Raw genomic sequence first — 144,179 nt, forward strand, 5'->3', positions numbered from 1 at the left:
AGGGTGGGTGGAGTGGCGTGTGAGAAGACTGGAAGGCTGGGAATGACAGTCCATGCGGGGCTTTGAACATCGAACAGGAATTCTTACTGGTTCTGGGGGCAATGGGGAGCCATGGGAGTGTTTGAGTAGGGGAGTGACAGCATTGGACCCATGTTTTAGGGAAGTGTCTACTATGTAAATGCCTTATATGGACAGTGTAAAAATGAAATGACGGGGTATAATGGAAAGGGGGCTGGATTTGAAGTCAGAAAGTCTGGATTCTGATTCTGGTTCTTCCGCATAGTACCTATGCAGTGACTTCAGGCTGTGCCTTCACTGCTGGCTTCATCCTCCCCATTTTTAGATACATTCAAGGCCCTGAGGTCTCTTGTAGAGCTGAATCTCTGATTCCCTGATGGCCTTGTTCTTCAGGAGGTGATGTAGCCAAAAATACCAGTTAGAATGTGGTAAATGCACAGGAGAGATGCTTCCACCACCACCACCCCAAGTTGCCCCTGAACCCTTACCTCCTCCTTGGGGGCTTAGTGTAGCCCTGAGCCCTCAACCCTCTCCCCTCTTAGGCCCTCCCGCTCACTTTGGCTCCCCTTGGTGCTGTTTCAGTGATTACTTAGCCACCCTCCGCCTGCTAACTATCGGGTTGCTCTCTCCTTCTGTTCCCAGGCTGCCCAGTGTTGGCGCTGGGAAGGGCTGACCCCTGGCTGATTTTGCCCACTGCACATCGGGGGTTCCTAAAGCAGCTGGCCCTGTCTGCTGCTCAGCTGTTCCAGCCCGCCCCTTCCCCACTGCAGCTGTTCTAAACCTGTTCCTCTGTCCCTAGGTCCCCCCTTCAAAGAGGAGGCCTTCCTCCCTGAGAAGTTTGAGCTTATCAGGCAGGAGCTCTCCCAGGCTCTTCCCCTGGCTCAGCAGCCAGCAGATCCCCTTCCCAGAGGAGGAGATTCTCCTGCCTGGAGCCCACCGCTCCCCATCTTTCCCTAGTCTGTCTGTATTAATGAAACTCTGAGCCATCTCATGTCTCCCCTGCCCTTTAGTGAAACTTACAGAGAAAAAGCATGTATGGCTGCTTCTGGTCTCCCTGCCCAGCCCCCAGCTCTTTTCAGACCCTTGCCATTTACCCCTCTTCCTGAAGCCCCTCTCCTCCTTGTCGCTCTGCTTTGAGCTTTGACCTTGCTAATGATACCTGCCCCATCACCCTCAGACTGTGAAAGAGAGGTCTTTGTGAACCTTGAAAAGATGGGGAGAGGACGTGGACCTGTGCTTTCCCTGGCATTGGGACTTCCAGGGGATGGAGATGCCCTCTCCTGGCTCAGGTTGGCACCTCCTCTGTGCCTTCTCATCTTAGAGTGTGGGTGCTGAGGTTAAGGCTTGCCCAGGGTCCCACAGCCAGGCTAGATCATGTTGGGAGTGCTTTTGCCTGGCATAGAGGCCTGACTCAGTAGCCCACTTCAACCTTAGCCCATTTCTTTCACTCTGAATTATGTACCCTGTGCTCTCTATGCTCCATCCAGCCCAGGGCAGGGAGGGATTGTGCCCTGACATCCCAGCTCCTGGCTTTTGCCCCTGCTGGCCCCTTCTCTGTTGAATGCCTGCTCATACTTTGAGGTCCTGCTCAGAGGCTACTACCCGTAGCCTCTGGCTTCAGTAAAGCCAACAAACTTGAGTGGAATAGAAGCAGGAGGACCTAGAAACAGTCCTGATAGTTCAAGCTTCTCTCTCTCCAGTGCTTCCTAACAAACCCAGGGTAGGGAATGTGAAGAGTATCATTCCCATTATACACATGAGGAAACTGAGACCCACAGAGGCCACGTAATGAGCAAGTGCATGTCCATAGAGGTTCTGACAAATGACATGCTTGATGGTGGGTCCACTAGGGGGCTCAGGACTAGGGATCAGAAGACCAAGGTTGCTGTATGACCCTGAGCTGTCCCATCCTCCCCAGTTGATAATGACATATGTTTGTTATTAAGGACCTGACTTGGTGCTTCCCTGACAGACTTTGATATCTTTTGTTGTAATTCCTCATGTTTGCATCTCATCCTGAGCTCCATGAAGAGTTGCTCAGCTCAGCATTTAGTATATTTAGAAACTCAGTAAATATTTGTTAGGGGCACCTTGGTGGGGAAGTGGACAGAGCACCAGGCCTAAAGTCAGGAGGACCCATCTTCCTGAGTTTAAATCCGGCCTCAGACACCTACTAGCTGTGTGATCCTGGACAAGCTACCTGGACAAAGGCCCCCTTTGTCTCAGTTTCCTCATCAGTAAAATGAGCTGGAAGAAGAAATAGCAAAGTACTTCAGTATCTTTGCCAAGAAAACCCCAAACAGGGTCACCAAGAGTCAGACCGGACTGAACAGCAACAACAATAACAGACTTATTTGTTGTGTTGAATTTAGATGGCATGGGCTTTGTCCTTGAGAAATCATATTTTAGAGATGAAAGCTTGGGGACTTCAGGCATCAGTGATGGAATGGGGACAGCACAAAGGAGAGGCTGATGTCCATTTTGGCTGGCCCAGAGAGTCGTTGGAGGGAAGCAGGGTGAAATTAGATCCATCCTGAAGGGGCAGTCTGGATTGTGGATGACTCTGAATAGCAAACTAAGCATTAAGCCTCCTAGAAAGGCATTCACCGAAGGGCTTTGAACAAGAATGGCAATTGTTGGTTCAAGGCCTATTACTAGAAGTCTGCTTGTCTAAGGGAAAGAGAAGCCCCTAATAAGATGGTGTCTGCAGGGCTTCCCAGGGTTGACCACTGAACTACTCTCCTAGCTCCTGGATGGGCAGTATGAACAGATGTCCTGAAAGCAGGCCTCCCCCTACCACAGAGGCTTCAGGACAGGTTTGCCCTTTATACTTTTCCTGCCACTCCCAGTCTAGAGGCGATGGCTTCTGCAAAGGCTTTGCCTTGAGACGTAGCCCTTCCCCTCCTTCTTCAGTAACATCTTTTCTGCAAAACTTGTAATCATTTGAGTGATCACAGGGTGCAGTGTGGGGACCCCATGTCCATAGCCCATCTGAAGTGAGAGGAAATTACAGACTTCCTGACTTCAGTAAAGCCAACAAACTTGAGTGGAATAGAAGCAGGAGAACCTAGAAACAGTCCTGATAGTTCAAGCTTCTCTCTCTCCAGTGCTTCCTAACAAACCCAGGGTAGGGAATGTGAAGAGGATCATTCCCATTATACACATGAGGAAACTGAGACTCACAGAGGTCACCTAATGAGCAAGTGTGCATGTCCACAGAGGTTCTGACAAATGACATGCTTATGGAGGACCTTGATGGTGGGTCCACTGGGGGGTTCAGGACTAGGGGTCAGAAGACCAAGGTTGCTGTATGACCCTGGGCAAGTAACTGAGCTCCTCCCCTCCTTTCTAAGTTAAGATATTGACCTAGCCGCCATGGCTCTGAGGAACGAACATATGCCTCATAGACCACAGAGGGACAGAAATGTCAATTATTGTGATCAATGCTATTTAAAAAAAGGAAAAAGAACCAAGTGACTCATGAGGGCTAAGAGGGAAGGGTCAGCTGTGGGTGTAGAGAGAAGCTTTCTATCCAAGGCCAGGACTGTAGGCTCCATGGACATGGCACAGCTGCAGACATTCATCATGGCTCTAGCCTGATAACAATCATCCCGCCTAACTCAGCTGGGGCAGCACCCCTTGGGCCCCTGGCTTGCAATTAGTTAATATTCCTGGGATGCCCATCAAGTTTGCACTTCCATTCCAGGGGTAAAGTTTCTCACCCACCATCACCTACTCAGCTGCGCTGTCTTTTGCCGGCTCATAATCTATCTGCTCCCACTTTTCAAATTTCAAACTTTCCTAATGACTTCACCCTATATGGCTTTTGTCTTCCTATCTCTGAATTTCCTTTCTTTTCTGTGCCCTCCCTTCTTGTTTTCCTACCACTGAGCTTGGGGTAGCTAGGCGACGCTTCCTTGCTCCTTTGTCTTCTCCATTCAGATGCTAATTTTTCTGAAATTCTCCTTGATGCTATGATGATTTCCCTCTCCCTCCTTGCCCTCCCCTTCTCCTTTCTCTCCTCCCCCCCTCCCCCCCCCCCCCCTCCTACCCCCAGTCCCCAATCCCTATGACCTTTGGGAATGAAGTTTTCCCAGAGCCTGTGTCCTGAGATATGGTTGTGCTGAGTGGAGATCTCCTGGCTCTGGCTCCCTGAGAAGAGGCTAAGGTGCTAAGGAGGTCTAGCATTTCATGGTGGCTGATATTCTCAGTGTCTTTCCTTTCACCAGCATTGCTACTAGGGCTTAGAGAACTGCCGCTGGAAAAGGTGGGAAACAGTTAGAGTGTCCTGGCCTCTGTGTGGCCAATGTGGTTATAGAGGTGGGAGCTGACCTCCTTTTTTGTCCATCTCTCCAAACAGCATGGCCATGATTGTGCAGATACTCCTGAAGTTGGACAGATTGGACCTAGCTCGGTAAGATCACGTGCCAGAGACCTCTCCAATGGAGGGATCATTCGGCCTCCACTTGTATATCTCCAGTGAGCGCTCTGCCTCCTCCCTCTGCCCACCAAAAGGAAGCTTTTCTGGACAGCTTTAATTGTTAGTAGCTTTATCCTTCATTCTGAAGATAAAGGGATTTTCCTTTATCTTCTGCCCAGTTGTTCCTAGTTCTTGCTTCTATGGACCAGCAGAACAAATCTAATTCATCTTCCAGGGGACAGACTTCAAGATGCTTGAAGAGAGATAATGTGTATTCCCCAAATCTGTTCTTCAAGCTAAACCTTCCCAGTTCCTTCAGCTAATCCTTGCATAACTTGCTTTGGAGTTCTTTTCTACTGCCTTCCTTTGGGCATACTCTGCCGCACCGTGACCCTCCTGATGTGGAGCTCCCCGATCTGAGCACTGTACTTCTCTGGAGTCTGACCAGGTTAGCGTACCCAGCCAGCGTACTGACTCCTTCCTCCTTCTGGACATTAGACTTATGCTCTTGGCTCCTGTTGGCTGTAAAATTACTGTAAATCAGTAAGAGCCTCAAGCCTTGTCCCCACAAAATATCTAGGCTTGCACAGTTTTCTTTGATGGATTTAAATATAGGATTTGACTCTTATCTCTGTGTCCTCTGATCTCTGCTCTTCCTTTCTGAGCTAGAGCACCCTGGAGGTGGACAAATCAGGGTATAGGTTCCAAAATCAGAGCAAGAAAACACTAGAGATCCTCAAGTCAAGTCCCATTGTTGTAGAGGTGAGGGACTGTCACCCAGGTACTTGCACACATCTCTGGTCCACTACCTTGGAGTTTATCTCAAATCCTTCCTTCATTATGTCTTTGACCTTTTCTCTTCCCAGGGCAGTTACATAGTGAGCTCCTAAAGGGATCCCGCATAGGACTAGGCAAATGTTAACTTCATGAGTAGAGCCTCCGTGTACTTCCCAGCCCCTGGACCTCCAGGTCTGCTGGCTGGTTTCCTGGGTTTCCTCCAAGGTCCTGCTTCAGGAAGCCTTTGGGGAGTTCACTGAGGATGTGTGGGCAACAACTGAGAACCTTTTCATTGGAATTTCACACAAGGAGATCCCACTGTGAGAGATGTCCCCCCCCTTTCTTCTGACCAGGCTTCTCCTTGGTAAAATGTGGGTTGGTGGCATTGTGCTACCTGCCTCCCAAAAACTGAGGAACCCCTTGTACAAACCCTAACACATCATGTCAGGGAGAACCAGTCCTGGCAAACCAAGTCAAGTCAACAAGCATTTATTAAGTGCCTACTGTGTCCACCACTGAACTAAGTTCTAGGGATGCAAAGAAAGGCAAAAACATGGTCCCTTCCTGTATTCAAGGACAGGATAAGGGGCAGGTGACATGCCAGCAACCATGAACAAATGAGAGAGAGGCAGAGAGAGACATTGGGAAGAAACAGAGGGAAGCACTGAGGCTGAGGAAGACTGAGAGGTATTTCTTGGCCTTTAAAGGCCTTGTTTGAGGAAGAGCAAGGAGGGAGGGTCTCTGGATTACAGGATGTGTCGAGAGAGCAGTGGAGTTTAAGAAGACTGCAAAGGTGATGGAGGTTTTAAAAGGCAAGCAGATTCTGTAGGGAACAAAGCTCCTCTGCAGTTGATTGAATAAGAGGTAATATGGTCAGACCTGCACTTTAGGAAGATCACTTTGACAGCTGAGAGAAGCTAACCAGCAGCTAGTGTAGAAGCACTGGCGTGATGGTAGAGGAGAGAATGGGTCCTATGCAAGAATGTGGCAAAGGCAGAATCAATAGGATTTGACTGCTGATTGGTGGGGTTGGGGATGGTGGGAAATAGTGAGGAATCACCTAAGGATGATTGAGTAACTGGAAGGGTGATGGGGAAGTTAGGAAGAGGAAGGGAAGAAAGATGATGAGGTTAGTGATGCAGATAGCTTTTATTTTTACTTCCATCTTCATTTTCAAAATACATTCTTCTAACTCCCATCCCAGGGCTCCAAGCTCCATCCTTTTTATAAAGAATTGAAAACAAAGATAGAAAAGCAGCTCAGTAAACTTAACAAACACATTAACCAATCTGACAGTATATGCCATGTTCCACACGATTGTTTTCCTTCCCCACTCCAAAAAGGAGAGGATGGGCCATTTTTTCAGAGCCAACAACGGTCATTTTAATTACACGGTGTCTAGTTTCACTCTTTTTTTTCTTTTAAATTGTTGTAGTTGCTATGTACATTGTGTTCTTGGAACAACTCTCTAAAAATAAACAACTTGAAAGACTTAACTCTGATCAACACAGTAATCATTCATGATCACAGAGGACCATACTCCCATGAAGCTGCTATCCACTTCAGTATTCACTCATTGGGCACAAAGAGGCAGTTTTTGGTATACAGCCAATTCATAAATTTGTTTTCTTTGACTATGAATATTTATTACAGTGGTTTTTCCTTTCATTTGGGATAGAGGGGAAAGAATGAAGACAAAATATATTTTTGTTCATGAAAACATATCTTTTTAATTTTTTAAAAGGAAAAATTTCAGTAAAATTAACTGATATATTAACGTATTCAGAATTTCAAACCTATGATCTCTCACTTCTGTGAACAAGGAGAAGAATTATTTTCTCATATCTCTTAGGAGTCAAGCTCAATCATTACAATCTAATTTTCATTGTTTTATTTCTCCATCTACATTCTCTGGTTCTGTTTACTTCACTTTCCTTCTTCATATACATCTTTCTGTGCTTCACTGTAGTCATCATACTCATAGTTTCTTATATCATCCTGCAGTAATATTCCATCACATTTAGAAAGCACAACTTGCTTATCCATTCCCTAATCAATAAATACCCACCTCATTTTCAGTTCTTTGCTACTGCAAAAAAAGCTGTCATAAATATTTTGCTATATATGGAACCCTTTTTTAAAAATTGAGTTTTATTTTGAGGTCTGTATTTTCTCTTTCCTTTGCCTCTCCCAATAAGAAAACAAGGTGTGTATGGGGAGGAGGGGGGGAGGGGAGGATTACAAGCATATATAGTCAAGCAAAGCAAATAACTGCTTTGGCCACATTGAAAAAAAATGCCTTGATCTGCACTGAATTCATCAGCTCTCTCTATCTAGAGGTGGACAGTGTTTCGTTATAAGTCCTTTGGAACTGTGAAGTTGTTTTGTCTTTACAGTACTGTTGTTATTATAGAAATTATTTTCCTAGTTCTGCTCATGTCACTTATTATCAGTTCATATACATCTGTCCGGGTTTTTCTGAAATTATCATCTTCATTTCTTACAGCACAATATTATTCCATCAGAGTCATAATAATAAAAAGCACTTACATAGCTTACAAATATTATTTAACTTCACAACAACTCTGAGAAGTCAGTACTGTTATTATCTTGATTTTACAGCTAAGAAAGCTGAGATAGATTTTCTCCAGTTGAAAAGTAATCAAAGGATATGGACAGGGGCAGCGAGGTGATGCCATGGATAGAGCACCAGCCCTGAAGTCAGGAGGACTTGAGTTCAAATCTGGCCTCAGACACCTAATACTTTCTAGCTGTGTGTGATCATGGGCAAGTCACTTAACTCCAATTGCCTGAAAGGGGAAAAAAAAAGTTATGGACAGCGAGTTTTCAGAAGAAGGTATCGAAACTATCACCAATCACATGAAAAATACTCCAAATCACTACTGATTACGGAAATGCAAATTAAAACAAAACTGGGAAACTACCTCATACCTGTCAGATTGGCTTAACATGACACAAAAGGAAAATGGAAGGGATTTGGAAAAATCTAGTTCACTGTTGGTAGAGTTGTGAACTGATCCAGTTATTCAGCAGAACAATTTGGAAGGAAGCTCAAAGAACTATAAAACTGCATACCCTTTGATCTAGCAATATCACTACTGGGCCTATATTCCAAAAACATCAAAGAAAAAGGAAAAGAACATGTTTATACAAAAATGTTTATAATAATCCTTTTTTTGTGGTGGCAGAGAGTTGGAAGTGGAGGAAAACCCATCAGTGAGGAATGGCTAAATAAGTTATGATGTATGCTTGTGGTATAATATTATTGTGCTATAAGAACTGAAAGTCAGTGATGAAGAGAGCCATCTATACCCAGAGAGAATACTGTGGGAACTGAGTGTGGATCAAAACAGAACATTTTCACTCTTTTTGCTGTTGTTAGCTTGCATTTTGTTTTCTTTCTCATTTTTTCCCTTTTTGATTTGATTTTTCTGGTAGGACAAGATTATTGTATAAATTTGTACACATATATTGGATTTAACATGTATTTTAACCTGCTTAACATATATTGGATTACTTGCCATCTAGGGCAGGAGGTAGGAGAAAAGAGGAGAAAATTTGGAGCATAAGGTTTTACAAGGGTCAATGTTGAAAAATTATCCATTTTGAAAATGCTTTAATTAAAAAAAGAATAGAAATGACAGGGTGATTTCAGAAAAACCTGGGAAGACGTATGAATGAATACAGAATAAAGTGAGGAGAATATTGTACACAGTCTATGTGGGGCTAAACCAGGTTGAGGGAAAATGATGGGCCTCAAACCACTGGTGAATTAAGGGAGTGTTTATGCCAAACAGTCAAGACTTCTTCCTAGGAAATGGGCAGATGAGAATAGTTCGTTTTAATGGTCATAAAGGTGCTTGAAGCAGGTACCGTGGAATGCCTAGAGGGCCATCACCAGTCTTCTTGATTCTTGTTCTGTCACTTTGGTAACTGTGGAAGAGAGTGTAGAGCTGATGACTTTGTGCAGCTCTGCCTCACCTCACTCAAATCCGGTTCACACACATGTTAAGACATCATTCCATGATGTCTTTGGTCCTCTGAAAATGAAGGACAAACAACAAAATAGCAGCTCACTAATTTTTTTAAAATTTTGATAGTATTTTATTTTTCCAAATATATGCAAAGATAGTTTTCAACATTCACCTTTGCAAAACCTTGTATTCTAAAATTTCCTCTTTCTCCTCTCCTCTGCCCTTTCCTCAAAACAACAAGCAATCCAATATAGGTTAAACATATATATATTTCCATATTTATCATGAACAGCAGTACTAGTATCAGGGTGATCAATTCTGAAAGACTTGCCCACTCTAATCCAATTATTGTTCTATAAGAAACGATCATCAGAATGATTTCAGGAAAGCCTGGAGAGACCTACATGAACTGATGGTGAGTGAAGTGAGTAGAACCAAGAGAACACTGTATACAGCAACAAGATTAAACGATGATGATATATGTGGCTCTTCTCAACAATGAGGTGATTCAGGTTGAGAGAGCCATCTGCATTCAGGGAAGGACTATGGGGACTTAATGTGTATCACAATATAGCATTTTCATCTTTTTTTTTGTTTGTTTGGTTTTTTTTTCTCCTTTTTCCTTTTTGATTTGATTTTTGTTATGTAGCACGATAAATGTGGAAATATGTTTAGAAGAATTGCACATGTTTAATCTATATTGAATTACTTGTTGCCTAAGAGAGGGAGGGAGAAAAATATAGAACACAAGGTTTGGCAAGAATGACTGTTGAAAATTATCTTTGCATGTATTATGAAAAATAAAAATCTGTTATTGAAAAAAAAGACTGATACAAGACAATTCCATAGTCCCCATGATGAAAAATGCTTTCTACCTCTAGAGAGAGAACTGATGAACTCTGAATGCAGAGCAAAGCATATTTTTTTCTACTTTATTTTTACTGTTTTATTTTATGTTTTCTTTCTCAATGTAGCTAATATGGAAATATGTTTTGTGTGACTTCCCACATATAATCATTATCAAATTGTTTGCTTTCTGAAAGAGGTATAAGGGACATGAGAGAGAGCTAATATTTGCAACTCTACATTTAATTGGAAAGTATTTAGTGAAATAAATTTTTTTTTATAAAACTGAGGCGGAGGTGAAGTGACTTGTCCAGGTTACACACTAGTATGTCTGAGGCAGGATTTGAATTCAGATCTTCCTAACTCCAGAGCCCATCTACTTTCAATTGTGTCACCTCTTTTATTTGTGTTGCCTCTTTTGTGTACCATATGCCACACATATCTTCAGTCATTTCCCACTTAATTGGCACCTCCTCAATTTGTAATTCTTTGCTTCCATTGATATTTTTACATGTATGGAGCTTTTTCCTTTTTATTTGGTCTCTTTGGGGTACAGATCTAGTAGTGGTATCACTGGATCAGAGCATAAGCTCAGTTTTATAGCTCTTTTGGTAGAGTTCCAAATTGCTTTCCAGAATGACTGGACCATATCACAGTTCTACCAACAGTGCATTAATGTGCATCTTTTCCCACGGCTCACCTTCCCTTTTTATCAACTTTTTCCAATCCAGGACTTAGCACAGTGCCTGGCACATGAGTGTTTATAAATGTCCCTTGACTGATGATTGCGAGATGGTACTTCAGATTTGTTTTAATTTTTACTTCTCTAGTTATTAGTGATCATTTTTTTTTTAAGATGGCTATTTATAGCTTGCCTTTCTTCCTCTGAAAACTGCCTCTTCATATCCTTTGCCTGTTTATCAAATGGGGAATAATTCTTACTCTTATAAATTCGATTTGGTTCTTTAAATAGCTTAGAAATAAGACCTTTATCAGAGAAATTTGCTGCAAAGATTTTTCTCAGTTTCCTGCTTCTCTTATAATTTTGCATATGTACAAATGAATTATCCATCTTGCTGTGAACTGTTCTAATCTCTTGTTTTGTCATGAACTGTATAGGAATTTTAACTTCCTTGGAATGTTTCTAGCAGTGTGATCTTGGGGTTAAAGGGTACAGACTTTAAAAAATATATATTTTAAGTTGCTTTCAAGTATAGCTGGGTTCACTCAGAGCTCCACCTTCATTGTTTTATTGTGCCAAATTTCCAAAGTTTCTTTTTTCAGCCCTACTTTTCCTTTCTTTCCTTTGCTACAGCAAAGAGCTAAAAAAGATGCAGGAGCAGGATGAGGACGCCACTCTGACGCAGCTGGCCACTGCCTGGGTCAATCTGGCCATGGTGAGTCCCTGAGCTCTGAGCCGTCAGCTGTGACTCTGCAGAGAGATGCTGCAGAGACAGAGGGGGGAGGCCGGGCCCGCTTTCCAGAGCAGGGGGTCAGCAAGCGGTTTCCTGCACTGAGTGAACCTCTGGGAGTGTGACCTGCAGTTGTAGCCATGCCCTGGGAATGGAAAAACGTTTCCTCCCTTCAGTCCCTCACTGTGCAGTAATCTCCTGAAGGGAAGTGGACTCTTCATTTCCAGGAACCTTGCATCTCTTGCTACAGGAAAAGGTATAAATACCAATATCAGGAAAGTGACTCTAAGCCATTATCTAAATATCCAATCAGTTTCTAATTCTCCTCTGGACTATTCCCAAGAGGTAGAATGTCTTTGGTGATGGGGGCTGGATCGACATTGCAGGGAATGTAACCCATTAGTGGACAGATCGCTAAATACTTCTTCCCCTTCCTGAGCAGAAATCTGCCTCCCTGTTAATATTCTCCATTAAGGGCACTTCTCCTGTCTGGGGAGCATAGTTAGTGCCTCTTACCCATGATGGACCTTCTGATATTTGAGGCCATCAGCTCCCATCTCTCCCACTCTTTCTTCTCCAAGCCAAATATCCCCACTTGTTTCATCCAGAGTATAAAGATGGTCTCTTTATCATCTCCCTCTCTCAGGCTCCAAGCACGGGGCCGTACAGACCATGGATGCTCACTCGCAGATGGTGAAATGAATGGTTCCAGAGCTTGTTCCACTAAAGAATATTTGGGGACTGCTTTCTGTGGTGATGCTTGACTGGACATACAGTGTGTCCATAGCAAGGGGCTCCGTGTCCATGAGAGGGCCTGAAGCCATAGGTCCCATCCTAGAGGTGCTTCATGAGCACGCCGCCCTATGACTGCTGTCTGCCAGTGTCCCTCGGTCAAAGATGGGAGATTTGACTTTCAGCATCCGTTTTGAGTTGTGGTTATCAGTCGCCTCCTCTTTTCTCCCAGGCCACTTGTGAGGATAATGTGGGCCCACTTGCTGTGGGCTTCTCTGGCTTGCCTTAGGGTTCAGGGTTGGCCCTTCTTGCCATCAAGGAAAAGCAGACTGCAGACTAGCTTCCTCTCACATCATGTATCCTCTCTTGGGGGTCCATTAGGTCCATCTCTTTCTGTTTTGATCCATTTTTAGAATGATGAAGCCAGGCCCTTCGATTCTTCCTACCCTTCTCTCTTGGCAGTCTGGCTGTCTCTGGCTAGGCTTTCCAGGTTTCTGACAAGCTTTTTTGTTGGACAGCTTATGACTGTTTTTAGAAGGCTCTTTTAGGAACACACAAGGCATTCATAGTCATTCACCTGGGCCAGGTCAAATGCCAGTGCCGTGGAGCCCAAAAGATTTGTTTCCTCAAGCTTTGGACCTTTTCCCTGGCTTGACTTTCCACTTGAGGAGTGTTGGGCTTGTCTTTTCTCAGTAAGGAGCTAGAATTGCCTTACTAGCCCATTTCCATTACCTGAATGAATTCCAGCGCTCAGGCTGGGTACTTCGATTCTTGGCTTTTCAGAGACTTGTGGGTCAGAGCCATTAAGGCCTCTGAGGGATACAGACTAACAACTGAGAGGCCAGAGTCTGTTCCTGGCTCTGTCTCTGACTTTGTTCATATTCCTTCCCTTCTCTGGACCTGAGTTTTTCCAAACATAAAATGGGGGATGAGGGGTAAGCCGAGCATAGTAAATGCAATGGGAAGTCAATACATTCCCTATGTTAAAATGCCTCCTCCTGTTCCCATTGAGATTCTTTGAGACTGCAGTAAATTAGCAGGGTCAGTGATCTTCCTGAAGACCACTTGGTTGTCCATTTCCATCGGTGGAGGGCATTTCTTCTCTACTGGGAATTCCCTACCCAAGGGAAGTCCCAGGTCTGAGCAAGAAAAAGAGGGGAGAAAGATGGAGTAGATGATCTCAGGATTCCTGACTTTGATTGTTCCTATTCTGTGTCTTCTCTGATATTCTGTTTTCCAGAAAGCCATGTGGTTCTGACATTGAGTGTTCTAGGAGGCTTTCCAGATCTTGAGCTTGTTTGTGTCTTTGGAAAATTAGTGGAGTTGCCTCACAAGGATGTGGGGGTGGGGGAAAGGAAAACCCATTATTACAGGATTTTTAGGTGATTAGAAAGGTGATAGAAAGATGTGAAACCCAAGAGTGTCCTGGGTGGTGGCAGGGTGAGGCTCCAAACTATAACAATTGTATCTTCTTGTAGGGTGGTGAGAAGCTTCAGGATGCCTATTACATCTTCCAAGAGATGGCAGATAAGTGCTCCTCTACCCTGCTCCTGCTCAATGGCCAAGCCGCCTGCTATATGGCCCAGGGCAAATGGGAGGATGCCGAAGGAGTTCTCCAAGAGGCACTCGACAAGGTTAGGTTCCAGGCCCAGCAGCAGGTAGTCAGGGCCCTGGCAGGGCCGGTTTCATGCTCAGAGGGTCATCTCTCCACCAGACATAGCAGTCAGTGGAAGTGACAGCCCTGCTGCCCCATCTCTGCTAAAAGAGTTGAATGTGGCCTCCCACCTCTGGTTTGAAGCTGCCTTCTGAGTCACCTGGAGCCATGTAGCTCCTGGTACTTGAGGCTCCTGGAGCCTGAGGAGTGCTGGAGAAGGGGCCATGCCAGAGGATGTTACTCATGGACAGGACAAAGTCCAAGGCAACACGAGCTCACTGAATCTGGAGGGCAGATTGGGAAGGGAAACAGACAAGGCTTCTGTCTTTATCCTGGTCCTTCTCTCCTTGTTGCTTCCAGGACAGCAGCCACCCAGAGACCCTCATTAACTTCATTGTCTTATCCCAACACCTGGGGAAGCCTATTGAGGTAAAGACCCTCCTCCTCCTCTTCCCCCACCCCTTGCTTTTTTCCCACTGCCTTCCTCATGCTCAGGTGGGAGGACACAGGAGAAAGCTGGAGTTGTCCAAAAATATCTCTGCTGCATGGTCCTGGCACTTGAGGTGACTAGTGTCTCAGGGCTGGGGAAGCCCGGTTCAGGGCAGTTTCTTTCAAGAAGGGGTCCCAGGGGGTGGGCTTGGGGAAGAGCAAAAAAGACATAGTACTAGGGATGGCAAGATATCCTGTAGGATGAGGGAGCTTTCTTCTCCCCTAGGTCACCAACAGATACTTGTCACAACTGAAAGATGCCCACCGGTCCCATCCATTCATCAAAGAGTACCAGAGCAAGGTAAGCCCGGCCCAGAGCCCTTCCCAATTTGTGCAGACCCTTCTCTGTGGGCTGAGCATCCTGGGGGGATCCCACCTCAATCGTGGGACTCATTCTGCTTCCTGAATGTTACGGGGCACACAAAAACCATTCAGGCCACCCCAGTCCTTTTAGTATATAAGGAAACTGAGCCCTTGAGAGGGTAAGCTCCAAGGGAGTGACCAAACTGACGCCATCCCCTGGCTTGTTCTCTACCATGGAGAGCTCCCCTGGGAAGAATGATTAAGACTTGTGCAGCCTGTCCCCAGAGGGCAGATCCAGGAACATATCTTCGGGAAACAGATTTCTGCTCTTTATGAATTCAGGAGCTCTCCATGGTGGGAGGACTTCCGGCTGTGATGAGCTCTTGTCTAGGCCATATAGGAGGGAGCTTCCCTCTTCAGGCAGGGGCGCTTCCTTCTCAGAACCTTTGTGGTAAGCTTGAGACTGAGGGGCTTCCTCTGCCTTTTGTTTTCTGTTGAAGGAGAATGACTTTGACCGGCTGGCTCTGCAGTACACTCCAAGTGCGTGAGAAGGGCTCAGGGCTTTGTGGAAGCCCTGGACACCTCCCCCAGAAATGAAGAAAAACCCTCACTGGCTGGTTGGCCCCACCTCCCAAAACAAAGGACCAGGATTTTTGGAGTCCCCGGCCTCTCCTTGGAGGCTTTTTGGCCTCAGCTCCTCCTAAGCTATGCTAGACCCAGGAGCCAGAGCTGGAGGAGGCCCCCCTGCAACACCTTTTTCAATAAAGGCTCTTCTGCAGTCAAGGACCCTAGCACGTATCTGGGGGGGGGGAGGCAAGGGTCTGGCGTGGGGCTGAGAAGAATGAAGAAAGATCCAAGACCTACCTGTGGGAGCTTGGGCAAGGCTCTTACTCACTTCTGCTTGCTTGTCTAATGGGGGATGATACAGCTGGCCTGAGCTGCACATCCTGAAACCTCTCCTCTGAAAATGAAAGGGCTAGATAATTAGGGCATCAGGGCTCATTGCCAGGAAGTGCAGCTGGGCTGGGGGTGGTGATCCCCAGATTGGCTCCCTGAGCCACACCCTGCTCCCTCTCCCTGGGGCTTCTGCCAGCTCTTGGGGGCCAGAGGAAGGTCCAGGGCTTGTGACATCTCCCAAGGAGCTTGTCCTCCTGGGCAGGATGGAAATATTACCTATTCTACATGTGTGAAGTACTTGACATTTGTTCACATCTGCAATCTCACTGGATTCGGTCTGCCACGTAACTGTTAGGAAGATGGCAGCACCCTGACAGAGTGGGCCACGTGGGAAGCCCAGGGGCTGGGGAAAGTCGTGTGCCAGGAACTGAAAGGAGTCAGTTTGACTGTGCTGGAGCCCAGAAGGAAGGGAGACTAGAGAGAGGTTTTAACAGGCTTAGATAGTAATATTTATATAGTGCTTTAAGACTTGTAAATCATTTTATTATATGTTACCTCATTTACTTCTCACACAGTCCTGGAAGGCAAATGTTATTGTTATACTCATTTTGCAAATGAGGAAACTTGGGTAAACAAGTGAAGTGAAGTGACTTCCAGAATCATCCTGCCACAGGCACAGCTTAGTTCCCAAGGAAGCATTTGAGCTTACCATGTAACTGCCTTTTAAAAGCCAAACATGAGAGGTGACATCCCTTAGGCACCAGGGAGCCATTGGAGTTTATTGAGAAGGGCAGTGATGATGTGGGTCACATGGTACTTATTAGCTGCTCTGATCCCACGATTTGCCACGATCGCAGAGCTAGGAAGTGGTGGGCTGGGGGTCTGAGTCCAGCTTTCTTTCTCTACTGTTTGACATGGCACGTGCATCCCGTCCCTTCTAGATGGAGGGCTCAGTGTCCTACCCTATGTGTGTAACAATGAAACATCCAAGTGCTTAGCTTAGAAGGCATTCGCACTGATCAGCCTGTGGCCACTAAGGAAAATGTCTAACGTGAAAAACGGGGTGAGGGGACCTCTGGGTGCATCGTAGCTGGGGCCGTCCTGAAACCAATGGAAGCTCCTGACAGGATAAGGGTGGGTGGGCCTGGGATATTGGGGCTCCATGGTTATCGGCAGTAGAATGTGGAGGGGCAAATCCCCATCCCATGGGTGGGGAATAGTGTGGATTGACATTGGGGAGTGGTTAGAACTGGTTCCAGAAAGAAAATCTCTCTACACGAAGTTTTGTTTCCTTAAGGTATTCCTATTGGAACTGAAATAGAGGCTGAGTAACTTTGTCAAATGAGAGAAGGTAGAGAGTAGACCTGGGGTCAGGAAGAACTGAATTCAAAATGGCTTCAATTATTTACTAGTGGTCCGTTCTACTGAAATATGCCTCAGTTTCTTCACCCATAAAATGGAGATGAGAATATAAATTTTAACACTGTCGGGACGGTAAGGAGTGAGGAGAATTCATTCCTTGGAGGAGTTTGGAGGAAATGTATGAGGTCCCTTCCAAATCCAAGATGCTAGCATTCTACTCTCTGAGTAAGCTGTCCTGGCCACCCACCCTCCCATTCAACCCCTTCCCCTCAGTTGTCCCTGAGCAGACAGCCCCAGCTTCAACACCCTACCGCCTGCAGGCCTGGCCCCCACATGCTTGAGGTCAAACAGCTGTTGGGATGAATGTTGGTCTTTGTGAGAGACACTCGTGAGAAATGTGAAAGAGGTTTGTGTTGGACCCACTGAGTTTCCGACTGCCCGTCGGGATAGGGAAGGATACCAGGGCTACAAACATCCGGGGCCATGCAGCCCCCACCACTGCCAAGCTCTGCTGCTAAATGATCCAGGGATGGCGAAACCCAGCCTTGCACCCCAGCCCATCCTGTTTCTCTGGTAGCCCCCACCCTGAGCTGAACCTAACTGTCAGACTGGATGGTGAGCGTGCAACATGCACGGGTTTTGCAAGAAAGTCGAGAAATGAGTTACAGTCATTTCCCTGGTGCCTTCCCACAGGCCCACCGACGGCCCCTCCCTAGGACTGCCCAGTCTTTGCTGAAGAGAAATTTGAGGAGATCCTCTCTTCTTACTGAGCAACAAGCCAATCAGATAGGGGACCCGAGGAGCTTGGAGCGGCCCCGGGGTGAGCTGGAGGCAGGGAGGGCCAGGCTAGGGGAAACACTCCCTTCAACTCTGAAAAACACTCCAGAAGAAAAGAACTGGAAAGACTAGGAAGAGGCCACTGGTGAATGCCATTCAGCAGGTTGGGCCACGGCCAGGTCTCCTGCTGAGATGAGACGGGGCGTGGGGGGAGGAAGGGGGGAGGCTTCTCAGGGTTCAGTTTCTGCATCCTGGCCAGAGTCGGAGCCAGGCTGGACATTAAAGACAGCAGCCCCATTCATTTCACAGTCCCAATGTGCTAGGCACGGTGCTAGGCCCTTTGAAACAAGCTAGTAATACTCCTTCCCCCAATAAACCCACCTTCTCTTTGGCGAGGGATACCATCACAAATATTTTGTTGTTGTTCAGTCATTTCAGTTTTCCGTCCAACTGAGACCCCTTTTGGGGTTTTCTCAGTAAAGATATTGGAGCCTTTTGCCATTTCCTTTCCAGCTCATCCATTCCATGAGGAAACTGAGGCAGGCAGAGCAAAGTGACATGTCCAGGGTCACACAGGTACTAAGTCTCCGAGGCCAGATTGGAACTTGTCTTCCTCACTCCAGGCTGGGACTCTTATTGACTGAGCCACCTAGCTGCCCACCACAGGTACAAATCAGCGTTCTAGAGGTGGAACGGAGGGTCCCTGAGAGCAAAGATAAAGGGTCCACAGTGTGCTGTGCTCTGTACTAAGTAAGCATTGGGGATACAAAGAAGAAAACGAACATGAAAGATTAGTCCACAAAGAGCTTACAAACTAATGGGGGAAGACTACACACTAAGGAAGCTGAAAAGGCCACTGAGGGGCCATTGTGGAGAATTCCAAAAATGGGTAGTGGGGGATAGGGAGAAGAACTGTGCTGATCCCCCTCTTTAAAGAGGCCCTGCAGCCCATGGCCCTGCTCTTCCAGGCAAAGGGTGTGATCAGAAGGTTCTGATGAGACATGAGAACCAGACAAATTCAATCTTGTTGAATAATGAGATTTTCCAAAGTTTCCTGAGGAAGGAGGGTGTGATAGAGTTTGAAAAACTTTTGTATCAGCAATTTCTAGCCCAGTGCCTGGTACATGGCAAACATTAAGAAATTCACATTAAATTAATTGCTGGGATAGAGGCAAATAGGAGATGCTCTGAGAAAAACTGGGGAGGGGGGAGAGAACATTTGCTCTTACGTGTGTGTTCTCTTATTTCCCTGGCCTTGGGGTGAGTCTTGGTCTATCCTTAGATTCCTACCATGGGTCTCTTACTGAGAGGCCAAACGAGGCAGTAGGACTTCTTTGGATATCATTTCAATAGAGAAATGAGGTTCTGATACCAGAACCATCCTAATAGAAGTAGCATGGCCCCCTGGAGAGAGCACAGGATTTGGAATCAAAAGGCTGGAGTTCAGATCTCATCTCTATCACAACCTGGACCAATCACATAATTTTTTCTGGGTGTCCATTTCCTCATTTATAATTTGAAGGATCTGGATTGGGGGGCCGAGGCTCTTTCCATCTTTTAATTTGTGAACCAGAGAAATAAGGAAGTGGAGGTTGGCCATCATATCAAGCAGAGAAATGAAGAAAGATTTGGAGACCATTCTAATGGAAGTAATAAAGGGACTTGTCTGCTGAGAATTATATATCTGTGCCTTTAATTCAACATTCCAAGGTCATGATGGGTGACCCTGGGCTTCTTATTGGTGAGCATTCATGGATCTAAGCTAAGACCCAAACTCATCTTGTGCCTCTTCTCTCAACTCTCCCAACTTCCCCTTCTCTTTCCTTCCCAATTCTTTGTTCTCCAACACTTTCCAGCTTTGACTCAGAAAACTAATCAAATCATTAATACCAAAACACGGACCACCTACCCCTACTAGAATGTAAGCCCCTTGAGGGCAGAGACTGTCTTACTTGTTCGTATTTCTATCCCCACTGCTTAGTAATCTGGCTCCTAGTTAGCAGCTAATTTTTTTTCTTTAATTCATTCAAGTAGGATGACTTGGTTATTTCAATTGGAGAGGTGAAGTAGGATGGATTCACTGTATGCACTCTCCTTTTAGACCATTAGAGGAGATGGGATGGTTTCAGACTTGGAAAATAAGCTGGCTGCCCACCTCATCTTTCCCCTTGTTTTTGCCCTAACAAAACTTTCAGTTCTCAGTGCCCAGCTCATAGGTCTTCCCGTGCCCTGATCCCTTGCCCTGACTCCCTTTACCTGTAGCTTATTTGGGAGGTCAAAAGGAAAACAAGTCAAATTTGCTCAAGTTAAGAGTCCGGCTAGGCAAGACCAATCTTTGAATCTTTTGAATCTGAATGCTCTATCTAGGGAGAGTTCTCAAGCAAAAGAGGGCTTAAGTGGGAAATCCTGAGGAGGGGAGGAGGAGGGAGATGAAACAAAATGAAAAAGGCAGTATGGGAAAAGTTAAAAGCGCTCTGGGCTTGAGAGTCAGGATTTGGGGTTCAAATGCTGACTTTGGACAAGTCACTTGATTACTTTGGGAGTCGAGAATGGCACTGGTGCAGCCTGGTAGTTAGTGTATTTTGGAGAGGAGTGGGGAAGAAGTAGAGGTGATGATATCTCTGAGACCCATCTTTGGTTCAAATCTCCCAAAGAAAACCTGGGCCATAGGAGTCCCAGTCCTTCCAGGCAAAATGTCACCAGGAAAGAGCAAGAAAGCTAATTTGTTCATGACTGCTCTTCCCTTTTCCTGCCTCCATCCTTCTGAGTCAGAGGGGGCCATTTGGATGCAATAGTCTTTCTGAGGAACGTTCGGTTCTAAACCAGGAGCTGCGCTTGAGAGGACCGGAGCCCCAAGTCCTGCCACCCTCCTCACCGAAGGCATCTGGTGTGTTCATCTCCCACTCCGCGAAGCATCCCCTGCCGAAGGGATGGGGAAGGGGCGTCCCCGACCCCTTCAAAGAGAAGGGGATCACCTCTGACGTTGCCCGTTTTGCGGCTGGACTATTCTGACGGACATAAGAGATGAGATTGCGATCCCTTTCTCTGTATATTGGACAGGAGTGGGGAACGAGAACGTAGTCTCTCTGAACACAGTAGGTCTGGTTTGGGACTGTGGCATCCTGGGTTCTAGTCACTGTGTGTGATCTTAGGCCAAACGATTTCCCCTCCGTTGGCCTCAGTTTCCCTCTCTGGAAAGAGGGGACGTAGAAGGGAGAGGGTAGTGGCGGAGGCGAATACATCTACAGGTCGCCCCCTGTACGGGTTGTCTGCCCCCCTTCCCCCCCCACTTTGGGGAGCGTACAGAAGGGGTAGGGAGGCGGGTCCCGGGGCGGAGCCTGAATCTCCCCTCCTCCCCCAGCTGTTCTTTTTCGGTGCTGCCCACCCTCCTCTTCCTATTCACCCCCACCCACTGCCACCCCCGCCCTTGCGGCGGGCAGGTCGCCTCCTCCTCCCCTTCCCGCGGCTCTTCTCTCTAGGTGCCTGCCCCCCATCTCCCCCGCCCCCAGACAGCCGGCTGGATCCCTCCTCTCCTCCTCCTCCTCCTTTTCGTCGTCCGCCTCCTCCTCCTCCTTTCCCCTCCCTGCAGCGGCGAGTGACGTGCGCTTCAGGCAGGCGGGCGGGCAGCCGGGCAGAAGCCGGGCGAGGGTCCCCCGCGCTCCCGGCGGCGGGGGCAGCGGGCAGGCATGGCGCCGGGGCCCGGGCCGGAGCCTATGCCGGGCTACGCGCAACTGCTGCAGCGGAGCTACCGGAGCCTGCTGGACGCGGCGCGGGGCTGTGCGGACTGTGGCTGGGAGCGAAGCCGCCGAAGCTGGGCCCAGCACGCGCACCTGGCCGCCGCCGAGCTGCTGCTGCTGCTGCTGGCCGGCCTCGCCTGGACCGCGCTGCGCCAAGCCGCTGCCGCCGGCCTCTTTCGGGTCAGTGGCGGCCGCCGGCTGGGCCGGGCAGCGGGGAGGGCCGGGAGCTGGGGAACGGGAAAGGGGAGGGGGCGCGGGCCAAACCCAGGGGAGGGAAGGGGGCACCGGTCGAGCCTGGAGGGGGGTGGCCGGGGAAGAGAGGAGCCGCGGGCCGTACCTCGGGGAAGGGATGGATGGGGAGGTCACTATTGTGGGGAGGGGGCTTAGCCCAGGCCCGGAAAGGAGCGGACCGAGAAGGGCCTGACCCAGAAAGGGGGCTTGGACTCAAGCGGGGAGCTCCAGCAGGGTGGGGAGGGGGCTGCTGAGGCTGAGGGGCGGGACCCAGACCCGGCAGAGGAGGGGGCTGCTGTGGCGTGAGGGGCGGGGCCCAGGCCGAGCCGGGAGGGGGCTGCCAAGGAGGAGGCTGCTATGTGCGCAGGTGCAAGCACCCCCGGGGTGGGGGTGGACGGAGAACGGACGCAGGAGGGAGAGGGCGACTCAGGGACAGACCAAAGAGAAGCCCTGGACATATGGCTTCCTGTCTGCCCCGGGGGATTGGGGTGGGGTGGCAGAAGGGGAGGGGTCACGTGACTTGGGTCGGTGGGTGGCTGGGGGACTCCTGGCCGGATCGAGCTGTGCCGCGGCCCGGAATGGGGGCCCAGGTCTGGCCTGGGCCGGCTTGTCTGGGAAGCGCCCGAGGGAGGAGGGAGAATCGGAGGGATGGGGCCAAGCTGAAGAGCCGCGTCCAGGCGAATGGGGGCCTTCCCTGCCCTGCGGCGCTCTTTGAAGGTGACTTCGGGAGCCCTAGCAGGTAGCCGCCTTCGGGTGCTTTTCCGCGGTCAGACCCTAAGTGGAGGCAGTCAGCCTTCCCCTGCTTCCCGTGGAGCGAGAGGGGTGCAGGCCCCCTAACCCTTGTGACCTGGACTGTTGCCCACCCCTCTGGTGCTGAGCTAGAGGAAGTGAGACTGAGCTTCTCTCTTAGGTGCGGGGAGCCAGGCGCGGCCCTTTTGGGGGCAGGCTCCAAGCCCTGAACATCCCCCAGCCCCCCGGGTCTTGGCTCTTAGTCTAGGGACAGATTTATACCCCTTCCCCCCCTTTCCTCCCGTCTAGGGGTTGGCAGGAACCAGCCTGGGAAACAGCATGGGGGGAGGCGCTAGGGGATCCAGTGACCCTAACAATGGGGCCATTCTCCACCAGGGAAGAAACTGTCCCTTGTGTTCCCAGGACATGGGACATAGTGTTAGCTTGCTAAGAGGACCCCTGGGAAGGGGTCCTTGTTCTGACCCGCTTAGCCCTGAGTCAGACTCTATACTCTTCTCTTCCTATTAGAGTCTGGCTGCAACCTTCTTTCTTACCTTCAGACTTTCCTCTGCTCAGGCTGAGAGCATTAGAATTTCAGAGTCCCTAGATCATTTTCTCCCTGAACAGAAATACCCTGTTAGATTCTCCTTGGAAGCCTTCAGTGATGGGGAACCCCTAAGGCAGCTCCCATAGGGGAAGCTTTGAGTGTTGGGAATGATTCTCTTTGGAACTGATACCCATCACCTGTGTGGTTGAGTAGAACAGGTCTAATCCATTTCTCATCCAAAGCTTTTCAAGTTGTCTATCTTGTCCTGCTCCTCAGACTTGCAAAGGTTTCCGATTGTGTGTTAAAATAATTGATTTTCCCTTTGTGATCCTATGAATTTCACTTTTTTTGCATTTAAAAATATGATTCTGAGAAGGGGTCCCAGAGGGACATCAAAGTTCAGTCTTTTTTTTCTAGCCTAAATGTCCTTACTTCTTTCACCAATCCACAATGCCCTCATCTTTCTGGTTGCCCCTTAATTGGACAGGCTTGCACTTAATGAATATTCTTTCAGTCATTTGTCCAGAGCAAGTCATCCTGGGGCTGTCCCTGCTCCCTCCTCCCTCCCTCTCTCCCTCTTATGGACACTGTGCTTATTAATGAAGCCTAATGTTGAATGAGCATTTTTAGCTGCTGGGTCATATTGTTGACTCATCTCAAGCTTGTAGGCACTGTGACATCTGGCAGACTCCCCCCCTCCCCCCGACTGGGGGCAGGGGAAGAACGGGCAGACATGGCCTAGATCTTTGAGATCCAGAGATAATGCATAATCCTTATTCTGGCCTTGACTAGCCCTGACACTGTCCCCCTACTGCTACTGACCCGAGCTTCAGAATTTGATGGCACGATCATTTATTTTCTCTCCGTTATCCCCAGGGACTTAACGTGGGGAAGCACCAGGCTCAGAATCTCTAAAGCCAGCTCTATCCTTCCCATGCCATCCTGACTTGATTCAGGAAGGTCTGACTCTGAGCTGGACTTCTGGAGGGGGTCATCCCTCCCTGGGGTCCTGCTGCTTCCCACCTGTGAGGGCAGACCAGCTTTGTTCTCTCCTGTTAGAGAGGGGAAGAGCTGAGGCTTCAAACGAATCGCTTTGAGAGGGAGTGGGGAGGAGGAGATTGGAGGGCTGGGCTCCGCCATGTGTCTGGATTCTCCAATAGGAGGAGCCTGTATGTCACATTTAGGTGACCAGTGGGTAAAGTGCCTGGAGTCAAGAAGACAAAGTTCCAATCTAGTCGCAGATACTCTCTAGTTGGGGGATGTCACTACATCTGTTTGCCTCAGTTTCCTCATCTGTAAAATAGGGATAATAACAGCACCTGCTCCCCAGGGTTGTTGAGGATCAAATGAGATATTTGTAAAGCATTTAACACAGTTTCTGGCATGCAGTAGGTGCTACATAAATGCTAGCTATTATAACGGAGTAAAGAAGACCGGGATGGGAAGGGGAGCACAGAGCGCATCTGCTGCAGCCTGTAGGTGAATGGGAATCTCGCCCAGCCTTTGCCCGAAGACCTTTGGGACTGAGTCCTGAGGCAGCCTATTGTCCTCAGCCTAAATCTGCCCCTGTGCTAACTCCTCCTCCCCCACTGACCCCATCTGGGACCAAAACCAGTGTGGAGCAGCCAGTCCTGCACTTGAACCCCGGGACCCTGCTTCTCCCGGCCCCCCACTCCCCAGTCTTGCCCAGTTTTCCCCTCCCTCGTTTCCTGCCGCTTTGCTCTTCTCTAACTGATGGCCCTCCTCAGAACAGGGGCTAATTGCTTATTTAGCAAACCTGCGACCCTTCCCTCTGGGAGCAGCCCCCACTTGTCAACCTCCTTCCGAAGATGTGGTTGGTGTCGGAAGCAGAGTGGCGGGACCTTGCGCATTAATGTGGTGCCGGAGGCGAGGAGCAAGTTTGAGGGGGACTGAGTCGGAAGGCACTGGAGCCGGACTCGCCCCTCCCCCACCAGTAGTAGGGGGGAAAGTGGTGTGGGGGAGGGAGGAACCTGAATGAAGAGCAGTTGGAGCTGGACTGAAAGCACTTCCCTCCAGGAACCAGCCTGGGAGGGGCTTCCTCAGCCCCGTTGCCAATGGAAACAGGAGTCCCTCCGCCTGTCACCATGGCAACATCTCCCCACTCCCCCTGCCTAGAAAATGTCTCCGTTGGGGTGGAGGGCAGGGGCAAGGGTTTTTTCTGGAGTCCAGAGTGATTACAGGCCACTCCGTTGCCTGGGGCCGCCTCCCTCTGGAAGGTTCGCCTTGGTGGATTCAGGATTAGTATCCGTGTTAAGAAATCACCCGCCATCCACAGGCCCCCCCCCCCCCAACCCCTTTCCTCACAACCCAGCGTTCTCTGTCCGCCTTTCTCCGCTTCTCCATCCCCGGCTCCCTCACCCTCCTCCCCATCCCCTATCCCCTCATCCATCCTGCCCCGTCCTTCCCCACCCCCAGGTCCTTTCTCCTCCCCATCCCTCCTGTCTTTTCCCTTACCTACATCTAGACAGCTGGGGTCTAAGTTTAGCAAAGAGTGGGTTGGAGCGGAGGGGAGCGGGGAGGGAGGGAGGAAGGAGACGGGATTGTCAGCCTGGGTCTCCGCTGTTACTGCCCCAGGGTCAGCTGTCCCGGGACAGGCGGTGTGGCCAGCAAACGCGCCCGGGGCTGCCTGCGGCCGGCTGTTCCTGGGGCCGGGGGCACGTGGCCCACTTTCAGACTCCTCTGCCCCTGTCCTGGCCCGTCCGGCTGCCCTGTTGGGGAAGGGGCTGGCGAGCGGCAGTCTTTCCCAAGGAGCCAGAAGGGAGCGTGTGCCATCTGTCTGGGGGTCTGCGTCCGGGCTCCCGGCCAAACGGGCCTTTTAAGCTCAAAGGGTTCACTGCTAAGGAGACTTTAGAAGTTACCGGGTCTCCCCTGCTTTCCCTCATGTCCATACATAGGAAGTGAGATTTACCTGGAGTCAGAATACAAGGGAAGGGTAACTGCTGGGCCGGGTGGTGCAGGTTTTGTTATTTGTCCCCATTTTATAGATGAGAATACTGAGGCCTGTTGAGGGACCGAGGCTCGCCCGGGGCCATGTTGGATAACGGATTCAGGATTCTTGTCCTTGTCGTGCCCTGACCCGGTGCTCTTTCTGGGAGCCGGGGCAGGGCTGCTGCCCGAGTCTGGGATGCCTCCGATCTTGCCCTTTTTTCCTCCACAGCCGCTGGCCAGATGGTGCCAACTGCAACCCAGGGATGCTGCCAAGATGCCCGAGAGTGCCTGGAAATTCCTTTTCTACTCCACAGCCTGGGGGTACAGCGCTTACCTGCTGTTCGGCACCAACTACCCCTTCTTCCACGACCCCCCTTCCGTCTTCTACGGTAGGAACGGTGCCCGCTCCCCACGCCCACCCACACTGGCACGTGCCCGCGCGGCCGCACCGGGAGGGGAAGGAGGGAAAGGTGGCGCCTCCTTGGGGGGAACGAGGGGTCCCCCAGCCAGAGGGAGCAGCTTGGGGGGCTGTGCACGGGGGCCGCTGGGGAGCCGGTGCTGGCGCCGGAGGACGGGGTTGGGTTTTCTGAGGGATCTGTCTGCTCCTGGAAACTCTCGAGGGGCCGTCGCGCCTGCGCAGGCAGAGCCCCGCTCGTGCCTCTGGGGACCAGGAGCCCGCGCTTGGGCCCGGGTTCGAGCCCGACTCGCGGTGACCTTGGGAAGTCCCATTCGACGGGCAGCTTTCAGGAGACGCCGGCTGTGAAGGGGCCTGGGAGGCGGCTTCTGAGGCCGGCTGTTCCTTTGCCAGACTGGAAGCCGGGCATGGAGGTGCCCAGGGACATCGCCGTGGCCTACCTGCTGCAGGGCAGCTTCTACGGGCATTCCATCTATGCCACCCTCTACATGGACGCCTGGCGGAAGGACTCGGTGGTGATGCTGCTGCACCACGTGGTCACCCTGGTTCTGATCGTCTTCTCCTACGCCTTCAGGTCAGTCTCCCTGGGCCGGGAGTCAGGCCCCTGCCCACGGCCTCTCTGCTGCCGCACATTTCAGGCCCAGCTTGGGAGTGCGGGGCCCAGCGCTGTCCCTGACTGGGAGTGCCCCTGGGCACGTGGCCTCATGAACCTGAATCACCCCATGTAAAACAGCTGGGACGGTGGAATCTGAGCAGATGGCTTCTCAAGTTCTAGCTCTGACCTCCCGGGTTCTAAGGGTCCTCCTGCTCTGACCTCCCGGGTTCTAAGGGCCCTCCCAGCCCTGACATCCCGGGTTCTAAGGGCCCTCCCAGCCCTGACCTCCCGGGTTCTAAGGGTCCTCCTGCTCTGACCTCCCGGGTTCTAAGGGCCCTCCCAGCCCTGACCTCCCGGGTTCTAAGGGCCCTCCCAGCCCCGACAGTCCCTGTTCTAAGGCCCTTCCAGCTCTGCCATCCCTGACCACACCCCACCCCACCAGGTACCACAACGTGGGAATCCTTGTTCTCTTCCTCCATGACATCAGTGATGTCCAGCTGGAATTCACCAAGCTCAACGTCTACTTCAAGTTCCGAGGGGGCGTCTACCACCGGCTCAACGACCTCATCTCGGATGTGGGCTGCGTCAGCTTCAGCGTCACCTGGTGAGCCAGGCCCCGAGTCGTGCCCTCTGCTCCCCTCCTGGATGGTGGAAGGACTTGGCGCCCGTGCACTTCCTCCCTTCCAGTCCCCACTTTGCTATGTGGCCGGGGGACATCGGGCAGGTCCCTTCAGCTGCTTCGGTTCCCTAATCCTCCTCCTTTGTGTTCCCCGTTGTCTCCCCGAGGTTCTGGTTCCGACTCTACTGGTTTCCTCTCAAAGTGCTCTACGCCACGTGTCACTGCAGCCTGCTCTCCGTCCCCGACATCCCCTTCTACTTCTTCTTCAATGCCCTGCTGCTCGCCCTCCTGCTCATGAACATCTACTGGTTTCTGGTGAGCCTGGTGGGGGGAGGAGGATCTGCCGCCAACAGGGGCTACTTTGCTAGAGCTGGAGCCTGGGGGATTGGGGAATGGGCCAGTCATCTCCAGGGGCAGAAGGGAGGCAGAGACATGCAAGAAGAACATTTATCTATAAACTTGAAAGTAATTCTACATATGATTTGATATATAATCATATGTAAAATTATATATATATAAAATATAAATGCGATTATATCATAGGCTTTTAGCTATATATAGTATTTAAATGCTATATGTCTGTCATAGATTATATATAATTTCTACAGTGCTTTAGTTCTCGGCACATAGTAAATGTTAGCTATTGTTATTGTTGTCATCATCTCATTTGCTCTTCCCAACAGCCCTGGGTAAAAATGCTCTTCTTATACCCCTTTCACAAATGGGGAAGCAGAGGCAGACAGATGTTAAAAGACAAGGAAGGATTTTCCACCAGTTTTCTAACAATAATGGGATTGAGAGGTAAAAGGCACCTGGGGTGGTTTAGTGAGGAAAGTGCTGAACTTCATGGAGAGTCAGGAAAACCTAGTTCAAATCTCATCTCGGAAGCTAGTTGCTGCTTAGAAATTTTCTGAACCTCGGTTTTCTTATCTGTGAAATGGAAATAATAATAGCATCCACCCCAGAAGATGGATGGGGAGGATCCAGCCTCATAAATCCTGAAAAAAGTGTGACCTGCAAACCTTTTTCTTTTTATAATTAAAGCTTTTTATTTTCATAATATAATAGATGGACAATTTTCAACATTCATCCTTGCAAAACCTTATATTCCAAAATTTTCCCCTCCATTTCCCCTACCTTCTTCCCTAGAATGCAAGTAATCCAATATATGTTAAATAAGTGTGCAACTCTTCCAGACATTTTCCCACAAACACCATGTTGCACAAGAAAAATCAGATCAATAAAGAAAAAATGAGAAAGAAAACAAAAACTGCAAACCTTTTAAGCGTCAATCATTAGGATTATTCTGCAGTCTGAACGAAGCCAGAAAAGGGTCACGGAGCTAATAATAATAGCTAACATTTATGTAGCACTTACTGTGTACCAAGCACTGTGGTAAGCACATTGCAATTATTCTCTCCTTTGATCTTTATAATTCTGGGGGGAAAGTGCTGTTATCATCCCCATTTTAAAGAGGAGGAAACTGAGGCACACAGAGATTAAAGTACAGACCATCCCTAATAAGCAGATTTGAACTGAGGTTTTTCAGACTCCAAGCGCAGCACCCAGTGCAGCGTGGTGCCTCTTAGCAAGTGGCAGAGGTAGGATTTGAATTCGGGTCTTCTCCCTCCAGATCCAGAAACCCACTGTTCCAGCTGCAGCTCCTTGTCTCTTGTGAATGATATCGGTTCACATTTTCTGGGGTTAACAAAGCCCTGTGACACGGGGATCACGAGAACATTTCTGACCGTGTTCCCGATGAGGAAGTGCAGGGTTGGTCCACAGCTGGGTGATGGGACAGAACCAAGGGCAGAGCAGGGGAAGCTGGGGGACCCGGCACTCAGGGTGCCCTCCTGGGGCTGAGTGAAGGTCATTCCCAGGGACCTGGTCTGGGGACCTGGCTAGCTGAGAGGTGGAGGGTATGGACGCCTCAGTTTCTCCATCTGCCAAACACAGGGGGGGAGGGAATGATCCTTGTTTTATTTCCCTTCCCAGGGTAATTTTAAAAATAAGTGAATTTGTCTCTTGTTTTTCCATGGCTTTGATTTTTTTGCTATTTCCTGCCTTCCTCTTCTCCCCTCCTCCCCCTCAGTGAATCTTTCCTTGTGACACAGAGTTTTGCAAAATCAGCCTTTGGTGGCCATAAATGGAAGGAGGGAGGTGCATTTTCTTTGCCCAAGATTCCAAGGATCATTTTGAATTCAATATGAATTCAATAAGCGCCGGAGACTGAGGGCTGGGGTTCCAGAGACAGAAATGAACAGGTCCTGCCTTCAGACACACAAGCATGGAAATCAGTATTGGAAGGGAAGGCGTGAGCACCGGTGGGGGGGCCTAGGAAAGGCTTCATGCAGGAGATACAGTTTAACCTGAGTCTTCAAGGCAACTGGGAGGCCAGGAGGTTGAGGTGTTCCGGAAGGGAGAGCCTCGTCCACCTGGGAGACAGCCGGAGGTGGGAGATGAGGTGTCTTGTGCGGGGAACAGCCGGGGGGCTTGGGGAGACAGAGAGCTGGTGATGACCGAGTGGTCAGTTAGGGGACTTTTGGCAGCTGAATGGAAGAGGAGGCTCGAGGCAGGGAGACCTGGTGGGAGGTGGGGTGGAGCCTTTATGACGTGGTCTCCTCCGTGTCCAAGTCCACTTGGTGAAGAACTGAAGAAGGGGAGTGAAGGACGATGGGAAACATAGTGATGGCCCTTTGATGACGGGGAAGAGGGGTTTGGGTGGAATGGTTTTGGACGTCTCTGTCTCAATTTCCTCACCTGTAAAATGGGTTTTAATCATAGGCAACTACCTCCCAGGGCTGTTGGGAGATCAAAAGAGGCATAAAAAGTAGAAACTCAAATTAAAGTACTATCTAAATGTTTCAGCTCCAGACCATTGTTCATACTATCTGAGTGGTACCAGACCTGGAGTCAGGACTCGCCCTCCTGAATTCACTCCCACCTCAGACACTCCCTAGCTTCTGATCCTGGGCCAGGGATTTAAGCCCGCCTACCTCAGTTTCCTCATCCTGTAAAATGAGCTGGAGGAGAACAGGGCAGACGACTGTAAGGTTTGCCCCAGACGGAGTCCCAGGGAGCCTGACAGCGACTGAATAGTTAGTGGGCTTCGAGTGCCCGGATGAATCGGCCTAGGATGACCCCGGATGGGACCTTAACGGTCTTTCCCTGAATTCCTCATCTTACAGGAGAGGAGAAAGAAGGCCGTGGGAAGCCCCGAAGTGAGAAGACAAGAGACAGACAGACTGAGGTTTAGCAAGGCAAGAGTCAGGCTCCCTTATTGCCCAGCCCCTCAGCGTTTCCTCTAAGTGGGCTCAATGGCCAAGTGAATGGAGGAAGGAAGGAAGCATTTATTTAGTGCCTACTGTGTGCCGGGCTAATAGGATCCATAGATATTTAATCACGTTGGCCAAGTGCCTTACAAATATCACCTCATTGGTTCTCAGTGGGGAGTGCTCTTATTAGCCCCATTTTACAGGTGAGGAAACTGAGGCACAGGGTCAGTGTCTGGTCACATTTGACCTTTGGATGCCCAAGCCCGCTCCGGCGCCTCCCGCCCTGTGTAACTGGGGCAGCTGTGACTGACACGGAGGGGTTTCCCCACCCCGGGGAGGCAGCGCCCCCTCCCAGGCGGGAGGCCCGGGCGGAGGAGGGAGGGATGCGGACGGCAGTTTCATCGCTCCCCCTCCCCCCACCTCTGTCCCCAGTACATCGTGGTGTTCGCCGCCAAGGTGCTGACGGGCCAGGTCCGGGAGGTGAGCGACGTGCGGGAGTACGATGAGGCAGTGGAGGGCGCCCCTCCGCCCCCCAAGTCCTGGAAAGAAGAGTGAGTGAAGCTGGGCCCTCCCGCTGGGACAAGATGGGGGAGGACCGGGCGGGGGGAAGGGGCTGGGGGAGGAGGTCTGATCTCCTTTTGTCTTGCCTCCTCCAGGAAGCCTTTGAGGAATGGGCTGGTGAAAGACAAGCACTTCTGAGGGGCTGCAGACCCCTGGGGACCCCCCTCTCCCTCCAGTTCCTGTCTAGTGCCCCCTCCCCCCTCCAAACCCCCAGAGCCCACTGCCCGCCCCCGTCCTCCCCGTCTTGTCCCCAGGCACTTTGGGGATGTGGACTCGACTTGGGCGAGTGGACCAATTGAAGGGGAGGGGCGATTCTCCCCCCTCTCCTTCTTAACCCCATCCCCCGGGAATTCCTGAGGCGGCATCCGCTGGCGGCTTTAAGGGCAGGAAGGTCCCCTGCAGTGAGCAACTGGAAGCAGAGACGGCAACCCTTTCCCCGCCCCCCCCCATCTTTCTGAGCTGGAAAGGGTTAAGGGGCGAGGCTCTCACACCTCCCTGCCCAATGGTGGGCCGCGCCCCTCCCGCCTTCGCCCCGGGGTGCCCCGGACCCCGGGGGTGCCCCGGGCTATAAGGCCGCGGGAGCAGGAGCTTGGCCAGCGGCAGACCTCCGTCCCGGGGCGCAGCGTCGAGGAAGATGCGGGCTCTGCAGCTTCTTTCCCCCCTGCCCTGGCTCCTGCTCCTTCCCCTTCTCCTGCCCCAGCCCCAGCCCGGTTTGGCCCAGCCCGGGACCCTCTCGCCCCAAGCCAGTGCCCTGCTCCAGACCCTGGGACTGAGTCCGCCCCTCGGGCCCCCTCCCTCCCGCCCCGTCCCCTCAGTCATGTGGCGGCTCTTCCGAAGGGACCCCGAGGCCGCAGAGCCCCAAGAACTGCCCCAGGAGTCCCAGCCCCTGCCCTGCCACGTGGAGGAGCTGGGCGTCCCCGGGAACATCGTGCGGCACGTCCTCGATGGCGGTAAATTAGGGGGTGTCCGGGAGGCCGCGGGGGAGGGCGCGGGGCCGGGAGGCTACTTGCTGGGGTCTCTCACGGGCCTGGAGGGGCTCTGGCGTCCCTCCCCCTCCCTAGTCACCGCCCAGGTCCCGGGGCCTCCCTGTCCCTCTCGGGGGGAGCCAGGACCCCAGGGCGGGCTCTGGGTTTGGGTCAGCCGGAGGGAGCCAGGAACCTGGAGCCCGCGCGGGTCCCAGCCTTCCCGACCTATTTTCACTCCAGGGCAACGGCCCCAAACAGGAGCGGAGCCGGAAGTGGCCTCCCTGTAACCTGAGCCCCTGATACTGTTTCTGACCTTTGGGGCCTTGCCTAATAATAGCCCGGCTCCTTCCCGCCAAGGTCACAGGGCCGGTGAAGGGCCCCGAGAACTTGAACCCACTGCTCCCACCTTTCTGAAGGCCTGAGGAGGGGGAGGGAAAGCTGGGAGGGGTCTGCAGAGCTGTCCGGCCTCACGGGATGCTTTGGCCCCCAGGTGCCTCTGCCCCACCCGAGCCAGCCTTGGGCTCCCTGTGCCTGGAGAAGCCCCTTTTCTTCAACCTTTCATTCCTCGACGCTAAGGAGCAGCTGACCCTGGCCCGGCTGGAGCTGAACTTCGGTGCCCCCGGGGACCTTGCCCCCGGGCAGGGCTGGGAGCTGAGCCTGGCCCAGGCCCAGGGCCCCCGGCTGTGGGGCCAGCCCCTGCACTGGCACCAGCGAGAGGTGCTGCTGAGCCGCACAGTGCCCAGCCTGCGCGACCCCCTCTACTTTGACATGCTGGCCTTGGGCCTGATGAGGAATTCCACCTTCCCCCACAACTTGAGCCTCGTCTTGGAGGTGTTGCCGGCTAGAGACGGGGCCCTGCCTCCGGGATCGTGCGGCACGCTGGGGCGGTCCCTGGAGGCCTCCCTGCTAGTGGTGACCCTCGACCCCCAGCTGTGCCAGCCTGCCTCCAGGAAGCGCCGCGCCACCCGCCCCGCTCTGGACAGCCCCGACCCTCCTTGTGCGGCCCGGCAGCTCTACATCAACTTCCGGGAAGTGGGCTGGCACAACTGGATCATTGCCCCTCGAGGCTTCATGGCCAACTACTGTCAAGGGCACTGCTTCTTCCCCACTGCCACCAAGATCTCCAGTTTGAACCATGCTGTCATGCAGTCCCTGATGCACTCGGTGGCTCCGGCCACGACGCCCCCCCCTTGCTGTGTTCCCGTGAAGCTCTCGCCCATCTCTGTTCTCTTCTACGACAACAGTGACAATGTGGTCCTTCGGCACTACGAGGACATGGTGGTGGACGAGTGTGGGTGCCGATGAGGGGAGTCTGGGCCCCGGGGCAGGGAAGAGGGCCCGGCCTCCATCCCTTCCTGCCAAAGGGGAATCCCTGTGTCTATGTGGGCCTGCCCCCCCGTGTGTATCCTGACCTTAAAACCTGACTAATAAAACTGCTGGGTTTGTTTTGGTTTGGTTTAGCCTAAAGAATTTGTGGAGAACAGCTTTCCAATTCACAGGACCCAAGGTCCCTGGGGGCCCCTGGTGGGGAGGAAGGTGGGAGACCAAGGCAGACCCAGGACAGTCCTCTCACATCAGGTGAGGGCAAAGGATTCTCACAACGTGCTGCTTGTTCTCTTGTGCCTCAAGCCCCCTGGGGAAAAGTCTGCAGAGGCCAGATGGGAGCCGTGGGAAACCCAAGGGCAGAACAGAATCAATATTTGGCTTTGCAGCCTCCCAGAGCCAGGAGGCCAGCTTTTCCCAGCTTCGGTTTGATTGAGCTTCATGACCCTCAGAAGTCATGAAAACCAGTCCTGCCCTTCCTTGCCCTCCCTCAGGACCCATGAGAAGACGTGGCTTGGAACACCCTGAGCCACCCAGGTATCTCGAGGGCCTGCCGTTTAGTTCCCAAAACGGGGGCTGGACAACAAACTGCAGCCTCCACACTCAAGATGCAAAATTGACACCCCTTTCTAATGCTCAGCCTTATTTAGAACTGTGTTTAAGTGGAATAGGCTTTCTTTTCTAGAGGCAGGAATACAGAACTCAACTCAAAAGCCAGGAATCCAAATCCTGACGTGGCCAAGAGACTCTGGACCACTCACCTCCTCTCAATTCTCTGGTAAATAAATACATGGATGTTCCCGATATCAATGAAAGCCCGAGTTCAGTCCCCATTCTAGTTCTTTAAGGCAAGGATAATTTTGGTTTTTTGCGATTGTATAGGTTCTAATACAAATCAGGTGCTCAATGATGCTTGTTTGATTCTACTTAACAGGTTTTCCATGTCTCCTAAAGCCTGTAATTAGTTCTTTAACAGGCAACAACTATTAGTTGAACGATTCAGGTTCTCCCTTCTCTGGAAAATCCATTTTAAAAAGGAGAAAAAAATCCTGTTGGGGGATAATTTAGGGACTCAAGTAGCTGCTTCTTGTACAATCAATCACAAGGTTATGCACTTTTAAAACAGTCCACTGGACTAGGTCTATGGGGAACATTTAAGAGTTGGTGTATTATGCTCTCAGGAGAAAAGAGAAACCTGGCCACCTCTTCACTGTACTCCCCCTTCTGGTCAGAAACAGTTTTAGAATGAGATAAACGTTTGGACACAGCAAGGGTGGGGAGTGGTGACTCTGGGTCACAACAAAGCCTACATTTCCTGTCTCCCCTTCCCATTCACCTCAGGAGGAATTCACAGGAAGTCTGCTTACACCCAGTATTCAAAAGGAACCCCATTCTCTGCAGGGAGACAAGACAATCCCTTTGAACCTGGAGGGAGAGTAATCAAGCTTGGGCCTTGAAAGAGAGCAGCTGGTTTTGTCAAAGTCCCGACAAGCAAAGTAGTTTGTCCAGTCACACAGGTCATCAACAGCACAGCCCCACTCCTGGCCTTTCTCAATCAGTGCCCTTTCCAACAACCTCAAATGGACACTGCAGAAAGGCTGACTGCAGGAGCAGGAAATAGCAATTAATATGCTCCCAAACTCAGCAATTTATCAATAGGTATAAAAAATCCCTCTGAGTGGGACAACTGCCTCACCTTCTTTCAAGAGCTTTGCCGACTACTCTGTACAATGAATATCTAGCTCCAAGTATGAATGCAAGAGTGTTTTATTAATATTTTATTGATGGCAAACAGCTTAAAACAAACTGACCAAAAATCAAAATGACACCGTGCGGACACTGATGTTCATGGATTTATAAAACTCAGAGTAACTCGCTACAAAGAAAAAAAAAAGAAAAGAAAAAAGAAAAGAAAATAAAGCCACAGAGCAGAGGCAAAAAGCATTCCAACCAGTGAAATAAGGAGGGGGGACACATTACCCAATGGATTGCATTGCAGAAAGGGTTACAGTTTAAACTATTTCAAAACTCTATGCACTAAGTAGCCTATCCAGAAGGAAGAAAAAAAATTTAAAAGTCTTTCGGCAATGTTAATAAATAAAAGAGTCCATCTCACAGGAAGGAAGGTGGCCCGTGTGTACCTGTTAATCTGTACATTTTAGAAGTCTAAACTCTGGAGGCTTTTTTTCTTTTTAGAATATGGCCGATTTGCTTTTTTTAAAGAGTTGTACAAGGTAGGGTGGTACTGGGTGGACAGGGTGGGAAGGATAGGGGTTTTGTGGTAGGTTTTTTTTTTTTGTTTTTTCTTTTTTTTTTTTTTTTTTGCCATCTGTGTAAGCTTTGGGACAAAACCAAAAATGGTGGTACTTCCTGGTGTCCTGGGTCTCAGGTCACCAGTATCATTGTCCAGAATGGGTTTTGGGGTGGAAATCTAATGATACTTGGATCATTGATCTCTGAAAGGAAACAGGAGGGGGGAAAAAGTCTTGGAAAACTACAGAAGAAGGCAAATTTGCATAAGTGGTCGGCTAGAAAATCTTCAGGACAGAAACCGGAGGGGTTGACTTTCAAAGTAAAACAAAAACAAAAACAAAAACAAAACTACTGCAGTTTATAGCATTTTAGTATACTGGCAGGAGGGGCCAATTTAGAAGTTCTCTAAATGATAAGTGAAATAATTTGCCCCCATCTTTCAGGCCAGAAACCCTTCATGCCCCTTGATCATAAAGCTAACTTAATTCTGGAAGGTTTTTAAAAAAATTATCTACATTTAGTTAAGTCACACTCTGCCGACCCTTGCCAATTAGGAGGTAGACTTCTTCCAAATTTAGAGAGTTTGACAGAACAGGAGGACAAGAAGTTGAATGTTCCCAGCACTCAGTGTTTCTAAAAAGGCTGCAAAGCCAAGTGATAGCCTCAGCAGTCCTATTTGGAGTAGCCCTGAGCTGGGTAGAGCTTAGAAAGACTGGCCGGGTCATTTTAAGTGTGCTCTCTGATATGTCACCTCCAGCATCTTTTCCAAATCATGAAGATGCTGTATTGGTGTTCCCCACCTGGAGGGGTCGGTCTCCAGGGTTTCTTTCTTGGGCCTTGTTTGTGATCGGTTTGTGTTTTTAAGGACTCCTCCAGCTACCTTTGGAAAGTATGAAGTCACCAAAGAAGCCACCAGCTATTTAAAAGGCCACCTTCCAATAACTGCCTGTTTGCCCATAACGATTCCTTTCTTTTTCAGCCCACTTCAGTAATGTCTTTGAATCTTTACTTCAAAACCAATATAATCCCCAGGAGCCCCTACTTTTCCCCTTCCTCAGTAGGAGTGAACAGGGCAGGCAGCCTAGCATCTTCTCCTCCAGGGCCACCGTGGCCTGGAGCCCCATCCCCTTGTTAAGCGCACGGTTCATCTTACAGAAAAGGCTGGTTTTCACAGAGTAGAGTCCAGACAATAGCCTATGAAAAGCATAGAGAAAAGTGTGAAAGCCTCCTCAGGCTGGACCCCATGGGGAATTAGGGCCTGGGCCCAGTTTCCCTCACTGACTGTGATCCCTTGTGGAAGAAGAGGCTGAATGAGGAAACTTTAAAATTCTCTGAAAGTTCTCTTCAAGGTTGGTGATTCTAATTTAAATTAAAAAATTTTTTTTCTGGTAAGCTTCTCATCTCCCAGGTCCACCGCTAAGATTTCAGAGACAAACTTAAAAAAAAAATAATAACAGTGCTCCTTTGAAAGAATCTCTTAAAAACAAACAAAAAAATTTTCTTTTAAATGAAAAACCCTTTCAGAACACAGGCAACATGATGACACTGAGGTTTCAGAGCCAGTGTGAACAACAAACCCTGCATCTCAGAGTGGAGCTCTGGCCATCTGCTGCTGCCAAATGTGGCAGGTTCTGCCAACAGTAAGAAGGAATCTTGTCTCTGCTGCTAAAATGTGAACAGTTTGTCCTGCTAAAACATAGTCCCCTTAAAAAAAAAAAATTAACTCTGAGATGAGGGTTTGCCATCCCTCCTGCTCTGAACGGCGCTGCCCTGTTCACAAACCAGAGTATGGAATGAAGTGAGCCTTGCTGGAGGCCCTTCTCTCTTAGCTGATTGGGCTGGGGGAGCAGGGACTCAGCTGACCATTCATTCGGTCAGGGCGAGCTTCGGGGGAGCAGTCTGGCGGGCCGGGGGATGCTGAGACAGTCCCGCCTTCCCATCGCGGTGCAGCCAGTGCTCTGCTTCTCTCCTCTTCGGCCATTCTCCTCGTCTCAGTGTGCTAGCAGTGGTCTCTCTCTCTCTCTCTCTCTTTCGCTCTTGCTCCTTCCTCTCGTCTCCCCATTGGTTGGTTTCTCTCTCTCTTCTCTCTCCCCTGTTGCTCTCACACAGTGATGCTTCAGTTTTAGCAGTGGAAAACAGGTATCCATTTTATTTTATTTTTTTATTACCCAGAATAAGATGCTGATGGACTAAGCTCCGCATAAGCTTAGCTCTTCTTTCTTGACCTACAAAGGAAGAAAGAAAGAACAATCAAGAGGTGGGACAACTTTTGTAGGTCCAATTTACACAGCAGTTTCCATCAACCTGAAAAGCCCATGCTTTGGTGCCATGTATCAGAACAAAAGGGACTGCATTCTGCCCGCCAATTCCAAAGAACAGCATGGTGCACACAAAAGGGTCCTGGATTTTGATTCAGCAAATCTGGTTTCAAGGCTTGGTCCTGACACTTCCTACTTGTGAGAGGATGCTGTAAATGGATTAGACTTGGTCCCCACCAGGCCCCAAGGACAGTGCTTCACCAATGAATGGTTCCTGCCTTTCCTACTGTTAGCTTTCACCTCAGACACTGCCATCCGTGCTGGCCACACCTCCTTCGTGGAAATGGGGCTCTAATAACCCATCTGCATAGGGTATCACCACTCTGGACTTTCTGAGTCAGATGTGTTCTAGGATATCACCATTGTTCCAGCCTATATTTTCTTCAACTATAAATTCCTTCATCACTATATCTCCCCCTGAACCAGCACAAGGCCTTGTTCTTAGTAGACATTGAATAAATAAACAAGACCGGCTTGCACATAAGGCTATTCCAATTTTAAAGAAATTAAGGCTCGATAGGCCATCAAAGTTGCTAAGTGCTGGAATCAGGATATCAAGCCAAGTCTCTCCTCATACAAGTATTTTGTTTTTTTTAAAAATCATTTTTCCTATGCCATGCTGTAGCTTCTAAGACTAAAATTGTGTAACATGTATAATACAACCAGTAAAAAGAAAAAAAAAAGTTGATTTGGCAATTTGGAACCATTTCAGGTCTTACCAAAGCCTCCTAGAAAAGGAGAATAGAGGGATTAAAAAGGCTAAGAGAACTTACTCAAAATTCAAGCCTGGCTTTAATAGTCATTAAGAGGGAAAAGGTCTACCTTCTAATTATATGGATACACAATACGCAGGATGATCCATTTTTAAGAAACTCTAATCTAGTACTCAAAATGAAAAATCAAAGGGGAAAAAAAAATCCTCTTTTAAAAATTGTCCTCCTCTGCAGTATTCACTCCCAATAAGTATTTTACTTCTAAGAATACCTAGAATGATAACTTCACAAGTAACTGAAATAAAAAATGATTTTAGTTTTGTTAAAAAGCACTAGCTAACAAAAGTACAAAAAGCAGCTTATGTGAATATGGCCTGTGAGGAATATAAGTATTTTCCTAATTTACTTCCTGCAACAGATCCCAACGCTAATGGCACTGGGGGATACTATCTCAAGAACAGGCTTGCTAAGCTGGGAACTTGATAAATTTGGAAAAGTCCTTGAGACCAAACTGTTGCCCTCTAGTTGTAATATGTTTTGATCTGCTTCAATGTATTTCAGTTGTCCATTAATAGTGTCAGCATTTGAGTAAGACTTTTATGTTTCCATATTGTCTAAAATTTGTCATAGTGAGAAAGAAATATTCTGTGGTTTAAGTCTGACTGTGTGAAAAAATTATTGTAAAACAAATGAGCAAGTCCAAAGCCAAAGAAGCACAGCTCCCCCCAAAACCCCCTTCTTCCCCATCTTACACTCTAATACTGTGACAGCCCTGTCACTCCACCGTGTTGGTATGCCCGTTCTCCTTGGTAAGTAGAGTCTTGTGACAGAGCCACATCAATCTGCGATTTAAACTCATCACCAAGGTAACTGTCCTGTGGAAGAAAATTGGGGGTGTTTTTAAAATCCAAAAATAAGACCATTTGACAACCTGGAGACTCCCTTCCCCCCACAAAGGAGAGGTATTTTCCTTCTCATCTTGATTAATCTTTCTCAATAATCCCTTCAGTTTCTCACTTCTGGAAAGCTAAAGTACAACTGTCAGAGATGCACTAGGTCCTTGTGATCTCAAAGCAGGAGGATCTTCAGGGAAAGTATATGAGCAGCAAGAAAGAAAACCCATCCCTGGCCTGGATCCCACCTTTGGTACCTCTCGCCCACTGGCCCCTCTCCCTTGAAAGAAGGACACGTTGATCAAAGGCAGATCTAATCAGAGCCAAATAGGGTTTTCACTCACCTGGGATAATTCTGGTTGAGAGAGCCCTGGCTGGCTCATCTGGGATGGCTGACTCATGGAAATATAGCCCTGAGTCAATGGGCCCTGGGAGAAGGGCTGAGAGACCACATCTTGGCTGGCCTGACTATTTGGGAGGTTCGCCTGGCTAGTCCCAGGAATCCCAAAGCGATTTTTTTGGCGTCCCCCACGACCAGTCTTCCCTTTTGGTGTCCCGCGGCCTAGAAAGAAAGCACCCCATTTTATTCCAATCATTACTACTGTTATCACTTGCAAATGACTCATTATACTTTGGGGTTGGGGGGACTTTGGAGACTTTAGCCAAGGTGTGCATTACAGAGGAGAAAAGCAAAACCAGAGAAGGGAAAGTTCGGCCCAGAACCACATGTGTGTGGGCCCAGTCCCGGTTCCAAGGCCCACCACACCAGGGACACCCCCAAGGTGACCTGAGCAGTACTACCTGCAGCTGGCCCATTGGCTTGGCCGAAATAGCCTGGCGGCGGCATTGGGGCATCACAAGGTTGAAAGGAATAGGAATGTTCATAGCAGTCACGTGACTGGGTCCGGTGCTGATCATCCCGATCTGATCGTGAGTTTGAAAATACATATTCGATGGACGCCCTAGAAAGTAAACACTTGAGTTAGATGGTTTACCTACACAAAAACACAGATGGACACATGGAAGCTAATGCTTCCAGATAAGGTAGATCCTGAGGCTTTATTCATGGCAACAAACACTCATCTCATTTCTGAAACTTTATAAATTTCAAGAAAGCCTTCCAGGGAGTGAAGTCAAGATCCAGCCCAACAGAACACAATGGAAGTAGACTATATGAGCTGCAAACTAAGCACCTGGAAGACTTCTTTTAAGTAATTCAATGGGTACAGAGTAGGAATGCAAGAGTTAGGGACCGATTTAAAAACAAAGTATTCTGGTTGGGTGGAGTTGGGAGTTTTATTTTATAGATGGGAAAACTGAACTCCAGAAGTAATTATTGCTAAAATTGTTTGGTTGTTGGTTTATTTATTCATTCTTTTTTTTTTTTTTTGCAGCTGCCTATTACCTCCAAATAAACCTTTGCAAAAACATTTCTTGAACTCTCCCTCCTTGGGAATTACTTTTTAAAACAATTCAACAAGTCACACAAGAAAATCAGCTTCATTACTTTATAATCATATCTAATTCATGACTAGAAAAAAATTACATATCTCCCAAGCTTGAATCCAAATGATTTCAAACTGTTTCCCAAGGTCAAATCTCTGTTCTGAGGATCAAGATTTGTCATCGCTAAATACATTTAAAACAATAAAACTCTGCGGCTAAAGAGAAAAAAATGATGGAAAAGGCTGATTTTGACTCAATTTCAATGAAGTGTTTCCCAACTTTCAGTGTTCTAATAAAGGCTTAAAGATGGTCTAAGACATGGGAGACACTAACACTGGACCACTCAATATGGTGTACCCTTATCAGAGAAGGTGTTGTGTTCTATGAGCAAAAGCAATGAAGTAGCTCAGAAGCAATACGCCAAGTTAGAAAATCCACACCAAATGCTCATAGGAACTATTTGTGTCCAACCTGTGGCAGAGCATTCTGAGCTTGTACAGGTCTGATTGGGCACAGCTGGACACACTAACCTTTCTCTAACATAGTGATGTCATTTTGGTCCTCTTCAAGAATGAAGGTCAACCACCAATTAAAGTGTACTTAATGAGACAATAACCTCATCACTTGGAAAGACCATTTGCAGGAATGTTTTAGAATGGATTCAGGAAAGGAACGGACTAAATGACTCCAGAGGGACTAATTCAAGTCTAAAAAGTGAATTACTGGCAGGAAAATGAAAATAAGTATATGAACTCTCCCGAAGGGTACAACATTTACTTGGATCCATCGTTTTTAGTATTTTCTTTAAGTAACATTACAGAGCACCACTCATTTAACCTTAACCTACTGTGCAATGAATACTATACTAAATTTGTAGAAAGCATACAAGTACAAACATAGTCCTTTGCCTTTTAGTTGGAGAAGATAAACACAAAACAGTAGCAAACAGCACAAGACAATGTCTAATAAATATGGAAACAATAATAGTTGAAAATTATGTAGTACTTAAGATATACCAATATTTTTACATAGAAATTGCAAGCCAGAACTAATATGAATAAAGAATAGTAAAGCACAGGCTTACCACTATTTTCTAGATAAAGAAAATGAGGGTGAAGGTTCAATGACTTGCTTGGCTTCTATAGCTGAAGCCCAAGGGGAAACTCAAATCTAGACAACTGCTGACTTTGAGACTAGTACTCTTTCCACTGTATACCAAAGTACTTTTTAATGCTGCAATTTCTAACTACTCACCACATAGGGTGAATCCTACTTACAGTGTAGGACATAAAAAAATTAAGAATTCCAGGAACTCAGGAGACTACCAATGGGGACTGGTTTATGGAAGAAATAAAACTTGTGTTGTCCTGGGAAATGTGGCTGGAGAGGCAGGGTGACAAAACTTTGGGCACAACTCACTATTTAATCTAATTCCCTCATTTGATCTATGGATAAACAGGCTATAGTCAGCCATGGGTATTCATGGGTAGACTAGAAACTACCCAGGTATCTGATTCCAAATCTTGATGGAATCTCGAGGTATAGGCAGCCTTTAAGAGTCAGGAAGTTTATATTTCATACAGCAGGAGATAAAGAACCACCCTTTTTTTGTGCCTTAATGTTTACCAACCACTTTTTATATATATATATGTATGTATATACATTAAGTGGCAGAACTAGAACATTCTAGAAAACCAGGTTTTCTGACTCTTAAGGTTGAAGAATTGATCCCTTCACTATCATCTTGATCTTCTGAGCCTGGAGGACAGGTAATTCTGTTGAAACTTAGACAGGAAAATAAAGGCAAAAAACCTTTTTGGAAGGGGAAACATAAGACGTTTGGATTTGGACCAAAATGTAAGGGACAAAAATTGAAAGAGCATTTTATATACATTATCTCACAAATCAGCATAAGGTAGGTAAACAGATAAACCCTGAATTGCACCATGACCAGGTGCCACGGATATGAAGAATACCATTATTTCCCCTGTGGCTCAATTTCCTCCAGGCCATAGATACCAAGCCCATTTTCACCTCTAGAAAAAGCATTCATGAGCCCCACTATTCTCTTGGGTAGGAACCATCTGCCCCCGGAAGGTTGTTGGGGTATTGCTACCTGCCCTGCTCCCTTTATCTCATCTTCCTTAACTAGGATGTGAGCTCCTTGAGAGCAGGAATAGTCTCATTTTCTATTTGTATCTTCAGTTCTTGGCACTTAGTAAAGTACATAATAAAAATTGCTTGATTGCCATTCGATTCTGTTCTCCATTTCACAGATGAAGAGGCTAAGGGTCAGAGAAGTAAAGCACTGTCATACAGCTATTAAATGCTAAAAGTGGAATAAAAAGGTCTTTCTGACCTTGCCAAGCTGGGCACTAATCACACCTTGCTATTCTGTCTCTGAAATCCTGACTTTCAGGAAACAGTGGATCCAAGTGGGTATTCTACAGGAAGTGGCGAAGAGAGAAGGGAAAGGGACAAAACTCCCCTAGATTGTCAATAACAAGATAATCTGAGACCTCTAAGAGAGACAGAAAGTGGATGGGGAAAAAAATGGAGGCAGCAGGGAGATTACATCCTAGAGAAGCTATCAAAGGAAGAGGAGAAATAAGAAGGTAATAGGAAAAGCAGAGTTAAGGTTTTTCTACTGACCTTGACTGCTCCGATCATAGACAGATCCTGGGATAATAGCTTCACGTGCATCATACATGGCAGTAGTCATGAACCGGGCTCCCTAAAATAGAATAGTAGGGAGAAGGAGAAAGATGTATTATACATTAAAAATTTAGCATTTATACATAAATCGTAAGGTTTGCTAGGCACTTTAAAAATATTATCTCGTGTGATCTCTACAACACTGGGAAGGCAGACGAGTAGTTATGTGATTAACTCAAAAGTCATAGAGCTTCCTGACTCTAATACAGCACTTTCCTTTGCCATCCAACTTGCCTCTAAATGTTACATGTTTGGCACTTTCCACACAAATTAAGTCTGATCTAGAGAAAAATATTAAATGCTCTTGGATTGGGTGAGCAAATATAATAAAGATTACAATACTACCTAAATTAATCTATTTATTTAGCGCTATACCAATCAGACTCCCAAAAAACTACTTTGATGAACTAGAAAAAATAACAACAAAGTTCATATGGAAAAACAAAAGGTCAAGAATTTCAAGGGAATTAATGAAAAAAAAAAAAATCAAATGAAGGTGGCCTAGCTGTACCAGATCTAAAATTATATTATAAAGCAGCAGTTTCTAAAATCATCTGGTATTGGCTAAGAAATAGACTAGTTGATCAATGGAATAGGTTAGATTCAAAGGATAAAACAGCAAATAACTTTAATAATATAGTGTTTGACAAACCCAAAGACACCAGTTTCTGGGATAAGAATGCATTATTACAAAAATTGCTGGGAAAATTGGAAATCAGTATGGTAGATACTAGGCATTGACCCACACTTAACACCGTACACCAAGATAAGGTCAAAATGGGTTCATGACCTAGGCATAAAGAATGAGATTATAAATTGGAAGAGCATAGGATAGTTTACCTCGCAGACCTGTGGAAGAGGGAGGAATTTATGACCAAAGAAGAACTAGAGATCACTATTGACCACAAAATAGAAAATTTTGATTATATCAAATTGAAAAGTTTTTATACAAACAAAACAGATGCAGACAAGATTAGAAGGGAAACAATAAACTGGGAAAACATTTTTACAATCAAAGATTCTGATAAAGGCCTCATTTCCAAAATATATAGAGAACTGACTCTAATCTATAATAAATCAAATTATTCTCCAATTGATAAATGGTCAAAGGATATGAACAGACAATTCTCAGACGAAGAAATTGAAATTATTTATAGACATATGAAAATATGCTCCAAATCATTCTTAATCAGAGAAATGCAAATTAAGACAACTCTGAGATACCTAAGACAACTCTGAGATACCACTACACACCTGTCAGATTGGCTAGAGTGACAGGGAAAGATAATGTGGAATGTTGGAGGGGATGTGGGAAAACAGGGACACTGATACATTGTTGGTGGAACTGTGCACGAATCCAGCCATTCTGGAGGGCAATTTGGAACTATGCTCAAAAAGTGATCAAACTGTGCATACCCTTTTATCCAGCAGTGTTTCTACTGGGCTTATACCCCAAAGAGATACTAAAAAAAGGAAAGGGACCTGTATGTGCCAAAATGTTTGTGGCAGCCCTGTTTGTAGTGGCTAGAAACTGGAAAATGAAAGGATGCCCATCAATTGGAGAATGGTTGAGTAAAGTGTGGTATATGAATGTTATGGAATATTACTGTTCTGTAAGGAATGACCAGCAGGATGAATACAGAGAGGATTGGCGAGACTTACATGAACCGATGCCAAGTGATATGAGCAGAACCAGGAGATCATTATATACCTCAACAATGATATTGTTTGAGGATGTATTCTGATGGAAGTGGATCTCTTTGATAAAGAGAGCTTTAATTGATCAAAGATGGATAGAAGCAGCTACACCCAAAGAAAGAATACTGGGAAATGAATATAAACTGCTTGCATTTTTGTTTTTCTTCCCAGATTATTTATACCTTCTGAATCCAATTCTCCCTGTGCAACAAGAAAACTGTTCGGTTCTGCACACATATATTGTATCTAGGATATATTGTAACCTATTCAACATGTAAAGGACTGATTGCCATCTGGGGGAGGGGGTGGAGGGAGGGAGGGGAAAAACCAGAACAGAAGTGAATGCAAGGGATAATGCTGTAAAAAATTACCCTGGCATGCGTTCTATCAATAAAAAGTTATATATATTAAAAAAAAATAATAAATGTTACATGTTTGGGTTGAGGCTACTTGGTAATAAGAACTTATGTTATCTAGATTAATTAAGTTAATGAAAATACCAGTAATATGAAAAAATATTTTATCATCGATCAGAATTTAATCTTGTGGAATGGATCTTCCTGGACGGTCTCAAAAAATACAACTATAAAAAGGATCTTTAAGCCATGGGTGAAGTTTTCTAGTATTAAATTCTATGTAAATCTTTCTGTTGTTTCCTTGCATTTTGTTTTCTTTCTCAGTTTTTTTTTTCCCTTCTTGATCTGATTTTTCTTGTGCAGCAAGAAAACAGTATAACTATGTATACATATATTGGATTTAACATATATTGGACTACCTGCCATGTAGGGGAGGGAGTAGGGGAAAATCTGAACAAGTGGTTTTGCAAGGGTCAATGTTGAAAAATTACCCATGCATGTTTTGTAAATAAAAAGCTTAAAAAAAAAAAAAAAAGAAACGCTGTCTTAAAAAAAAAAAAATCTATGTGAATTACATTGTTCAGAAACTTCAGAAACTTTCTTAGTTTCAAAAGATGGCAGCAGATTTATATTAAAAATTACCAAGTTATATTACAGGTTACCAAGTGCCACAAAGGACATTTAGCTGTGTAATAAATAAGAAAAGCTCCTAATTCCACAGAATTCTCCTTCTCCCCTCCTTCTTCCTTCTCTCCCGCCCCCCCCCCCCCCAAGTTTCCTTCTCCTTTTAAGGAAGAACAAAGCTATAACACTTAACTGGGTAGGGGAAGAAAGGTACAGGTGGATGAGGATGGGTGCAAAATGCAGTTTTCCTTCTCAAATACAAAATAAACTTGCCTTCGAAATTCAAAACAACTACTACCAATATTCTCCTTGTTTTTAAAATAAGCTACTTAAAAAGTCTTGCCTGTTTAAGAATATCCTTGAATGTTCTTTAATTTGGGGCAGCTCCTAATACCATACTTTCTACAAGATCAGTACAGAATGCTTTAACACTAAGCATGACTTTAGAGACACAGCAAGACCACTGTGATCTTTTTGCAGAAGAGGAAATTAAAAGATAGGAAAAACTAAGTCATTTGGCAAAGTCACACTTCATCAGAAGGAGCAGAGCCAATATTTCACCCTAAATCCTTTGACTCTGCTCCCTTCTTTGGTCCACCCTCACTTTACTCCAATCAAATATGGAATTGCTTACTGGATTGATGGTATTGACAAGTTTGCGGGGCTTGCTGAATTGCATGAGGCTCTCCCGAAGGTTGTTTAGGGGTCCTTCTACCAGCACTTTCTGTTCCTTGTAGTAGTTCAATAGATGGTTCCAGAGTGGTTGCTTGGAAAGAGCTTTAGGGTTGCCCACAATAATTACTCCATACCTAAAAAACACAGTTAAAAAAATCCATCATTTAAGGCAGAAAATCGGGACATGAAAAAATTTTAAAATCCCAGATGCATTATATATCAATATAAAAATACCCATCAGTCTGAACTGGAATACAGAGAGCAAAATTCGAACCAAGGAGGAATAACCTTATAGAATTTCAGAGTTGGAAGAAACCTTCTAGTTCAATCCCAAAGCAAAACTATCTTCTTTCTAACACACCTCAATGATCATCCTGACTTTGTCTTCTACTTCAGACTCTGCCCCAGTCCTGCTACCCCAGGAGGCTCAGTCCTTCTGGGGCCCCCCTATCATCCTGATGGTGCTCTTCTGGAGGCTCAGAATGCTCTACAGAGGCTTACACTTCCTCACACACAGTATGTCATCACGTCCTATCAGACTTCGATGATCACAGCCAGAAGCACCTCAGCAGACCTAGTCCCATTTTCTTTATTTCACAGATAAGATCCAGAGAAAGCAAGCAGTTTGTTCAAGTTGGCACAGAATGAGCTTCAGTTCAGATTTCCCATCTTTCCAGTATGTCCTAACAACTTCCCAAACAAGCTGATCTATTATATACTTCAATTAAGCCTCTTATACTGGAGGCTCATCCCAAGGTTAGAGTATCTAGACACTAGACACTGAAGAAGTGTCTCATTTCTCCAATAAAAGGTTATAACCCCAGAGACTAGAGGCAATGACAAACAAAGAGTGCTGGTGGCAGAGACCTAGAAGCATCCTTTTGAGGAAGAGCCCAGTATTGATCCCATGGACCTTTTACCAAAATTTAACCCATGTCAGGGCTCATTGTATCATTATTACTTTATAGGAGACTCCAGGGAACCATATACCAACCTCTCAATCGAGTCAGAGAAGCCTGGGGCTTTAGGGACAAGAAAGAGTTCCAGGTTTCTGAAACAAGCTTTTTACTTTAATAATCAAAGCAGTAAATAAGTTTTGTTGCTAGATAAGTCAATTTAAATTAGTTTTGCAGAAAGAGCTAGTCAAAAATTAAGAAACAGATAATGACCACATTAAACTAATAATAGTATTTCCTAGAATGCAATGATGCACTTGGGAAAGAGGAAAGGAAGAAGTGATATGGTGATATAAATTCAACTAAGGATGTATATTCTGGAAATACTTGCTGTGAAAACAAGACATTTTCTTAAGTGAATATATGGAACTGCTGCCCGGAATTAAAGTATTCCAAACTTCTCATTGCAACTATGATTTTCCATAAAGCAAAACCCCCACCAAATAAAATGGATGTATGTGGTTGAAGTCTTCTCTGTACCTTGCTCGAGTAAGAGCCACATTAAGACGCCTGGGATCATTTAAAAATCCAATTCCTTGGTGTTCATTGGCTCTCACACAGGAAAGGATGATAAAGTCCTTTTCTCGTCCCTGGAATGCATCGACACTAGCTATTTCCACTTCCTGAAAAGAGAACCACCATATAATGGTCAGCAGATTGAGCTTTGACTAAAAGCATGACTTTTCCTTTCAATAAGTAAACATGGAAGTATCTTATTACACCTTATTAAAAAACTACTATAATGTGTTAAATGAAAATAGCATTGTCTTGTTTATGAGACCTGGAAAGAATAATCTAAACATTATCTATATCTATATACTTCTATTAAATGGTGGCTTAAGAGTAAGGAACAGGTCTTATTAATTATAATATAGATAACATTTCTATACCACCTTAGGGTTCATTTCACATCTGTGAGGCAGGAAATTAAGCAATGATTTCTATTTCCAGATTTATTAAGCATGGTGTTAGACACAGAAATAGTTAATGAAGCCAATGTCTCAGGCCTCAAAGAGGATCAGAAGTTGGACCTGACGATTTCTAAAGTCCTCAAATGTTATAATATTTGAAGCAAGGTCACATGAATCTTTCAAGCTCACCTAGTGCTGTTACACTCAGAACTGTATGTGCCCTTAGCAAACAAGAGAGTGTGAATGCTCTCCAGTCACTGCACTGGAATGCATCTATCAGTTCCTGCTTACAACAGTGATTAGGAAACCCCAAAAGCTCCTCACTTGTGAGCTCCATATCCCCACTGGCAGTCAGAGCTTAAATCTACATCTTCTAAAGTGAGGGCAACTGCTCTTAATGCTATCCCTGCTGACTGAGGATGTAGATATAAAGCTGGTCTACACCATTCAGGTGTCTTCTGCGATTTCCCTCTGGGCCCAACTTTTCAGACTGTGCCCCACTCCGACCTCATTATTTGGCCTACCTTAATGCTCCCTGGTCCTATCTAGGTCATGGGTCTCTTCCAGTCTGGCTTATGCTCCACCTACCCCTGGAAACCTGGTCATAGCAAATTTCTATCACTTCAAGAAGCCCACACCCAAGAGTCCCTCAGCAATTTTAAAGGTCTGGAGCTGGGGAACCCCTTATTTTCCAGAGAAGTCTGGTAACTTTCCCACTGTTAGGTAATAAGCATTGGAGGAAGGACTGGAACCCAAGTTCAGAGCAGTGAACTCCATACTGAGTTTACAGCAGCAAGGATGGCAGAGAGCTCTAGCCTGTCTGGGGGCACTACTGGTTCCCAGTGCCCTCCACTTCCCTTAATGTTGTGCCTGATTGATAGACAATGGTCTTACCTTATCTTGACCTCTCTAAGGAAGAGATTTCCCCCCCACCCACACTCCAGATTTCTAATCTGCCCTCAACTGAATTTACCTGGCCTATTTTTCAATGTCACTGCAACTTGCAAGATTCTAGAGATGCAGTATACTACCTTTGAAATCTCTCTTAAGTGCCTACTATGTATAAACCACTTTACTTTGTCCAGGCCCTGCATACATAAAGATAAAAACTGAAAACAAGTCCTTTGTTTTTATACAACTTTTAAACTACTGACAGATATAACATGCATGTGAAACAAAATAATGAAGGACAGGATAGAATCTGGACACTATAAAAAAGCTAAATTTGGGGGGCAGCTAGATAGCATAGTAGATAGAGCACCAGCTCTAAAGTCAGGAGGACCCGAGTTCAAATCTGACCTCAGACACTTAACACTTCCTTGCTGTGTGATGCGGCAAGCTCTAAAGCCCAATTGCTTCAGCAAAAAGAAAGAAAAGGAAAAAAAAGAAAAAGCTAAATTTCTATGTTATACCTGGTAGAGTTTTGTATGCAGAGAGCCACTAAATTGCATGTATTGTACCAGATAAGATCGTTGACCCTCATAAGGTGTAATAATACCAATCTGATCTGGTTTGGCACCAGCTTTTAGGAGCTTTGTAGTTATCTTTTCCACATTTGCTGCTTCCGTTCTGAAAAAAACAAACACTTTATTAGATTTTGGTCCTTTTTACTTGGTAGGTACTACATATGACATTTTTGTGTGTGTTTACACACACACACACTCACCTTATATAATTATAATCTCCACTAAAGTCTCCCCCTATTGAGAAGTATGAATGGAATCCTGAATCCTTCAGAATAGTCTCCTCAGGACAAATTCTGATAGGTTCTGCCCAAACTAGAAAGACTAAGTAGAGGCCCAGTCATCTGAGCACCAATCTAGTTAACTTTAGCAAGATTAATGGCAAAAGGGAATTGGTCTCATTTTTGCCAACAATGAAAAACATCCTCCCTAAAGGCCCACTTTTGCTACCAGAGGAAGATCCCTCCCCCCACCCCATTAGTCATTTAGGAAATAGATAACTAAGGAATAAAAGAATTGTAAATGATATTGGCTAAGAGAGCATTTATGCATTAAAACACAGATCTAGACAGTATTATAACTCACACAAAAGATCACTAAGCATTATAAATGAACAAGGAATGGGGCATAAGTAGCTATCTTGTGGGAGTTTAATTGGTTATCAATGAGATTTGAGAAACATTCAAAGATTTATAGATTTCTAAAGGAAAAAACTTCTAGGCCAATTTACCTGTTCAAATAAGAAGTGCCTGAACTGGCAATTTCTTCTTGGCCTTGGGTCACATAAAAGAACATTGGTTTATCTGGCTGGGGCCACTGGAAATCAAATCCCTTTTTCACACGATCAGCTATAATTGGAAAAGAAAGAAGCCACCTGTCATATGTTACATTCCAAGTCTAGAAGTCTATCATTACTAAGGTCAGGGCTAAACAGGATTAGTTTGCTACTAAAAAATACTAGCTCTACACAGACACATATTGACTCCCTACAGTGCTAACAGACTCTTCCAAACACCTGAAGTCATTTAAGCAATTTATAAAGAAAACCTATACCGACACAGGGACTGTATATAAAGATATAAAACTTTCTAATTGCTAAAAGATCAAGGAGTGAATTCCTATGGGTAGGAACTAAAGTACAGATCTGAAATTTAACTGTCTGTGACGGATATTATTCACTGGCCCCCAGTAGTATGGAAAGGTCCTTTACCTGCAGTGACGCCATTCTGAAGGGAACCCTCATAGAAGATGTTAGATGGGAAAGCACTAAGGGCAGGATGCATCCGATATTGGACTTGGAGGCGGATTGGACGGATCCCCAACACCACTAGCCGCTCAAATAAGGACTGAGACAAGCCTGCTTTTGCAGCTTTCTTGCACATGACTACAGGCCCCAGCTGGCAATGATCTCCTACTAGGATCAGCTGTACCATGAAAAGAGAAAATGGATAACTTTTATTCACCTCAAAGAACATGCACAAGAAAGAGGCACACAATACAATAATACTCTCAAATTCAGCACACTATTTTCTAACTTCTTGACAATAAAATGAAAATCTTTTTGGTTCACAAAGAATTCTACTTTACCTGTTTGGCTCCAAGAACAACTGGTACCATACACTCTGGTTCAGTAGCCTGAGTGCTTTCATCAATTAAAATAGATCGGAACTGCATCTTGGCAAGCCTTGGATCACCTGCTCCCACACACGTGCAGCAGATCACATCTGCATTCTAGGTAACAACAAAATTATAAACAAGTCAAACCTCCCATATTTGATTAAAAGCAGATCCCTCAGACAATTATATACACATAATTTAACACAGGTTCTACAAAAGTATTACTTTGGGGGGGGGGGGGGAGTGGTTTTCGGCTCTCTTCCATTTGATGTGCTTTCTAACCCAAATTTCTCACTAGCTTGTTAACAATATTCTCTTAGGTAGAAATCAGTTCTCAATGCCATGAACAAAATATATTAAATTCATTTGAAAATGAATAGCAAAAGTATATTCTCAGATATTTTTAAACTTCTATTTTTTAAAAGCCTTTTATTTTCAAAACATATGCATAATTTTCAACATTCATCCTTGCAAAACTTTGTGTTCCAAATTTTTCTCCCTCCCTTCCTCCCACCCCCCTCCAAGAGACAGCAAGTGATCCAATGTATGTTAAACATGCAATTCTTCTATACTTATGTCCACAATTATCAAACTGCAAAAGAAAAATAAAATCAAAAAGGAAAAAAAATGAGAAAGGAAACAAAATGCAAGCAAACAACAAAAAGAATGAAAATACTATGTTGTGATCCACACTCAAGTCTCCACAGTGGTCTCTCTGGGTATAGATGGCTTTCTTCATCAGATTTTTAAAAGACCTAGGTGTTGGGCAGCTAGGTGGCACAGTGGGTAAAGCACCAGCCCTGAAGTCAGGAGAACCCGAGTTCAAATCTCATCTCAGAAACTTAACATTTCCTAGCTGTGTGACCTTAGGCAAGTCACTTAACCTCAATTATCTCAGGGGGGGAAAAAAAAGACCCTCATCACCCTTTCTCTCATGAAATTCTTTCATTCAGCTCCCATAACTTTTAAGAAACCTGTATACCTCATATTCAGTATTTAAGGTACTCTCCCCTTATAATTTTTCCTTTAATGGTCTTTCTCTGAGCATAAATGAAAAAAAAAAAAAGTAATTACATAACGCCAAAGTCAAGTAGTTTCTAGTAGTTTTGAAAATAAGACTTCGAGTGAACAATGCAAACCTAATACTAGGCAAAAGGCTTCACCTGTACAATGAGCAGATGTAAATTGATTCTATGATATCAAAGATAGAAGAGACCTTAGAAGAAAAACAGTTCATAAGAAATACCTGGAGAGTTTCTCTCTCTCTATGATACACTTCGGTAACCATGTAGCTTTTGCCTGAAGAGTTCTAAAGAAGGGAAACTCAAGAGTTCTGAATAGGTCTAATTGTTACAAAGCTTAAATTCTGCTCCTCATTCCTAGTCCTCATACTTTGTACATTTTCGTATAATTGTTAGCTCATCTCTCCAGGTTTATCTAAGTATACCAGCTGTGTTTATGGTTTCTTACTTTCTCTTTTCTGTGTAAAGCCTTTTTAATTAAGTTGCTAGGACACCAGATTATGTGCTCTCACTCTCGCCGTGGCCTGAAGCCTACCATTGTTACACATTAAGCCATGGTCCAGAAAACCAGATCCTATCAAGAACCAAATTTTTAGTAACCTGTTCGCTTCTTAAACCTGTCCCTCTCATGAAGCTTGTGCTGTGACTGGGCAGTAGTGAAGTTGATAAAGTTCTCTCAGTTGGTCTCACCACACAAGAACCAGCACTTCTAGTGCAGAAACTGTTTTCTTTTTCGTCTCCATATCCCAGTCCAAAACACTACTGCTTGGTACAGCCTGGGTGCTTAACAGTGGCTAATGTGAGCTGATAAAGCACTTACCATGAGCAGTTCTCGCTCAGCTGTGCGTTTCAATGCTCGGTAACGCTTTTCATCAGCAGATGAAAGTTCACCTGTTTCATCTTTCAGCTGTTGTAGCTTCTGGAGTTCAGGCATACTGTAATACAGAATGATAAGCACTTATAAGTAATTGTTCCTCCACATCATTAGTCAAAAGAAAATTCTGGCTCATTCTAATCCTTTATCAGATGGAACATCCCAGAGAGTGACCCAACTTCTACACAGCCTATGAACAACTTCTTACCTATCCATATTCCTGATCTGGTTGTGCAGTGCCAAAAAAGATACAGGAGAATCAATTGCTTCCCGGCTTTTAGCACAAAGACGAACAACTTTCAGTCCAGTCTGATGAATCTTCTCAGTCAACTGATCCACAGCTATATTGCTTGGAGCACAAACTAGCACAGGCCTGAAAAATAGAAAAGCCTCATCATTCAAATCCGTGATAAAACCAACACAATTAGATAAGATAGCTTGTGGTTTTATTTTATTAGAATGTGAAATACAGTACTAATGCAGAATTTACAATTTCCTATGGTTTCATTAAATGACACACCCAGTGTATTAGTTTGTGTCAAAGGCAAGATTTGAAAGCACACCTTCTGACTTGGAGCCCAGCACATCATTTCCTATTACTTTACACCTCTACAATACACTCTCACCTGGAAGAGGTGGAAAGGGGAACAAGATGGACATAGGACCCAAGCAAACAGTACTAGTCAGAAATGTTAATATGAATAGAGCAGTATACACAAGGGATAATGTTGCCACACTGCACCAACAACAATGTGAGATCAAATAAGCCAAGTAGCCTAAGGCACAGGGGACAGAATACTGACTAGGAGGTTAATCAGTTGTATGGCTCTGGGCTGGTCAGCCTTTCCTTCTCAAGGTTGCTGTGAAGTCTATGAAATGCTTTGCAAAACTAAAAGCGTTGTATAATGAAATGCGCACTCTAAAGGACTGTTTCATTCTTTGTATTATCACCTTCAAAGTCCAGCACATGGTGGCTTACAGGTGCTTTATTTATGCTTGTTGAATACTTTGACATTCAACTTTATTCTATCATTATTTCCATTTGTACAAAGCATTGTACACAAACATACCCATTGCCTTGTCTAGCCAAATGGTAGACAATTGTAGCTGATGTGACAGTCTTTCCTGTACCAGGTGGTCCCTGGATGAGGCTCAAAGGTCGTTGCAAAACAGTCTTTACTGCATATACCTAAAGGGGAAAAAGAGGCTGTTCATTAAAACCAAGCAAAGGATTCTTTTAGGTTTTTAAATTCCTGCTGAAATGCCAAGATATCAATAATTTATTGGGTTTGTTGAAAATGAAGACCTGAGAATGATTGAGGTCAGGGAGTCCTTGTGCTGTAAAACGTTTTGGCAGCTGGCATTTAATAATCACATCCTCTACTTCATGACCCAACAGTTTGTGGTAAATGTAGCCAGAGACTGAGGTTTCATCCACAGCAAATGTTTTTAATGCACTCTGCATCCTGAAAAGAAAGATACCTGAGTTTAGAGACACTATAATCAGAACCATTTTCACCAGCTTCCAAAATCACAAAGTAGGATCCTGAGACCATTAATCACATGGTGAAGGCATTCAGAGATGGAGAATTTGTCTAGACTTTCAATGTCAGATTTTGTAAAGGCTACAGAAAATTTAGAATAGAGTCAGTAAAAGGTGACCAGGAAACTCAAGATAACTGTCACCAGAGTGAAGGGGGGGGGAGGGGAAATCCCCCAGAAATTATGGAATTACAGCAAGGCAGAATTTGTTTCAGTTAGGAAGAATTTCCTACCAATGAAAAAGCAGTACAAAAATGGAATGAGTTCCATTGAAATACAGTAAGCTCCAAGTCAGTAGTTTATACATCAGGGATGTTGTTTATAAATGGAATTCATTCTTTAGGTGCAGCTTAGATTGAATGGCCTTTAAGAGGCCTTCAAACTTTAAGAACATATGGATTTAAGCTTAAGAACAAGGAATTCCAACAAACCAACTCCAACTCTACATACAATACATACCTGTCAAATGAAGTGGACTTCCATACAAAATCCACTTGGAAGTTATGAGTAACTTCTACAGGGGCTCCAACACTACTCCTCAATTCAATTGCAATTTCATCTCCATAATCTGGACATCTGAGTTAAGACGACTTATTCAAAAATTATTGGACTCTACCCAGAAGTACAAATTCTCAAAACTACAAATTGTTTAAAGAAACAATACAATCTGTTTCTATCTATAACAAAAAAATTTCTATTTGTGAGTTTCCAAAGTGCTCTATATACATGATTTCTTTTGATCCTAAGAAGCCTTTGAAGTAGGTAATGAGTAGGTAATGAGTAAAGTAGGTACTTTAAAGGTGGGAAAACTGAAGCTCAGAGAAGTGGTCATACATGCAAAAGCCCCATGATGAGATCTGAAAACAGGTCTTCTTGGATAATGGCTCCACTGCTAACTTTTTCTCCTAATCTTGTCTCCTACCAGCCCTCTTTAATTACTACTCCCCGGAAACATTTCAGGCCTTGAGAGTATGTTTTAATAGACAATTTGTATAAAGACTTTCCCCTGCCCGATAAAGTACCTGTGTTCTCTGACTCAAATTTATAAAAAATCAAGCCATTCTCCAATTGATAAATGGTCAAAGGATATGAACAATTTTCAGATGAAGAAATTGAAACTATTACCACTCACATGAAAGAGTGTTCCAAATCACTATTGATCAGAGAAATGCAAATTAAGACAACTCTGAGATATCACTACACACCTGTCAGATTGGCTAAGATGACAGGAAAAAATAATGATGAATGTTGGAGGGGATGCGGGAAAACGGGGACACTGATGCATTGTTGGTGGAGTTGTGAACGAATCCAGCCATTCTGGAGAGCAATCTGGAATTATGCCCAAAAAGTTATCAAACTGTGCATACCCTTTGATCCAGCAGTGTTTCTATTGGGCCTATACCCCAAAGAGATACTAAAAAAGGGAAAGGGACCTGTATGTGCCAAAATGTTTGTAGCAGCCCTGTTTGTAGTGGCTAGAAACTGGAAAATGAATGGATGCCCATCAATTGGAGAATGGCTGGGTAAATTGTGGTATATGAATGTTATGGAATATTATTTTTCTGTAAGGAATGACCAGCAGGATGAATACAGAGAGGCTTGGAGAGACCTACACGGACTGATGCTAAGTGAGATGAGCAGAACCAGGAGATCATTATACACTTCGACAACGATATTGTATGAGGATGTATTCTGATGGAAGTGGATTTCTCTGACAAAGAGACTTAACTGAGTTTCATTGGATAAATGATGGACAGAAACAGCTACACCCAAAGAAGGAACACTGGGAAATGAATGTGAACTATTTGATTTTTGATTTTCTTCCCGAGTTATTTTTACCTTCTGAATCCAATTCTCCCTGTGCAGCGGGAGAACTGTTCGGTTCTGCAAATATGTATTGTATCTAGGATATACTGCAACATATTTAACATATATAGGACGGCTTGCCATCTTGGGGGGGGGGGGGGGGGGAGGAAGGAAGGAAGGGGAAAAAACGAAACATAAGTGATTGCAAGGGATAATGCTGTGTAAAAATTATCCTGGCATGGATTCTGTCAATACAAAGTTATTATTAAATAAAATTAAATTTTCAAAAAAAAATAAATAAATAAAGTACCTGTGTTCTCAAGGTCTTGAGCTCCCTGACTGCTACTCCTACCTCCCGCTAAATCATTTCTTGCTGACCGTTAAAAGGATCTAATTTTCTCCTGTAGCTAAATGCTTCTCTGCCAAAGAAGCCACATATCAAAACAACTTTTTCTCTTCCCCATTAGAACCTGGCTCTGTCTCATCTTTTTCATCTCTGATCTCCCCTCCCCTCCACTTCCTTTAGGGACACAATTAGCCCTATTCACTGTGGTCTCCTGTAGGTCTAGGACCTGTAAATTAAATATCTTCTCCTTTTGCTGATCAAGCTTACTTAGTCATTTCTCGCTGTACTCATAGTTTTGGCCATCTAAGTAAGGTTCACTTCACTTTTGTATCAGTAGCTCCTGCAAGAGGATGTGAAGAAAAAAGGGCTTCTATATTCACTGACCCATCTCTGAGAGGACGACCTTTCACTAGGGCGTATCCATCCATCCATACCTATCACAAAGAGCCATCATATCCTATACATCTTGGGTTAGCAGCCAAACAACAACTATTAGTTTCATCTGCTCAGGCACACAATACAGAAATGTGCTACTGATGTCCACAGGTGAAAAACAACCTACCGACATGGTCAGTCCGTGCAGTTCACAGGGTTTGTATGTCGAGAGTTTTCCTCTCCTGATGCTAGGGGGAGTCAAACTATCATTCTTGTACCAATGCAATTCACATGCAAATCAGGACAAATAATGTCTGATTGCAGAAAAGACGCTCCTAATTAGGGTTAATGCTTCCATGAAGACTGAAACAATGTCTCTAGCTATATTAATGTTCCATTCTGATCAAATATAATATCCTGCAGATTACAGATACAGAGATTACAGATCTCTGGGTAATGATAAAAGGATAGGAAAGCCCAGGGTCTCTTGGCCTTGTGCTCTGTTACATCTACATAAATGAATTATTTTCCACGCCCTTGTCATGAGTTATCTTCTGGATGGTTTAAAAAGGATACTATCTGGAACTTTAATGACATGGCCAATTCCCTTCCACAATGGGGCGAGGTCACCTTTATAGCGAAGGCAGATTTCATCTCCCTGCATAAGACGCATATCTTCAAGGAAAAATGAAGAGAGGGAAAAAAATTAAAAGCAATTAATGTCTCAGCATGGCAGGTTGTTATCCCAGGTAATTTTTAGGTTATAGATGTTGAACTAGGCTTTTCTCTGCATATATATTTTATAGCTACTTAGTCACAAAAATTTTAAAAACTCAAAATCACCTCTCAACCAAATTATGACTAAATCCTCATTACCAGAGTCAGTCTTGGGCAACGTGAAGTAAGCGATTCTCTTCTTGTTGAGGCCCAGGTCCCATCTGACTGTGATGTTATCTTGGGTCTAGTTATAAAAAAGACAAGATTCCTTGTTCATCCTCAAACTTCGTGAATTATTATTACAAATCTAGAGAATCTTAGCTCTCTATCACATTCCACCATTACACTGCTATAATTCATCAAATTCATTATTTCTTAAATAAATATATCTAGCCAGGCACTGTGACGAACTCTTTACAATGGTTATTACACTGGATCCTCACAACAACCCTGAGAGTCAGATATTGTTATTATCTCCATTTTACAAATGCAGGCACGGTGTGACTTGTTCAGGGCCTGTACCCGAGGCCAGGTTTGCCCAGCACTCTATGCAGGGTGCCACTTACCTGCCTCTAGGTTAACTTGCTATAATTTTAGACAAGTTCCAAATGTCAAATGCCAAGGAACTGGCACCAGACAGGATGCCAAAAAAAAAAAAAAAAAGAAAAGAAAACAGAAAGTAGATCTAAACATGAAAGGCTGATGTTAGCTTATGAAAATTCCAGATATCTGGAGGAAAAAAATTTGCTATAGGATTAAGGGGAGTACACAGAGCAGAGCCAATTCAAATTTTGAGAGGAATGAAGTTTCCCAATTAATTCCTAGAAATACTACCTTACCTTACACATTAAAAAGATTTTATTGTTAAGTGATTTGATCCGCAATAATTCTATGATAGGCAATACAAGTATTATTACTTCCATTTTGCAAGTGAAAAAACTGATGCTTAGAATTTAAGTAATTTGCTCAGGGTCATACAGATAATAAATAGAAGAGCAAAGACTATTAATCTTGGACATTTGGAGTTTAAATGTAAGGTTCTTTTAGCTGCTTTCTAAAAGCCAATGACAACATGTGCTCTTAACCAATAAGCAAAACCTTTAAATAACTTGATCACCAATGATGGAACATCTCTGATCAAACCATCCTTGAGCTTCTTTGCAATAATATTATTTCCTCCAAGAGAGAACTTCTTTTTCAAATACTGATTCAGTAAAAAGCTAAAGAATTTGGTCCCCTAAAATGCTCTCAATCTTCACATACTTTTCTCACTTCTCAGGCTACTTCTGACTCAGTGTGTCTTACTTAGAGTAGTATGATCCTAAAAAGTTTTTATTACTACTAATTAACTAACTAAAGTTAATTGAAATATGCTAAGTTAAAGACCATAAGTTCTAAGTTACTATTTGTTTAAACATATGTGTGTGTGTGTTTGTGTATGTATATATCTCCATATTCAAACAATGTAAAAAAAAATATGCTATTTGTTTCCATGGTTCTACTTTCAAGACAAAACTTGGCCTACAACAAACCAAATCCCATTAAGCCTATTCCAAAACCAGTCACTATTTCACACAAATTACCTGGGATTCTTTAAGTTTCTTATCATAATCTGCTTCCAGTTTGACAAGTGGACCAAAGATATTTTGATACTGATAAGCATCCTCATAGCGAAGCAAGACATGCTGGGGCTCTTCATCAACACCTGGCTTTTCCAGATCTTCAAGAGTTGCTGAAGGATTTTCCTGTAAGGATAATCAATCATCATCATATTCCTATAGCTGCTCAGGTTTGCAATGTGGCTTCCTCCAGACAGCCCTACGAAGTTAACTTTTCTACATCATGCTAAATGTAACAATAGATGCAGAGAGGTCCAGCACCTACTTGACCAGAATCACACAGCTAGCTAACTGGGGTTGGAGTCAGGATTCAAAACCCATGGCTCTCCACCAAGTTTTATTCTCTTTCTATCAGGCCATATGACATCTGGGTTGTCTCCAGAATTAAACATAGGCATTTAGTGACTTATGTGAATTAACAATACACTGACAATGAAAGAAATGCTCTCCTATACACAACTCAGTACCATATCTACAGATGGCCCCCCAGAACAGAAAAGTGGTAGAACATTTTTAAAATTTAAAAATAAGAACTCTACACAAACATCATAGCAAAAATTGTCAGATAATGGGATATTTCTTTATAGAGAATTTAATCTAACTTTTTGCATGTGAATTCTACTCTTAAATTTTCCTAATAACAGCAAGCCCTAAAGCCTTTATTATTTTATTTTGTTCAAAGAATATGACAGTCTCTAAGCCATTGTGACAGTATCCACTGGGTGCAGAGAGCTAGGCGGCTATTTGAATGCTGCCATTGAAACATGAACTTAGGTAATTTTCTGTCCTAAGACCTTTGTCTTTTCACTTAAAATAAGAAAACTGACCTGTAAATCCTAGGAGCCTGAGTAGGAAGCTTAATACAGAATTCCGTATCTTAATTGTTACTAGCTGGCAAATTACTCAAGAACAACATATCTTCTCTAACCTCTAGACAGCCACTACAAGGACTCACAGGCCTAAAGGGGAGAGAAACCTCAGACTACGGACTGACAGAGGTGAATGACTATCCAAAGATCTAATCCAAAATGCACATGTATCTTAATAATTAGTGATTTTCTTCAAGCTCCATTTTTACTTGAGTCACTTTCTTTAATTAGTTTCTCTGAAGTTAATGTAACACCAGTATTGTTGAGTTGCAAACTTATTCCAGATTATAAGGATTAAATAATGCTATATATCCAGCACCTGGAACACACTACTTCAATCTTGCAGAACTCATTTTCTCCCATGATCATTTTCTTCTCTTTATGAATCTCAATAAAGTAGAGCTTCTCCTATAGCTGACAGAAAAGTCATGTGTAGAAATCTATAAAGTGGACAAAGTTATCTTGTCATATTTTCATTTGGATGCAAATGAATTAAGCCTTGACAAGTTGTCCAACTAGTACTCCAAGAAGCTCAATCTTCTCTTCTATCAATCAAGAAATCACAATCTAACACAGAGCCTTGACCTGAGCCATTGCTAAATCATACTTTCAGCTCTCAAATTCAGGGGATCTTTGGCTCTAGAACTAACCTGAACAGTTGTGAATTACATAGCATGTACATCTGCAACTAGGAATTACAAAGATTTTTTCCACGAAGAGACCAAGCAGCTTTCATGAAGTGTCAATCTTTACCACATGAATTAAATGGCACTCTACTTGTTAAATAAGAAAACCCCAAGTAAAATCTGGTTTCAGAGGAAAATCGTAAGCACAATATTTATGCAATGAGACTGAGATTCACTGAATAGGTAAAGAGCAGGTGCTCAGGCAGAAAGGATGAAAAATCAATTTCCCACCCAATACTGGTAGAAGGGAAAATAAAGATGTGCGTGCACGTATGTGGGCGCATACACAAATGCACTCCTCTCTCCTCCCCAACTGTTAAGTGATTTTGTCCTGTGTATGTAGTATCTGGTATGTGCTTAGGCATATACATATCTTCATTGGAATGGGAGTTCCCTGAGGGCAAGGACTTTTTCTGCCTTTCTTTATATCCCCAAGACCACAGCACAATGCCTAGTACAAAGGAGATGATGAAAAAATGTTTAGTGGACTACTCTGGGCCAGGCACTAATAGGAAATTTATCCTATTAATCCCTCAAGGTCCACTCCCAACTACTTAAAGCTCTAAGCAAGTCAACTTTGTCCGGTTTTTCCAAGTACAAATGAAACCATTTCTTAGCCTGTAGCAAGTGATAGATGCAAATAAAGGAACAGGAAAAAGTAAAGTGGATGGTAAGAAAAAGTCAGATAGAATCACATGGAGCAGACACTATAAAAATCATAGCAATATACCCAAATGCTTTGTAAACAATAGGCAGTAGAAAGGAAGGAATCTAGTTATTACCAAGTTGCTACTGACATTTTACTTCTCTTGTTTGGTCAGGACAATACACTGGAGTGAGATTTTAGACTTTGACAATTCATTCTCTGCTTGAAAACCCCCACTAAAACAATGTGGAGAGCTCTCTCTGTCATCTTTTCTATCAAGATGAAATTTGCTTCTCTATAACTTTTCCTTAGTCGGAGCTCTCTCTTTTGACCCAAGAAGATTTCATTAACTGCCTTGACTCATAAGTACTTATTTAATACCTATGGGGCAGGCACCTTTTAAGAGCGACAGAGTGAATGATTTCTAATGAAGCTAAAAATATGGGTTGAGGTAAGGATGAAAAGGAATCTAAGAGCTAAATATACAAGTTTCCATTTTGGGTTCAAGGTAATTGGGAGTCAAAGGATTTAATGGAGGAGGGGGTTTCTATGGTCATATATCTACACTTTAGGAAAGGAAGAGGCCAAACCTAGGCAAGAGTAATAACGGTGTGAAGTAAAGTGGTGATTGTGTGTTCAAGAGAAGAGGCTGGCTAAGAGTGATGGCATAGAAGTAGGGAAATGGCAAGGTTGTTCAACTGACTGAGATTAATAATTTCATTAAAAATTTATAACAATGAGATAACATATCAAAAATTTATGGGATTCAGCAAAGCAGTATTCTAGGGAAAATTTATCTCTCTAAACACACCAAAAAAGAGTCAATCAGTGAACTGGGCATGAAACTAAAAAACTAGGAAAGCAACTGAATAAGAGGAAGAGTAAGGAGTCAAGTTGAGATTACAAACCTAGGAGACTAAAAGGATAGTGTCATCTTTGACAGAAATGAGGAAATCAAGAAGAGGGTGGGTGGGGGGAAGGAAAATGGGAAATATAAAAAGATGGACAGAAAGGTGAATTGTTTTGATAAGATAAAGTTGTGTCTTTGAATTGTGTAATTTCAAAGGTTTAATAGGAGAGGCATCTGGTGATGAACTGAAGCCTAAAGATAATATGGAGAGACCATAACTGAATAAATAGATCTATGAGTCAATTCAATAGATAATTTCAAAGAGAGAAAAGAGAATAGAAGAGAATCTTGAGGAACATCCAAATTAGGCAATATGAGTGAATCAGGAGTTAGCGTGAGGGTATAGTAAGGCCTAGTGAAGGTTTCTTTGTTTTTTTTTTTTTTTTTTAAGGAAGGTGGATTTAGGTACATTTGAAGGAAACAATAAGCATATCTATATGTGTCCATGTGCATATTGAAAGGGATAGTCCAAGTAGCAATCTTTAAAAAAAAAAAAAAAAAAGAATGAATTGGATGAAGAAAGGTTAAAGGCACCTGTGGAGACAGAGTACTCTCTACAATAAGAGTTACCTTACTGCCTGAGATAGGAAGAAAGGATGAAAGAGTGGGGGATGGTCACTGGGATTTGAAATGAGAAGAGCTCATGTTGATTGGCCTTAAATTTTCTCAAAAAGATGCAAGGTTCTCCAATAAGGTAAAGAGGGTGGGCAGAAAGCAGGACAGAAATCAATTCCCAAAGTATAAAATGATATACTTTAAGCTGGCACGAAGTTGCCACAAAATCCAAATAACAAGAACACTGGTTTATCAAATATTAGTAGTTTGAAGAGAGGTTTGGAATAGTTTCTGTGCTAAATCAGAGAGGAAACCAGTTAAGGATAAGTGCCTTGACACAGTGAGTCTACCGAAGCAAGACCATATGGATGCCTGGGTTACCCAGTTGGCACAGGTGTTTCATTTCCTCTGGTTCTGTTCAGAAGCATAGCAACCACCACCATTTCCCCCCATAACGATACTTCAAATATCTGAAGACAGCAATGATGTCGCCTTAAACCTTATCTTCTTCAGGTTATTCATCCTTATTGCCTTCATACAATTCACAAGAGTGTCATCTATCTCAATTGTAAAAGCCCTTTCTGAAATTGTAGCACCCATAATTGATATTCCATATATTGCCTAACTGACCAGGCTAGAAAGCACACTGAATTCATAGAAAGATTCAACCAGGAAAGAGTTTTTCTCTCAATGTGTAGCCAAAACATAAAATGTGACGCCCTGGTCTATTTTACCTATTTTAGGTCTTTTGAGAATATCATACCTTCCAGAGTTCCTCTAGTTTGTTGATTTGTTGCGCTGTAATCTGCCGTGCTCTTAGCTGCTCCTGTTCAGAAGGAATCTTTACCAGCCAGGAAAGAAAGCAGCGATCCTGGATCAGAGGCTGCCATTGGGAGCTGTCCCAATTGATATCCTTTAAGCTGCTCTGACTGGCACAGGGTTGCCTACAAAATCCAAATTACAAGGACAATGCATTAATGGGCCAAATGCTAAGAGTTTATCTAACAAGTTAAATAGGACCTTGTCCACTATCTGTATGCTCTGACCAAAAACTGGCCTGTTACTTCAAATTTTTAATTATAAATTTCCTAACACATGTAGATTTTTCATTTTTCAAAAGTCATGAAAAGCCTTAAAATTGGGCAGATACATTTTTGAGATTAGCCAAGATAGTCACTGTTTCTTCATAATGAAAACTCAAAAAAGAGACTATGGGGGTGGAGTGAAAGAATCTCACAGATAAATAGAGAAGACTCAGAAAAAGAGACTTTCACCTCAGGCAAATTTTTACACATAAAAAAAAAGTTTAACAAATTTTAAAAATTCATCTATAGCCAATGTACTTTTGCTCAGTACTGCAGGAGATTAACCAAGGTATAATGCCTACCATCTTCAAAAAGCTTATTGTAGTTGGATGGAAAGAAAATTACACAATATTTTTGAAATCTATTTCAATTTTGAAATTTGGAATTTTGAAACTATATACAGAAGCTGTATCTGAATTTTATCTTTTACCCACTGTCCCTTCTCATAAACCATGGCAAAGCCCATGATATATTCAGGATTAAATTTCACTTGTTTGCTCTTAAGATATCTATTAAGCACACACCTTGAGCAAGGCTCTTAACTACTCATGCCCCAGGTAGCTCTCTAAGACTAAAGTATAGAGCATAGGATGAATCATTTCAGCAGGAGTTTCCTTCAGAATTGTATTCTTGCATCTCCTTCCCCTCAAAAAAAAAACCTGTGACAATTTAAGTATTAGAGAAGCTAAAGAGAATAAAAACATTTCCTATCCTAGTGAAGCTCACAATTTTACTCACACAGGGAGTGAAAGGGGAGATAAGGGATGAGTTAACCTCAACACTTGAAACAATTAAAAAAAAAAAACAAAAACAAAATATAATTGCATTGACTGAGGCAAAAATTATGATGAGAAGAGCTAGGAATCAACAAGGAAACAGGAATTGGGATAGAAGTTGCAGATTTTAGAAGGATTGGATAATCTTTTAATAAAGTCTTTTCTCTTACCTGCAGAGGAGTACCACTACTGAATCAGCTTTGGCAGGTATGAAGCCAAGGAGAAACACATTCCGACACCCACAATTGTAACACTCCAGCACGGTCTCCCCCAAGGGGCCATCCTTGTGGAGAGTTACTTCTTTGCATTTTGCTCTTACAAGATGATTTACAATGTGGCTGAAATCAGGACAGAATAAAGCATGATTGAAAACCAAGAACAAACACACAAGTTGATTGTTTCTAATTTTCCCACTTATAAGTGAAATATTTACGGTCAATTAGCAGGTACTTAAGAACATCTCACTCATCTTAGCATCATCAGAGAATGAGAGGTTCCATATAACAACTACCTAGACACCTGAAAATTTAAAAAGAATTAAAAAAAAATCTTTCTAAAAATGTTATTTTACCTTAAACACATCTGGCAAAATATTTATAACCTTTTATATCCTCCTTTTTCTATGAACACAATATAATTGAACGTCCTTAGAAACTAAGGAAGGTGGCTATTTGTCCTGATTTCTGTGACTCTTCTCCCCTACCCCTCAATCGCACCTGCTTTTTTATAGTTTATCCCTAATTATTTGCTGTGGCATTTGAGTTTGACAATGTTGCTTCTAATTATTGTCTAAGGAACCAGATGGCCAAACTTGTTAAGATCAGATGTCAACTAAGAGTCAAGAGGCTCTGAGTGAGAGCTTATGTGGCTTTTCAATGGTGAAAAGATAAAAATTTTAAAACTACATTGCCCCTTTAACATCTGCCTGCTGCACAGGGGTCAATTTCTGGCCTGTCCAATTCATTGTGTTCCTGGGAGTGAAGGTTAACAGGGAAGTGATGAAGATAAAATATAGCAAAATGCTAATCAGTCAAAATGATTAGGAATGGGATGCGCTGACTATTCTATTTTTCTAGTTAGTCCTTTTCTTGAAAAATCTAAAGTATTAGTTGTTCTTCTAGACCAGAATCTGATTACACAGTACACGTAGATGCAGAAAGTGCAGAAGTCTAGACATAATGAACGTATACTCAGGAATATGTCAGAAGCTTGTAGGACTTTTGTCATATCAGGGTTTTTTGGTTCCCATTTGCCTCTTTCCTCAAAGTGAACTGCAGAAGAAAAATTTAACAGGTTAAATACTGGCTACACAAGGTTTAAGAGGGGAAAGGGAGTAAATATTTACATAGAACCTACTGTGTGCCATGTACTTTACAATTGTTTAATTTGAGCCTCATAACCACCCCGGGAGGCTGATGATATTATTATCCCCATCTTACAGTTGAGGAGACTGAGGCAGCAGAGGTGGTAACTTGGCCACGGTGACATAATTATCTGAGGCCTGAATTAATTAGAACATCTTAGCTGCAAAGCCAGTGATCTCTATTTAGCTGCTTCACCATGAAAAGCATTGTTAGTGGGGAAAAACACTAACCACAGACCCTCAAAGTCACTTTGTGCTTAAGTGCCACTCCATCCCCTTACTAGCTGAAGGATAAGTCAAATCTCAGTCTAGTTCCACATTTATAAAATTGGGATAATAAACTCTTGCACTATTTATTGCATTTGATGGATGAGAATGAAGCATACAGGAAAAGGTGAAGCCTAAGAAGCATTAAGATCATTACTTTTTTTTTTGGTAAAAGAAATCCAAAATGGGCATTAACTGTGGAATTTGATAGAGCCTTAAATTTTAAGGTTGCATCCTATGCTTGCACAATTTAAATTCTAAAAAACACTCATATCACCCCAAACAAAATAAGCAACTTAATTTGATTAGATTTAATAGAGGTCTCACATGTATATGATAAATAACAAACTAAAATATAGTAATTTCCAGTAAATGTGAATGAACTTTTCTTTGATGGACCATTATAAAAATCAAAAATACCTTAAGAATGATATCTGTTCTAAAAGGCTTAAACTGATATTCCAGTGATTACATTCTCTGAGAGCTCAATATTCTCATAATGTGCTTTAATGGTAAAGGCAGAAATCTTAAGATTAAGTTGGCATGGCCAAAAGCTCACCTTGCATAACTAAAACATGGAAAAAAATTTAGTTAACCATATTTGCATAATAAAAAATGCACTAAGTGCAGAAACACATGTGTGTGCATGCATACACGCACGCGCATGCACACACACACACACAAAATCAAGAGTAAATACATGAAGGCATTCACATAACACCATCTGTTTGAAGTTAAACCAGTCACACAGGAGGGAAAAAAGGCCAGGTTTGTTAACATGATTTTCTATTATACTTCACTCCATCATTTCCATACAGTTCTAAATACAAATTTGATTAAAGACCCATGCATGTTTTGATAAACTACCTGCCAGAAGTGTTTCCACGTCCATTACAAAACCATTTCTTGCTAGTATTGCAGTAAACCACGCAAGCCGGATCATGGATGCCACAGTAACTAAAAAAGGAAACACATCACAAAACTTTAAAAAATAGAAAGGTTTGTTGTTCGTTTTTAGTTTAACATGATGCTAAAATTCTTTTCTTTTAAGTCCTTTCAAGTTTTGCATCTTCAAGTAAGATAATCCCAGGAACAAAAGCAAATCCATTAATTTCAGAGGCTTAAGTCCTGAAAAATCAAGACAGAAATATTAGGAGGATTGTAGAGAATTATTTTGTAATAGGAAACAATTTGATTGAAACCAATTTTTACTGAGTTTGACAGAATTGTCAATAGATGCCAATTAAGCCATTATTGTTTTAAATTCACTCGGGCAAATAGATATCCCCCTCAATTCTAAGCAATGAAAGCCTAATATACAAGGCTATAGTTACTATCACTTTTGAGTTTTATCCTTTATAATTTAGTAAACAGAAAGAAAATATTTGATTTGAAAAAAGCTAATACATTCAAGTAACAGCAGCATAAGATAGGAATTGAATCTATGACTTCACTGCTACAAACAATGGAATGAAGAAAAATAATGATGAGAAAACTCTATTGCTAAAGTTGGTTTGGCACCTCTACAACTTTTAGTCTCAAAAACCTGCCTCAAGCACTAAGGATCTAATGATCTGTCCTATGTGGCAGAGATAGTGTTTGAATTCTTGGTTCCCAAGCTGGCTCTTACTACACCACATCAAACTGAGAAGGTGGAGATTTTTCTAGTACTAACAATGAAGTAGCTACTTTGAGTCAGTAAGGCCTGAGTTCAAATACATTAGCTAAGGAATTTTGCCTATTTCTCAGTTCACTGTCTAAAACTGAAATAACAATAGCACCTACTTCCCAAGATTGCTTGTGAAGAGCAAACCAAAGCTAATTGTTTTTAATGTTTCTATGAATTTAGATTATTCCCCTTCCCTGTGCAGCTTTCTTACTTGCTGAGATAAAATGCAGAAGGCATCCCACATCCCATTCTGACTATAAGCTTTAATTCACAGTATCTTCCATGACAATCCATGGTCTAACTCCAAAGTACGTGTATCAAAATGTCAGCTTTATCTTGAGTCAATTGTAAACTCAATATATTGTGTATTCCCAGTTCCAAGGCTGTGCTACACAATAAAGAATGTTTATATTCATTTTACAAAGTACTTTAAGATTTAGAAAGCATCTTCCATAACAACCTTGGGAAGTATACACTGTGATCTGAATAGTTTTCATTTTACAGAGAAACTGAAACTCAAGTTAAATGTCAAGTTCTCTCCCACCTTATCTCACTGGACCTCTAAGACTCTACCAGAATATTCCTAACTGCTTGCAAATCGAATTCATTTAGTAAGACTGAAGGACAAGCTCTTCCACTGCTCCAGCCCAGGAGAGCTCATGATTCAGTGCTGCTTCATCAGAAAAGTTCTGATTTGTACTATGTGCCTGTGAAGAATTCAAATGGTGCACATTTGGGCTCTGAAAAAAGAAGCCTCCCAAAGATCAAAATGTTAAAACTAAGTGTTAAATGTGTATAGAGGATGGGGTATAGGAAACAGTAGGTATGGTATGATAGGGGAAAAAACAAAAACAAAACATTAGATTCCAAAGAGAATTGGATTCTTTAAATCTGTATCTCTTTCTTCTTAACATTCTCTATGCCCAACTAATGGTAATCTCTAGGAACCTCATTTCTCTTCCTTGAAATGTTCTCCCTCCCAAATCTTAACTCTTATAATCCCCTCCAATTGCTAATGCCAATCCCCTAGGGTTATTTTCCACTTACTTTATATTTAACTTGTATGTATATTTAACTCTATGTTCTGATTTGATATGATGTCTCTCTCATTAGACTGTATGCTGTTGGAGGTTTGGGGCTTTTTTTTTTTTTTTTTTTTTTTTGTCTTTCCAATAGAACAGGGGTCTGGTTTATAATAAATACTTATTGATGCTATTTCTGGTCCAAACAGTGACTAGCTGCCTGATCTTACGCAGGTTCATGTTTCTGTTTCTTAATTTCTTACTTGTAAAATTATAGGGTAGAAGTATATAAACTAAAGTCCCTTTCTGGCTGATATTCTCAATTCTAAAGTCTCATAAATTTGACATTCTATGGCTTTAAAACAAAATGCACATGCATTTTAATATAATTCGAAGATTCGAAAATATAAGTAAACCAACTCTCTTTAAATCCATTGGGAAAACTAATCAGTTTCAAAAATCCTATGACAAGCTTTTTGTAAAACAAATCACCTCTGATTTTATCCATCAATCCAGATGTTCACTGGTGAAAGCAAGCTAAAATGAATAATAAGGATAACCCTGATAGGAAAAAGAAGTCACAGAAAGGAAAGCCTGAATTCTGTCTGAAAGTATGCAGGACATTCCATTTCTTTATCTTATGAACTAGTATGAACTTAAGGCAGCTAATGACGGTATTTTCTCTTTCTACCCTCTTAATGTCTGCAGTACAAACCCAATAAGCTTGTAAATACCCTAAGGATGGGGCTGTATGTAACAAAAGCAACATCATAGTCCAAGATTTTAATTCAGGTTCTAAAAGAGAAAGCATACCACTTGGGAAAATACCTCACCACAATCTTCTGACTATGGCAAATACCAGTATTTGATGTTTGTCATTCCTAGAATTTAGAACAGAATGGATTTTTACCTGCAAGCATGCACAGGAAGATCCTTTGTATAGTAAGTATCTTCTTCATCTTCTTCAAAATTCAATTCAGCCAACAGTTGGCTAGTTTTAGCTACACTGTCATCCACAGCACCATTCTGCAGGATACCATCAGGTCCATTAACCTATGGTAAAAAGTCAGTTGAAAAGTTTATGATCTAAAGTAGTACACTATTCATAAAGCAAGATATTAAAAATAAATAAATTTACCAAGGGAAAAAAAATAAAACTAGTACACCTTATCCTAAAAGATGTTTTTGAACAACTACACAATGCATTGTTTTTCTACAAGTAGGAAGACTGGATCAGAACTCAATTTCCACCTTAAGTTTTATTTTGTTTATTGCTGAGGAAATTGGGGTTAAGTGACTTATCCAGGGTCACTCAGCCAGGAAGTGTTAAATGTCTGAGATCAAATTTGAACTCAGGTCCTCCTGACGTCAGAGCTAGTGTTCTAACCATTGCACCACTTAGCTGCCCCCATCCATCTTAAGTATCATATATTACTTTTCACTAGTAAATCCATTGGACTTGAAATGTATTACTTATTTTCCACATATACAACTCCTATATTCTTGCAATTGTTATTTGACCATGTGGAAAAGGAACAGGGAAAATAATTCTGAACATTTTCTACAAATGCAGGTTGTGCCTATAACCATTTGAATACATGAATTTAAATACTACAAAACTGGGAGAAAAAGCAATTAGATATCTCAGACATCACAACTGAATATTAGGTGACATCTTCCTCCCTATTACTTTTTTCAATTTGTTCTTAATCTTACTGTTAAAGAATCTCAGCTAAAAAAAAGTATAAAAACTTTGAGGTGGATATGCTTCTATTCAAAACCTTTCAATGATATCCTATTCTCTATCAAATAAAAGTTCAATGATGACAATAGAAGAATCTCCTTGGTTCCGTACTTCATTCAAACTTGCCTAACCAATGCACTTGATCTTGCCTCAGTACACTTCCTACCTCCACATCTGCTCACCCAACTAGTCTTAGAATGTCTCAATCTTTTTCTGATGAAATACTAGTCACTTTCCAGATCCAGTTCAAAATGCCATATCTTCCATTAAACTTTCCTCCCCATTTAAACAATTCCTGTTTTTTATAACCCTCTCATATATTTGAATGTACTTTTTGTGTATGTGATTGGCTGTTTCTTATACATTTTAAAGTGAAGGACATTTTCTTATTCATTTTTCTGTCTCTCTCAGACATTATATAAAAAGCATTGCAGATAGCATACAACATTTTTTACCTCTCAAATCTATTCATATCAAGTTGTTCTAAGTACACATAACTAGAAGATAAGCAAATTACTTACGACCGAAGGCTAAGTTACATTATCAGAATACTCATCTCAAAACACTACAAAAGGTATTTTGATTGTTTCTTGAAACCACACTAATTACACTACTGGCATATGTTACTAACATCTTATGAAGCTGATCATACAATCTATAAAATTTCAAATTGTATTTACAGTAAGATCAAGAATTCATGTAAGAACAGCACTAATTAGATTGCATCACACAAAAACAAAAATATCTTTAGTACATTTACCCCATGTTATGAATCAGCTTATTAAAAATGCTCATCTCCACCCTTTCCACATGACTTTCAACCTTTTTTATAACAATTAAAATCTCCAACTTAACTGAAACCAACAATCCCTAATTATAAGTCTCCTCCCTTTGACAAAGTTCACATTCTTTTTAGTCAACCAGCAAGAGGCTATGACAGCACAATGAAGTAAAAATGGTAAATCCAATGCTAGACAGGGTAGAGGACAGTTTTAGTTCTAATTTCACAACTTGAACATGTCAGCCTCTTTGATAGCTCTACTTCCTCATCTATAAAACAGAAATTGAAAAATATTCCATCTACTGTGACTATTGGGAATATCAACTCAACATAAAGGCATTTTGAAAAATAGAAAACATGGTAACACTAAAGCACTCAGAATTCATAATTCTGTTTATAGTTTGCAAAACACATCCATTATCTCATCTGATCCTCAAAACTCAGAAGCTGACAAAGTATTAGCCCCACTTTACAGATGGGGAACTTGAGCCCCCAAGGAAGGACCTAAGGTCCAAAGTCACAAAGGTATTAAGTGGCAGAAATAAGACTCAAACCTCTATTTTCTGATCTCCAGTCCAAGGTTCTACTCTACCACAGTAGTCTCCCTCAGTGTACTTGTCTTCCCTCACAACTGGCTTATCTGATCCTATTCATTTAAGAACTTTGGGCCTGGTTAATCTACTAGGCACTCCGAACTGTAAATGTAAAGACATTGTCTTTGTCACCATATATCACAATTTTCCCAACAAAATTCGTGGAATTGTCAGATTAGAAGCCCTGTAAGTGTGTGGGAAATGTGCCCTTATGAATTGTATAATAATGAGTCAAGAAGAACTGAATATGCTTTTTACGTTTTCTGTGGGAGTTAGCATATAGTTATTTCTTATCAAGATAATTCCATCTTGATGCATGATATAAAGGAATAATTTCAGTATGCTTTGTGATTTCCTGGGTTGCCTGCAGTTCTCAAAGTGTACATGTGTGAGCATGTGTGTGCATAGGGAATAGGAAAATCATCTAGTCTAATATCCTTGGTTCTACAAATAAGGAAACCTGAGACTCAGATACATTAGGTGATTTTCCAAGTCACAAAGCTAGTAAACTGAAGAGGCAGGATTTTAAAAGCAAGTTGTCCTTATTCTAAAAAGACCCGAGTTCAAAATAAGAAGGCAAATAGGTTATGATTTTCATCAATAGTACTAACTGACATTGCAGAGAACCACCAATATATATAAGTATTGCTTCAGTTAAACGTTTAAATCATGTGCAAACCAAACCTAACCAAACCCTGCATGGCTCCTTAAAATTTGTAAACTTTGCATCAAGCACGCCGAATTCTTTACTTGAACATCCATGGCACATCCTTCATTTTCAACCAGTCACTCACTTTGCTTTGTTACCTCAAATGTGTTGTAAGAGCCACAGCATAAAGAAAATAGATGGAATGTAAGAAAACTTCCTTTAACAACTCACTGAAAGATTCATTTCTCGCCAGGACACCTCTATTATGGCCCAAGTTCTTCATCCTAAAGCCTCACTCCAAGCCTTAGAATTCACACACTGAGAAAATTCTCTGTCCCTTTGACCTCTCCTCAAAGAGTGGATGATTCCTCTGCCAGAATTTCCACTTAAGTACTCAGGTATGCCTCAAATTTTTCTGCAAGCCAGAGTACCAGCATGTCCCTAACCTTCTTTCAGTTTCCTTTTGTGTGTTGGTTTCCCCATTAGAATATAAGCTCTTCGAGGTCGAGATATCTTTCTACTGGTATCACAGAGTGTGCTTGATAAATGCTTGCTGATGGACAGATTTACTTGGGTTAAATTACACGAACTATCTCAGTTTCTTGTCCTATTTCCATACTTATTATCACCACTCTCATTCATCTAATTTATTAGTGTTCCTTGGATGTGGGGTGGGGGAACCAGAAATGGGAAGAGTGGCCAAATTGTGTGAATTCTTCTTTTATAACAATTCTGGCATACATTGCCATCACTCAGCTTTAGGTTCTTCCCATCTCCTTGCTAGGAATACTGGCCCCTATTCTCTTCCCTTTCCGAACAATCCCCTGTACAGATACCAAGATAATCTTCCTAGAATACTGGTCTGACCAGATTCTGTTTCCCACCCCTTTACTCCCTCCCGCCCCCCCCCCCGCCTCCCCCTGCCAAAGCCTTCAGTGGCTCTCACTGTTTATACAGTATAAACATTTTATCCTGACATTTATAATCTAAAACTAACTTGGCTATCTACCTGTTTCTAATCCCTCTCCAATTTCAATTAAAACAGAGAAATAGTTTTTCCAATCTTTTTCTGCTTAACCAGAATCTACATGTATAGTTATCTGACTCTGTGTGTGTGCATATGTGTATAGATACATGTACATGCTGTATGCTAATAAAATGTAAACTCTTGAGGACAGAGACTGTTTGATTGCTTTTCTCTGTTCTTACTGTACCTCCTCTATTTAGATAGATATACAGTTCATCTCCATCTACTGAAATTGTTCTTCCTTACAGCCCCACTTCAGCTTCTACACTTTCTCATGAAGCCCTTCCTGATGATACTAGCTGACAGTGTCCTCTTTTTTGCCCCATTTGCATTCTACCTCATACCATATATTTTTGTACACATGCTCAGCCCCTCCCTCAGACTCAGAGGATATGACATTTTTTATCTTTGTATCTCCAGTTCCCAGCATGATGTAAGGAATATGTAAGCTAAAATAGGATTAATGAATTAAAGTACACATTCCTAGTTAAATTTCTCAAGATTACTGGAAAAACAAATGAAATGACCTGCATAAAAAGATCCAGTCAGTTTTCAATTACCTGAACTAATGGAAGAACATCTAGGCTCACATAATTCAAACCAGAAAGCAATTCCTAAGTAAAGATTTGCTTCTTAGACACTGCCAGAATTTTTCATCTCCATTATCCAACAGGATGCCTATGCTCCCTTCTTTCTTTGTTTTCCAGTCTTATAAACACATACTTTCTACTCCTGACCATGATTGTGATTGTGATTGTGACCGTGACCTTCACCTAGCTCAATCACACATTAGGTGTTCCTGGAATACCTCCACTATTTAGGTAGCCTAGAACTCAAATGCACAGAGAAACTATCTGTGGTTAGAGTTTAAAAAGTCAAGAAACACTTATTATTTCTCTCTTCCTGAAAATAACTTTTAAGTAATAATTTATTAATGTCTGGTCTCCAAGATAATCAACAATATCTTAGTTGCTAAATCAAGAGGCTTTCTCTGAGATCTCATCTTTCTAGATCACATATTCTTCATTCCCTTGGTTTTCACCATACCATTCTCCTGTCTCCTTACTCCTCAATTTCCTTTTCCAGCTCAAATTTGATATCCAATGGACACCTCCAACTCCACGTGTTCAAAACTGAACTTGTTCTTTCCTCTGAAAGCCTAGTCTACTTGCTAATTCCTCATTTTTGTCAAGGACACAATAATTCTTCCAGTCCCCTACCTAGGTTTACCATGGAGTCTTTTGTGACTCTTTCCCTCAAGTGCCAAAATGTTTGATTCTATCCTCCCATATCTGTCTCCTTTTTTCTTTATCCCCAATTCAGATAAGCTCCAACTAAATCTCACATGGCATATATACTGTAACAATTGGCCTCCCTGCCTTCATTAAAGACTTTCCTTCTCTGAACCAATCTCCTAATCAATCAATAAACATTAACTATGTACTATGTTTCAAGCATTGTGCTAAGCAGATCTCACAATTTAATAGGAAAGATGACAAGGAAATAAGTTATAAATAGGAAAAATTGGAAATAATCAAAAGGAAGACACTAAAATTATAAGGAATTAGGAAAAACTTTCTTATAGAAGATGAGATTTTAGGTGAGACTTGAAAGCAGAGCATTCACAACATGGGAGACAACCAGTGAAAATGACCTGAGTAGGAAAACAGGGTGTCTTGGCACTTCCTGGAAGCAGCTACATGTTCAACGTTAGAGCACTGAGCGCTGAATTCAAATCTAACCTTAAGATGCTTGATAGCTCAGTATTTCTTCAACTGTAAAATAAGGATAACAATTTCCAAGATTGCTGTGAAGATTAAATAATAATACCTACTCTAGATAGGCTCTTTCTATCTAGAGATGTGATTAAGGAGAAACAGGTGGTCCACAGTGTATAAGGCTTCAATAATCAAGAAGGTTGAGGACAGAGAAAAGGCCTTTAGATTTGACAATTAAAAGATCATAGATAACTCTGGAGATAACAGTTTCCTGGAATGGAATGAGAAGCTAAGAAGGTAGACTTTTTAGAGAGTTAAGAGGAGAATCAGAGGGAAGAAAGTAAAGCCTTCTCAAGGAAATTAGCCATGAAAGATGGAAAAAATGGAAGAGAATAAGCAGGAGTGGATATACCAAGTGAGGGTTTTTTTTTGGTGGAGACACGGGTCTATTTGTAGGCACTAAGGAAGTACTGAGTAGACAGGGAGAGACTGAAGGTAAGTGAAAGAATGGGAATGTTACAAGAGCTTACTGGTTGCCAAAGTGATTCCTAAAGCACAGGCCATTAGTCTGATTACCAATACCCCTACTCAAAAAGCTTCAGTAGTTCCTTAGGGCCTCCCAGAAAAACTACCAACACCTTAACACAAATGAACTCCCAAGATATACTAACTACTCAGTTATTTTTTAGTGTCTTAGGTTCTTTACATATCTTTCCAGACTAATTAAACAGTGTTCTCCCCCATATACTACATTCCAGCCAAAGTAGCCTGGGTACTGTTTCCTGTACAAGACATTCCATTCCCATCTTCACTATCCCTTTGCACCCATTACCTTTCATCCCTGCAGGGCCCTTCCCATCCCCTCCTTCAGCTTATTAAGCCTGGCTCCCTTCAAGGTATCATCTTCAGGTGCCACCTCCTCAGCAGTGCTTTTCTTCATTCCCTCCATGTTTTATCCCTCCCTCCTCCCATTCCTTTCTTTAGATTGTATTTTATGGTTATATATGGAATAAGGCTGATCTGCATGTGGGTATAATTTAAAAACAAAATACATCAATAAAACTTTTTTAAAATTACTGTCTACATCTTTTCCTTGAACTAGGAAGCTCCAAAAGGACAGTGATTATTTTAAGTTTTGTATACCTAGTACTGTATCTAGCACAGAGTGAGTACTTTTAATGTTTGTTTATTTTATGTGCTCCTTCCACACCCTAATTCCCCAGAAGTCTAGCTTCTTAAAGGCAGAATCTGGATATTAAAATGTCACGATGGCATGCATTTAGTATCTGTCAGTAACAATGCAAAACCTCCCTTCTTTACAAAGGGAATTCTGGGCGATATGATTAATTATGATCAGTTTGGAAGCGGATCGCTTCGATAAAGAGAGCCTTAATTGATCAAAGATGGACAGAAGCAGCTACACCCAGAGAAAGAACACTGGGAAATGAATATAAACTGCTTGCATTTTTGTTTTTCTTCCCGGGTTATTTATACCTTCTGAATTCAATTCTCCCTGTGCAACAAGAAAACTGTTTGGTTCTGCACACATATATTGTATCTAGGATATACTGCAACCCATTCAACATGTAAAGGACTGCTTGCCATCTGGGGGAAGGGGTGGAGGGAGAAAATCGGAACAGAAGTGAATGCAAGGGATAATGCTGTAAAAAATTACCCTGGCATGCGTTCTATCAATAAAAAGTTATTAAAAAAAATAATTATGATCAGTTACTCTTTTCCCTTTTTTTTTTTTTTTTTTTTTGTTATAAGGAATAACTTACTAGGTAGGGGAGGGTTATATTCCAAAATGAGCACAAGACAGCAACAAAAAATGTCTTTTCAAGAAATGAATACAAAAGCTGAAAACCAAAATCAGAATTTCAGAACTGGAAGGGACTCCATATGCCATCTAGTCCAGCCTAGAAGAAAAAGAATCCTTTCCAGTACACATCCACCAATGATCCCACAGATTTTGCTTGAAGCCCTATAGTAAAAGGAAACCTCAGGCCTGCTCAGGCATCCCATATCATTTTTGGAAACTTCTAATTGGTAGGAAGTTTTCCCTTACTTCATGTATTTTTTCTCCTTAATTCTGCTTTCTGAGGTCAAAGATTCTGAAGATCATTCTCCTGGGATTTCCTGTACTTTCTTCTCTGAGCCAAATACTCCTAAGTTCCTTCAACAAACTTTTACATGCCAAGAAGACCCAACCCTTTACTGGTTGCTCTCTGCTGGAAAAGTTTGACATTAGAGACCAAGTATCAAGCATATCTCAACGAAGTCTCTCATTGCTTAAAATTTTGGTAAAGCACAATGGATTATTTTTTTAAAAAATGATTCAAATCTTCAAATTATTTACATGTGATTTAAAAAATGAATCTGAATAGGAGGCACTATTTGTGAATAGAGGTTGCCTTGTAGTCAGAAAAATATGAGATCAAACCTGTCGGATATATACTACTAGCTGTGGGCAAGATATTGAGCCTCTTTCAGCCCTCTAGGCAAATGTCTAAAATGTTAAGTTTCAGAGGGAGGGAGAGAAATAAGGAAGAAAGAGAAAGAGAAAAAATGTATTATATATGCCAAGCATTTTACAAACATTATCTTATTTAATCCTCACAAAAGTCCTAAGAGGGAGGTGCTATTATCATTCCCATTTTAAAGATGCAGAGGAAACTGAGGCAGGAAAAGATTAAGTGACTTGCTAGAAAGTGTCCAAGGCTATAATGATTCAGGCCACCATACCACTTGGCTGCCTGTTTAGAAAGTTCAGTTCTGTATAACAAATTAACATCTCCATCCAAAAAAGAAAAAGGAAAAAAAGCCCCAAAACTTAATAAAACAGTAATGATTTGATATATCTCCTTTTGATTATGTTTCCATACTTACAGATTTGTGGTTTTTTCCCCAGCAAAATACACACGCAGCGCCTTCTTTGATTGTTATACGCCACCAAAACTACATAACATTACAGATTACTAGAGCTCAAAAGGAACTTAAAAGTTTAACCCATGCCTGAGCAGCAACTCAAAAAAGTTGCTAAAAAAGAACATTTATTTATCCAGATTCAAAAGCCTCCAGTTAATAATGCACTACTGTCTTTTCAAACAAGCCTATTTCAGTATTAGTCCTAAGAACATTTTTCCTTGTGTTAAAATATCTATTTCTCTGAAATTTTTACCCATTTCTACATATTTTGATTTCTGGGACCAAGTAAAACAAGAATATTCTTCTATATAACCTTCCAACATAACCATCAGGACCAATTCAATCATCACAAGCATTTATTAAGTTCCTACTATGTGCTAGACCCATTACCCTCCCCCCCCCCCCCTTGCTGATCTCAAGTATATTCTGTCACAGGAAACAATACAATACAGAACAAACACAAAATAAATAACAGGTTATTTAAAGACGAAGCATACTAGCAATTGGGAAGGAAGGAGGACAGGAACACTCAAGCAGCTTGGTGTTAGTTAAGAGTCTTGAAGGAATTAAGGGTTTTTTCTAAAAAGGGAATATATCCCAAGGAGAGTTCAAATTTGAACTTAGGTTTTCCTGATTCCAAGTCATCTATCCACTATGCCACTTACCTGTCTCTTATGATAAACCAATCAGGAGGCTATTATAATAACCTAGTTTTGTAAAAGGTAATGAGAGCTAAACTAAGATAATGAATGTGTGAGTAGTGAAAAGGGAATGGATGTTAGAGATGTTGTGGAGTTAAAATATATGTGAGGCCCGTGCTGGAGAAACAGTCCCTAACACTCAATAATCTTCTAGGGTGGGAACAGGGACAGAAAACAACATGTAAACAGATTATGCAAAAGGTTACTTGAAGACAGATAAAGCATTAACTAGGGAGTTAAAAGGAAATGTTTTGCATGGGAGGAGGTCCATGAATTGAGTCTCCAAAGAAGTAAGGAAATCAAAGTGGCAGAGGTGAAAAAAGAATATGACAATGGGAGAATTAAAGGCATGGTAAGTAGAGAAATAGAATACTGAATTTAGGGAACAGCAAATAGGCCAGTTTGGTTTAAGAATGTGAAATAACTCCAGAAAAGATGAATGTGATAAGAGATGATGGATGCAGTGTTATTAGTTATGGAGGTAGAATTGATAATAATCCTAAATCTTCCTAGAAACATGGAGAGATATTAATGACTCAATAGTTCTGAAGAAGTACCCTCCATAAATTATCTTCTGGTCACCCATTCTTGAGACACTAAATTCTGAAAGAAAAAAAAATTTAGGATCTACCCTCTACTACCAGTCTTATCTGAGTCACTGCATGCTCTGACAGTAATTCTGTTTCTGCCACTTTTAGGGAGGATCTGGGAAGATATTAGGAGAACACTCCTCTTGGGTTCTAGTTTTTACAGCAGATATCAGTTAAGCCAGTCAAAGTAATTCAATACTTCTTTCCTCCTTTTTAAAAAACCTACGGTTGTACCAAATAGTTCCCCTACTAGTCTTGGTTTATGCCAGTTCTTTTTTTCTAATAATTGTTCACTTTGTATAAATGAGAGAAATATAATGATCACATTGGACTTGATAGAAACCATGGTTTTAAGACGTAAGTACTTATATCACCCTTACATTTTAAGTTTAAAATGTATGGCAGAACTTCAGCTTATATTCAAAATAATCTGGACATCTCTTATTGCCAACTGCAACTGAGTTTATGTTAGTTGAAGCAAAGCACACCAGGTATTGTGATTTGTGGACTGATACTATCATACAACTAGGTAGCACCATGGATAGAACACTGGACCTGGAGTTAGGGCGAGCTAATTCAAATCTGTCCTCAGACACCAGCTATGTGACCATGGGCAAGTCTCTTAATCCTGTCTTAGTTTCCTCATCTATAAAATGAGCTGGAGAAGGAAATGGCAAACCGCTCCAAAACCCCAAATGGGGTCAGAGAGAATTGACTATCACTGAAAAATGATGATTATGACATAAACGAGAGGTAAATTTAAGTTAACTTCACCCTCAAATTGCCTAATCTCAAAGTGGGGAATGAGGAGAGGCTGGAGAGACACCATTAAGCAAGGATCACTCCATGAACAGAGAAGGTGGCAGTCAGATACTGAATTATTATTCAATATAATTCTATGTAAATATCAACAAATGAAATTTATAGTGTTCTTAAAGTATTTTTTCAATGCCACTCATTTAAGCCTCACAGCAATTCTGCAAATACAGTAGGTTTCATCTTCTCCACTTTTTACAAATGACAAAGTTTAAAATTTAGCACAAAAGCTAGGCTATAGTTAACTAATATCCAACATCAGGTGTAGCACTGGATTCAGATTCGAACTCTTGACACTTAACAGTTGCATCCCAGACAGTATATTAAGAAAAAGAACATTACTAGTCGTTTGACTTCTCTCATTCAACCAGAAATCTAAAAGCAGACAGTACAGTTTGGATCCTCTATTCAATCTTAGTTAAGAAATAACTCACATCTCTTAAAATTCTCTTTAAAAGACCCAGGTTCAGTGAAGCTTTCTATTAAGGATCAGAATCAGCAACTCTTTACTAATGCAACTAAACTCAGGAAGCAAGGGGAAAAAAATACTGATAAATTTAAATGATTCCTAGGCAAGGCACAACCAAGACAAATAGGCACAACTTACAGGATAGCATCTACTATTCAAAACCACCTAGTTATACTGTCATTTAGACCTCATCTCTATCCATAAGAGGATAAAAGACTAACTTGGTTAGTAGGGGCAGCTAGATGGTGCAGTGGATAGAGTACCAGTCCCAGTGTCAGGAAAACCTGAGTTAAAATCCAGCCTCAGACACTAACAATTCCTAGCTGTGTGACCCTGGGCAAGTTGTTTAATCCCAACTGCCACAGACAGACAGACAGACAGACAGACAGACACACACACACACACACACACACACACACACACACACTCAAATGCTTTGCTGAAAAAACCAGAAAACAGTATTTGCTTGCTCTACTACAGTAATGTCAAAAAAGAAAGGTTAGTCTAGCATAACCTGCTTATGAGGAAGCCATACTGTCTTTTCATGAGTATCACTTTGAAGATATTCACTAACTACTCCTTTAATGATTAATGCATTCTATAAGCAATTTGGAACTTTGCCCAAAGGGCTACCAAACTGCATACCCTTTGATCCAGCAGTATCTCTACTGGGCCTGTATCCCAAAGAGATCTTAAAAGGACGGAAAAGGACCCACATGCACAAAAATGTCTGTGGCAGCCCTTTTTGTAAAGGCTAGAAACTGGAAATTGAGTGCATGCTCATGAGTTGGAGAATGGCTTATAATTTATGGTTAAGAATGTTATGAAATAGTATTGTTCTTTAAGAAATGATCAGCAGGATGATTTTAGAGAGGCCTGGAGAGACCTACATGAACTGAAGCTAAGTGAAATGAGCAGAACCAGGAGATCATTGTACACGGCAACAAGATTGTATACTGATCAACTGTAATGAACTTGGATCTTTTCAACTGACTTCCAACTGACTTGTGATGGAAAGAGCCATCCGTACACAGAGAAAACAATAGATTGAATATGGACCAAAGCTTAGTATTTTCACTTTTTCTTGGGGGGGGGGGGGAGGGGAGGAGAGGGGCTGCTGTTTTTTTTTCTTAAGTTTTCCCCCTTTTGATCAGATTTTTCTTGTACACCATGATGAATATGGAAATATGTTGAGAAGAATTGCAAACATTTAACCCAGATCAGATTGTTTGCTATCTTGGGGAAGGAGAAAGGAAGTAGAGAAGGAGAAAAATTTAGAAAAAGGTTTTTCCAAGATGAATGTTGAAAACTATCCTTGCATATTTTTGGAAAAATAAAATGCTATTAAAATATATTATTTTAAAAATATAATAAAGCATTCAATAATTTCACCAGGAATCACTAACCAGTAGCTGTCCATTAGGACATTTCCCCAGCACTGTTCCCATAGTCTTTTCAATTCTCCAAACTTTAAGGAATGCTAATAGTGGCTCACAATGATAACTGTCACTGCCAGTTCAGAATCAGAATATATTTCATCTGACCATATCAAGTAGTCACTCATCAAGCTGGAATTCATCAAGAATAAGTAGGTGCTCTTGTACTAAGTTTTTTTTACTCTTCATGGGTAGTATCAAGCCATTTTTTTAATCTTTCCAATACAAAGATCACTGTCCTTGGCAGATCAGCCTTGTCTCTTAATAATCTCTTTATCAACTGGAGAACATCTGCTTCCCCTCTCCCATTTTGATTCAAGCCTTTCCAAATAAGATAAAAATGCTTAACATGTTTGGTACATGGTAAATGTGGTATAAATGTTAGTTTTTAACTCCCTCTATTGTCCAGTTTTCTTTGAAGTTTCAGTTCAAGACAATTTTCAAACGAAGAAATTAAAGCCATTTCTAATCATAAGAAAAAATGCTCTAAATCATTATTGATTAGACAATGCAAATTAAGGTAACTCTGAGGTACCACCTCACACTTATCAGATTGGCTAAGATGACAGAAAAGATAATGATAAATGTTGAAGGAGATGTGGGAAAACTGGGACACTGATGCACTGTTGGCGGAGTTGTAAAATGATCCAACCAGCAATTTGGAACTTTGCCCAAAGGGCTATAAAGCGATGCATACCCTTTGATCCAGCAGTCTCACTACTGAGTCTGTATCCCAAAGAGATCATAAAAAGAGGGGAAAGGGACCCACATGTGCAAAAATGTTTTCTGCACCTCTTCTTGTAATGGCAAGGAACTGCAAGTGAGTGGATGCCCATCAGTTGGGGAATGACTGAATTATGGTATATAAATGTAATGGAATATTATTTTTCTATAAGAGATGATCAACAGGATGATTTCAGAGAGGCCTGGAGGGATTTACATGAATTGATGATGAGTGAAATGAGTAGAACTAAGAGAACAATGAACAAAGCAACAAGATTATGTGATGATCAACTGTTACTGGACTTGGTTTTGTAAAATATGCACTAGTGGTATAACTAATTGATGGGCAATAATGGATCAGCTTCTCATATTTTTCCCTTTTCTTACAAAATCAACAAACTACCTTTCTGAAAGGTCCAAATTGTTTCCTTTCTCATTAAGTATTTCTGTTAATCAGGAATTAAGTCTATTGGAAATATGATAGTCTCAGTTTCTAGAAGGCAATGAAGTCCAAACCACTCAGCTCTTAGCAACCTCAGGTAGCCTGACACACTCACAGGCATTATTAATACAGTGGCATCTGGTTTTTGAGCTATCAAACTGGTGTCATGTTTAACACCAAGTGTTAAGTAAGGACTCTTCCTTATTTTTTCCAAATGTAGGTTCCTAATATAGTACATAAAGATGTCCTAAAAGTCCAATGATTAAAATTAACTTATTTCCTACAAAATTATCAATAAACAATACTTAAGATGCACCCCCAAAAGAGAAAAAACTCTTATTGCCATTATACAGGCTGAATTACTTTTTCTATACTTTGTGTCACTGCTGTATTCAAATAATTTTCCCCAACACAAGCTCCTATCAAGCCTTCCATGATCCTAGTGCTAACCTATCTACTCCACATGATTCTTCATGCCCAACACTCTATTCTAGTCATACCCACCTTCTCATTGTTCCTTACACATTTGTACCTCAATACCTCAGAATGTTCTGTTTCATTGTTCTTACTCATATTTTATATATATATATATATATATATATATGACTAGAATACTTTCCAAAATGTTTGGCCATGAAAATTGATGCCTTTGACCCAGTGATCTCATTTGCTGGAAATATATTTTAACAAAATGACAAAAAGTAAAGATCTTTGCACCAAAAAACAAAACAAAATCCCACAACAAACTCTTCAGAGATTTTATCTGAAAGAAAAGCTGTTTCTAGTTCTCTTATATCTACAGATAGAAGACAACTGTGATATTAATATAATACTTTTGTACTGAAATTATAACTGAATATAAATTATGGAAATTGTATGATTAAAAAAAGCAATGCATACCCGTCTTCTTCAACAGAAGAAATACATATTGACCACAACCATCTAAAAAGAATTTTTAAAAGGGGGAGGGGAGGGAGAGACTTTTCTAGAAAAGCACCTAGAAGGGAAAGAATGGTTTCTGAGAGAATGAGTGACTGTAGAACAAAGCACAGTCTGCCTTACAAAGCCCATCAAAGTGGTATACAAGTAGGATTTCCAGTTAGTGCTGACCTGCCACAATCACTGAAAAGAATTTTGAGTTGATAAGGTCCAAAGATACAAATTTAGACAAGACAGTTTTCTACACTGAGGGAGGTGTTCAAGATGTTATACAAGTATCAAAAAACGTGGCAAGAAGTTCCATCTAAGATCCAAGAGTGAAAGGGGAAGGAGAGTGGGGGGAAAGAAAGAGGGAGTTGGGAAGAGAGAAAATCTGAGTTGGATTTTATAGGAGAAATAATCATGAGGCAAAGAGAGAGACCTTACACTATACTGAAATAGCACAAGCAAAAGCTGGTAATGCTTTTTTAGATGGCAGCAAAGACTCTGTTGTGTAGTACTCATGGAAGAGAACCATTAAAAAAAAAAAAAGATAAATGCTTGGCCATGCTAGGTTATGGAGAGTCCTGAATACTACACTATGGAATATGAACTTGGAAAGCAAATTCAAAAATCTATCACTGAGGATTTGGCCAAAGACAACAGGATCTATGATCAAGAAACATTCTGGGAGAAATAGAAAAGAATAGAACAGGCCTCCGTGAATACAACAATGGGTTAACGGGTTATTGCAATGAATTTAGATGGATGGTAAAGAGTTTGTACTAAGGTGTACAAGTAGGAAGACAGAAAAGGATTAGATGTTAAGACACTATGGGGAAATTTTAACAGGACTTGGAAAATAAGTGTAAGAATGGAGAATAAGAGGGAATCAGACTGACTCAGAAGTTCAACTGAATTCTACAATTACTAACAAATAAAGTATGCATTTTGTGTATATGTACTTTCCACAACTAAAATTCAGCTGGCAAAGACGATCTTATGTGGCTCTGAATTGACCTAATTTCCTCCCCACTCCCGGCAAATGAGCTGTCTTTTAACTAAGTAGAAGGCTAGGTAGATAATAGGTCCTAACTAGTAGGTTTAACTATGAAGACACTGAAATAGTTGCTACCAGTCATACTGAAAATCAGTCTCAATACTCTTCAACTTATACCAAGTACCTCTTTTGATTTACATTTCTAATATTAGCGTTCTAGACCAATCTTTCACATGGTTGTTAAGGGGTTGCAAATCTTTTAAAAATTGTTCTTATTTTCTGACAATTTATCCTTTAGAAAAATATTAGATATATTAAATCCCTATCAACTATAGATGACACAGAGATTCTTCTCAATAAATATATACTTATATGCTCAATATATGCTAAGCACTGTGGATACAACTATAAAAGCAGGACAGCTCCTACCTTCAAGACTTACATCATAATGGGTGAGACAACACATATAGGAGAATGATGGCCAGGGAGGGGTGTTTTGGTTTGGAGATGCTGAGTAGTTGACTGGCAAGTCCTGTTGAGTTACTTGGTAATACTGATTTGATTCTGATGGTTTTGATTCGAAGATTACAAGACAGTGGTTGTGGCAGGGACGAATGCAAAAAGGTCAGAATGGACAAGGCTAGGGACACTCAACCCTGTAAGTCTATCAACAGCTTCTTCTATCTTAGTTGTGTTGATTTTGTTCAGAATTATCTATTTTATTGCTTGTGATTGCCTTTATCCCTTTGTTCATTTCAGAATTTCCTCCCAACTACAGAAGTAAAAGACCTAGTTCTCTCAAAAAATTTTTAAACCATGTTAACTTTTAATATTCATGCTTCTTATCCATCCTGGGCTTATTAAGAGCTATATAATGTTAATCTAAATTTAATTTCTACCAAATTTCTTTCGAGTGTTCCACCTGATAACTATTGTATGAATAATTAGGTGGGAAATAGTTAAAATTAATTAGAAGAGAAGCTATTAATCAGGAAAATAAGGTTATATATATATAGAAGTATATAAAAGAAAGCTATAAATCATATAAATTAGAGCCAAAAGGGACATTGCAAAACATCTAATACAACCCCCTCATTTTACACAGAAAGAAACTGAGGCCCAGACTCAACAGATGCATTCAAGAAAGATAAAGTGCCTACCATTTAAGCCGTGTAGTTTGTGCTGGGGTTTACAGAGAAAAAACATTGTGACATAATGGAAGGCATATGGGATTTAGAACCATAGAGTGGATTCCAAACTGACTGCAGGTTTATGTCCACATCACTGTAACATGAAGAGAATACTCTAAAATGACGAGATTAGGGTAGGTGATCACTAACATCCATTTCATTCTAAAAAACTATGATGTTATTCTCCTCCCCACTAGGGATCAAGTTCATTGAGGGCATCATTTCTCCTTTACTTGATTTCCCCTCTTTTCCAGTTGGGTAACTAAACCCTGAAACAAATCCTGCTAGTTCAATAAACATTAGGGAGGAAAAGTGCTGTACATACTAGGTTAGGAAGGATAAAGTTATGCAAGGCTAACACTTTGACTAGTTTTTGAAAGAGACAGCAAAGTGTACAAAAACATCATAAGACCTGGAGTTTGAGAAGACATGGACTTAAAGAATTGTTCTAAATATGTCATATTTTCCTAAATATTGGACTTGTGGGCGGATATAGATACAAAGCAACATTATTATTGGCATTGGTTTTTTTGTATAGGCCTATATATTTTTTACTTGAAAAGGAAATTTCATTTGAAGGGATGTGGCCTATATTTGGGCTTCAATTTCTTTGGTAAACTTCCTATCTCATAGGATGATTCTGGGAATCAAAAATGATTATATGTATATAATATCTTCTCTAAATACTAAACAAATGTGAGGTGCTATGTGCAAAGACTGGATAGTGAAGTGAATGCAAAACCAAAATGAAAAAAAAAAAACAATCATGTCATTTTAAAATATTGAAACCCATTTTTGAAGCTACACATTCTTATTAAAGTCATTTTCTCTAAATACAAAAAAGAAAAAATTATTACCAAATGAACTAAAACAATCTATAAAAAGACCACTGCCACACCAATTTTCCTTAGTGCACAAATTGTCACCACACATTTTAAAAGTTGGGTTTAAGATAAGGTAATTGCAAATTAAGAAAAGCCTTTTGTTTAACCTCAAAGAGACAAGAAAGTCTCTCACAAAACTAGAATTGCATATCCTTTATAAAAAAGACAGAAAAATCTCATATCCCATCACACCCTCATTTCAAAGTTCTTGCTTAATAAGGTTTGCAGAAAATGTTTGTCTCATCTGGAAATCTAGAAAAAGAAAACGGTGACACCTTGTGTATGAGGCTTTTTCTTAAAGTGAAATATGCTTCACAGCAATCCCATGGAATAGATATAAAACTATTTTCATTTTTATAGATAAAGTGAATTTCAGACAGGCAAAATTAACAAGACAAAGTAGAGCTAAAAAACCTCTTGTATAGGTTCTGACTTCAAATTTCAAGCTCTTTCCCATTACATCATATTTATACAATAAAGTTTCAACACTTTAAAAGATTATTTTAGCAATCATTCCAATGTTCCAGGAAATCACATCAATAACAAGACTGAACAAAACTGGTCAAACCAAGTCATTTGTAATAATCTGAAAATGACAAATCTAGAAATTATGTTTCATTTGGGAAACAGGAAGATACTTAAAAAAAAAAAAGCCAATTTCATTTTAACATACACCATGTTTTGCCATTATAGGTTCTAAAATGTTTTAACAAATATTAGCCTTGTTTTATAAATAAATAGAGGTCAAGTTTACAATGGCTAGAGCAGGTTTCTAGCTCCCATTCTCATATTCTAACCAGTCTGCACAACTATCCATCATTTAATTAGGTAAGCTTGTCTTTTAAAAACAAATAAATAAATCATGATTAAAAACACTAGACTGCAGTTTAGGAGAAATAAGTTTGATTCTCCTCACAATCACTCCCTCACTCCATTTCCCTATCTTTATAAAACAAAGGAGCTGGTTTGGATAATCTAAAGAGCATTTTCTAGTTCTCTAAAGGTCTCTTCTAGTTCCAATATTCAATGATTCTCATCTGGCAAAATCGAGTAATGTTAACAAAAAAACAAACCAAAAACCCCAGCACCTCAGAATTTTTACCATCTTTTCATTATTCAAAGGGGTCAAAAACCAAAAAATCATTCCTTTTTTAAAACCCTGATTCATTTCTCACACACAAAAAAAATAGCTCAATAGTTTTTAGTTTAGGATCTCCTTTCTTACAGTTGATTACATCACTAGCTCCTAAAAATTCAGGTAAGATAAATGGCTCCCAAGTGTTTCGAAGTACTTGGTGAAATCAATTGCTACAAAAGACACACCGATGATGTATGCACCTTGGGGATATTTTCAAAACTGTTCCTGTTTCACCATATCTCTCTCAATCAAAGTTCTCATCATTTCCCCCTACAAAAACCTAAATCTTCACCTTTTTCTCCTTAAATAGGATGGAAAATTGAAACAGTTAGTTACCTTTGCACAACAACATCAAATTTTACTTCAACGGTCACCTTCATGAGGTGAATCTGGTCACCACAAAAACTAATGCTCATGAAAAATAATCAAATATTTCTAAGGACAAACAACTGCTACCAGCTGATGACAAACCAAACAGGAGTTTTCTGAGCTGTCAAATTATATCAGCAACAAAACCTATAAGCTGGACAACAATGCAAATAGAAAAGTTACTTTAGGCTGTGAAGCACAAGTAGACTACTCATGTTACTTGAGAATATACTTCCATCAAAGTAATTTCTACATATATTAATTGCCATTTATAATCTAAAGTGTTTTTTTTTTTTAAACATAAAACATCTTAAATATCTTTGGACCTAATGTCCAAAAATTATCTCATCAATTGTAAAGTATTTCACAAATAGACAAAATGCCATCATTCTCCTGCTCTTCTTACTTTTCTATTTTCAACCCCCCCCCCCCAGACTAATTATAAATTAACTATTCACTATTTTCTACTGGTACAATCTGACATACTTATTACATGTTATACATGAAAGCACATATATGATTGTTTTGTTCTACATTATTTTAGAGCACTAACACTAGTGTTAGAAATGTCTATCATCCTTCTCTAGTTCACAAGTTCTCTTCGAAAATCCTTTTACTGCAAAAAGCCAAAGCTTGCAAACACACACCTGGTCACCCAGATGCCCCATCCACCAACTTGACACCTTAAAAACATAATGATGTGAAGTAAAACGATATGATGAAAAGAGCACTAGCCTTGGATTAAGAAAGACCTGGATCCAAAAAATTTCACTATATTCAATCCCCAAAGTACATGGGCATATCATTTCATCTCTGGGAAGTTCCGGCCCCTTGTCACTCTTAAGAGAACTCAATTTCTGTTTAAAACTTACAAAAATAAAGCTACTAAGCTCTTACTCTAAGTGTTCAAAATGTTTTTTTTTTTTTTTAACAGCACTTTAAGGCTCACAAAGAACTTTCTTCACTACTATGCTACAATGATAGGTCAAATATTACTTTCCTTGTACAAGTAAGTAAACTGAGGCTCACAGAGATTAACTGTGGTCACACAGCTATTAGGAATCAGGTAACAACCAACCAAGAATAGGACAGGGCCAATCAGATAAAAACAGATGACTGTACTCAGGAAGAAAGGGATCCAAATCCAGGTAACAGGAAGTGTATTTGTTCTAAAAAGTATTTCATAAAAGTGAAAGTTAAAATACCTGTTGCTTTCATTAAGGATTAGTTTTCAACAAGATAAAGCCAATAAAGAGAAAAATGGTCCTTCATCAATATGTATATTTGAACTTTACTGTATAAAAAATCACTTTTGGGTATATATTTTTAAAAGATGTAATTTCTCCGTGAGGTAAAAAATTCAAATTTGAACACCCAAATTAGGTCCTTACATCCCAGGTTTGACAAAATTTAATTTCCTGATAAACAGTTAACAGGCGACTTGGCTCAAAGCAAAACCTCAATTGCTGGATTAACATTTTCAAAGTGGAGCCAGAACAGGTGGGAAGAAGTGGGACCAGTCAGTGAGGTGCTGGGGTGAGGGGGCAGGAAGCTTTCAGAACACCCCAGCCCAGGCTAGTTTTTCAGAAACACGACGAGCTTCGAAGGCTCTCCCGTCAGCCGTAATTACCCCAACAGGGTGGGGGTCTTGGAAGTCGTAGTCTAAATGCCCCACCGCAATCTCTCCCTCCAACGACACCGATCGTAGAAGGGCAACCCCCTCCCCCACGGCTCTCTCCCTTTTGGAGGAGTCTACAAAGTGTCCGCGGGGGAGGCACGGGGAAGGGGGGGAAGTAAAGAGAGAAGAGGATTCCTTCCTTCCTTCCCCCTCCTCTCTAAATTCCCCAAAGGGCCCGATCTTCTCTCGGGGATGGGGGAGGTGGAGGGCGGACTTGGGAGTCAGGAGGAGCCCAGCTGGGAAAGCAATCCCTACCTCAGCCTTCCCACCTTGCCCCGGAGCCAGCCACTTCCTCCCGGATCAGAGCATCGGTAACCTCCGAGCCCCAGGGTAGGCATTGGGGGAGACCCAGAAGGAGGGGGTGCGGGAAGACAGGGCCCCGGCCCTCCTCACCTGCGCGTCGAGCTGGCCCGCGGCACCCCCGACGCCCGCGGCTCCGGGCCCGCCCGCGCCGCCGCCGCCGCCTCCGGGCCCCCCAGGGGGCGTCTGGGTCTGGCTGGGGAGGGTGAAGTCGGTGAACTCGAACTCGGAGCCCTGGGTGTCGGCGCCCAGCAGCTCGGCCTCCTCCGTGTCCAAGAAGGTGAGCGTCTGCGAGCTGGGCCCATACGCCTCCACGCTCATGGCGCCGCCGCCCGGGGCCTGGCCTGCCGATGCCGCCGCCGCCGCTCCGCCCCGCCTCGCCTCACCGGCTCCGGCCTGGTCTCTCACTCGAGGGCCCGGCTCCGCCTGCGGCCTCGCGCTTGCCTCGGAACCCGCGCGCCCAAGGCCTGGCCGCGCCCGCCGTCCGAACCGAACCGACCTGCCGCGAGAGCGCGCGCGCCGCCGCCGCCGCCGCGATCCCGACCGGGCCCTTGCCTCAAAGCCTCCCTCCCAAGCCGCCTCCTCTTCCTATATAATCTACACGCTCAACCAGGAACCGCCGCCGCCACCGCCGCCGCGCGCGTCCCCGATACTACCCCTACCAACCCCCAACTTAGGCCGGGGCTCCGCTCGCTCCCTTCAGTCCACGCCTCTCTCGGAGAGGACGCCGAGAGCGTGCTGACGAGGCACGCAGGGCGCACGAGGCGCTGAGGGCGGGAGAAAGAGGGAAGGGGGAGAGGTGGAGCCAACGCGTGGGAGGAGACCCGCCCTCAGACCGCACCGCCCCTGCGAACGGGCCGGGAGAGGGGGGGGGAGGAGGAGGAACCTCAGAGAAGGACGTTGGGCGTCCAACGGCCGCCCCGCACGTGACTCTAGTCGCTGTCCCTCTACCTTTTCCCCTCTTCTCCCTCCTTCAGTCCTAGTCGGGTCCCGGGGTCGTTGAACGTCTAAGGTCACTCGGGCTCGTGCGCCTCCGCTTGGGCGGCGGGATTCAAAGGGGAGCTGTCGGACTCGTGGTCCCCGAGGGAAAGGGGATTCCCGCCCATCAGCCCTAGCGCGCGCCCGATGCCCCACTCCCCTTGCCGGCCCCGCCCTCCTGGAGCTCGCGACTTCGGCTCGGTACGGCTCCTAGGCGGTGGGGGCGGGGCCGCGCTTTCCTCTACTTCCGTTTCTTTGTGATCCCCATTGTACAGATGAGGAAACTGAGAGTCGGCCTGACATTGACAACCTGGCCTTGCGTCCCGAAGCTAGTAGTGTCAGAAGTTTTCTATCACTTGCCTGGTGCAGTGATTGCAAACCAGGCACTCGAAACACAGCGATAAAAACGATTGCAAACTTTTACTGGACATCCCAGGGGAGGGGAGGGAGCAAATCCCTTCACCTGCTTGAGCCTCACTCTGCTGGTCACATCACACCCGGGGCCCAGATGCCAATGCACGCAGAGAGCGTTGTGATCTTTAAAGCACTGTAGCGTTAATGTCACCTGTGATCATTTGGCGCCTGCTGTGTGCAGAGCCTGGGGATGGAAGATTCAGGAAGTTTAGATCTGACCCAGACCCTCAGAATCTCTGCGCAGGAAAGGGATCTCAGATTTTGCTAGTTTTTCTTGAGCTGGAAATAGCTTCTACCACGTGCTGGTCAAGCGGTCATCCAGGCCTTGTCCTTCCGTGGAGGAAGGGGCGCCCGGACACATGCAGCGCCTCATCGTGCAGAGGACACCAGCCGGTCACCTCCCGGCCTGCGAGCTCCCGGTGCGGCACCACAAACAAACCACATAGTTGTCTGTCCGTCCTGGCCCGCCCCGACACACCGGTGAATTGGATTTCAGTGAGGGAGGACTGGGCAAAGTCACCGGCTCCCCTTTCCCCTCCAGAGCCTTCTGGGTCAGTGGCCAGATAGAGATCAAGCAGACTGGAGATGGGCCTGGATGCAGGGGGAGACCTGGGCCTTGTGAGTTCCGGTCTCAGTTTGACTGAGGCCCCACCCATTCAGCGATGAAGGCCGAGTGAGAAATGAGCCAGAGAATGGCTTCACTTAGTCAAAAAGAAAAAAAAAGACCTTAGTTAAGCTTTTGCAGAGCCTCTCAAGAGTGATTTGCTATTGTTGTTCTGTAAGAACCAGCAGCAGGATGATTTCAGAGAGGCCTGGAGAGAAGTGATGCTGAGGGAAATGAGCAGAACCGGGAGACCGTTGTACTCGGCAGCAATAAGATTGTAGGATGATCAGTTCTGATGGACGCGGCCCTCTCCAACAACGAGATGATTGGGACCAGTTGTAATGATCTCCATCTGCACCCAGAGAGAGGACTGGGAACTGAATGTGGATCACAACGGAGCATTTTCACTTTTTGTTGTTTGCTTGCATTTTTTTCTTTCTCGTCTTTTTCCCTTTTAGATCTGATTATTCTTGTGCAGCAAGACAATTGTGGAAATATGTATAGAAGAATTGCATATGTTTAACATTTATTGGGTCATTTGCTGTCCAGGGGAGGGAGTGGGGTGAAGGGAGGGAAAAAATTAGAACACAAAGTTTTGTAAAGGTGAATGTTGAAAATTATCCATGTTATTAATTTTTGAAAATTAATAGCCTTATTATTTTTTTAAATGGTTTCCTAGTGGCAACCAAGTGGCCCAGTGGATGGATCACCAGCCCTGGAGTCAGGAGAACCTGAATTCAAATCCTGCTTCAGATACTTTCTAGCTGTGTGACCCTGGGCAAGTCACTAAACTCCAGCTGACTTTAAAAAAGCAATTTCATAATTCCTGGAAGATCTTCAAGCCAAGATTGGATGAAGACTAAGTGAGGAAGAAGATTCAACCCTCAGGCTCCTGCAGTGTAGGGGTGTGTAGATGTATCAGAATCAGTGATTATTATTGTCCTGTACCTCAGTTTGTCCAGGTCCTGCCCTCCTCTTGCTATCTCAGTTGGAAGGGACCTTCTTAACATATAATGCCCAACCCATACTTGAATAAACTTCTTTTCTGAGCCATGGCCAACAAGTAGTCTTCTAGCCTCTGCTAATCCACTCAACTTTGGGTATGGCTCCAGTGGTCTGGAAGTTTTTCTTACATTGGCTGAACTTCAGCAACTTCACCCACGCAACAAAAATTTGTGGGGGGTACCTATCATATGCAAAACTCTGAACTGAAATTAAATTAGATAATTACTATATTAGATAAAATAATCTTATCTATATTATCTATCATCTATATATTATATATGTATACATAGATTGATTAAATAAATACTATAAAAAAGGACAAGATGTCCTGCCCTCAAGAAAAATATTGTACTGGGAGGAGCAAAGGTGAGAATGTAACATGGAATAGAGAAGAAGGAGTCCTCAGAGCCTCAGGTAGTAGGGGGGGGTGATATCTATGGAGCAAAGAAGCAGGAAGAGTCATCAGATCTGATAGAGCCAGGGGAGGAGAAAATATCGAGGAGGAGGCAATGATCATATGGTTCACAGGGAGAAGGGTCAAAGAGAATATGAACTTTGGATCAACATTTAATAAGTGACCAATGACCTTTGGGAAGGAAGTCTAAGAGAAATTGCAAGTGGAAAAGGATATAGAGGCCAAAAATAGGGTCAATGATTCTTTCCTAGGAATCTAATAGTTAAAAAAAAAGGAAAGATTTTAAAAGGGGGCGGGAGGGGGGAGAGATAGTTTGAGAAAAGGTTAAGCACTTCCCCCGGGCCTGGAGTCAGGAAGTCTCCTCTTCCTGAGTTCAAATCCAGCCTCAGACACTGGTTGTGTGACTCTGGGCCAGTCACTTCACCCTATTTGCTTCAGTTTCCTCATCTATAAAGTGAACTGCAGAAGGGAATGGCAAATCCCTCCCAAAATTTCTGCCAAGAAAACTCCTAAGTGAACCCACCGAAATGACTGAACCAAAAAACATTTTATAAGCATGACCTTATTTGATTCTCCCAGCAACCCTGAAAGGTAGAGTCTCTTATTATTGTCACTCTACAATTGGGGAAACTGAGGTACAAAATGGTTAAATGACTTACCCAGGGCCACTCTCTTAGTAAGTGCCAGAGGTCAGACCTGAAACTAAAGTTTTCCTGGCTCTAGTCCCAGTGCTCAATCATTACACCAAGAGAACCAAGGGAACCAAGATAATGGAGCCAGTAGATAGGGAGTAAAGTTGAAAAGATACAGAGACAGAAAAAGGAAAAGATGTTCAGGGACGGGGCAAGCCCTCTGAAGGGATTGGAGACAATGATGGGCTCATTAGCCCCAATTTGCTCTTCTAGACTTGGGCAAAGGTCTAGAGAAAGACCTTTCTCTAAAAAAGGAGGGTGTAGACACTGGGAAAACTTTAGAGGTGGGAATGGAATTGTACTCCTGGGCATTGGCACAAGTACACCTAACTGCCTTTAGCTGGGATATTTATGAGGGCATTTGATAAAACCTCCCATATTTTTCTTGTGGAAAAGATAGAGAGATGGAGACTTGTAAACAGTCAAATTAAATTGATTCAGAACTAGTCAAATAGCCAGATTTAAGAGTTGTTCTTCCATTGGATTATAAATTTCTTGAGGGCAGGGGCTAATTTTTTTTTTCTTCTTTCTATATCCCCAGCACTTAGCATTGGTACATAACCTAGTACATAGTTAGAATTTGATAAATGCTTATTGATCGATTGATTTTGTGTTCAATGATTGTTCAAAGTCAGCTTGGTAAGAGATATCCAGTGAAGTGCTCCAGTGATATGTGCTTGACCCTATGCTATTTGAACCTTTTATTAGTGTAGAAAGGGGTAGCCTTTTCAGATGGATAACAGTTTTACTTATTTAAAAGGGCAGAAAAAAGGTAAAAAATACTAAAGAAAAAAGCCCCACAGAGAAAAGACAGTTAAAAACGACCAAAAAGGTCCTGTTTCCCAGAATTTAATTTGCATCTATCTTGCATTTAACTATTTTGTGTATGTCTATTAACGTTATGCTTTAAATATGTAGATAGATGTGTGTATGTGTATGTAAATATAAATATATATACATATGTGTATATACATCCCCCATTAGAATGTAAACTTATTGTAAGCATTTTTGTATTTAAACTTGTAGTGCCTAGTACAAAGCCTGACACACCGAATATGCTAAATAAATACTTGTTGATTGATTGACTCTCATATGGACTTTAAAATTAATAGTTGGAAACATTACTAACATTTGTTTGATGACTTTGGGACAAGTGTATATTGCATAGTTCTAGCTTAGCTGCAGAAATGCAGATTTGAATTGTTCATTGAGATAAAAGAAAGTCATCTCCTCAACCATATTCAACAGGATCAATAAGAGCTCAAAAAGGCAGAACTCAGAAGAGCTGAGTTCAGAGCGGAGCTGATCTCAAGACTGACCTCCATTTGGATCTGTAAAGAGACCTCAGAGGTCTGCCAGTCAGTTCTTGGAAGAGCTGATTAGATCAGTAAAAGTCTCCACTACTTTCTTTTTTGAAAGGCAGAAACCCTTCAGAACCCAACCAGGATAACAGATCCTCCAAAACTCTAGACTTAGACATAGGATTTCTGGTTTTTACTGAAAGAAGACTATAGCACTACCTTACAAACTCAAAAGAAGGATGGTCTGAGTTGCACAGTCAACATAGAAGTGAATTGTTGCTCAAATACTTCCAAAGGAAAACAATGAACATTCAGACTGAAGACCCTGAGTTAACACAAGCTTTTCCATATGTGTGTGCCTCCATGGAATGTCATTCATTGATACTGTGTGCATCAGGGGCTGAATTTTATATTATTATTCAAGTTTTGCCTTGTGTTAAATAAATGTTTCTGATTAAGAATTAATGGAATACATGCTATGTTCATTTTTACTTTTTTTTTTCCTCTCGTGGTTTTTCCTTTTGTTCTGATTTTTCTTCCCCAACATGATTCATAAAGAAAGAATTTTAAAAAATTAATGTACATGTAACCAGAAAAAAGAAAACAATAAAAAATGAGGGAAAAAAAGAGTTAATGGAGTCATCTCCACTGATTTGTTAAACGGGAACCGATCTAGTGCTCAGGGAATGCAGTGTACAGTGGTAGGAGAAAAGATAATATCTAAGGTTATTCCCAAGACCCTAAAACAGCTAAGTGTGGAGTAGCTAGATGGTGCAGGGGACAAAGTATCAGCCCGGAAGTCAGGAAGAATTGAGTTCAAATACAGCCTCAGATTCTTAATATCTACTCGCTGTGTGATTCTGGGCAAGTCACTTAACCCGATTGCCTCTTTAAAAAACAAAACAAAAACCCTCTGTTGGGTGAACCTTAAAATAGGACAAGTAAGAAATATGGTCTGCAACCAACTACAAATGATTTTGGATAAAGGCTCATTTAATCTGCCAAAGACACAGATCTGGGAGGAATAGCTATTTATACTGGATGATGCAGTTAGCATCCAAAACCTAGCCATAGCAGGGTAGAGTATTGGACTGAATCAAATAAAATTAAACAGCGATGGATATAAAAATCTGATACTTCAAAAATCAATGTGCACAGTGAGACAGCAGGTTTATTTTCTGAAAAAAAATATTGAGCTGGGAACGAATGCCAAATTCAACACACATCAAGGATATGATGTGTCAGCTAAAAGAGTTAATGCAATCTTAAACTGTATTAAGATCTAGCTTCTAGCATCAGGCAGCTAGGTAGTGCAATGGATAGCGAAGCACATCTAGAGTCATCTTCCTGAGTTCAAATCTGGCCTCAGACACGTGCTGGCTGTATGATTCTGGGCCAGTCACTTAAGCCTGTATTTCCCTCAGTTTCCTTTTCTGTAAAATAAGCTGGAGAAGGAAATGGCAAACCAGTCCAGTATCTTTGCCAAGAAAACTCCAAATGGGATCATAAAGACTGAACAACAACAACCACCCCATTGTATTCTGCTTTTACCAGATCTTCTCTAGAATAGCATGTTTTATTCGGGATACTAAGTTTTAAATAGGACTTTTAAGTCTGGAGACTTTCTTTTTTTTAAGGCTGGAGACAGCCTTTCAGTCCTGTCTGTGACTTCATTGGGGGTTTTCTTGGCAAAGATACTGGAGCGATTTGCCATTTCCTTTTCCAGCTCATTTTACAGATGAGGAAACGGAGGAAAATAGGGTGAAGTGAATAGAAATTACAGAGGACAACTTGGACTTAATAAATTAATAAACAAACCTGGGCAGAGCTGGCTAGGTGGCAGGAGGACTTGAGTTCAAATTTGACCTCAGACTTTTATTAGTCTTTTAACCCTGATTGCTTCTGCCCCCCCTAAAAAAAGTATACTGGGCTTGGAGTGTGCCTTGGAGGTGGTGGGCTCCCAGGATCCCATAGGCCTTCATGCAGAGGCTGAATTATCAGATAAATTCATGATAGGGATTTCTTTTGGCTGTGAGTTTCACGAAACTTCTACTTCCTTGACTTTCCCTTTTCTGATAGTAGCCTCTGGTCATTCTATCCTTCCCAAGTGCCCTAACCTTATCTAGTTCCCCTCCTTCCCCCTCCCCTCCCCCCCCCACAATCTCCATTCCTTAGAATTTAATCAGATCATTAGCTTTCTTCAATCTTCACTTTTTCCTCTTCCCTATCTCTAACTTAACTCCTCTTAAATGCCTGCTTATTCCAATGTTCCCCAGGTCCTTAACAAGTGATCTAACTTCAAAGTGGTTCTGCACTGCTGTTGTTATCTTCATTCCCTTTCTCACTCCTCCTGAGGTCCTTATTCTAAACCTCTTCTCACTTCCGGCCTTCCATGCTCTCTCAGCTGAATACCTTGCTTCTTTCTTTACTCAAAAAATTAGTGCCTTATGCCCTGTGTGGCCTCTTTTCCCTTTCTCTTCTCAAAACCCCTCAACATCATCTCCCACTCTCTCTTCTTTTCCTCCATTCTCTGACAAATGGAGGCCCCTTCCTGCTGAAGCTAACCTATTTACGTGTCCTTGGCCCCCTTGCCTCTCATATTCTCCAACAGATTCATTGTCAATCATTTTCTCTTCCATCCTTCCATCCATCTTCAGTCTCTCCTTGTCTATTAGTACCTTCCCATGCGATCTTCAAACATATTCTAATATTTTCCATTTTTATGTAACTCAGAACTAGAATCTTGGAGCGAGACAGACTTTCCCCAAATCCACCAGGCAATATGTCATGGGAGCATTTAGCCATCTATTGATTTGTGCTGCTCTGGGCTTCCCTATAAAAACCTCAAGAGGAGGCTTTGGCCATTCGACCATAGTTCTAACAGTGCACTTGATACTGGACTCAAAAAGAGACTGTAACCAGTGGCTATGATACAAATAAGGCTAGGTTCCCAACTGCCCTTTAGACATGATATCCGATTCCTAGAACTTGGAATCAGAGAAGGAAGCAATGATTTCTTGAATGAATTACTTCTCTGCTACCATTAGCAATGTCCAGGAGTGGCCCAGACCCACAGATGACCTGGTTCCTCTATGCTCCTCTGTTCTTTTCCCTCTGTGTTTTATTCCTATTGTTCTAAATGTCTCCTTTCCTCTCCACTCTCTGCAGCCAATTTCTCCAAAGCATTCCACTGCCTTCTGATTCTGCTCTGGAAGCAAGCCCTTAGCCTCTCCACGTGGAAAGTTGCATCAGCTAAGGAAGGCATGGAGGATTGCTTATGTGAGTGCAGGTCCTAGAAGATGCACTGGAGATCTGTGCTCTGAGGTTAAAAAAAAGTTTTTACTGTTCCTTGTTTTTAACCTCAGTCATTTCCAGATACCATCTCTCTCTTGCTTTAAAAAAGAGATTAGAAATGAGCTCTCCCTTAGAACTAAGAAAAACTAATAATAAACAATTAAATACACTCTGGTACTGTCTGATAGAACATATCTATGTTCTAATTTCTAGTGTGCCTTTCACACTTCCTTAAATATTTGACATTATTTGACATTTTCAGATATCTTCCTTTCCCACTTGAATATTCTGTGTTTCCTCCTTCCAACTCTTGACATTCCAAGTTCTATTTTCTAAAGTGCATCAACATTCCGTATTCCAAGTCCTAAAGTCCCTTCCAGCTCTGACATTGAGTTCCAAGTCCTAAGGTTCCTCTTTCCAGCTCTGACATTCTGAGTTCTAAGTCCTAAGGTCCCTCCTTTCCAGCCTCTGACATTCTGAGTTCCAAATCCTAAGGTTCCTCATTTACAGTTCTGACATTCTGAGTTCCAAGTCCTAAGGTCCCTCCTTCCAACTCTGACATTCTGAGTTCCAAGTCCTAAAGTCCCTCCTTCCAGCTCTGACATTCGAGTTCCAAGTCCTAAAGTCCCTCCTTCCAGCTCTGACATTCTGAGTTCCAAATCCTAAGGTCCCTCCTTCCAGCTCTGACATTCTGAGTTCCAAGTTCTAAGGATCCTCCTTCCAGCTCTGACATTCTGAGTTCCAAGTTCTAAGGTCCCTCCTTCCAGCTCTGACATTCGAGTTCCAAATCCTAAGGTCCCTCCTTCCAGCTCTGACATTCGAGTTCCAAGTCCTAAAGTCCCTCCTTCCAGCTCTGACATTCTGAGTTCCAAGTCCTAAGGTTCGTCTTTTCCAACTCTGACATTCTGAGTTCCAAGTCCTAAGGTTCCTCCTTCCAACTCTGACATTCTGAGTTCCAAGTCCTAAGGTTCCTCCTTCCAGCTCTGACATTCTGAGTTCCAAGTCCTAAGGTTCCTCCTTCCAGCTCTGACATTCTGAGTTCCAAGTCCTAAGGTCCCTCCTTCCAGCTCTGACATTCTGAGTTCCAAGTCCTAAGGTCCCTCCTTCCAGCTCTGACATTCTGAGTTCCAAGTCCTAAGGTCCCTCCTTCCAGCTCTGACATTCTGAGTTCCAAGTCCTAAGGTCCCTCCTTCCAGCTCTGACATTCTGAGTTCCAAGTCCTAAGGTCCCTCCTTCCAGCTCTGACATTCTGAGTTCCAAGTCCTAAGGTCCCTCCTTGCAGCTCTGACATTCTGAGTTCCAAGTTCTAAGGTCCCTCCTTCCAACTCTGACATTCTGAGTTCCAAGTCCTAAGGTCCCTCCTTCCAGCTCTGACATTTCTGAGTTCCAAGTCCTAAGGTCCCTCCTTCCAGCTCTGACATTCTGAGTTCCAAGTCCTAAGGTCCCTCCTTCCAGCTCTGACATTTCTGAGTTCCAAGTCCTAAGGTCCCTCCTTCCAGCTCTGACATTCTGAGTTCCAAGTCCTAAGGTCCCTCCTTCCAGCTCTGACATTCTGAGTTCCAAGTCCTAAGGTCCCTCCTTGCAGCTCTGACATTCTGAGTTCCGAGTCCTAAGGTTCCTCCTTTCCAGCTCTGACATTGAGTTCCAAGTCCTAAGGTTCCTCCTTCCAGCTCTGACATTGAGTTCCAAGTCCTAAGGTCCCTCCTTGTAGCTCTGACATTCTGAGTTCCAAGTCCTAAGGTCCCTCCTTGTAGCTCTGACATTCTGAGTTCCAAGTCCTAAGGTCCCTCCTTCCAGCTCTGACATTTCTGAGTTCCAAGTCCTAAGGTTCCTCCTTTCCAGCTCTGACATTGAGTTCCAAGTCCTAAGGTCCCTCTTTCCAGCTCTGACATTCTGAGTTCCAAGTCCTAAGGTTCCTCCTTCCAGCTCTGACATTCTGAGTTCCACGTCCTAAGGTCCCTCCTTCCAGCTCTGACATTCTGAGTTCCAAGTCCTAAGGTCCCTCCTTCCAGCTCTGATATTTCTGAGTTCCAAGTCCTAAGGTCCCTCCTTCCAGCTCTGATATTTCTGAGTTCCAAGTCCTAAGGTCCCTCCTTCCAGCTCTGACATTGAGTTCCAAGTCCTAAGGTCCCTCCTTCCAGCTCTGACATTTCTGAGTTCCAAGTCCTAAGGTCCCTCCTTCCAGCTCTGACATTTCTGAGTTCCAAGTCCTAAGGTCCCTCCTTCCAGCTCTGACATTCTGAGTTCCAAGTCCTAAGGTCCCTCCTTCCAGCTCTGACATTTCTGAGTTCCAAGTCCTAAGGTTCCTCTTTCCAGCTCTGACATTCTGAGTTCTAAGTCCTAAGGTCCCTCCTTTCCAGCCTCTGACATTCTGAGTTCCAAGTCCTAAGGTCCCTCCTTCCAGCTCTGACATTCTGAGTTCCAAGTCCTAAGGTCCCTCCTTCCAGCTCTGACATTTCTGAGTTCCAAGTCCTAAGGTCCCTCCTTCCAGCTCTGACATTCTGAGTTCCAAGTCCTAAGGTCCCTCCTTCCAGCTCTGACATTTCTGAGTTCCAAGTCCTAAGGTTCCTCTTTCCAGCTCTGACATTCTGAGTTCTAAGTCCTAAGGTCCCTCCTTTCCAGCCTCTGACATTCTGAGTTCCAAATCCTAAGGTTCCTCATTTACAGTTCTGACATTCTGAGTTCCAAGTCCTAAGGTCCCTCTTTTCAACTCTGACATTCTAAGTTCCAAGTCCTAAGGTCCCTCCTTCCAGCTCTGACATTTGAGTTCCAAGTCCTAAAGTTCCTCCTTGCAGCTCTGACATTCTGAGTTCCAAGTTCTAAGGTCCCTCCTTCCAACTCTGACATTCTGAGTTCCAAGTCCTACGGTCCCTCCTTCCAGCTCTGACATTCGAGTTCCAAGTCCTAAAGTCCCTCCTTCCAGCTCTGACATTCTGAGTTCCAAATCCTAAGGTCCCTCCTTCCAACTCTGACATTCTGAGTTCCAAGTTCTAAGGATCCTCCTTCCAGCTCTGACATTCTGAGTTCCAAGTTCTAAGGTCCCTCCTTCCAGCTCTGACATTCGAGTTCCAAATCCTAAGGTCCCTCCTTCCAGCTCTGACATTCTGAGTTCCAAGTCCTAAGGTCCCTCCTTCCAGCTCTGACATTTCTGAGTTCCAAGTCCTAAGGTTCCTCTTTCCAGCTCTGACATTCTGAGTTCTAAGTCCTAAGGTCCCTCCTTCCAGCTCTGACATTCTGAGTTCCAAGTCCTAAGGTCCCTCCTTCCAGCTCTGACATTTCTGAGTTCCAAGTCCTAAGGTCCCTCCTTCCAGCTCTGACATTCTGAGTTCCAAGTCCTAAGGTCCCTCCTTCCAGCTCTGACATTCTGAGTTCCAAGTCCTAAGGTTCCTCTTTCCAGCTCTGACATTCTGAGTTCCAAGTCCTAAGGTCCCTCCTTTCCAGCCTCTGACATTCTGAGTTCCAAGTCCTAAGGTTCCTCATTTACAGTTCTGACATTCTGAGTTCCAAGTCCTAAGGTCCCTCTTTTCAACTCTGACATTCTGAGTTCCAAGTCCTAAGGTCCCTCCTTCCAGCTCTGACATTGAGTTCCAAGTCCTAAAGTTCCTCCTTGCAGCTCTGACATTCTGAGTTCCAAGTTCTAAGGTCCCTCCTTCCAGCTCTGACATTTCTGAGTTCCAAGTCCTACGGTCCCTCCTTCCAGCTCTGACATTCGAGTTCCAAGTCCTAAAGTCCCTCCTTCCAGCTCTGACATTCTGAGTTCCAAGTCCTAAGGTCCCTCCTTCCAACTCTGACATTCTGAGTTCCAAGTCCTAAGGTCCTCCTTCCAGCTCTGACATTCTGAGTTCCAAGTCCTAAGGTCCCTCCTTCCAGCTCTGACATCTGAGTTCCAAGTCCTAAGGTCCCTCCTTCCAGCTCTGACATTGAGTTCCAAGTCCTAAGGTCCCTCCTTCCAGCTCTGACATTCTGAGTTCCAAGTCCTAAGGTTCCTCCTTCCAACTCTGACATTCTGAGTTCCAAGTCCTAAGGTCCCTCCTTCCAGCTCTGACATTCTGAGTTCCAAGTCCTAAGGTTCCTCCTTCCAGCTCTGACATTCTGAGTTCCAAGTCCTAAGGTCCCTCCTTCCAGCTCTGACATTCTGAGTTCCAAGTCCTAAGGTCCCTCCTTGCAGCTCTGACATTCTGAGTTCCGAGTCCTAAGGTTCCTCCTTTCCAGCTCTGACATTGAGTTCCAAGTCCTAAGGTTCCTCCTTTCCAGCTCTGACATTGAGTTCCAAGTCCTAAGGTCCCTCCTTGTAGCTCTGACATTCTGAGTTCCAAGTCCTAAGGTCCCTCCTTGTAGCTCTGACATTCTGAGTTCCAAGTCCTAAGGTCCCTCCTTCCAGCTCTGACATTTCTGAGTTCCAAGTCCTAAGGTTCCTCCTTTCCAGCTCTGACATTGAGTTCCAAGTCCTAAGGTCCCTCTTTCCAGCTCTGACATTCTGAGTTCCAAGTCCTAAGGTTCCTCCTTCCAGCTCTGACATTCTGAGTTCCACGTCCTAAGGTCCCTCCTTCCAGCTCTGACATTCTGAGTTCCAAGTCCTAAGGTCCCTCCTTCCAGCTCTGATATTCTGAGTTCCAAGTCCTAAGGTCCCTCTTCCAGCTCTGACATTGAGTTCCAAGTCCTAAGGTCCCTCCTTCCAGCTCTGACATTTCTGAGTTCCAAGTCCTAAGGTTCCTCTTTCCAGCTCTGACATTCTGAGTTCTAAGTCCTAAGGTCCCTCCTTTCAGCTCTGACATTCTGAGTTCCAAGTCCTAAGGTCCCTCCTTCCAGCTCTGACATTCTGAGTTCCAAGTCCTAAGGTCCCTCCTTCCAGCTCTGACATTTCTGAGTTCCAAGTCCTAAGGTCCCTCCTTCCAGCTCTGACATTTCTGAGTTCCAAGTCCTAAGGTCCCTCCTTCCAGCTCTGACATTTCTGAGTTCCAAGTCCTAAGGTTCCTCTTTCCAGCTCTGACATTGAGTTCCAAGTCCTAAGGTCCCTCCTTCCAGCTCTGACATTTTTGAGTTCCAAGTCCTAAGGTTCCTCTTTCCAGCTCTGACATTCTGAGTTCTAAGTCCTAAGGTCCCTCCTTTCCAGCCTCTGACATTCTGAGTTCCAAGTCCTAAGGTCCCTCCTTCCAGCTCTGACATTCTGAGTTCCAAGTCCTAAGGTCCCTCCTTCCAGCTCTGACATTTCTGAGTTCCAAGTCCTAAGGTCCCTCCTTCCAGCTCTGACATTCTGAGTTCCAAGTCCTAAGGTCCCTCCTTCCAGCTCTGACATTTCTGAGTTCCAAGTCCTAAGGTTCCTCTTTCCAGCTCTGACATTCTGAGTTCTAAGTCCTAAGGTCCCTCCTTTCCAGCCTCTGACATTCTGAGTTCCAAATCCTAAGGTTCCTCATTTACAGTTCTGACATTCTGAGTTCCAAGTCCTAAGGTCCCTCTTTTCAACTCTGACATTCTAAGTTCCAAGTCCTAAGGTCCCTCCTTCCAGCTCTGACATTTGAGTTCCAAGTCCTAAAGTTCCTCCTTGCAGCTCTGACATTCTGAGTTCCAAGTTCTAAGGTCCCTCCTTCCAACTCTGACATTCTGAGTTCCAAGTCCTACGGTCCCTCCTTCCAGCTCTGACATTCGAGTTCCAAGTCCTAAAGTCCCTCCTTCCAGCTCTGACATTCTGAGTTCCAAATCCTAAGGTCCCTCCTTCCAACTCTGACATTCTGAGTTCCAAGTTCTAAGGATCCTCCTTCCAGCTCTGACATTCTGAGTTCCAAGTTCTAAGGTCCCTCCTTCCAGCTCTGACATTCGAGTTCCAAATCCTAAGGTCCCTCCTTCCAGCTCTGACATTCTGAGTTCCAAGTCCTAAGGTCCCTCCTTCCAGCTCTGACATTCTGAGTTCCAAGTCCTAAGGTTCCTCTTTCCAGCTCTGACATTCTGAGTTCTAAGTCCTAAGGTCCCTCCTTTCCAGCCTCTGACATTCTGAGTTCCAAGTCCTAAGGTCCCTCCTTCCAGCTCTGACATTTCTGAGTTCCAAGTCCTAAGGTCCCTCCTTCCAGCTCTGACATTTCTGAGTTCCAAGTCCTAAGGTTCCTCTTTCCAGCTCTGACATTCTGAGTTCTAAGTCCTAAGGTCCCTCCTTTCCAGCCTCTGACATTCTGAGTTCCAAATCCTAAGGTTCCTCATTTACAGTTCTGACATTCTGAGTTCCAAGTCCTAAGGTCCCTCTTTTCAACTCTGACATTCTGAGTTCCAAGTCCTAGGGTCCCTCCTTCCAGCTCTGACATTCTGAGTTCCAAGTCCTAAAGTTCCTCCTTGCAGCTCTGACATTCTGAGTTCCAAGTTCTAAGGTCCCTCCTTCCAACTCTGACATTCTGAGTTCCAAGTCCTACGGTCCCTCCTTTCAGCTCTGACATTCGAGTTCCAAGTCCTAAAGTCCCTCCTTCCAGCTCTGACATTCTGAGTTCCAAATCCTAAGGTCCCTCCTTCCAACTCTGACATTCTGAGTTCCAAGTTCTAAGGATCCTCCTTCCAGCTCTGACATTCTGAGTTCCAAGTTCTAAGGTCCCTCCTTCCAGCTCTGACATTCGAGTTCCAAATCCTAAGGTCCCTCCTTCCAGCTCTGACATTTGAGTTCCAAGTCCTAAAGTCCCTCCTTCCAGCTCTGACATTCTGAGTTCCAAGTCCTAAGGTTCCTCCTTCCAACTCTGACATTCTGAGTTCCAAGTCCTAAGGTTCCTCCTTTCCAGCTCTGACATTCTGAGTTCCAAGTCCTAAGGTTCCTCCTTCCAGCTCTGACATTCTGAGTTCCAAGTCCTAAGGTCCCTCCTTCCAGCTCTGACATTCGAGTTCCAAGTCCTAAAGTCCCTCCTTCCAGCTCTGACATTCTGAGTTCCAAGTCCTAAGGTCCCTCCTTCCAGCTCTGACATTTCTGAGTTCCAAGTCCTAAAGTCCCTCCTTCCAGCTCTGACATTCTGAGTTCCAAGTCCTAAGGTTCCTCTTTTCCAACTCTGACATTCTGAGTTCCAAGTCCTAAGGTTCCTCCTTTCCAGCTCTGACATTCTGAGTTCCAAGTCCTAAGGTTCCTCCTTCCAGCTCTGACACTCTGAGTTCCAAGTCCTAAGGTCCTTCCTTCCAGCTCTGACATTCTGAGTTCCGAGTCCTAAGGTTCCTCCTTTCCAGCTCTGATATTCTGAGTTCCAAGTCCTAAGGTTCCTCCTTCCAGCTCTGACATTCTGAGTTCCAAGTCCTAAGGTTCCTCCTTCCAGCTCTGACATTCTGAGTTCCAAGTCCTAAGGTTCCTCCTTCCAGCTCTGACATTCTGAGTTCCAAGTCCTAAGGTTCCTCCTTCCAGCTCTGACATTCTGAGTTCCGAGTCCTAAGGTTCCTCTTTTCCAGCTCTGACATTGAGTTCCAAGTCCTAAGGTCCCTCCTTCCAGCTCTGACATTCTGAGTTCCGAGTCCTAAGGTTCCTCTTTCCAGCTCTGACATTCTGAGTTCCAAGTCCTAAGGTCCCTCCTTCCAGCTCTGACATTTCTGAGTTCCAAGTCCTAAGGTCCCTCCTTCCAGCTCTGACATTGAGTTCCAAGTCCTAAGGTTCCTCCTTCCAGCTCTGACATTCTGAGTTCCAAGTCCTAAGGTTCTTCCTTCCAAGCTCTGACATTCTGAGTTCCAAGTCCTAAGGTCTCTCCTTGCAGCTCTGACATTCCGAGTTCCAAGTCCTAAGGTTCCTCCTTTCCAGCTCTGACATTCTGAGTTCCAAGTCCTAAGGTCCCTCCTTCCAGCTCTGACATTTCTGAGTTCCAAGTCCTAAGGTCCCTCCTTCCAGCTCTGACATTCTGAGTTCCAAGTCCTAAGGTTCCTCCTTTCCAGCTCTGACATTCTGAGTTCCAAGTCCTAAGGTCCCTCCTTCCAGCTCTGACATTCTGAGTTCCAAGTCCTAAGGTCCCTCCTTCCAGCTCTGACATTGAGTTCCAAGTCCTAAGGTCCCTCCTTCCAGCTCTGACATTTTTGAGTTCCAAGTACTAAGGTCCCTCCTTGCAGCTCTGACATTCTGAGTTCCAAGTCCTAAGGTCCCTCCTTCCAGCTCTGACATTTCTGAGTTCCGAGTCCTAAGGTCCCTCCTTTCCAGTTCTGACATTTCTGAGTTCCAAGTCCTAAGGTCCCTCCTTCCAGCTCTGACATTTTTGAGTTCCAAGTACTAAGGTCCCTCCTTGCAGCTCTGACATTCTGAGTTCCAAGTCCTAAGGTCCCTCCTGCAGCTCTGACATTCTGAGTTCCGAGTCCTAAGGTCCTCTTTCCAGCTCTGACATTTCTGAGTTCCGAGTCCTAAGGTCCCTCCTTTCCAGTTCTGACATTTCTGAGTTCCAAGTCCTAAGGTCACTCCTTCCAGCTCTGACATTGAGTTCCAAGTCCTAAGGTCCCTCCTTGCAGCTCTGACATTCTGAGTTCCAAGTCCTAAGGTCCCTCCTTGCAGCTCTGACATTCTGAGTTCCAAGTCCTAAGGTTCCTCCTTCCAGCTCTGACATTCTGAGTTCCAAGTCCTAAGGTCCCTCCTTCCAGCTCTGACATTTCTGAGTTCCAAGTCCTAAGGTCCCTCTTTACAGCTCTGACATTGATTTCCAAGTACTAAGGTCCCTCCTTCCAGCTCTGACATTCTGAGTTCCAAGTCCTAAGGTCCCTCTTTCCAGCTCTGACATTGAGTTCCAAGTACTAAGGTCCCTCCTTCCAGCTCTGACATTTCTGAGTTCCAAGTCCTAAGGTCCCTCCTTCCAGCTCTGACATTTCTGAGTTCCAAGTCCTAAGGTCCCTCTTTCCAGCTCTGACATTGAGTTCCAAGTCCTAAGGTCCCTCCTTCCAGCTCTGACATTCTGAGTTCCAAGTTCTAAGGTCCCTCCTTCCAGCTCTGACATTCGAGTTCCAAATCCTAAGGTCCCTCCTGCAGCTCTGACATTCTGAGTTCCAAGTCCTAAGGTCCCTCCTTCCAGCTCTGACATTCTGAGTTCCAAGTCCTAAGGTCCCTCCTTCCAGCTCTGACATTTCTGAGTTCCAAGTCCTAAGGTTCCTCTTTCCAGCTCTGACATTCTGAGTTCTAAGTCCTAAGGTCCCTCCTTCCAGCTCTGACATTCTGAGTTCCAAATCCTAAGGTTCCTCATTTACAGTTCTGACATTCTGAGTTCCAAGTCCTAAGGTCCCTCTTTTCAACTCTGACATTCTAAGTTCCAAGTCCTAAGGTCCCTCCTTCCAGCTCTGACATTTGAGTTCCAAGTCCTAAAGTTCCTCCTTGCAGCTCTGACATTCTGAGTTCCAAGTCCTACGGTCCCTCCTTCCAGCTCTGACATTCGAGTTCCAAGTCCTAAAGTCCCTCCTTCCAGCTCTGACATTCTGAGTTCCAAATCCTAAGGTCCCTCCTTCCAACTCTGACATTCTGAGTTCCAAGTTCTAAGGATCCTCCTTCCAGCTCTGACATTCTGAGTTCCAAGTTCTAAGGTCCCTCCTTCCAGCTCTGACATTCGAGTTCCAAATCCTAAGGTCCCTCCTTCCAGCTCTGACATTTGAGTTCCAAGTCCTAAAGTCCCTCCTTCCAGCTCTGACATTCTGAGTTCCAAGTCCTAAGGTTCCTCCTTCCAACTCTGACATTCTGAGTTCCAAGTCCTAAGGTTCCTCCTTCCAGCTCTGACATTCTGAGTTCCAAGTCCTAAGGTTCCTCCTTCCAGCTCTGACATTCTGAGTTCCAAGTCCTAAGGTCCCTCCTTCCAGCTCTGACATTCTGAGTTCCAAGTCCTAAGGTCCCTCCTTCCAGCTCTGACATTTCTGAGTTCCAAGTCCTAAGGTCCCTCCTTCCAGCTCTGACATTCTGAGTTCCAAGTCCTAAGGTCCCTCCTTCCAGCTCTGACATTTCTGAGTTCCAAGTCCTAAGGTCCCTCCTTGCAGCTCTGACATTCTGAGTTCCGAGTCCTAAGGTTCCTCCTTTCCAGCTCTGACATTGAGTTCCAAGTCCTAAGGTTCCTCCTTTCCAGCTCTGACATTGAGTTCCAAGTCCTAAGGTCCCTCCTGCAGCTCTGACATTCTGAGTTCCAAGTCCTAAGGTCCCTCCTTCCAGCTCTGACATTTCTGAGTTCCAAGTCCTAAGGTTCCTCCTTTCCAGCTCTGACATTGAGTTCCAAGTCCTAAGGTCCCTCTTTCCAGCTCTGACATTCTGAGTTCCAAGTCCTAAGGTCCCTCCTTCCAGCTCTGACATTCTGAGTTCCAAGTCCTAAGGTCCCTCCTTCCAGCTCTGACATTCTGAGTTCCAAGTCCTAAGGTCCCTCCTTCCAGCTCTGACATTCTGAGTTCCAAGTCCTAAGGTCCCTCCTTGCAGCTCTGACATTCTGAGTTCCAAGTCCTAAGGTCCCTCCTTCCAGCTCTGACATTTCTGAGTTCCAAGTCCTAAGGTCCCTCTTTCCAGCTCTGACATTCTGAGTTCCAAGTCCTAAGGTCCCTCATTCCAGCTCTGACATTTCTGAGTTCCAAGTCCTAAGGTCCCTCCTTTCCAGCTCTGACATTCTGAGTTCCAAGTCCTAAGGTCCCTCTTTCCAGCTCTGACATTGAGTTCCAAGTCCTAAGGTTCCTCCTTCCAGCTCTGACATTGAGTTCCAAGTCCTAAGGTCCCTCCTTCCAGCTCTGACATTGAGTTCCAAGTCCTAAGGTTCCTCCTTTCCAGCTCTGACATTCTGAGTTTCAATTCCTAAGGTCCCTCCTTCCAGCCTCTGACATTCTGAGTTCCAAGTCCTAAGGTTCCTCCTTTCCAGCTCTGGCATTCTGAGTTCCAAGTCCTAAGGTTCCTCCTTCCAGCTCTGACATTCTGAGTTCCAAATCCTAAGGTTCCTCTTTCCAGCTCTGACATTCTGAGTTCCAAGTCCTGAGTCCAAGTTCCAGCTCTGCCAGAACTTTTAAGTTCTAAGACCCCCTAACAACTCTATGTTATATAGGCCCTTTCTTTTTTAGCCTTCTGTGTTTTAGGGTTCTCTGTTCTAAGATCCCTTCTATCTGTAACATTATATTATTTTATAATTGTATTTATGAACCTTTGATTTTTTTTTTCTTTAGGAGGCAGGAAATTATTCCTGAGCTGTCTGTAAGAATCCTTCAATGGAAGGTTGGTGATGAGGAGCTTGTACGTCAGTAAACAGAGAACTGGATCTGGAATCAGGAAGAGTTGAGTTCAAATGTGATTTCAGTCCCTACTCCCTGGATAGTCCCTTTACCTCTCCGTTTTCTCATCAGTAAAATAGGGATGAAAAGAGCCAACCAGGGTTGTCAAGGGAATCAAATGAGATATTTATAAGTGCTTAGCCCCGTGCCTGACACACAAAAGGTGCTATATAATCATGAGTTATTAGTCATAATAAATATTAGAAGGCATTTTGATACAAGGAAAAGAACACTAGAATCAATAGGATTAAACTACAATTGTACCTCTCATGCTAACTCAGGATGCCCCAGAAGTCTTGGGGCAACTTTGAGCTGTAAAATTGGAGATTTGCACTGAGTCTGAATGTGGGTGACCCAATGGGTAATCACTTACTCTGGGCTTCAGGTTCTGTAAAATGAGGAAGATTGGGTTAGACGGTGTCCTAGCTCTAGAACCAAAATCCTATCATTTTAGTCACTTTGTTGTAATACTGCCACTCCTAAAATGCCTTAAGAGTTTAGTCTTATTGTTAAAGAACATCCCAGTGAATGAGAAACCATAACCTAGAGAGAGCTGTTGGCAAAGTGTCAGAAACAAGACCTTTTCAATCAGGAAAGACTTCCAGCAAAGGAGATGGCTGTGACTCAAAGCAGCTTCTCTAGGGTCTCCCAGGCGGCACTCATGATACACACCTGGGACATGTCTTTCAAACGATTCCTGAAAATTCAACATCACAGCAAGTCCAGAGAGTGTCAGATCCCTCCTCCTCTCTATTTCCTCCCCCTCTTCCTCTCCTTCCTCTCTCTCTCTCTCTCTCTCTCTCTCTCTCTCTCCCCCTCCTCTCCTTCTCTTCCTCCTTTCTCTTCTCTCCCTCCTCTTTCTCCTCTTCCTCCTTTTCTCCTTCTTCCTCCTCCTCCTCCCTCCTCCCCCCCTCCTCTTCCTCCTCTCTTCCCTCTTCCTCCCCTCTTCCCTCTTCCCCTCCTCCTCTGAGTTTCTATCTCAACCAAACTCAAAATAAACTAAGCAGAAACCATGCACAATCACTTTACAAGCATTTATTAAATATCTGATCATTTGCTGAGTGAAATAATTAGGCCCAGAAGATTATTATATACTTCAACAACAATGTGATGATCAATTCTGAAGGACTTGGCCATCTTCAGCAATGAGATGAACCAAATCAGTACCAATGGAGCAGAAATGAACTGAACCAGCTACACCCAGGGAAAGAACTCTGGGAGATGACTATGAACCATTGCATAGAATTCCCAATCCCTCTATTTTTGTCCACCTGCAATTTTGATTTCCTTCCTGGGCTAATTGTACAATATTTCAAACGCTGACTCTTTTTGTACAGCAAAATAACTGTTAGGACATATATACTTTAACATATTTAACATGTATTGGTCAATCTGCCATTGGGGAGAGGTCATGGGGGAAGGAGGGGAAAAATTGGAACAAAAGGTTTGGCAATTGTCAATGCTGAAAAATTACCCATGCATATAACTTGAAAATAAAAAGCTATAATAAAAAATAAATAAATAAAAAATCTGATCATTTATAGGTACTGTGCAAGACATTAGGGATACAAGTCCAAAAAACAAAATCCAAATTCCCAAGGAGCCTTCCATTCTAATGAATGGAATTGTATCAACAATAAATCAATATCTATCCCTGAATATAGAAAATCCCAAAAGACTTAGTACAGTTCTAAGCTAGTATGTATTAAGATTTTTGGGACAGCTCCTATAAAGTGAATAAAATATGTCAAGTAGTTAAGTACAAGGTAAAATTAGGAAGGCAAGTGCTACCTGTTGAAGAGATCAGGAGGGACTTCATGCCAAAGGTAATTCTGAAACAAAACCAATGTAGGCGAGATTTAAATGGAAATAGAAAGCTGGGAAACATTTTTTATATCAAGATTTCTAATAAAGATCTTATTTCTAAAATATATAAAGGTCTGAGTCAAATTTATAAAAATACAAGTCATTCCCCAATTGATAAATGCCCAAAAGATATGAACAATTTTCAGATGAAGAAATTAAAGCTATTTCTAGTCATATGGAAAAAAATGCTCTAAACCACTATTGATTAGAAAAATCTTGAGATACTACCCCACACCTATTAAATTGACTAAGATGACAGGAAAAGATGATAAATGTTGGAAGGGAAGTGGGAAAATTGGGACACTATTGCATTGTTAGTGGACTTGTGAACTGATCCAATCATTCTGGAAAGCAATTGCATACTCTTTGATCCAGCAGAGCCACTACTAGGTCTGTATGCCAAAGAGATCATAAAAGAGGGGAAAGGAGGACCCACATGGGCAAAAATCTTTGTAGTAACAGTGGCAAAGAATTGGAAATTAAGTGGATACCCATCAATTGGGGAATGGCTGAATAAGTTATGTTATATTAATGTAATGGAATATTATTGTTTTATAAGAAATGAAGAGCAGGCTGATTTCAGAAAAACCTGGAAAGATTTACATGAACTGATGCTGAGTGAAAGGAGTAGAACCAGGAGAACATCATACGTAACAACAAGATTATGTGATGATCACAATACAGTGAACCAGGACAATTCTAATAGACTTGGGATAGAAAATGCCATCTGCATTCAGAAAAAAAACCCAAAAAACTATGAAGAGTGAATGCAGATCAAAGCATCCTATTTTTATCTGTTTTGTTTCTTACTGTTTTTCCCTTTTGACTTTTCTTCCCAATGTGGCTCATGGAAATACGTTAAAAATGATCGTACATGTATAACCTCTCTCAGATTTCTTGCTGTCTTGGGAGTGAAGGAGAGAAAGGAGGGTCAAAAAAATTTGGAACACAAAATCTTATAAAAATGAATGTTTAACTGGAAAATGAGTGGATGCCCATCAGTTGGAGAATGGCTGGGTAAATTGTGGTATATGAATGTTATTGTTCTGTAAGAAATGACCAGCAGGATGAATACAGAGAGGCTTGGAGAGACTTACACGAACTGATGCTGAGTGAAATGAGCAGAACCAGGAGATCATTAGATACTTCAGCAACGATACTGTATGAGGATGTATTCTGATGGAAGTGGATTTCTTTGACAAAGAGAAGATCTAACTCAGTTTCAATTGTGCAACGATGGACAGAAGCAGCTACACCCAAAGAAAGAACACTGGGAAATGAATATAAACTGCTTGCATTTTTGTTTTTCTTCCCGGATTATTTCTACCTTCTGAATCCAATTCTCCCTGTGCAACAAGAGAACTGTTCGGTTCTGCAAACATATCTAGGATATACTGCAACATATTTAACATGTCTAGGACTGCTTGCCATCTGGGGGCGGGAGGAGGGAGGGAAGGAAAAAGTCAGAACAGAAGTGAGTGCAAGGGATAATGCTGTAAAGAAATTTTTTTCCAAAAAAAAAAAATGTTAAATTAAATGCTTGTTGTACTTGGGGATAAAAATACCCCCCCCCAAAACAATCTAAGGCAATTCTGAGCTATTTCTTAAAGGAAAAGGAGGGACTCTCTGAGGCATTAATCAGCAGGGAGTATATTTCAGGCATGTGGAATGGCCAGAGAGGGGAGATGAAACAAAAAGCAGAAAGTTAATAACTATAATGACCAAGTTTGGTCTGAAGTGGAAATGCAACTCTCTCTCTTTATACAAGTGGAAGGCTGTGAAGGGAAAACCCTTGAAAACATGGACAGACTCTGATAAAATGTTAACCACTTTGAACAGATTTTTTTTCTTTTTTTTCTTATTTTTTGTTGTCCTCTCTGACTCTTTGTTACATTTGGGGTTTTCTTGGCAGAAAGTAGGTTGCCATTTCCTTCATCTCATTTTAAAGAAGAGGAAACAGGCAAACAGGGTTAAGTGACAATCTAGCTAGGATCACACAGCTATAGTAAGAGATCAGATTTGAATGCAGGTCTTTTTGACTCCAGCCTGGTGGTCTACCCACTGTACCAGCCAGCCGCAGAATTCTCTATTACAAGAGATCATAAACATTGAATTGATTGATCCCAAGTGCATCCTAACGTCTCAAAGAAAGCTGTGTCTCTGTCTCATTCACATTCTCATATTCCCAGCCTCTCAGACTCACTCCTGCACCCTCACCTGCCACATCCAAGCCGATGCTGCAACCTGTCCGTCTCACCTTTACGGCATAGCTCTCTCTTTGCACCTTCTCTCCTCTGACACTGTCATCCCTTTAGTGCAGTCCCTCATCACTTCATTCCTGGAGTCTGCCGGGGGTTTGCCTGCCTCAGATTTCTCCCCACTCCAGCCTGTCCTGCACTAAGCTAGCTGCCAAAGTGATTTTCCTAGGTCATACCACCCCACCTCAATAAACTCCAGTGGCTAGCTATTGCCTCCAGGAACAAATGTAAAGTGCTCTCTTTGATATTCAAAGCCCTTCAAACACAGGTCTCTTCCCACCTTTCCAGTATAAAATGGATATGAGTCTTATAATCTTACTCTCTTCCAAGTAGCGACCCCAGTCTCCTGGCTGTTCCTGAACAAGGCACTCTATCTCTTGGTCTCTGGGTCTTTTCTGTCCCTCTTCCATTCTGCCTACTGACCTCCCTGGTCTTAACTAAAATCCCTTCTTTTACTGGGATTTTACTTCCCTAACCCCTCAATTCCAGTGCTTTCCTTCTGTTATTCTTCCTATTTATCCTGCATATAGTTTGCTCTGTTTGTATTTGTTTACATGTTTATCCCCCTTTAGATTGTAAGCTCCTTGAGGGCAGCCCCTAGCATGTAATAGTCATTTAATAAATACTTATTGAGTTGACTTGAAAGAAGTGAGTATATAATTACATTATAATTAATCAATAACAATTTATTAAAAGCCTACTATGTGCCAGATGCTGTGCTAAGACCCAGGGACACAAAAAAAGGAAAAATATAGTGTCTGCTCTCAGGGAGCTTACATTCTATTTGGAAAGAAAAATATACAACAACTATTTATAAACAAACTATACACCTACAGAATAAATGGGATATAATCTGAAGGGAAAAACGCTAGAATTAAAGGGGGTTGGGAAAGCCTTCTTGTAGAAAGTAGTATTTAAGTTGAGACTTGAAGGCAGGACATGGAGATAAGGAAGGTGAGCCTTCCAAATATACATAAAGCTGAAGATTGTGATTTTTCTTCCTTGATTTTGAAGACCAATGATGTCACAGGGGATGTCTTGACTCCTGTATGAATTGGAATAAGTGAGACAGAGTTGCACAAAGTTATTATCTCTCTCTTCCAAAGTCATTGAAGTTCAATGGCAGGACAGGATGGCTTGGGATGCAATGGATGATCTAGACATCTTCAGTGTCTGACCAAGCTCTAAGAGCGCTGTGGTTTTCATGATGGCTGGAATAAACTCTTCTCATCTTGCCCTTCTGCCTGGGGAAGTCATCACATGCTCAGGGTAGACATCACCCTAACTCATCAATAGGTTTGAGACCCGTGAGTCATTCTCACCATGGATTGGCCCATCTGCCAAGATGGTTTTATCAAGCTATGACCCCTGGGAGAGCTTGGAGTCTGGAAAGTTAGGAAGAGACCAAGTTACAAAGGACTTTAAAAGCCATAGAGTCACATATTTGATCGTGAAAGTAATAGAAAGCTACTTGTTTGTTTTTCATTTTTCAAGAACATCAGGGAAGGAATTTTTCTCCCCCTCTGAAGTTGAATAAGGTATTAGGTTAAACAGAAGGTTTTCCTACACTCCTCATGTTTAAAGTGTCTCTCCTGATATTGAAGGTATGCCTTCCCACATTAATAGATTCTATCATTAGTATGGATTTTTTAATGCTCAATTAAGCTGTTGTTGTTTTTTTTTTCTATTCTCATTATATTCATAAAATTTGTCACTAATGTGTTATGAAGAATTTGGGAAAAAAAACCTTTCAGAGCTCAAATTTTTAAGGATTGTGGAATAATTGAAGGCCTTCTAATTTTTTTTTCTTCCCAGTATGAATTTTTTGATGGTTAATGAGGAAATCATAACAATTAAAGAGTTTGACTCTGATACAGATTGTCTAATGCTAAGGAGATATGAGCTGAAACTCAAGAATTTCCCCCATTCTTAGTGTTTTCCCCAATGTAGATTCTCTTGTATTTACCAAGTGTGGAGCACTGATAGCAGGTTTTCTGATACTCATTAGATTTTTGGTATTTTTATCCAATGTATATTTAAAAGGCCTTTGGAATTGACAATGATGAGATCTAAGGTAGCTCTGTATGTATGGAGAGTACAGTTTCAGTTAAATGATAGTCAGAAGCCAGAGGGGCTTAAGGAAAAAAATGAGAGTATTATGGTATGAAGTATTGTATTTTAGTAAATAGTATGTTAAATGTGACTGTCTTTGTTTCCTTAGTACATTTTTACATATGAAAATAATGTCTCTCATGATTGAATATTCAATAAATATTTGCCTTTAAAAATACATAATATTCCTTGGTGTACCCTTTAATAAAATGTATTATGCACTTATGCCAAGGATAGCTCTTTAGAGAGGAGAAATGGGGAGGGACATATCTATAAATAAAGAGAATATTACAAATAAAATATAAATTAAATTTTTTTAGAAGAAATGGAAGCAGGAAGGGAAGTGAGAAGTCATCCAGGCTAGTCTTCTCACAGGAGATCATAGTCTCAACATGCTTGTACCAGCTATTTCCATAGTACAAGTTTCATCTATGTAAAAATTCCAGGGCCCAGGAAATCATGCAGAGAAACCAGTGGAGCAGAATTTGTTGGGCATTAACAGAAACGAGAGTTTTCTGATTTTTGGTAGCACTAAGAATGAGCCATGCTCTCAGTGTGTTTTGGGACAGGAAGGCACATAGTAGAAGGGGTGATGCAATCTATATACCCTGGCATGTTCACAGTTCTTTTCCTGGGTTTTTTGAGGTAAGTGGGGGATAAGTGGCCAGTGAAAGCCACAGAGACCATGACCAGAGCTATTCAGGGGCATGATGGCATGAAAGCCAGATGTTGTCTCTGCCAAAAGACTTCCAATCAAAATTGCCAGGTATTTTGAGCCTTGTTGGGCTAGTGAGCTGGCAAACAGATTTCCTACCCCACTACTTTTGCTGCTTTCCCTTGTTTCTTAATCTATGATGCTGAAATCTGGAGTGCCCAGCCTTCCATCTTTTATTCTTTTCTCATGAGCTGAAGATGAATATTATTGGGATTTTGCTAAAAGGGCAATTAGGAAGAGATTTAGGAGATAGCTGTTAAGCCACTCCCTTTTCCCTTTTTTCTGAACAGTAAATTACACAATCATGGTTTGTTAAATCTATGAAATTGGGAATTCAGTGGGCAGTGAACAAGAGAAGGAAGCTCAGTTAGGGCAGGGGTTCAAGAGTTAAGTATAAATAGAGTTTACATCCTTTATATGTATTTTAATCTGTAATTTAATACATATTTTAAATGTTAAAGATTATTTGATTTATTCCATATATCAAGAGTTCTTCACTTTTTTTGCGTTCTGTATTCTCTTGAGCAATCATTCTGGTGAAGTCTATGGACCTCTTTTAAGTGCATAAAATAAAATATATAGGATTACAAGGGAAACCAATTTTGCTGCAATAAAGATGTAATTTTTTCCTCTAATCAAGTTCTCAGATTTCAGATTGACACTAGTTAAATCGAGCTGCTTAGTGTTAATCCTTGAGGTTTGTGGGTAGGAGGAACAGTATAAATATCTGCAAGAGCAATGTAAGGGAAGCTTAGTTTTGTAGATAGGAGGAGTTGTAGAGAATTTGCAGACTAAATACCCTCTGGTGGCTACTAGAGAAACTGGCAGTTAGGCTGAGCGAGCCAAGCCCCAGAGAGAAATGAACAAGTTTGGTGGCTCCAGCAGAGCACCACCTGGTGGGCAATTCAGATATTGTATTCCCTAGCTGGATACCTTTGTATAGGTTTGTTGGAGGCAGTCGTAGCTCCCTGACTATTCCTGTGACCTTAAGTTTTAACATTTGACTAAAATTACCATCTTATTCCATATTCTTTTCTTCTCATCCTATTTGCATATTCTTCTAATTTTGAAGCTATCACTCTCTCATCCTGGATATTCTCTTCTCCCTGAGTTTTTATGACACTGTTCATTCTATTTCAGTTCTCCTCCTACCTATCTGACCATTTCTTCTCAGTTTCTTTTGCTGGATGATGATCCATATCTTTCCCCCTTAGGGTAAGTATTACAGCTCAGTTGCTACCTCTTACCAGTATTTATCCTGCCAGTTATTAGTTTCTTTGACCCCTAGAAATTGCTTTCTCTTTATACAGACACACAAACACACATTGTTATTTTGTTGTTTGTTCTTCGTTTTCAACGATCAATGATACCACAGATGACATTTTGACATGTATGTGAATTAGATTTAAATGAGGCAGAAATACACCAAGTCTTCACTGTCTTACTCTCTTTTCCAGAGTCTTTAAATCCAGTGGTAAGATGTACTAAAAATGTTAAAAAAACTGCCATCCCCTAAAAATAAAATGAGTTACAGAATATTGACCAATGAGCTCAACCCAGAATGCCACTAATGCAATTTTATTTGTGTAAGTCACTGGGAAGTGAATCTGAGAGATTCATGATAATGTGTAATGGAAATGCCCTGGAGACATCTGGAACATGTAGAGACATTCTTTAACTTGTTCAGGTCAGCTAACTATGTAGTGAATAAATCTCTTGATTGTTTATAGCTGATTAGACAGAACTGAGGATACTTATATCTTTTCTTTGTTTGACTTCTTCCTACCTGGTTGTGTTTGATAAAAAATGAGAGAAAATTCTATGAAGGGAGAAGCCTTGGACCTTCGCCATCAGAAACTGACCCATAGCTCACAAATATAGCCTCTTTTGCTTCTGTGTTTATTCTTTCATTTTAAGTGAAGATTAGGTTTGTGCCTTTGGCCTTTTGAGTTTCAAAAGGTGAGGGAACTGAGAGACCACAGGGTGCAGGATTGAAGTCCTTTCTGTAGTTTGTAGCCAGCTGGCCCATCTTTGACACCCTAGGAAGCAATTTCAGGACCCAGTTTAGGAGATGATAATTCAATAGAAATGCTTCATTTGGACATGGAATAGAATTGATGCTATGTAGAAATTGATTTACATCTGAGCTTATCTCCCCTCCCCCCCACCAGAGACTGATGTAGTATACCAGAGTATGTGCCCCTGATGTGGTGGAGGGAAGGTTTGTACTCCAACTTTTACTATATCTTCAAAATAATTAGCTGTTTGAAAAACCAAATGGTGTAAATTTGTTAAATGGAAATGGAGCATTAGTCACTGGTGACTAACAGTGGGGGAAAACATATCCATGATGAGATACCACAAACCCCTAGGGATACCCTGAGACCTCTGAGGGGTAGACATACTTCACTTCAGGATAGTGAAGGTGGAATACTTGCTATAAATGCATATTTATAAAAATATACATAAATAATAATTATATATGCATATATACACAGGCATACATATACACATGTCCATACACACATTCACACATAACTGTTCCTGGCACATGGAAGATGTTTGATACTTTTGGAGAAAATTGAATGGAGATAGAAAGGAGTTTACTTTTTTCTCAGTGGTTCATGGAACCTACAAAAATTGACCATGATTAGGGCATAAAAACCTCAAAATCAAATGCAGAAAAGCAGAAATAGTAAATGCATTATTTTTTCATATCATGATGCAATAAAAAATCAAGTGCAATGTAAGGCCAGGAGAAAATAGACCAAAAGGTAATTGGAAATTTGTTGGAATCCTTACAAAGTGTTAAGTCATTAGAATTGATAAAGACAATAATTATCTAATTTAGCATGGTTCAGTATGATTGATCTGATCCTACAAGGAGATGTTATGGGCCAGAACTTGAAACAAGGTACTAAATGGAATTGAGGAGACAAATTGTTTAAATCTGGTTTAGAATTGATTTAATCCTACAACAAATAATGGTTTCCTAGGATATAATGATTGGTGTGTACTCAATGTACAGCATATAAGCAAGAAGCTCTCGGGGCCAGACACAGAAGCCCACTCTTGGAGGCGGAGACAGATTCATTCCATATTCAACCTTTGTGCTGGCTGGAGACATTCAGAAGGAGCTAGGGGCTGAAGCTCAAGACTTTGAAGGACACAATAAAGGACTGGATTTTAACTCCTGGCTGCGTTTGAAGTGATTATTACTTTGAACTGAAACTAAGGCTGCCTCCGAAAATCTCCCCAAGAAACCTGCTCCCAGAGAAAACTATCATATTATACAAAAGAAGAGAACAACACAGAAATTAAATAATCTAATCCTAAAGAATGAACGAGTGAAACAGCAAATCATAGACACAATCAATAATTTCATCCAAGAGAATGACAAAAATGAGACAATATACCAAAATTTGTGGGAGTCAGCCAAAGCAGTTGTAAGGGGAAATTTTATATCTCTAAATGCTTACTTGAATAAAATAGGTAAAGGGAAGATCAATGAATTGGGCTTACAACTAAAAAAGCTAGAAAAGGAACATAGTATTAGCTGTCACTCATACACTATGTTCAAGTTTGCAAAGTTGTGTTGGTTCTTTTCTTTTTTTTTTTTTAGACATTATTTCATTTGATCCTTATGACCACTCTGTGAGGCAGGTGCTACAAGTGTTATGCTCCCCATTTTAGAGATGTGGTAAGGAAAGCCTCCAGAGAATTTATGTGACTTGTCCAGGTTTACACAGCTGGTAAATGTTGGACACAAGATTTAAATCCAGTTCTTCAGTGATGAGCAGGTTGATGATGGAAAAGTCTGGAAAGACTTACATGAACTGATGCTGAGTGAAATGAGCAGAATCAGGAAAAATACTGTATATAGTAACAACAAGATTATGTGATGATCAAATGTGATGCACTTGACTATGTGGCAAAGTAGTTAGAGACTTGGGCCTGGAGGAAAGGGAAAGGGAAAGGATGAATCATTTATGCAGTGCTTATTATGTTCTAGGCAATGTGCTAAATTCTTTACAAATTTTATCTCATTTGATCCTTACAACCACCCTGTGAAGTGTTATTAATTATTTTATGATTGACAATTCTGATGGACGTGGCTCTCTTCAACAATGAGATGAACCAAATCAGTTCCAATAGAACAGTAATGAATTGAACCAGCTACACCCAGTGAAAGAACTCTGGGAAATTTCCTTCACAGGCTAATTGTACACTATTCAAAATCTGATTCCTTTTGTACAGCAACATAACTGTTTGGACATGTATACATATGTTGTATTTAACATATACTTTAACATATTTAACATATAATGATCAACCTGCCATCTGGGAGAGGGGGTGGAGGGAAGGAGGGGAAAAATTGGAACAAAAGGTTTTGCAATTGTCAATGCTGAAAAATTACCTATGCATATATCTTATAAATAAAAAACTGTAATAAAAGTTATTTTATGATTGAACAAATAAGCAAATAAGTGATTTATTTAGGACCACACAACAAGTAACTATCTGAAGCTAAACTTAAAATTCAGGTTTTCCTGAAGCCAGGCCCAGCCTTCTGTCCAATGTACAGGAATTCAAATCTAACCACATATATACAATAGGAGCTTAATAAATGCTTGTTTCCTTTCTTACACCAAGCTACCTCTCAAATTTCCTCCATTGGTTCCAGTTGTCTCCTCAACAATGCGGCAGAATGAATCTGCCTCTTTTCCCCAAAGGCCCTTCAGAAGTCCCTAGGTGGTGGAATGGATAGAGCCCCAGGCCAGACTTCAGATAGAACTGAATTCAAGTTTAGCTTCTGACAGTTATTAGGTGTGTGACCTTGGACAAGTCACTTCATTGCAATCTATCTCAGTTTCCTCAATTGTAAAAATGGGGATCATAATAACATTTACTACCGGGAGTTGTTTCAAGAATCAAGTGATATACTATCAGCACAGTGCCTGGCATACAGAAGAGGCTTAATAAATGCTTGTTCTCTTTTCCATTCCTTCAAAAATTTGAAGGTAGCAAGCATAGTACCCCTTCCTCTATCATATACACCATGATTAAAAAAAAATTAATAGATTTTCTTCAGTTTAAATCTCAAGTTCTTGAAAGGATAATCCTCAAATGATATGTTTTGGGGTCTTTTCCCCATTCTGGTTACCCTGGTCTGCAGCACCTACAGCTTGTCAGTATCCTGGATGAATTTCTCCTCTATTAACCCCCACTCATCTGCCCCTCTGTCTCTCTGTCTGTCTCTCTATTTCTATCATCACCATCTCATCAATAACCTATTGGACTTTTCAAACTGGATGTTCCCACAGACATTTCAAACTCAGTATGTCTAAAATGGAATTCCTTTTCTCTTTGTCTGTTAACAGTCTCCTTTTCCAAAAGTCCCCTTTCTGTCCATTAGAATCACCCTGGGTAGCCGCCCCACATTCTCTCGGTTGCCAAACCTGCCTATCTCTCCACAGCATCTCTCACATCTAACCCCATCTCTCTACTCACACAGCCACAACCTTTGTTCAGGTCCTTATCAGCTCGTCTGGGTTATGGTAACAGATTTCAAGTCTTTCCCTGCTCCAGGACATCCTGCACAAAGTAATCAAAGAGATTTTCTTTAAACATAGATCTGATCATGTCAGAGCAGCAAGGTGGAATAATATATGAGTCCTGGAGCCAGGAAAACCTGAGGTAAAATACAGCTTCAGATACTTATTATGGGTATTCTGGGCAAGTCATTTGACTTTGCCTCAGTTTCCTTATCTGTCAAATGTGCTAGAGAAGGAAATGGCAAACCACTCCAATATCTTTACCAAGAAAACCCTGAATGAGATCATGAAGAATCAGATACGACTGGAACAATTGACCATTTTACTCTATCAACTTCAAGGACTCTGATAGTCTCTAGAATAAAATATAAAAATATTTTTTAAAGTCCTATTTAGCTTTTAGTGACCTTCACAACCTAGCCCCAAGCTCTATCCAACATCAATGAGCATTACTCTTCCTTCTACATTCTGTGGTCCCATCAAACCACCCTCTTCCTTATTCTTCACCCATGAAACTCCATCTTTTATCTCTATGTCTTTGTCCAATGACCATGAAAGCAGCCAAAGTCATTGCTGTGGAGTGACTGGAGCTTAGTCAGATGGGGAAAGCCACACGTTATCCACTGCATCTTGAGTCATTTCCATTCTTTTTGACTTTTGTCCTACTACTGGACTTTGGTGACTCAGGAAGAGAGAATGAGGCTGATGACTTTGCACAACTCTGCCTCCCTCAAATCCAATTCATGAGCAAGTCAAGACATCACCCAGTGACAATGGCACTGGTCCTCTTCAAAAATGTAGGAGGAACAGTAATAGCAACTGCCTCTCTTCCATGTTAGAATTAACTTCCTTTTTTCCCCCCCTTGATTTTTAAAATAGCATTTTACTTTTTCCAATTACATGTAAAGACAACTTTCAACATTCATTTTTTTTTTTTAAATATTGAGTTATAAATTTTTCTGCATCCGTCCCTCCTCTACTCCCTTCCCAAGTTGGCAAAATAGGTCATATGTGTGCAATCATGTAAAACATATTTCTACATTAGTCATGTTGAATTCACTTCATGCTTATCTGCCTCATTGAATCCTTCTCTTTAAGATTCGATTAGATTGTGAGCTCCTTTGGGGAAGGGAGGGGTTGTCTTTTTCTTAGTTGTATTCCTGGTGCTTAAGTACAGGGCCTTGGACATAGTAAGTTTTTAATAAATATCAGTTGACTTAATTGAATAGAAGGTACAGCTAAGGTACCACCTTCAGCATGTAGCCTTTTTTTCTTTGCTTTTTAAAAATTTTATATTATCTGAATGGATTTTATTTTTTTCCAATTGTATTTTGTTTTTTCCAAATACATGTAAAGATAGTTTTCAGCATTCATTTTTATAAGATTTTGTTTTCCAAATTTTTCTCCCTCCCTCCCTTACTTCTCCCCTCCTCGAGACAGCAAGTAATCTGATATATTTTAAACATATCTCCATATTCATCATGTTTTGCAAGAAAAATCAGACCAAAAGGAAAAAAAAACACAAGAAAAACAAACAAAAAAAGGTGAAAAAAATGCTTCAATCCACATTCAGTTTTCATCATTCTTTCTCTGTATGCAGATGAGTTTTTTCCATCCCAAGTCTATTGGAATTGCCTTGAATCACTGCATTGTTGAGAAGAGCGAAGTCCACCACGGTTGATCATCACATAATCTTGTTGTTGCTGTGTACAATATCATAAAGTTTTTTTCTAATGGTCTTGTTCTAATCCCACCCAAACTATCTTCTATATAATTATTTTGCTTTTTTTTTTTCCTGTGGGTACTTACATGTCTACCTGGGGTCTTCCCCATTAGAATGTAAACTCCTTGAGAGTGGGGATTGTTTTAGTCAATCAGTCTACCAATAAGCATTTATTAAGTGCTTACTGTTTGTGTCAAGACACTGTGCCAAGTGCTAGAACTATACATAGAGGCAAAAACCTAGTTCCTATCCTCAGAGAGCTCACCTACCATGAGCACAGTAGCGGGCACATAGTAAGCACTGATAAATGCTTGTTGACTGATTTTCAGTGGGGGAGACGGCATGCAAACAACCCCATGTACACAAAGATTCATCCAGTGTGAGTGGGAAAGGATTTCTGAGGGAAGGGAACCCAGGACAAGTCTCTTTCAGTGTGTATGGGATTTAAACAATCATGAACAAAAATCAGGGAAGAGAGGAAGAGAGAGGAAGGAGAATGTTCTAGACATGGGAGACAAGATAGTCCTGTATGAAAAATGGCATGGATATGTTTTCATACCTAGCACATAGGAAGTAATTAATAAACATTTGGGGATTGATTGATTTGATTCTAAGATGGAAAAGTTTAAAATTGAATATGGTTCATCCCTTACCTCTTACCCCTAAAAGGGGCCCTGAACAGAGCAGAGAACAGTTATTTTTCTAATACTGTACACCATACCATTCTTTTCATCCCCTATATCTCTGACTTAAGAGTTGAGATGGAACAATAATCACAATTACTTCTAAGAAAACCTCTCAACCATCCTCCCTAAGTCCCTTCAACATCCCCCAAGGCTCCCAAAGCAATAGCGTAGTTTGTTAAAACTGAATTCTTCTCCTAGACCAAGAGGGGTCTCTCTAGGGCAAGAAGCCTGCTTGGATTTCTGCTATTTGAATGGAAAAGAGAAGGCTTAAGGCTCTAAGCTGGGGTCACTCCTCCTCTGGCAGCTATTGGGTGTTGGTTTTTTTTTTTTTTTAACTGCTTGGTCAGGACCATTCCTTGTCCCAAAGCTGTTTCTCTGCAGTAACCGCCCTCTGCTCAGTTGTGGCAAACCAGGTATACCTGAGTCCCTGGTCCTGTGCCCTTCCCTCCCCTAAATATTTCCATTTATAGCTGCCAAATAGTGAGTCCCATGCTTCTTTGCCCAGGTTGCCTTCACTAGGTCCCTGTTCTGGGATTAAAAGCAGCTTCTCATGAGGGATCTGTGTCCCACCTTCCAAGCCAGCCCCGGGGACACACCCTAATGGATGCTGGTTGGAAAAAATCACTGAGCTTTAGTCTTTGAAGCTTCTTTCAAAGCCCTTACTTTCTTCGACAACCCAGAAAATCTATAAACAGGCCTGGTGGGTCCTGTGGGTGGGTGAAAACGGTCAGTTTACACAACTTTAAATCAAATCCCAATTTTCTTTCCCAATGCCTTTTGCTGATTTATTTTATTTTTTTAAAAGTTGGTTCAGTTTTATTTCTTACCTCTCTTTGTCCACAGAGAATCAAAGCTGGCTTTGAGGAAGCAGGCCAGTAGCAGGAGCTCAGGGGACGTGCTCTGGCCTGTTGTCAAGCCCATTCAGGTGATCTGGATGTACCATCTGTCTGGAACCTAGGATGCCAGCTTTGGAGGCACCTTAGAACACAGGATCTCAGAGCTAGAAGGGCCTTTAAAACTTATATGTTAATGCTTGGAAGGCTCTTAGAACATAGAATGTTTATGCTGAGGGCCCTTAGAACCCAGAATGTTAGAAGTAGGAGAATTAGAAAAGAGATTTCCAGAGCTGGGAGAGGGTTAGCACAGAAATTTCTATAGCTGGGGGGGCCCTTAGAACATGGATTGTTCATGTTGGAAGGCTCTTAGCACACCAGATGTCAGTACTGGGAGGACTCTTAGAACATAAGAGTATTTATGCTGAAGGCTTAACATAGGGTGTTAGAACTGGGAGAGGCCTTAGAACAGAGATTTCCAGAGCTGGGAGGGCCTTAGAACATGGAATGTTCATGCTGGAAGGACTCTTAGAGCACCAGATGTTAGTGCTAGGAGGGCCCTTAGAACACGGGATGTTACTCCGTCAACAAGCATTTAAACACTTACTATGAACCAGATTCAGTGCTAAGTGCCAGGGATAGATACCAGAAATGCAAGAGACAATCTCTTCTTTCAAGGGGCCCAATTCTAATAGGAGGAAACAACATCCAAACAACTATGTATGTACATATAAGATATATACGGAGTAGATTGAAGGTCATCTCAGAACTGGAAAGAGCTTCCTACTTGGGCTTTAAGAGAGACTCAAAGGAAGCCAGAGAAACTAAAATACTTAGATGAGGGGGTAGAGCACGCTAGGAATGAGGGAGAGCCAGGGGAAAGGCATCTGGGAGCATTGGAAGTCAAGTTCAAGAAACAAGGAGGAGGTCAGTCTAGCTGAACCAACCTGAGTCTGGAAGGGAGTAAAGTATAAGAGGGCTGGAAAAATGGGAAGAGGTTAAGAAGGCATTTAAATGCTTAACAGAGGACCTCCTAAGGTCCAGGTCAGAGAAGGAGCAAATAAGACCTTAGAACTTGGAGTTTCAGAGATATCACAAGTCACCTCATTCAGCTCTCCTGAGAAATGTGAATCTCTTATACAACAGTTATGAAAAATGGTTATCTAGCCTCTACTTGGATCCTTTCACTGATGGGAAACTTACCACCAGGCAAAGCAGCTGGTTTCATTTTAAAATATGTATGAATTTTAGGAATTTCTTTTTTTATACTCCCCCAAAATCACCCTCCTTTATCCCTCCCCCCACATCATATCCCACCAATTTTGTCCTCTAAAGTAAAAGGCAGTGCAGTGTAATAGGTAGAAAGCCAGAGAGCTTTGAAAACAGGTCTTCCTGCTTTATAGCCTGATCTAGCAACTTAATTTCTCAATGCCCCAGGTAACGCTTGAAGATTACAAATTAAGCACCATTGCAGACCTGTATCTGTGCAGTGAGATTCTATATGAAGATTTCATATCAAAGAAATCTTTCCATCCTTAAGGGGAAAAAAAGCTTCTTTAGCCTAAGAGAATAATTTGAGAGAAACATGATCGTTCTCCTCACAGAATCACAGAGATGGAAAGATCTGAAAGGCTATCAAGGCTGATCCATATCAGAAAGAGAATCCTCCTTATGACATATTCCCAAAATTGTCATCCAACCAAAGGTGTGCTGATAACTATTTAACAACTGGCTTTCCAAAAAAAAAAAAAAAAAGCACATACTTTTCAGTTTAGATTTGAATCTCCATCACTAGCTAATTCTAGATAATCAACAAAAAGATAATCAGGCCCTGATTTGTAGAACTTTCTGGTTCTGAAAACCAACTCACATGGGGAATAGGTTAAAGAAGGAATAATACATATATATATATATATGCACACACACATATACATATATATGTATATATATACACACACATATACACACATATACATAGCTAGGAGGGTATAGCACCCTCCAAATAAGGGATAGAAGGATCTATAAATTAATGGGAATGGGGTAAAGAGGAAAGGAAAAAGGTGGGAAGAAGATAAAGGAGGGATCCATGTGAAAGGGAGAAGGTGGGGAAATGAAGTAATAGCAAGGCAAGTTAATGAATAGAAATAAAATGAAAGAATTAACAGGGATAGGAAAAATGAGATATATACAAACATTTTTAAATGGTCAGGAATAGAACTTATTAGGAAAAAGTAGGGGTAGTAATCATTGATCTCAAACAAAGTCATATTTAAAAATTTAATCAAAAGAGAAATCTACATTATGTGTAAGACATATTAATATTGTTTTAGAAGGATGGGATGTGTATATACATATGTATGTATATATATGTATATATAGACATATAGATATGTGTGTGTATGCGCAGGTGTAAATATACATATATACATAAATATATTTATGCTTAACTGCCCTGTAGATGGCAGGGGAGGAAAGAGGGAATAAAAGAATAAAGTAAAAAGTACACAGCAGAGAACAAAAGAAAAGCTACAAAGAAGCGAAGAAAAGATGGACAGTTATGAATACAATGTTTTCTATTTTTGTATTTGCTTTTTAGAAATGGAAATTTATTGTTACATATTTTGAATCATCCTTGATATTCTGCTGGGCACATGACAATTTTTTTTTCTTTTTCTGTCTTTCTAAATTTTTTTTTGGTTCTTAGTTTGTAATTAAGTTTTAAATAAATAGATACAAAAATATATTATATATTTATAAATTTTACTTGATCAGATTCAAGCTAATTTTCCAGTCTTTCAAAATTTCTTTGAATCATCACAATCATCACTTTGTCCAGAGTCTTTAAACCTTATTTTTTTGTTTGTGTCCTGGACCCTTTTGGCAGCAAGTCTGGTGAAGCCCTTCTCAGAATAAGTTTTTTTTTAAAGGAATAAAATAAAACCCATTAAGATTAGGAAGGAAATTAATATAATTAAGACACTTTTTATTTTCAAAATATATGCATAGATGGTTTTTAATGTTCACCCTTGCAAAACCTTGTATTCCAAATGTTTTTCCCTCCCTTCCTTTCACTCCTCTCCCTTAGATAGCAAGTAATACAATATGTTGAACATGTGTAATTGTTCTATACATATTTCCATATTTATCATGCTGCACAAGAAAAATCAAACCAAAAAGGAAAAAATAAACAAAACAAAAGGCAAACAATAAAAAGGGTGAAAATACTACATTGTGATCCATATTCAGTCTCCATAGTCCTTTTTCTGGATGCAGATGGCTCTCTCCATCATAAGTCCATTGAAACTGGCCTGAATCACCTCATTGTTGAAAGGAACCAAGTCCATCAGAATTGATCACTGCATAATTTTGTTGTTGTTGTGTACAATATTCTTTTGGTTCTACTCACTTCACTCAGCATCAGTTCATGTAAGCCACTCTAAGCCTCTCTGAAATCATCCTGCTGGTATTTCTTACAGAACAATAATATTCCATTACCTTCAAATAGCATAACTTATTCAGCCATTCTCCAACTGATGGACATCCACTCGGTTTCCAGTTCCTTGCCACTACCAAAAGGGCTGCCACAAACATTTTTGCACATGTGGGTCCTTTTCCTTTTTTTATGGTCTCTTTGGGATACAGATCCAGTAGAGACACTGCTGGAACAAAGGGTATGCACAGTTTTATAGCCCTTTGGGCATAGTTCTATATTGTCTCCAGAATGGTTGGATCAGTTCATGACTCCACCAACAATGTATTAGTGTCCCAATTTTTTCACATCCCCTCCTTGTCTTAATTTGCATTTCTCTGACCAATAGTGACTTAGAGCATTTTTTTTTATTTGACTAGAAATGGTTTTAATTTCTTTATCTGAAAATTGTCTGAAACAAGTTAGGTTTTGAAGAAGTTCATGGACCTCCAGATTAAGAATTCCAAATCTAGTGTGCTAATTGTCTTTCTTAGTTTTGAGTGATCTGCAGATTTGATAATGGTGCCTTTGTCCAAGCCATGGATAGAAAGGTTAAGCAACACAAGGCCAAGGGCAGGTCCCTGGAGTTGCCAAGTTGACACGGAATCATTAATCATTCCTTTTGGGGTTCAGCCCATTGGTTCTGAAACCATTTACTGGTACAATGTTCTAGCCCCACCTTTCTCCATTTTGTCTGCAAGGAGAACTTGAGAATGTTTGCCAAATGCTTTGTTAAAACTTAGGAAAGTTGATTGGCAGAATGATTTTGATCGACCAGTTTAGTAATCCTGTCCGCAACACGAAAATGAGTCAGGCATGATTTGTTCTTGAAGTAGCCATGTTGGCTCACTACTTTCTTTCCCATCTGTTATTCATTGGGCATTAAATACCCTCAACTATTTGAAAGGAAATTTGGATTTATCTGATTCAGTAACAGCCCATGTCATGGCTTACTCTTCCCATGCAGCCTTGAGATAGTGGTCAGGTAAGTGGCTCAGTGAGCAGATCCCTGGACCAGGAGTTAGGAAAGCCTGCTACTAGCTGGTGATCATGGGTGAGTCACTTAGCCTCTGCCTCAGTTTCCCCAACTATAAAATAAGTTAATAATAATAATATCTATCTCCCAGGCTTATAGTGAGGATAAGATAATATCTATGAAATGCTTTGCAAATCTACTATGCAAATGCTGGCTGTGGTGTTCTGGGGATGGAATTTCACCGATGGCCCTTTTAGAGAAGAGGGCAGAGAAGGGAATTTTTTTTAAGTCTCTTTTATCCAGGCCAAGAAAAAGGGAAACTGTACACCATTGGTCTCTTTATCTCTAGTGTCTTCCCCTTTCCCATCTATCCTTTTAAATTTTTATTATTGATCTTTTGTTTCTATATCACCTACATTTTTCCAATAAATATTTTCTTCTTCCCTCTTCTAGAGAGTTGCTCAATCTGCTAGAGAAACAAAAAAAATTAAAAGGAAACAAGAAAGAACTATTTTAATAAAACTGTAACACAACCAGATAGTTAGGTAGATGGAGTCCTTGGTCTGGAATCAGAAAGGCTTCTCTTCTTGAATTCAAATCCAGACACTTACCTGGCAAGTCACTTCACTCTATTTGCCTCAGTTTCCTCATCTGTAAAATAAACTAGAGAAGGAAATGGCAAACTGCTTCAGTATCTTTGCCCAGAAAACCCCAAACAGGGCCACAAAAAGTTGGATATGACTTAAATGGCTGAATGGCAACAATAAAGCTCATCTTAAATTTGCCCCAAGTTGTTGTCATTTCAATCATGTGTGGTTTTCTTGGTACAGATGATGGAATGATTTGCCATTTCCTTCTCCAACTCATTTGACAGATAGGGAAACTGAAGCAAATAGGGTAAAGTGTCTTGTCCAGAATCATACATCCAGTAAGCATCTGAGGTTAAATTTGAACTCCAGAGCCAGGTCTCTATCCCCTATGCCACTTAGTTGCCTTTATAGTCCCTATAAGACTGCCTTATCTCCATTCCTGGAATTCACTTCCTGCCCACCTCTGCCTTTTCCAGGCTCCTAGCGCTTCCTCCTCGAGACCTGTCCTGATTCCTCCAATTGAAAATAATCACTCCCTCCTCAAACTGCCTTAGAGCATTTTGCCAGATCTCCCTTTGATCTCTCATCACACTCTGCATCATATTGTGGTCAGATTGAGGACAGGGATCTGGCATAGAGCCTATGCCATTAGCAAATATTTGCTAAATTGCATGGAATGTATGCAGATTTCTACCATGACTTTCCACCCACCACCCAAGGGCTGCCCTATATCCAACATGATCCTCTCTCCTGAGGGCCACTCCTACACCATCTGTAGGCTTCTCAGACTCGACAAGGGCAACACAGAACTTAGTTCCTTTCCTCTAAACCATCCCCTCCTCCAAACTCTCTTATTACTGTTGAGAGTACCAGTATCCTCCTTACTACTTGGACTTGCAACCCTGGTGTCATCCATGATAATTTCCTATGATTTCCATGATTCAAAAATAAAATCCTCTGTTGGGTATTCAAAGCCCTTCGTCTCTTGGCTCCCCCTTATTTCTCCAGGTCTTTCTCCTCTCCAGGTATTCTTGGGACCCAATGACACTGACCTCCAGTCTGTTCCTCCCACTAGACCCTCTATTTCCAGCCTCCAGGCATTTTCACTGGCTATCCAGCATGCCTGAAATGTTCTTCCTTCTCACTTCCATCTTCAGGCTTCCCTTAAGACTCAGCTTAAATCCACCTTCTTCAAGAGATCTTCCCCAATCTCCCACCCCATCCAGTGCCTTCTCTCCTAGGTTACCCTCAGTTTCACAAGCAGTTATTACCTTAGAATGTGAACTCCTTGAAGGCAGCAATAATGTTTTTGTCTTTCTCTGTACAGAGTCCTGTGCCCAAAATAGTGTAAACACTTAATAAATGTTTGCTAATTCAATGATCTAACCCTATATCTGAGTGTGGTGTGAGCAAAAGGAGGCAATATAGTTTAGAAGAAAGAGTGATGACATAAAGATGGGGCATCAGCCTCTGCAACAAATTCATTCATCATGGAGAAATATGAAAATTGGAATAGAATTCCAAGATTCCTTACAATTCTAAATTGTAGGATCTGATTATCTCCAAGGGCTCATATAGCCCTGATGTTCTATGCTCTGTGTTCTTAGCACGTGATTCTGTAATTCTGTGTTCTTAGAGTTCTCCTATCCCTGACCTCCTGTGCTCTAAGGACCCTCCAAGCTCTCACATCCTGTGTTTTAAGGGTCCTCCCAGCTCTGATATTCTCTGTTCTAAGGACCCTCCAAGTCCTGACATCGTAGTTTCTAAGGTCTCTCCTAGCTCTGACATCCTGGGTTCTAAGGGTCCTCCCAGCTCTGATCTCCTGTGTTCTAAGGGTCCTTCCAGCTCTGACATCCTGTGTTTTAGGGGCCCTCCCAGCTCTGACATCCTGGGTTCTAAGGGCCCTCCCAGCTCTGACCTCCTGGGTTCTAAGGGCCCTCCCAGCTCTGACATCCTGGGTTCTAAGGGTCCTCACAGCTCTGACCTCCTGGGTTCTAAGGGCCCTCCCAGCTCTGATATTGAATTATAAGGATGAAGAACTCCTGGGACTAATGGAAGTATAGCAAGGGATCTCAGAAACAAATAGGAGCTTAGCCCTGTCATTTTGACCTTTAATTAGTACCAACAAAATATGCAGCAAGAGTGCAACTATTATTGGTGGGTGAGAGTGGATAGAAGCAGAATTGTTCTTAAAATTTGCTGAAGTGAAAGAGATTGGGACCCATTGTTCCATGACTTCTTCTTGCTCTAAAGCTGGTAGGAAGGGAGGAACTAGAGATGCTCACTGGCGAGTCTGGATGTCCCCTCTCCTTGTGGCGCCATCCTTCCCATATGACTCTACATGATGGATTCTTCACCAGTTTTGTGTCCCGGGACACTTTAGCAGTTAGTCTGTTGAAACCCATTGCCTCTTCTCAGAATCATATTATTAAATATATGAAATAAAATACAGAGGGTTAAACTTATGTTGAGATACAGTTATCAAAATGGTAAGATGCAAGTTAACTGAACCACTGAAGCATCTCTGAGGCACCTTGGCTAAGAATTCTGCTCCAGGAGCTCAGCAGCAAACCCTGGCCATGCTGGGGAACTCAAAAGGCAACCATAGACTGAACGAAAAATCCTATCGCGTTCATTTTCAGTGGTTAGCTTTGTAACTGACTTCTCCTTTTGAAAAAACATGAAGGACTCAGAGGTTCTTAGTTTAGGAGAATGCAAACCAGGTTTGGGGAATATGGAAATTTCCAAATTTTCACAACCACAAACCAGAGAAGTATAGGAAAGTCTCCAGCCTAATTCATTCATAGATCACAGCCAGCCTATAGAGGCTATAATTTTACTCACCTAGAAACCTCCAGCAATCCCTCTCTCCCCTTTCCAATTCCAGGACCCTAATTAAATCAGGTGTGTCAATCTACTCTCCTAAGGCTATCATCTCAGTAACTTTCCAAAGCCCTGATCACCCTATAAGTGTTGAGGGCAGGAATTGTCTTCCCTTTTGTATTTTTTACATCCAAGGTGTAAAAGTTCTTCCTTGTCCATATGGTAAGTATTTGAACGAATGCTTTAAAATTAATTAACTAATTAACCTAGCTTCATTATGGTTGTTCAGTCCTGTTCAACTCTTTGTGACCCCACGGACCACAGCATATCAGTACTGTCCATAAAGTTTTCTTGTCAAAGATGCTGAAGTGGTTTGCCATTATTTTTTCTAGCTCATTTTACAGTTGAAGAAACTGAGGCAGACAGGATAAAATGACTTGTCCAGAGTCACACCACTAGTTAGTGGGTGAGGCCAGATTTGAACTTAGTTCTTCCTAAAGTCAGACCTAGCACTCTACTCACTGAGACATCTATCCAGCTTCTTCTAATCTAGCCTAATCCACTTGCTTCCCTCTTCCCCCAATTTTACAAATAAGGAAACAGAGGGTCCTCCTGTTTTAATGTTTTAATTAATGTTTTAAATTAATTAGTTAATTAAGTTAATGTTTAAAAAAAATTAAGAAATTTGTCCAAGTATACACACGTGGTAGACTGAATATAAGTCCCCTGCATTGGCTCTTTTTTTACCCTTAAAAAACATTTTTTAAAAAATGAATTGCATGTTTCTAGCGGTCCTTTTTGTAGTGGCAAGGAACTGGAAACTGAGTGGCTGTCTATCAGTTGGAAAATGGCTGAACAAATTATGGTTTAGGAATGTTATTGTTCTATAAGAAATGATCAACAAGATGATTTCAGAGAGGCCTGGAGAGACTTACAGAAACTGATGCTAAGTGAAGTGAGTAGAACCAAGAAAATATTGTACAGAGCAACAACAAAATTATGTGATAGTTCAAGATGGAAATGGCTCTTTTCAACAATGAGGTAATTCAGGCCAGTTTTTGTAGTTTTGTGATGAAGAGAGCCATCTGCAGCCAGAGAGAGACAGTGGGGACTGAGTGTAGATCACAACATAGCATTTTCACTCTGTTTGTTGTTGTTCGTTTTCTTTCTAGTTTTTTTTTCTTTTTGATCTGATTTTTTATGCAGCATGATAATATAACTAGAATGATAACATGTTGTAATATACATACATATATATATATAATATAACAATAAATAATGTATATTGGATTACTTGCTGTCTAGGGGAGGAGGTGGGGAGAAAGGAAGGAAGAAAAAAAATTTTGGAACACAAGATTTTTCAAGGGTGAATGTTGAAAACTATTTATGCATGTGTTTTAAAAATAAAATATTTTATAAAAAAACTAAATTTAACATGAACATTTCAGTATATAAAAAAAGGAAAGAAAATTGTACAGCTAGATGGGACAGAAGATAGAGTACCAGGCTTAGAGTCAGAAGGACCTGTGTTCAAATCCTGCCTCAGACACTTACTAGCTGTGTGACCCTGGACTAATCATTTAATCCTGTTTGCCTCAGTTTCATCGTCTGCATATTAATCTGGAGAAGGGAAAAGCAAACCATTCTAGTATTTTTGCCAAGAAAATCCCAAATGGTGTCATAAAAGGCCACATATGACTAAAATGAATGAGCAGAGAAAACAGAAGCAGTATATGAGCTATGAATCTCTATTACTTGTAGGTTGCCATCTTAAAATTATATTTTTTATACAATAACAACAAAACTGTCCAGCTTGTCTGTATTCCCTAGTGGTATTTCCAGGGTTCTTATCCCATGTTATCTGCTCTTCTTTAGAAAAAAAAAAAAAAAAAGAAGCATAGGATCAAAATGGCAGCAAGTAGCCAGGATATTGTCTGAGTTCTCTTTAGCTTCCCTCAGAATCAACACTATCTCAAACCTCTGAACAGATTTTGGAGTGACAAAATTCATAACCATTTGGAGTGGTTTAATTTTCTAGTTTAAGATATCTTGGAAGGACCTCAGAAGAAGTCTGTCTCAATTGGGCAAGGTGGAATGAGATCAGACATGGGGAGACCCAACCTGGGAAATTGAGCAGGAGCCTCTTAGCCAAAATACAGCAGTGTAGGTTACTCTGTCCTGGTTCAGAAGGCCAGTGCATCAGCAGACTAGTGTGAGACCTCCAACACAACCATATAAGGCAAATTGTGAATCCCTGAACCCCAGCATGACAGCAGAACTTGGCCAGGCCACTCAGCACAGTGGAGAAGCCTGCAGCACCAACCTCAGCACAGTCAGTGAGAAGCTCTTGCTGAGCGGAAGCTTAAGATAATCCCCCTGTGCCCTTAGACCTCAACCTTTAAAAATGAGCAAAAAAGCAAAAAGAGCTCTGAGCATAAAGAGCTACTGTAGAGACAATGAAGACCAAAACACAAACCCAGATGAGGACAGTAAAGGCAAAATGCCTTCAGACAAAGCCTCAAAGGAAAATATGGATTGGTTTCCAATTCAAAAGGCTCTCTTGGAAGTTTAAAAAGTATCTTAAAAGAGAGATAGAAGGAAAATGGGGAAAAGAAATAAGAGTTTTGAGGGAGAATTATAAAAATATGTATGGGGGGAAGCCAATATCTTGGAAAAGGAAGAAAACAACTCCTTAAAAATAAATTTGATGAAATGGGGAAAATATACTAAAGAAAACAACTCCTTAAAAACTGAATTTGCAAAATGGAAAAAAAATCCATTGAATAAAACAACTCCTTTTATAAAATACAATTGGTCAAAGACAAAAGGAGATTTTAAAAAGCTAACAGAAGAAAATAATTCACTAAAAATTAGAATTGTACAAATGGAAGAGAATGACTCAATGAGACAACAATATATGTCATATATGATAATCCAGAAGGCAAAGATTAGAATACAACCAAGAATCAACTACCCAGCAAAATTAAGAATCTTTCAGGGAAAAAGATGGACATCTACAATGAAATAAAAGATTTTCAATCATTTCTGATGAAAAGACAAGAGCTGAATGAGGAACTTGATCTCCAAATACAAGATTCAAGAAAAGCATAAAAAGGGACAAGGCTGATGCAGAAGAAACAATTATATAAGTGAGTTGAAGATAATTTGAGGAAGGAGAGAGATCTAACAATAATTTTATAAAATCATAAACTCAGAAAGGCAAGGTATCTGGAAGGTCAGATACTGCAATCAATACTTGAGCAAAATACTTGAGAGAGAAATACTTCTCTCTAATAAAGACTCATTTAGTTTCTGCTTGAAGACTTCCAGAGTTCCCACCATGGTTGAAAGTAATATATTCCTCTTTTGCATAGCTCAAGTAACTGCTTTTAAAAAAAATAATAACTTTTTATTCTCAAAATACATGAAAAGATATTCTTGCAAAACCTTATAATTCTTCTTTTCCTCCTTCTATCCCTCTCCTTCAAACAATAAGCAAAATGAGAAAGAAAAAAAAGCAAGCGAAAAACCACAAAATAGGTGCTTTGATCCACATTTATTCTCAAAAGTTCTTTCTGGATACAGATGGCTCTCTCCATCACAAATCTATTGAAATTGGCCTGAATCACCTCATTGTTGATAAGAACCACGTCTATCAGAGATGATCACATAATACTGTTGCTGCTGTGTACAATGTTCTACCAGCTTCACTTAGCTTCAACGAAGTCTCCTCCAGACTTTTCTGAAATCAGCCTGCTCATCATTTCTTATAGAACAATAATATTCCATTATATTCATATACCATAACTTATTCAGCCCGACTGATGGGCATCCACTCAGTTTCCATTAATTGCTTGTTTTAAATTTTTTTTAATTATATAGTTGAAATATGGTTCTCTGTAATATCTACCAGTGGATACTAGTTCTGCCTTATGGGAAAATCTAAACCATTTTCCTCATGAGAGTTCTCCAAATGTGTGAAATTAGCTACCACATCCTCTAGATGAAACATGCTCATTTCCTTCAACAGATCCTCATTTGGCATAGCTTTGAGTCTGCTTACCGTCCTGATCATCCACCTCTGGATGTACTCCAGCAATCAGTGTCCTTCCTGAAACAGCATGCCCAAAACTAAACACAGATGTTATCTGACCATAGCAGAATACTCCACAGTAGACCTGTAATCTCATCAATATACGTAGGTATTTCCTCCAAACTACAGAGATTACAACACATTCACGCCCATTTGCCCTGTGCAACTCTTGTCCATGTTAGCAACAAGTTCATCAATGAGAGCATTTTTTTGTGGTTTTAAAAATAGCTTGAAAACACCAATGGAGCTTGCAGGAGATCCACCAATTATCTTTTGTTCTCACTACATGACCAACCCATCTTTTTTTTTTTTTTAAATCATATGTACTTTGAGGATCACATCCTTTATATTGTTTCTCCTATGCAATTCCTTGGCTTTTAATGTGTTTAATCTGTTTGGATCCATCATATGCCTCTCCATTGTTTCCAAAATTCAGTTCTTCAGCGATTGCTGTGTTCTATAATTCAGTTAAACAACAAATCTGGAAGAATTTGGTTGTTTAAAAAAAAAGTTCAGGGAGAAGTCTGGGATCATTAAAAGAACTTTGCAAATTCTAAAAGATAATCCACTTTGCTCTCCTCTTCCTTTTTAAATTCTGGATCCAATTAATTCATTGTTCATTTGCAGTGTCTAATCAAAGAGATCATTTAGAGCACTGGTGGAATTTCCTGGCACTAATTGTCCATTACTGTAACCATTAATAAGATTGCATTGGCTTCTTTAACTACTATGTCACAATGTTGAAACATTTAGTTCAACATCTAAGCACTGTTCATTTCCCCTCTCCTCCACTGGCCCATCTTTTCACATGAAGTGGTCTTTATTTCCATCTCCCCCATTTCATACCTGGTCAGGACACAAGAGAATGATTTCATCTTTATTAAATTTCATCTTACTAGAAAAAAAAGAAAAAGATTTATGAATAGAGTCTTCTGTCATTCTGTTGTATGAGCATAGCTCATCAAGTTATTTTCTGGATCTGGTGCTACATGCTTCATTCTGCACCTTTATTCCCCCACCCTTCTGCCAGGAGAAGTGTTTCAGGTGGCTGGATTGCTCATTGATCAGGCTTCTGTTGGCTTTAAATGCTTTGTTCTTTCCATTATTGTGGTCCTTGAGTTCTAGTCTGATTCTCAAGTTTATAGTATTCTTAGCTTAGAAAATGAGTCATCAACAGGAAAAGATAATGATAAATGCTGAAGGGGATGTGGGAACACTGGCACATTAATACATTGTTGGTGGAGTTGTGAACTGATCCAACTATTGTGGAGAGCAATTTGGAACCATGCCCAAAGGATTATCAAAATGTACATACCCTTTGATCCAGCAGTGTGTCTATTGGAACTGTATCCCAAAAAGACCATAAAGGAGGGAAAGGGATCCACAGTGCAAACATGTTTATAGCAGCCCTTTTAGTAGTGGCAAAGAATTGGAAACTGAGTGGATTCTCATCAGTTGGGAAATGACTTAATAAATTATTATTGTTTTATAAGACATGACCAGCAGGATGATTTCTGAAAGGCCTGGAGAGACTTGCATGAACTGATGCTGAGTGAAGTGAGTAGAATCAAGAGAACACTGTGCACAAGAAACAAGAAGATTGGGGCAGCTAGATGGCACAGCTCTGGAGTAAGGAGGACCTGAGTTCAAATCCAGTCTCAGACACTTAACACTTCCTAACTGTGGGACCCTGGGCAAGTTACTTAATCCCAAGTGTCTTGCAAAAAAAAAAATCCTACAAGATTATGTGATGATCAACTGTGATGGACTTGGTTCTTTCCAATAGTGAGGTGATTGAGACCAATGGAGAGAGCCATCTACATCCATAGAGAGGACTGTGGGAACTGAGTTTTTCACTTTTTTTGTTATTGTTGGCTTGCGTTTTGTTTTGTTTTTTCCTCATTCCCCCCCCCTTTTTGATCTGATTTTTTTTGTACAGCATGGTAAGTGTGAAAATATATTTAGAAGAATTGCAAATGTTTATCCTATATTGGATTAGTTACTTTCAGGGGTGAGGGGAGGGAAGGAAAGAGGGAGAAAAATGTGGAACACGAGGTTTTGCAAAGGTGAATACTGAAAACTATACGTGTATTTTTTTTAGATTATTTTTTTTTAAAATTTATTTAATAATAACTTTATATTGACAGAATCCATGCCAGGGTAATTTTTTTACAACATTATCCCTTGCACTCGTTTCTGTTCCGATTTTTCCCCTCCCTCCCTCCATCCCCTCCCCTAGATGGCAAGCAGTCCTATATATGTTAGACATGTTGCAGTATATCCTAGATACAATATATGTTTGCAGAACCGAACAGTTCTCTTGTTGCACAGGGAGAATTGGATTCAGAAGATAGAGATAACCCGGGAAGAAAAACAAAGATGCAGATAGTTCACATTTGTTTCCCAGTTATACGTGTATTTTGAAAAAAAAAAAAAGCTATTATAAAACAATTTAAGAAATGAGTCATCCAATCTTGGAGTTTGGAAAAGAACATAGGGGGCTTTATCAAAGCTTCATGGCCGCTTATTGAAGAATTTGGTAGAGGGTTCTTGATTGGATTTGGCTTGGACTTCGTGGCTCTGCCAGCCCTTTCATGTCTGAGATACTAGATTCCACAAGATATCTGATCTAAGCCTCTGAGGATTGCAACCGTTATCCTGCTGACTTAGAATCATTGAGCTGGAAAGAGAGACTATGGAATTCAATGTTCTCATTTCACAGGCCATGAAAAGAAAAGGTAAATGGATTTGCTCAAGGTCACCCAAAGTGCTTAAGCAGACAAGAGGAGGTAGATGCTTGTTTAGTCATGTCCAACTCTTCATGACCCCATTTGGGGTTTTATTGATAGAGAATTTCTTTCTTCAGATAATTTTATAGAAGAGTCGATTGATGCAAACAGGGTTGAATGACTTGGCTAGGGTCACAAAGCTAGTCAGGTCAGATTTAAACTGGGATAGTTGAGACAATTTGACTCCCCCAGCACTCTGTGCACTAGGGTATCACCTAGCTGTCCTATTCATTCTACTCTACTGCACTATCATCTAAGTTGTTAAAAGGGAAGGACTTTGTCAATGATAATCCAATGCTCCAATGGATCTGGAATCTTTAGTGAGATTCACTATACACACACAAACACATACATATATAGTATGTATGTTTATGTTTATATATGTATATATATACATGTTATTATTATTTATAATAATCACATTTTATATGATTCTTGTCTCTGACTTTCTGTGGAGCCACTATAGAGGTTTTAACCTAGGAATGGGCTGGTAGATGTTTAACATGGGTTGGGGGAAGGGGAGGGAAGGGAATATATGAAAACAAACTTGACAATCAACAAAAGAATAAACAAAACCCTGATTTGTAATGTTTGCTGCAAAGGCTCACAATAAAAATGTAACAACCAGCTCTTGGGTTCGCACTTTCTCCAGCTTATCATTGAGTCTGCCTTGTGAGACCCTTCCCCAAATTTGTATGGCTGGTAATGGAACCAGTGAGTTTTCCATCAGTCATGTTTCACTCTTGCTTTGTGACCAGCCCTTTTTTTCCTCCAGTCATAGATTTCTCTTTATGTCATTTCTACTTGTCTCCAAGACACTACCTACTCCAGTCCCTTCTCTAAGTCAGCTGTTAAATAGATCTTCCTAAAGTACAGATCTGATCACATCACTCGCCTATTCAGGAAGCTCCAATAGTTCCCCTATTCTCTTCAGCAGCAATATACAAAATTATCTTCTTGGCTTTCATGTCCTTTACTACCTGGCTCTAGTCTATTCTTCTTAGTTTAATCTTCTTAGGGATGACTCACTTTCTGCCCCTTCACTGTCTCCCCCATTGATTGTGATCCAGGAACACCAGCCTCCTCCATGAACCAGATTCTGCATTTCCCAACTTAAGGCATTTTCACTGTTTAACTCCCATGGCTAAAATGATCTTCCTCCTCATCTTTGCCCCAGCTTCCCAGGCTCCCTTCAAGGCCCAGCTAAAATTCCACCCTCTACAGGAAGACTTTCCCAAAACCCCTTAATTTTAATGGCATTCCCAGCTTTAACATTTCTC

General features: G+C 42.2%; 4 protein-coding genes and 1 long non-coding RNA gene across 5 annotated transcripts in view; 4 read left to right on the forward strand and 1 right to left on the reverse strand.

Moving 5' to 3' along the window:
• The window catches only part of COPE (COPI coat complex subunit epsilon), a 25,090-nt gene extending 9,661 nt beyond the window's left edge, over positions 1 to 15,429 (forward strand). Inside the window, exons 5-10 of the mRNA XM_051972309.1 lie at positions 4,379 to 4,432; positions 11,372 to 11,453; positions 13,679 to 13,834; positions 14,215 to 14,283; positions 14,570 to 14,644; positions 15,147 to 15,429. Of these exons, the coding sequence (XP_051828269.1) occupies positions 4,379 to 4,432; positions 11,372 to 11,453; positions 13,679 to 13,834; positions 14,215 to 14,283; positions 14,570 to 14,644; positions 15,147 to 15,194 (484 nt within the window). The 3' untranslated portion in view covers positions 15,195 to 15,429. The remainder of the gene's footprint in view (positions 1 to 4,378; positions 4,433 to 11,371; positions 11,454 to 13,678; positions 13,835 to 14,214; positions 14,284 to 14,569; positions 14,645 to 15,146) is intronic.
• A 4,802-nt stretch (positions 15,430 to 20,231) lies between these two features.
• Positions 20,232 to 31,534, forward strand: CERS1 (ceramide synthase 1). Its single transcript, XM_051975787.1, has 8 exons — positions 20,232 to 20,250; positions 21,298 to 21,599; positions 26,105 to 26,264; positions 26,684 to 26,864; positions 27,328 to 27,489; positions 27,672 to 27,819; positions 31,212 to 31,330; positions 31,436 to 31,534. Exons 1-8 carry the CDS (start codon positions 20,232 to 20,234, stop codon positions 31,476 to 31,478), a joined length of 1,134 nt encoding a protein of 377 aa, XP_051831747.1. The 3' UTR covers positions 31,479 to 31,534.
• Positions 31,535 to 31,541: 7 nt separating this feature from the next.
• On the forward strand, positions 31,542 to 33,756 carry GDF1 (growth differentiation factor 1). Its single transcript, XM_051972301.1, has 2 exons — positions 31,542 to 32,290; positions 32,796 to 33,756. Exons 1-2 carry the CDS (start codon positions 31,975 to 31,977, stop codon positions 33,608 to 33,610), a joined length of 1,131 nt encoding a protein of 376 aa, XP_051828261.1. The 5' UTR covers positions 31,542 to 31,974; the 3' UTR covers positions 33,611 to 33,756.
• Positions 33,757 to 35,377: 1,621 nt separating this feature from the next.
• UPF1 (UPF1 RNA helicase and ATPase) lies at positions 35,378 to 94,018 on the reverse strand. Its single transcript, XM_051972283.1, is given in 25 exon segments — positions 35,378 to 38,106; positions 39,665 to 39,787; positions 40,150 to 40,367; positions 40,607 to 40,657; positions 40,660 to 40,767; positions 43,904 to 43,985; positions 47,279 to 47,453; positions 48,756 to 48,898; positions 50,599 to 50,755; positions 51,380 to 51,497; positions 51,860 to 52,073; positions 52,237 to 52,380; positions 54,109 to 54,223; positions 54,371 to 54,535; positions 55,233 to 55,351; positions 55,469 to 55,628; positions 56,164 to 56,272; positions 58,808 to 58,906; positions 59,108 to 59,192; positions 60,532 to 60,693; positions 64,997 to 65,177; positions 66,265 to 66,432; positions 68,592 to 68,681; positions 71,326 to 71,468; positions 92,603 to 94,018. Coding segments are annotated over 24 exon segments (3,354 nt in total). The 5' UTR covers positions 92,831 to 94,018; the 3' UTR covers positions 35,378 to 38,106; positions 39,665 to 39,667.
• Positions 87,448 to 92,578, forward strand: LOC127545194 (uncharacterized). Its single transcript, XR_007949608.1, has 4 exons — positions 87,448 to 87,608; positions 88,056 to 88,274; positions 90,473 to 90,773; positions 91,119 to 92,578. It is a non-coding gene; the product is annotated as an uncharacterized LOC127545194 (long non-coding RNA).
• Positions 94,019 to 144,179: the final 50,161 nt, after the last annotated feature.

Source organism: Antechinus flavipes, chromosome 1 (assembly GCF_016432865.1).
Source record: "Antechinus flavipes isolate AdamAnt ecotype Samford, QLD, Australia chromosome 1, AdamAnt_v2, whole genome shotgun sequence".
NCBI classification, from domain to species: Eukaryota; Metazoa; Chordata; class Mammalia; order Dasyuromorphia; family Dasyuridae; genus Antechinus; species Antechinus flavipes.

Coding starts and splice junctions, on each gene's coding strand:
- CERS1 (XM_051975787.1), top strand. Junction 26,865..27,327: donor GTCTTCTCCTACGCCTTCAG/GTCAGTCTCCCT, acceptor CCACCCCACCAG/GTACCACAACGTGGGAATCC. Junction 27,490..27,671: donor GTCAGCTTCAGCGTCACCTG/GTGAGCCAGGCC, acceptor TGTCTCCCCGAG/GTTCTGGTTCCGACTCTACT.
- GDF1 (XM_051972301.1), top strand. CDS start 31,975: ATGCGGGCTCTGCAGCTTCTTTCCCCCCTGCCCTGGCTCCTGCTCCTT. Junction 32,291..32,795: donor GCGGCACGTCCTCGATGGCG/GTAAATTAGGGG, acceptor TTTGGCCCCCAG/GTGCCTCTGCCCCACCCGAG.